The sequence below is a fragment of the Aquarana catesbeiana genome, linkage group LG01 (genome assembly GCF_042186555.1).
Source record: "Aquarana catesbeiana isolate 2022-GZ linkage group LG01, ASM4218655v1, whole genome shotgun sequence".
NCBI classification, from domain to species: Eukaryota; Metazoa; Chordata; class Amphibia; order Anura; family Ranidae; genus Aquarana; species Aquarana catesbeiana.
Window position 1 is genome coordinate 396162374 of NC_133324.1, and position 128014 is coordinate 396290387.

A 128014-nucleotide genomic window follows, 5' to 3' on the forward strand; every position below is an offset into this window, starting at 1 on the left:
CCCAAAAACGCAGTGTTAGTGGGATCAGCCCAGATACCTGCTAGCACCTGCGTTTTGCCCCTCCGCCCGGCCCAGCCCAGCCCACCCAAGTGCAGTATCGATCGATCACTGTCACTTACAAAACACTAAAGGCATAACTGCAGCGTTCGCAGAGTCAGGCCTGATCCCTGCGATCGCTAACAGTTTTTTTGGTAGCGTTTTGGTGAACTGGCAAGCGCCAGCGGCCTAGTACACCCCGGTCGTAGTCAAACCAGCACTGCAGTAACACTTGGTGACATGGCGAGTCCCATAAATGCAGTTCAAGCTGGTGAGGTGGCAAGCACAAATAGTGTCCCGCTGCCACCAAGAAGACAAACACAGGCCCGTCATGCCCATAATGCCCTTCCTGCTGCATTCGCCAATCCTAATTGGGAACCCACCACTTCTGCAGCGCCCGTACTTTCCCCATTCACATCCCCAACCAAATGCAGTCGGCTGCATGAGAGGCATTTTTATGTCCTCCCGAGTACCCCTACCCAACGAACCCCCCCAAAAAGATGTTGTGTCTGCAGCAAACGCGGATATAGGCGTGACACCCGCTATTATTGTCCCTCCTGTCAATCCTGGTCTTTGCATTGGTGAATGTTTTGAACGCTACCATTCACTAGTTGAGTATTAGCGTAGGGTACAGCATTGCACAGACCAGGACACACTTTCACAGGGTCTCCCAAGATGCCATCACATTTTGAGAGACCCGAACCTTGAACCGGTTACAGTTATAAAAGTTACAGTTACAAAAAAAGTGTAAAAAAAAAAAAAAAAAAACACAAACAAAAATATAAAATAAAAAATAATAGTTGTCGTTTTATTGTTCTCTCTCTATTCTCCCTCTCTCTATTCTCTCTCTCTATTGTTCTGCTCTTTTTTACTGTATTCTATTCTGCAATGTTTTATTGTTATTATGTTTTATCATGTTTGCTTTTCAGGTATGCAATTTTTTATACTTTACCGTTTACTGTGCTTTATTGTTAACCATTTTTTTGTCTTCAGGTACACCATTCACGACTTTGAGTGGTTATACCAGAATGATGCTTGCAGGTTTAGGTATCATCTTGGTATCATTCTTTTCAGCCAGCGGTCGGCTTTCATGTAAAAGCAATCCTAGCGGCTAATTAGCCTCTAGACTGCTTTTACAAGCAGTGGGAGAGAATGCCCCCCCACCGTCTTCCGTGTTTTTCTCTGGCTCTCCTGTCTCAACAGGAAACCTGAGAATGCAGCCGGTGATTCAGCCAGCTGACCATAGAGCTGATCAGAGACCAGAGTGGCTCCAAACATCTCTATGGCCTAAGAAACCGGAAGCTACGAGCATTTTATGACTTAGATTTCGCCGGATGTAAATAGCGCCATTGGGAAATTGGGGAAGCATTTTATCACACCGATCTTGGTGTGGTCAGATGCTTTGAGGGCAGAGGAGAAATCTAGGGTCTAATAGACCCCAATTTTTTCAAAAAAGAGTACCTGTCACTACCTATTGCTGTCATAGGGGATATTTACATTCCCTGAGATAACAATAAAAATGATAAAAAAAAAAAAAAAAATGAAAGAAACAGTTTTAAAATAAGATAAAAAAGCAAAAAAATAATAAAGAAAAAAAAAAAAAAAAAGCACCCCTGTCCCCCCTGCTCTCGCGCTAAGGCGAACGCAAGCGTCGGTCTGGCTTCAAATGTAAACAGCAATTGCACCATGCATGTGAGGTATCACCACGACGGTCAGATCGAGGGCAGTAATTTTAGCAGTAGACCTCCTCTGTAAATCTAAAGTGGTAACCTGTAAAGGCTTTTAAAGGCTTTTAAAAATGTATTTATTTTGTTGCCACTGCACGTTTGTGCGCAATTGTAAAGCATGTCATGTTTGGTATCCATGTACTCGGCCTAAGATCATCTTTTTTATTTCATCAAACATTTGGGCAATATAGTGTGTTTTAGTGCATTAAAATGTAAAAAAGTGTGTTTTTTCCCCAAAAAATGCGTTTGAAAAATCGCTGCGCAAATACTGTGTGAAAAAAAAAAATGAAACACCCACCATTTTAATCTGTAGGGCATTTGCTTTAAAAAAATATATAATGTGTGGGGATTCAAAGTAATTTTCTTGCAAAAAAAAATAATTTTTTCATGTAATCAAAAAGTGTCAGAAAGGGCTTTGTCTTCAAGTGGTTAGAAGAGTGGGTGATGTGTGACATAAGCTTCTAAATGTTGTGCATAAAATGCCAAGACAGTTCAAAACCCCCCCAAATGACCCCATTTTGGATAGTAGACACCCCAAGCTATTTGCTGAGAGGCATGTCGAGTCCATGGAATATTTTATATTGTGACACAAGTTGCGGGAAAGAGACAAATTTTTTTTTTTTTTTTGCACAAAGTTGTCACTAAATGATATATTGCTCAAACATGCCATGGGAATATGTGAAATTACACCCCAAAATACATTCTGTTGCTTCTCCTGAGTACGGGGATACCACATGTGTGAGACTTTTTGGGAGCCTAGCCGCGTATGGGACCCCGAAAACCAAGCACCGCCTTCAGGCTTTCTAAGGGCGTAAATTTTTGATTTCACTCTTCACTGCCTATCACAGTCTCGGAGGCCATGGAATGCCCAGGTGGCACAAACCCCCCCCCAAATGACCCCATTTTGGAAAGTAGACACCCAAAGCTATTTGCTGAGAGGTATAGTGAGTATTTTGCAGACCTCACTTTTTGTCACAAAGTTTTGAAAATTAAAAAAAGAAAAAAAAATTTTTTTTTTTGTCTTTCTTCATTTTCAAAAACAAATGAGAGCTGCAAAATACTCACCATGCCTCTCATCAAATAGCTTGGGGTGTCTACTTTCCAAAATGGGGTCATTTGGGGGGGGTTTGTGCCACCTGGGCATTCCATGACCTCCGAAACTGTGATAGGCAGTGAAGAGTGAAATCAAAAATGTACACCCTTAGAAATCCTGAAGGCGGTGATTGGTTTTCGGGGGCCCGTACGCGGCTAGGCTCCTAAAAAGTCCCACACATGTGGTATCCCCGTACTCAAGAGAAGCAGCAGAATGTATTTTGGGGTGCAATTCCACATATGCCCATGACCTGTGTGAGCAATATATCATTTAGTGACAACTTTGTGCAAAAAAAAATAAATAAATAAATAAATTGTCACTTTCCCGCAACTTGTGTCAAAATATAAAATATTCCATGGACTCAACATGCCTCTCAGCAAATAGCTTGGGGTGTCTACTTTCCAAAATGGGGTCATTTGGGGGGGGTTTGTGCCATCTGGGCATTTTATGGCCTTCAAAACTGTGATAGGTAGTGAGGAGTAAAATCAAAAATGTACGCCCTTAGAAATCCTGAAGGCAGTGATTGGTTTTCGGGGCCCCGTACGCGGCTAGGCTCCCAAAAAGTCCCACACATGTGGTATCCCCATACTCAGGAGAAGCAGCTAAATGTATTTTGGGGTGCAATTCCACATATGCCCATGGCCTGTGTGAGCAATATATCATTTAGTGACAACTTTTTGTAATTTTTTTTTTTGTCATTATTCAATCACTTGGGACAAAAAAAATGAATATTCAATGGGCTCAACATGCCTCTCAGCAATTTCCTTGGGGTGTCTACTTTCCAAAATGGGGTCATTTGGGGGAGTTTTGTACTGCCCTGCCATTTTAGCACCTCAAGAAACGACATAGGCAGTCAAATTAAAGGCTGTGTAAATTCCAGAAAATGTACCCTAGTTTGTAGGCGCTATAACTTTTGCGCAAACCAATAAATATACACTTATTGACATTTTTTTTACCAAAGACATGTGGCCAAATACATTTTGGCCTAAATGTATGACTAAAATTGAGTTTATTGGATTTTTTTTAGAACAAAAAGTAGAAAATATCATTTTTTTTCAAAATTTTCGGTCTTTTTCCGTGTATAGCGCAAAAAATAAAAATGGCAGAGGTGATCAAATACCATCAAAAGAAAGCTCTATTTGTGGGAAGAAAAGGACGCAAATTTCGTTTGGGTACAGCATTGCATGACCGCGCAATTAGCAGTTAAAGCGACGCAGTGCCAAATTGGAAAAAGTGCTCTGGTCAGGAAGGGGGTAAATCCTTCCGGGGCTGAAGTGGATAAAGAACTCAAAAATGTTCTAGAATGACAGATAAATGTAACATTTGGGAATAATTGAATTTTTCATAGATTTGATCACCAAGGAAGACCAGGCACATTTTCAGAACAAATCTTCTACATCAGAGACAGTCTGTGGAAATCAGAGATATGTGACAGCCATATTGTATAGTAATTACTGTACTGTTATTGCTGCTTGCTATAATAATCTGTGTAATATAGTACACTGGGCACTGACAGGCAGCACTGATTGGCACTGATAGGCGGTACTGATGGGCAGCACTGATGATGAGGTACTGATGAGGTACTGACAGGTGTTACTGTAGGGCACTGATTGGCACTGTGATGGACACTGATTGGCACTGTGGTGGGCACTGATTGGCACCGAAATGGGCACTGATTGCTACTGTGATGGGCACCTACAGCCCTTTCTGATGGGACACTGACTGGGCACCTGTATGGCAGCTGTGGTGGCACATCTGATGGGGCTGTGCTGATAATCAATGTGCTGATTATCAGCACAGACCCCCTCTGACAGGGAGATCCGCCGATCGGCTCTCCCCATCAGCGTGACCGAGGAATTCTGGTTCATGCGATGATCAGCTGTGATTGGTCACAGCTGATCATGTGGTAAGGAGCCTCCGCCAAAGGCTCCATACCACAATCGGAGATGCAGTGTGTCAGACTGACACACAGCACCTCCGATCACCACGCTGCGTGTCCCCTCGGGTGTGCGCTGGCATGTTATCCTGCTGGATGTCATATGACGCCCAGTCAGGATAACAGAACGACTGCCTGGTCATCAATCTGCTATAGGCCGGGCGGGAAGTGGTTAAATTGTAATGCATTTTTTAAACATTTCTCTTGAATTTCCAAACTTATTATATACTCCTGAGTAAAAAATTATAATATGTTATTATTTATGGTAATAAGGTTTGTACAAACTCACAGATACAGATTTAGCCACTCTTGATGGTCTAAGCCTCGGTTCACACCAGAGGCGGCACGACTTGCAGGTCGCCTCACCGAGGCGACCTGCACACGACTGCCCGGGCGACTTGCAAAATGACTTCTGTATAGAAGTCTATGCAAGTCGCCCCAAGTCGCCCCCGAAGTCCTACAGGAACCTTTTTCTAAGTCGGAGCGACTTGCGTCGCTCCCCTTAGAACGGTTCCATAGCACAGAACGGGAGGCAAATTGTCAGGCGACTAGGTCGCCTGACAAGTCGTCCCTGTGTGAACCGAGCCTCAGACAGTGTTTCTCGACTCCAGTCCTCAAGGCGCCCCAACAGGTCATGTTTTCAGGATTTCCCTCAGATGAAATGGCTGTGGTAATTACTAAGACAGTGAAACTGATCAAATCACCTGTGCAAAATAATAGAGAACCTGAAAACATGACCTGTTGGGGCACCTTGAGGACTGGAGTTGAGAAACACTGGTCTAAGGAGGCTTGTAATGCACAGTGCTGTGGTTTGGCCACAGTGGTGGTGTACTCGCAGTTTTCCTGCATGTTAGTCCTGGTTATAGCTGTGGTCCCATAGACCACTATTAGGTTGCACGTTTTTGTAGGGTTATCTGAAAGCACACTAAAGATGCAGCATGCCGGACTTTTGGTGCGCTTTCAGGAAATGTGGCAAAAATGTGCAACCTAATAGTAGTCTATGGGACTGCGGCTATAACCAGGAGTAACATGCAGGAAAACTGTGAGTACACCACCACTGCAGCCAAACCACAGCATACCAGTGTGAACCCAAAGGGTTGCTTACACTCGCAGCAGGCACGGTCACTCCACTGAAAAGTGATTCATGCTCAGGTCACTTTTCAGAGGCATTTGACAAGCAGTGAGCAGGTGATATCACATTTGCTCACTGCCTGTTTGAACGTCCTAATTGCCAATCCCTCAAGGTAATAGCATGGTGAGCCCACTTAAATGCACATAGAACCAAGTACTATTATAGCCTGAAGAAAGAAAGCTCTATGCTTGCAGTTAAGGAAAGGTTCTGCTGGGGGACAACATAAGAAACAGGAGGAGGAAGAGAGATTCAGGAGAGAGATGGCAGGAAGGGAATGAAGAAGAATTGGGAGACACCCTACTTGCCATTTTCATTTTGTTTACATTCGTTAATGAAAATGGAATTGATTTTCGTTATAGTTTTCCTCGGTGGACGAAAATGTGCTGTACTTTTCATTTTGTTTTTGTCACTGTAAACATGCCGCTGACGAAAACGTTTTCGTTGACAAAATTAAAACTGCTTATCAGCCCGCTAATCTTCATGACTAGGACCTGATGCAGGCTAGCTGGAGGGAGTCCCTGTCAGCTCGGCAATCAACTTTGCTGGGGGCAGGATGGATGGTGTAATCTGATGATGTCAGATTGTGACGAAATGCATAGGGCGGGACCCATGATGTGTGACGTCATCACGCATGGTTTTGAGGATACCGCTGGATTCTAGATCACGTATGTTCCACTTTTTAGATGGGGTTTCTGAGATGAATAACTTTAGGGCATTTTTAGACCACTCTATAACTTGAGGGTCTACACCATGTGATAAGCTGATGGGCCTTACCACTGTGGTGCTGTGTGTGCTCATCTTTCACACTGAAGCTGGTGCTGGGATTCTACACTACTAATTAACCATCTTTTATGGACTTTCATGAATTCTGATGTTATTATTTATTTGACTAAGCGCTACATATTTTTTTATTATGTTTTAATTTGTAATCAACAAGTTGCTGCTGGCTGCTTAAACATTATTCCAGAGTCTGAGCACAAATGTTAAAAGTTGCTTTTTAGATGGTATCACAGTGCCTGGAAAAGCCACTCTCCAAATACTCCAGCTCAAGGCGCTCATGAGGCTATTAGGAAAGCACCATGCACTGGTAGCTGATCAGATAAGTGTTGTTGATGGATGGTTGCTACGATGATGCATTTCAGAGGAGTGGTCTCCTTTTTCTTTTTTTTTTTTCTTTTTTTAAACAAAAAGCTTTTATTAATGTTTGAAAATAACATTGGTACAATCATATTAACATTTGTACATAAGTTTCATATAACAGTGAATAATTGACTTCAATAATAGAGTATTTACTGGTAAGGCCACCAAGATGGTTTCGTATCCGACCTATTGTTATATTGACAAATTATTTGGAAATACTCTAGCTTTGTATAGAAAAAATCTGTTATTTATTTTAAAAGGGAGAATAAATTTGTGGACCCCTGAGAGGTGTCCTTAGATATAGATATAGTAATAGAAATGAGGAGGAAAGAGGAGGAAAGAAAATTAAATAAAAATTAAATAAAATAAATATTTTTCAAGTCTTGCGATTACCTGCAAATGATCGGCCCTGGCTCAAACTGTCTGTGCCAAGGGCCAATCATCTGGGAGATCTGCTGGTGATCCCACAACAAATTGCAAACTTTGCAACAAATTGCAAATTTTCTGTATCTGATCTTTTACCTTGTTAATAGGTGTCAAACTTTAATAAACGAAGAGACAAGAGAGTACATCTGAAAAATTTCCATAAATGCTATATGTAAATCGGTGCTACCATTCCTTTTTTCATATGCAAAGAAACTATCTGTCTCACATTCAAAGAAACATTAGTTTAAAGACAAAAAAAGCAGTTTGTTAAAATAACACCAACGAGTGTGAGTCACAAAGTTAGGATACATAAAGTGCTGCAGCTTTGGCTGTGAATGAGGTCTAATGTTCTAATTCAAAGCATGATTTTAATAGTTTTTCTAGATCTAGGCTTGTTTATAGAAATTATTTAAAAGGAACTCAATGAAAAATACAAGATTCAATATTGCATATGAAAACTCTATTTACTGATGTTTTTTATTTTGGGATACGCTGTTTTAGATTAAAACATACAGTTTATAAAGTTTTGGCTCTGTAGAATCAAATTAAGCTTGTGTCAAACAACACCAAAATTATTTCCATATACTTTTGCAACTGTAAAAGGATCCAAAGCAAGTCTCAGACAATACAGATGATTCACTAAATGAGTTGAGAGTTTTCACTCAATAAACTGTGTGACTATTCACTTCAAATATCCATTAATGCAAAAAGCAAATTCCTGTCTATTTATTTCAGCTGCACATTATTGGGTGTTCAGAGATAACAGAAATGTGTTTTTGGATGATTAATTGAAGGGAATATCTGCTCAATTTATTGAGTGAAAGTTCTCAGTTCCCTGATTTTTTAATGAGGGCCTGGCACGTACTATGCCCCCATTATTGGCCATTCTAAGCAATCTGACCTAAGTAGTTTTTTGCTAGTTGGCTGCTATGGAGGCTAACGGGCAGCACTTCATTTGCCATGTCCACAAGCTTTGAACGGATCGTGTTCAATGCAAAGCCATGCTTGACCCGAACCCTAAGCTCATCTATATCTGTCAGTGATATCAGTCGGGATTATAGCTAACTGATCTGTAAAGACTTTTATACAACCTGTAACTACAAGGATAAATATCCTTTCAAAAACCTGATTATAGAACTCTACATGGTGCCATAACCAAAAGAGGTTACGCTTACTCATTCATAACTCAATAATTCAGAAAGTTTCCCAGGCTCTCTCATTCTCTACTCACCAGTGAACAAATGTTCTAACTTCTTGTAGGTGGAAAACCCCTTGAAAAAGGCAAGCAGGAAAAAGCAAGAACAAATCTAAATCATTGTCAAACAGAGACCTAATGAGTCAGCAGGCCTGCATCTTCAAAACCTTAAGTTAATGAAGCGTATCACTTTAACTGCAAATGTTCTGCCTTAATCAAGGGTGAAAGTGGTACAACACTCTACTACAGTCCAACAGGTCAAGCTAACTTCACAGGCTGAACAATGCTGAGTAATTGTCGCAGATGTGTAAAGGAGTTCTAGACAGATGGACAGCATTATGCCCCGTACACACGGTCGGACATTGATCGGACAATCCGACAACAAAATCCATGGATTTTTTCCGACTGATGTTGGCTCAAACTTGTCTTGCATACACACGGTCACACAAAGTTGTCAGAAAATCCGATCGTCCTGAACATGGTGATGTAAAACACGTACATTGGGACTATAAACGGGCAGTAGCCAATAGCTTTCGTCTCTTAATTTATTCTGAGCATGCGTGGCACTTTGTGTGTCGGATTTGTGTACACACGATCAGAATTTCCGACAACGGATTTTGTTGTCGGAAAATTTTTTAGCAAGCTCTCAAACTTTGTGTGTCGGAAATTCCTATGGAAAATGTGTGATGGACCCCACACAAGGTCGGAATTTCCGACAACAAGGTCCTATCACACATTTTCCATCGGAAAATCCTATCGTGTGTACAAGGCATTAGAATGCTTCACAAATCCACTAAACACTACAGCCACATGTACCAGCCTTAAATACTGTAAAAATGAAGGCAGATAACTGTAAATTTTAGGAAGGCTTAATAAAAACTGAATTGTAGCAACATTTTTAATGCATGGAAGAAAACAGAGAGAGAAAAAAAAACTCATCAAGAAATGTGCAAATCGAAATTATAACCAGTATTGTTTTCAGTGCTCACTTCTCTTGGGCTCAAATCATTTTAGATCATAGGCAGCTGCATGGACTGTATGGACATGCATTAGTTGTCATACCACAGAATCAACTGGGAACTTTCTTTGATCTAAGTGTATGTAAAACCAAAACATATTATTTGTATTGTTTTGGATAGGATTCAGAAAGCATTAGAATCCCTGTCAGGTTCTTTTTTGTTTGTGTCCCCACTGAGCAGATTCACCTTCACTATTGGTCCCGTTGACCATTGTTGCCGGCACAGAAAGTAATTGGGAAGCCCCAAAATTTTCATTTGTCACCAAAAAAAAGAGGTGAGGTGTCAATGTTCCAGTGACAACTGTAAAAAAAAAAAACAAATTCCCTTTTATTTGTGGACATTCAGACAGCTAAAAAAAATAAAACTGACAGAGGTCTTAACCCTGCACTTCTCTATCCAAAACATTTTGTCTTTAACCACTTTTCTACCAGAGCCATTTTTTCAGGTTTTGCCTACATGTTAAAATGCACATTTTAGGCCTGAAAAATAGTTAAACCTAAATTATATATTTTCTTGAAAGCATAGGCCATGAAAATAAAATGGTGGTAGTTGATTTTTTTTTTTACACATCATTACTGCCCTATTAAATATAGCATTAAAAGAATTAAAACCAATGAATGACACTTTAACTGATTTAGGATGCAAAGAGACTTACAGCAGAGCACAGCACTGGACAGGGGAGCTGCCAAAGTTAATTTTTCCTATTAACAAGCTGGTGATTGGTTGCTAGGCAGTTCGAGCAACCAATCACGAACTTGTTAATAGGAAAAGTAATCTTTGGCAGATATCAATATTACAGCTGTATCTTAGATGTCCTTTAGAGAGGAACCACACTGTGACACTATTAGGCCACATTCAGAGGGATTGTCTGTTCTTATTGTTGTAAATAGAGTCTGGATTGGGAGGGAGGTGTTGCATCCTCAGGTATCGGGTGCAAACAACATTCTAGCATGCAGCTGCCAGCACTAACTTACCTACATCTGTGCTGTCTCTGCAGCCTCACACTCGCACCAGCACTGAGCAAAGGTGCAATCATTTCACGACCACATCCCCTCCACGAGTCCCACCCGAAATGCTAGCCTCACAAGCTCCGTCTGCATATTCTCAGAACACATCAGCTGCTGGGGGAGGAGGTAGGGGGAGGGATCTGTCCCTGCAATGTTCCTCCTGGTCTCTTGTGAGCACTGTTACCCTGCCCAGAAGCACAATCGACCGCTCAAATGTGATACACAGTTGTGGGCAGGACCCGCAGCACTGGCTGTCCATGATTGGCTTTGTTTTCCAGGTACCCAACCCAGGACAAGGTCTTATCAGGACAGATGATTAAAATTACAACAATTGGCAACTGTGGGCTCCACACTCGCCCTCAGCTTATTTCCACTTGCCTAATGTGAGCAGGCGAATGGAAAATTTGAGGGCTGCTATACATATATATATATATATATATATATATATATATATATATATATATATATATATATATATAATCTAAGAGCTCCAGAAATTTTCAGAATATTTAAAGAAAGCATTACTGGGAATGGTTCCAAGCATTAGATTCTCTAAAAGACTATAGTATTGCCATAAATCCTTAGGCAATAGCCACTACCAGAGGAAAGACTACTTGTTGTGGAAGCTACCTTACTAAAGAAGAACAGTTCCTGCATCTTAAGATCCAGCTTTACTTTATGAAACCATGCCAAATAAGCAGCTGCAATGAAACCAGGAGAGACAAACTTTCTTTGTTTGAAGAAGCAAATTTAAATTAAACAGGCCATTTCTGAAGCTGAGAAACCAGATTCATCACTAAAGTTAAGAAAAATTGTTATTTTTTCTGAGAAGAAATATCCAGCTTCTCTTCACTGATAAGTCAGCCCAAACATGAACATTTCTTTTTTAATTGGGAAATCCGACTTTATTAAGCTTCAATTGACAGATACATAACAAGCATTAACTGTGTACATATATTAGAAAGTAGGTATTTACCTTGCACCTTGAAATTATTACATTCAATTTTCTTAATAGTTATACAGTTTGAGACAGAACCATTGATAAGCTTGGTACCACACTCTTAAGATGCACTTATTTATATTTCTTTTATTTTATTTTATTTCGCGGCCCTTACCTCTCTCTCCCCCCCCCATCATGTCATATACACTGTTTTATGTAACTGTGCAGCGTTGAGCCTTTAAGTACAGGTCTCTCCGTCTTCCAGCCATCTATCCCATACCTTTGAATATTTCTGTTTGCATCCTCTATGTATGTATATCAGCTTTTTATATGGTAGTACATTGTTTACATCTCTTTTCCAGGACGATGTTGTAGGGGGCAGAGACTGCATCCAGGTTTTAGCTATAGCTTTCCTAGCTGTAAATAGGGTTTCATGTATAAAGGTAGCATGAAACTTCTCTATATCTGTATCAGGTAGCAGCCCCAGTATACACAATTTTGGGTCCGTTACTACTGGGGAACCCATTTTATCATGTAGAAATTTTATCACTTGTGCCCAATAATCCTGTAAACATGGGCATTCCCATATCAAATGGTAAAAGGTTCCCGGTCCATGTGTACACATAAGGCACATCGAGCTCTGTGATGGTTGGAATTTGGCTATTCTTTTGGGTGTCAAGTATGTTTGGTGGACAATGTAGAGCTGTGTCAATCTGTCTGAGAGTTTTGGCGATGACTGTTTAACGTTCTCTAAAATTTCGTCCCAGTCCGAGTCACTGATGTCCCCTACATTCTTTTCCCAACCTGATTTGGCCTTTTGGATTACTGCTGCTATTCTGGGGAGTCGGATAGTGTAATATAGGTTTGAAATCAGCTTTTGAGGTTCAGCACCCAAGACTATCTCTAGGACCTGCGGGTGAGCAGTAATATTAGCAGTGTCCCTAAGTTGAATGCGCAGAGCATGGCGGAGTTGCAAGTATTTGAATAACAAGTGTTGCGGTATTGAGTAGTTGTCTTTAAGGGCTTGGAAAGTCTTGAGCCTTGAGTCAGTCATGACCTGGTGGAGATATATTATACCATACCTAGCCCATATATGCGGGTCTGGGAGATTTTCAAGTTCTGGCATGTGTTTGTTGAGCCAAAGGGGGGTATGGGAATGGATATGCCCTATTTTAAGCCTCTTTAAGGTTATTTCCCATATTTTCCGGTGGTGTGTTAGCATGCCCTCATTATATCGGGTGGATCGTTTGCTCGTTAGTCCCCCTCGGAAAATAGTTTGTAGTGGTGATGACAGTGGACTTCTTGGGTCATTGCAAATCAACATTTGATATCGCTGTAATTCTTCCCTGTTAAAGTAATACATGTGTGATAATTGGGCGGCTATGTAATATTCCTGTAAATCTGGTAGTGCCATCCCCCCCATGGAGGTGGGGTTTTTAAGGATGTGCCAGGCTAATTTATGCCTTCCGTGTCCCCATACAAACGAGTTAAGAATAGCCTCCATCTTTTTAAAGAACTTGGGGGGAATGTATAGTGGTGCGTGCCAGACCATGTATAGAATTTTAGGGAGTAGAATCATTTTGATGATGTTTATTCGGCCTGTTACCCCTAGGGGCAGTCTGGACCAGGCCTGCGTTTTGGTTTTTATCAGTTGAAACAGTGGCTCTACGTTATTGGTGATGTAGTCTCCCAATTCCCGAGTAACCACTACCCCCAAATATTTGATAGTGTTTACTCTGGCTAAGGGTAATTCTGGGTATGTGACCGACGGAGGGAAATGATCTATGGGGAGAATTTGGGATTTATCCCAATTTATGCGCAGTCCCGAGAAACTGCCCATTTGTTCTATGATCTTTAACGCTGCCTGCAGCGATGGACCTTGATCTGCCAAATATAAAATGGTGTCATCCGCGTATAATCCTATTTTTTCCGTATAATTGTCGACGCGCAGGCCCACTATTTCAGTTTCCGCTCGAATAGCAATTGCCAGTGGCTCAGCCGCCAGGGCATACAGAAGAGGGGAGAGGGGGCACCCCTGTCGAGTACCCCTCTCTAGGGGGAATTGTTTCGATAGACAGCCGTTTACGAATACTCTCGCTTTAGGTGTTTGGTACAGAATCTGCACCCATTTTATAAAGTTTTGTCCGAAACCGAATTCCCTCAAGCATTCCCATAAAAAGCGCCACTCTACTGAGTCGAAGGCCTTGGCTGTATCCAAGGCTACTACCACTCTAGTTCCATGATTATCATGTTTTGCTTGGATGTTCATGAATAGCCTCCTAATATTCATGGCCGTATTTTTCCCTGGCATAAAGCCAGTTTGGTCAGGGTGTATTAGCGATAAAATGGCCTTGTTAAGGCGCGATGCAAGTATTTTGGCTAATATTTTGATATCCACTTGCAGTAGGGATATGGGTCGGTACGATTCTGGGTCTTTTCCTGCTTTGGGTAGTACTATTATTTGTGCTTCCTGCATAGAGGAGGGGAGTGTACCTTTATCAAAGATATTCTGGTATAGCTGTTTAAGTTTTGGGATAATTATCTCCGAGAATGTGTCATAGAATTCTAGGGGCAGACCATCCAGTCCTGGTGCCTTTGATTTAGACATTTGGGATATAGCTTCTGCGATGTCATCTTGTGTTATAGGGGCTTCGAGCATCTCGATTTGTTCCAAATTAAGCTTGGGGAACTGTATTGTATGTAGAAAGTTTTTTATTTCTTGTTGGGAATATGTGCTCTGTGATTTGTACAGCTCACTGTAGAATTCCTGAAATCTGGCCGCTACCTGTGGGGGGTCAGTGACTATGTCTCCCTGAGGTGTAGTCAGGGAGACCACCACCGGTGGTTTGTCATTCAAATGCGCTAAGTACGCTAGCATTTTCCCTGCCTGTTCACCGTGCTCAAACACTCGCTGTTTGCAGAAGAATACGTGCTGTCTGGCTTTCTCTACGTGTATCTGGTTTACCACCCTGGCTTGTAGGTTTACTTTTTGAAGATTATCAGGATTGGGGTCTGAGGCATATACATTCTCTAGTTCTGTAAGTGTGTCAGTCGTCATCTGTAGTAAGGTTTTGGACGATAGTTTAAATCTGTTTATATTGGATGTTAGTACCCTGCGTGCCTGAACTTTAAATGCGTCCCATTCCATACCCGGTATATCTACTTTGCACGTGTTGTGCAGTATGTACTGCAGTTCTCTCTTTATGGCCTCAAGGTCCGGCATAACCGTGAGCCAGAATGGATTAAGACGCCATGTAGGAGTGGGAGCTGCCTTTAACATGGAAACTGTTATCCAGCATGGCGAGTGATCCGATAGGGCTCTGGGTGCCATGCCTGATCCAGTAACTCTAGGGAGTAGGGTGTTTGTCACCAATACATAGTCTATCCTCGACATTGTACGGTGGCTGACAGAGTGACATGTGTATGCTCTCGTGGACGGATTTTGCCGCCTCCATACATCCGTTAGAGCAAACTCCTTCAACAAGCGACTCAGTCTGGTATGTTGTATTGAGGCACCGGGGACTCCACCCTGATCTGGTTTATCAAGTGCCGGGTTCATGGTCATGTTGAAGTCTCCCATCCAGACAGCCGGTACCGTTGGGTGCTTGGCTAAGTACGCCAATAAACATGAACATTTCTAGCAGTCCAAGATACAATGATTTAAGAGAGACTGGTGATCTTCTGCAACAATAAGCAGGTCATTTGAACAGAAAATGAACACTGCCACCTATATTCTGGAAGCTGATGCTGTCTCCACCATTATCTTGGTGATTACATGTGGTGCTAAATTCATGTCTAAAGGTATTGTAGTGAACTGGAAAAGATGTCAGGATTCATAAGAGAAGAACAGCAATTTCTAGGAAACATTCATAAGTCTTCAGGATGAGAACATGTAGGTAAGCATCTTTTACTGTATATCCAACATCATTTTTTTCAGGAGTTGAACTGTAGCAAAAATGTTACCATATTCAATTTCCAAGAAGTGGTGTATTTGTTGAAGATTTTGAGAGTTATAACTGTACAATTTGAGTTGTTCAGTTTCTTGATGAGAGGACTGACAAGTAGAAGCAGGATCCCTTTTCATCTTCTGAGACCACCTAAGGCACTGAATGATGGACCAACATTAGTACTTCTCCCTCAAGGTGATCAGGAGTGATTCTTAGTGATTATAAACTCTTTTCAGTTAAATAAATGTATTTTAAGTATGTGACCTAGCTTTAAAGTCTTACAAAACCAAGTATATGTAACAATCTCTTGCCACTGTGAGAGTCTTTGCTACATCTGCAGCCTGGTGTCATACAAATTCAGATACAGAATCAGTGTTGCTGGCGTTTGCCCTATGGTCTTTGCTGTGACTCCCTTTTCCTGTTGCTGCCATTAGTAATGTTTTCTTTTGTATAAAAAAATATTTTCCTTGAGGAGTTTTTTTTTTGTTAACCGGAAATTCTATCTTGTCATCAGCTGTTTGACAAGCCAGCTCTTGCATCAACAGAAATTCACCCTGAAATTAGATATCACAAAGACAAGGCTTAAAAGCTAATCCCCCTGTTGAGTACTTGAGCCAAATGGCCTTCTCACTTGAAAGGAGCTCATGCCTTGGATGTTATTCTGTTATATTTCATAGAAGTATCAACCAGAAAATCAACTGCTTTCCACGAGAAAGATAGAGAATCTATAACTCCACAAGGCCTTATCGAGAAGTGCTTCTAGAGTTGAATCAGATATTGTTTAGGAGACCAGGCAATCTTAGGGTGGTAAATGACCTTTTTAGAGAAATGTTGACTGTATGAAATATGGGATCCTTTGGGGACCAAATGCACCCAAAGGGGCAAATCTTCACATTTTTCCTTTAGAACAATCTTAACAAGAGGGACATAAAGTTTCAGGCAATTATGCCAGAATCTAGAATAATAATACTCAAAAAGAAAAGGCTTTTTCATGTACTTAGGAATAAACATTTTTGTCCTTTGTTCCTATTCATTTTACTTACTGTATGCTTAGCTTATGAGAAAGACATTTGCTCTTGAACAGTTCTTATGGCAGCTCTGTGGTAGGTTGTGGAAATAAAAGTTGCAGTATGGGCACAATACTAAAATCCAGACATAGTACAGTACTAAAAATCCATTAAACAGCGCACAGTTAAATATTTGCTATAGTAGCATAATGTCAAAATACTGTTTTCTTCTCACACTAGTTTTCTTACATTATGTATATCTCTAGCCCAACAGTTTTTTGTGGGTCTACCTTTGTACCCAGCGAGGAAAGCCATCCTCCTTATTTGTCCTGATGATCACGGTCATCATGATAAAAAGCGATGGGAAATCCAAAATTTTACCATTGTCACCAGAAAAGGTACAGCAAAAACATTTTCTGATGGGACAATTTTGAAGAGATTTCATATCACTTCTAGTTGTGTCTCCAATACACAAGGATTCGGATACTCAATCCAAAAAAAGTTGTGGCTAAACAAGTTACTCTATAACCCCTTCCCGCCCGCACTATAGCCGGATGACGGCTACAGCGTGGGCTTATAAAGTATATAAATGAGAAAGCGCTGCATAGATAATAAAACAAAATAATATAAAATGAAAATCAGAAAATTGTGTACAATATAAGTGCTCTAAAAAAAGTCCAATAATAATTATTAATAAGTGATATTTCTTCCACTGGCATGCAGGAACATGTGATGTTTTTTCTTGCAACCTCCATATCCATAGTGCTCCCGCCACCACATGCAGTGCTCGCTCACCTCCTTGAAAGACCCTGCAAGGGGTCAAAACACGCCTTGCACACAGTGCAACTCTCCCTTCCCTTCAGGAATAATCCTCACTGGTCCTTAGCAATCTCTGTTGGACTCTCAAAGGACAGGTAGTAATCTATATCAGATGTAGATTCCTTCCACTATGCCGCTTCAAACTTGAATCCGCATTGGCTGCCGGTAATTCCACAGATACATAGAAAAAGCAAAAAGTGCCTCCAATAGTACAGTATCCAAGAGATTAAGAACTGAACCTTACCACTCAAGTTAGTATTCAACTCACATTTATTAAAAAGTTTAAAAGCATTGGTACAAAATTATTTAGAATGGTCTCATTTATTGCAACAAGGTTCCAACACCAGGCTCCACCTCTACTAGTTACGCCACCTCTCACGTGGCTTCATCTGGAGGAATTAATGCGCTGTTGGCGGCGCTCTCTGTGATTGCTGAGTCCTTGGGACTCAGCTAATCACGGATCGGGGTAAAGGGCCAATCACAGCGGCCCTTTACCACGTGAGCAGCTGTGTCCAATAACAGCTGATCATGGATGTCAACACAAGCCAGTTATCAGCATTTCTTTCCTAACGCTGACAGCGTGAGGAGAGAAAAAGGTGTGTGTTAAAGGGAAATCGACACAGATAATCAAGGCAATGATTATCAGTGTCCTGATTATCAGTGCAGTCCCAACAGTGCCCACCAATGCTGTCAATCAGTGCCTATCAGTGCCACCTATCAGTGCCGTCTCATCAGTGCCCATCAGTGCAGCCTATCAGTGCCCATCAGTGCAGCTTCATCAGAGCACATCAGTTAAGGAGAAATATTACCTGTTTGCAACATTTTATAACAAACTATGGGTTTTTTTTCAAAATTTTTGGTCTTTTTTCATTTGTTTAGCAAAAAATTAAAAAACCCAGTTGTGATTAAATACCACCAAAAGAAAGCTCTTTTTGAGTGAAAATTTCATTTGGGTACAGTGTTGCATGACCGCGCAATTGTCATTCAAAATGTAACAGCGCTGAAAGCTGAAAATTGGCCTGGGAAGGAAGGGGGTGAAAGTGCCCAGTAGGCAAGTGGTAGCATGCACAAAATAGAAAACATAAAGCTATCCCCAAGTTAACAAGCAGAAATACTGAGATACAACCAACAACTTCTGACTTCTTTATTGCTAAAAAAAAAAAAAAAAGATAAAAGTAAAACCATGAACTATATATTCCTTTATTATAGTCCTTTGAGATAAACACGATTTGCAACTGCAGCAGAATCTCCTCATAATGTTGTAATCTCCTTTGTTTCAACAAGCTGTTCTGGTTGAATCACTGGATTAGGCTTAAGTCATCATATCTGAGGCTTCTTCAAATTGCTGACAGCGTGCATTATGGGCTGCTACATCTGATTTCCATACATTGACATATGTTTGCTGTCTTTTGTGTGAATGTTTTAGGAAATGTAAGGCTTGTGTTAGCACAGTTGTCATTAAAAGAACATGTATTTTTTCCTTTTCTTTCATGTTTTTAAAATTAAGAATACTGACATGCCAAATTAAATAAAAGATGAAATGGATAATAAAAATTGCTTTATTCATTTTAGCCTGATTTTCTGTCCCAAAATAGTGTTACATGAACATAATTGAAGGTTAACTGAATGTAAGTGGAATATTTATTGTGATCATTCTGTTTATGCTTCAAATATTAACATCAGTTTAAAGGGTATCTCCACTTTTGTGAGGGAAAAAAAATGATCAAATAAAAAAAAATAATAATATAGCATATACAATTGTAACACAAGTCATATTGTGATTGAACATTATTTAAAATGACCTTTTCCATTTCAATCTGCAGCACTGTAATTTTCTGTAAAATGCAATTCAATATGGCTACCTGGAGGCAGTTACTACACATTAGATTTTGAGTATCCCCTGCAACAAAAATTTTATTTTTTGGTGAGATACTCTCAATGGGAAATTACATGTAAAGGGATGCAGACCCTGCAACGTTCCTCATTAGAGCCATGCAGGTGCAGCAGCTGACTGGTAGTTCTAAAACCACTCCTAAACAGATTCATGGGAGGGGGGGGGGGTTCTCATCAAATATCATAGTGTCTAATCTGCAGGTACCCATAGAGTACCTGACGGGGTAAGGTTTCACTGAAGCACAGTTAAAACTGGCCATACATTATCGCTGGTTGAATGAAAAAAATGAGCCAATTCCCTCATCCACAAACATGATGCTGATGAGGGAATCCTTCCTACTGAGCCTTTGTATTCTGACAGCGGGGAGACTTCGCTGCCATCAGAATACAGTGATCAATGTTGCCAGCTATAGCAGGCGGCACTGATCAATCTGGAAAAACACAACCAAGTGGTGTACAACCAGCCTGCCCATACATGGAACCAAATTCATCAGGTCCCTGCTGAACTGGCCAGATTTTGATCCATGTATGGCCACCTTAAGAGTTATATAGTCACAGTATACACTTTCATTTAACCACTTCCGGACCTCCGCATGCCTATGTACGTCCTCACTTTGTGGAAGATATCGTTGTTATGGCAGCAGCTAGCTGCCATAACCCCGGTATTGCCGTGTTCGCCGGCAGTCCGGTACAAGATAAAAGTGGTCTCACTTTTATTGGCGGCGGGAGAGGACCCCCCTCCCGCTGCGATTTGGTGCCCTCCGCCGCTTACCGGAGCAGTAGGCAGTGGCGGAGGCGATCTGGTCCTCTCGGCGGCTGTGCATGGAGACAAGTGAGGTGAAGATGGCCCCACCCATCTCCATGACACTGCAGGGCGGAAGTGACACAAAATGTCACTTACGCCCATGGCTCTTAAAGGGCCATTTTTTTTTTTTAAATGACAACTTTTTTTTTTTTTAATTGCATTTTATTGTTGACCCCAGATCTCATATTTAAGAGGTCCTGTCATGCTTTTTTTCTATTACAAGGGATTTTTACATTCCTTGTCATAGGATTAAGAGTGACACGATTTTTTTTTTAAAACAGTGTAAACATAAAAAATAAAAGGTAAAATAAATAAGAAAAAAAAAATTTTTTAAACGCGCCCTGTCCCGCCGAGCTCGCGTGCAGAAGCGAACGCATATGTGAGTAGCGCCCACATATGAAAACGGTGTTCAAACCACACATGTGAGGTATCACCGCGATCGGTAGAGCGAGAGCAATAATTCTAGCCCTAGACCTCCTCTGTAACGCAAATCATGGAAACTATAGAATTTTTAAAATGTCGCCTATGGAGATTTTTAAGGGTAAAAGTTTGTCGCCATCCCATAAGCGTGACATGTTGGGTATCAATTTACTTGGCGTAACATTATCTTTCACATTATAAAAAAAATTGGGCTAACTTTACTGTTGTCTTATTTTTTAATTCAAAAAAGTGTATTGTAAGACCGCTGCGCAAATACGGTGTGACAGAAAGTAGTGCAACGACCACCGTTTTATTCTCTAGGGTGAAAAAAATGTATAATGTTTGGAGGTTCTAAGTAATTTTCTAGCAAAAAAACCTGTTTTTAACTTGTAAACAACACATGTAAAAAAGAAGCCCGGTCCTTAAGTGGATAATACATGAGCATTGTAAAAGAAATACAAATGAAAGTTATTTTTGACAATCCAATATAGGCTTACTTGAAAATTCTCCTTTTCAGTATGTGATTTCTGCTAGCTATTTCTTTCCACAACTTTCTGGTTTCCCTACATGCTTTGCAGCTTTTCCTGTGCTGTTTACTTCCAGTTTCTAAGGACTACATATCCCATGGTACCTTGCTGCCTGTGTTCTGTCAGAATCGGCGACCCATCAGATTAGGTAACAGAAGTGACGTTCCATCACCTGAGCATGCGTTCCAGCGCTGCCAGGTTTGCTCATCTGACAGAACACCTGCAGTCAGAAGAAGCGTCAGCGGACATCTTAGTGCAGCCAGGTACATCTTGAATTTCACAGTAATTTTGGCAATAAAGTCAGCATATAAAAATAAATATAGTATATTCACATCTGTGATTCTGTTTGGATGTTTAATTTTGAAAGAAGCTGGACGCCAGCAGTAGTAAGGTGGCGGAGGCCATGTTGGTACACCCCGCATTGCTCAGCACTAAACTTCAAAATTATACATCCAAACAGCATCACAGATGTCAATATACTATATTTATTTGTATATGCTTACTTTATTGCTAAAATTACTGTGAAATTCAAGACGTTGTTGGGTGTAGTAAGATATCTGCTGCCTTCTTCTGACTGCAGGTGTTCTGTCAGATGAGCCAACGTGGTAGCCGTGGACGTATGCGCAGCTGACGGAACGTCACTTCCGTTACTTAATTTGACGGGTCCCTGATTCTGATGGAACACCTGCAAACAGCGATTCCTGTATTGACTCGACCTCCTGAAATGCCTCTTCTCAGCACCTCTGTAGTTCAGAAGGCAGACTCTGTGAAATGTGTGGCACTGCAGTGCCTACTCACAGGCCATAGTGAATACCTATCAAAGAATTCAAAGAAATTGTGTTAAAAAGTGTGGTGGGATTCTAAACAAAGTAAGTTTTCAAATGTCAAGATTGTTCAGATCAATAAGAGTAGGGTAGAAATAACTGAAATACAAAGTGGAAATAAATATATGATTTTATGTTTTGAGCATAGATACACTAAACTTTTCTAACCCTTGCATGTTAAATTTGCTGACATTTCCTATGGTGTGCTATAAAAGCACATAACATCATTCCTTAGTTATTTTCTTTTCGTCATGATTTAATTCAATTTCTAGCTTAGCAAGCATCTGTTTCTAATTTATCTTTTAAATGTATTAATATTAAAAAGATGGACAGATTACTGAGCACAGACTCAAATTTATAATGAAAACTTAGATAAGAAACATTAATTTAAAATCTCAATTGCACAGCATTGTTATTTAGATACAGTTTACAACCAAAAACAATCGAATAAAGGTAACTTATGACATATCTGGCCATCAAACAGTACCAATGTGGTGCAGCAAAATACAGTATCTCACAAAAGTGAGTACACCCCTCACATTTCTGTAAATATTTTATTATATGTTTTCATGTGACAACACTGAAGAAATGACACTTTGCTACAGTACTCACTTTTGTTGCCAGCGGTTTAGACATTAATGGCTGTGTGTTGAGTTATTTTGCGGGGACAGCAAATTTACAGGTAAAATGTTGTTATTTTTAGCAGCGCTTTACCGTCGTTTTAGCAGCAGTATTCAGCCACTAGCAGGGCTGTTTTAACCCCCGCTAGCGGCCGAAAAAGGGTTAAAACCGCCGGCAAAGCGGCGCTATGCCGGCGGTATAGCCACGCGGCCCCATTGATTTCAATGGGCAAGAGCGGTGAAGGAGCGGTGTATATACCGCTCCTTCACCGCTCCAAAGATGCTGTTTGCAGGAGTTTTTTTTCCCTCCTGTCAGCGCACCGCTCCAGTGTGAAAGCCCTCGGGCTTTCACACTGGAGACACAGTTTCAGGTCGGTTTGCAGGCGCTATTTTTAGCACAATAGCACTTGCAAACTGTAGCGAGCCCCTTGCTCGCTCGATTCCACTCTCCCGACACTCCTCTGCAGCTATTGAATCAGACTGCAGATCGCAACATCTGATTGCTCGGTCATCCAATGCTCCGGGATTAGAACTACAGCTCTGTGCCGTTCTAGTCCAATTGTGATAGCTCAGAACAAACACCAGGCAGGCTGCATGTATGTTGTAGTATGTCTGCAGTCTCTGACCATCTGCTGCAGCATGTCTGCAGTCTCTGACATCTCCTGTAGTATGTCTGCAGTCTCTGACCATCTGCTGCAGTATGTCTGCAGTCTCTGATGTCTCCTTTAGTATGTCTGCAGTCGCCTGTAGTAAGTCCGCCATCTCCTGTAGTATGTCTGCCATCTCCTGTAGTATGTCTGCAGTCTGACCGTCTCCTGTAGTATGTCTGCAGTCTCTGACCATCTCCTGTAGTATGTCTGCAGTCTCTGACCATCTCCTTTAGTATGTCTGCAGTCTCTGGCCATCTGCTGTAGTATGTCTGCAGTCTCTGACCATCTCCTGTAGTATGTCTGCAGTCTCTGACCATCTGCTGTAGTATGTCTGCAGTCTCTGACGTCTCCTGTAGTATGTCTGCAGTCTCTGACTGTCTCCTGCAGTATGTGTATTAATGTGGTGCTTTTCTTGCTCAATTATTTGGGATTGCTCAGTAAGTGGTAATGATGTGCAATAACCTGTAGCAACCAATCAGTGAACAATAGTGATTTGCTATGATCTCTAGCAACCAGTTAGCAGTAATGATGTGCTGTGACCTTCTTTCAACCAATCAACAAGCAGAAATTATGTGTTGTAACCTCTAGCAAACAGTCAGTGAGCGGTAATGATAGGCTGTGACCTCTGGCAACCAATAGCAATCACTGGGTGATCTGCTGCAGTAAACTGATTTTGAGTCTACCTGCTATTTTTTTTGTATGCCTCAGAATGGAGGGCTCAAGAAAATGTTTGCCCGGTCCAATCAATATTAAAGATGACCCTGCCAGAGAGGACGGAAGGGCAAATAGAACATTAATGCCGGTGTCTCTGTGCTACTGTTCCATGACAGACACCGATCTCCGCTCAGAGCCATGCTGTCTTGAGAAGGCAGACGGCACTGATGGAAATTAATAACATTCACAGAAAAGCACTGATAGGAGGCACTGATGGGCACTGATAGAAGGCACTGATGAGCACTAATAGGAGGCACTGATAGGAGGCACTGATGGGCACTGATAGAAGGCACTGATGGGCACTGATAGAAGGCACTGATGAGCACTGATAGAAGGCACTGATGAGCACTGATAGAAGGCACTGATGGGCACTGATAGAAGGCACTGATGAGCACTGATAGAAGGCACTGATGGGCACTGATAGAAGGCACTGATGGGCACTGATCGAAGGCACTGATAGAAGGCACTGATGGGCACTGATAGAAGGCACTGATAGGCACTGATAGAAGGCACCAATGAGCACTGATAGAAGGCACTGATGGGCACTGATAGAAGGCACTGATGGGCACTGATAGAAGGCACTGATGAGCACTGATAGAAGGCACTGATGAGCACTGATAGAAGGCACTGATGGGCACTGATAGAAGGCACTGATGAGCACTGATAGAAGGCACTGATGGGCACTGATAGAAGGCACTGATGGGCACTGATAGGAGGCATTTATGGGCACTGATAGGAGGCACTAATGGGCACTGATAGGAGGCATTTATGGGCACTGATAGGAGGCACTAATGGGCACTGATAGGAGGAATTTATGGGCACCGATGAGCACTGATGGGAGGCACTGATGGGTACTGATAGAAGGCACTAATGGGCACTGATAGGAGGCACTGATAAAAGGCACTGATGGGCACTGATAGAAGGCACTGATAGGAGGCACTAATGGTCAATGATAGAAGGCACTGATGGACACTGATAGAAGGCACTGAAGGGCACTGATAGGAGGCACTAATGGGCACTGATAAGAGGCATTTATGGGCACTGATAGGAGGCACTGATGGGCACTGATAAGAGGCACTAATGTGCACTGATAGGCTGCACTGATAGCTGGCATTGATGGGCACTGATAGGTGATACTGATGGGCACTGAGGAACACTGATAGGCAGAACTCAGGCAGTATTGATGGGCTTTGATGGGCAGAATTGAAGACTACTGATAGGTGGCACTGATGGACGCTGTTAGGCGGCATTGATGAGCACTGATAGGCAGCATTGATGGGCACTGATAGATGGCACTGATGCTTGAGGCACTGATTATCAGTGTAAACAATTTACTGTCATTCTTGACAGTTAACGGCAGTCCTTTTCTAACACAGACACAGCGTGGGAGGAAAGGGCTGCGGATAACCGGCAAGTCTGTTTACATGTGATCAGCTGATCACATGGTAAAAGGCTGCTGTGATTGCGCTGGATGCATGTCCCAGAAGTCATGCGGGAAGTGCGGTTTTGGGAGGATGTCCATGGACACCCCCCCAAAATTGGAAGCCCGGGGCTTGGATGGAAGGGGGGCAGGGGGGCCCATTATGGTTTCTTGCACGGGGGCCCTGAAGGTTCTAGTTACGCCTCTGGTGGAGAGTACATGATCATTTTGAGAAACCTATTAAGATGGCTGGTTTATCAATGCACATGTACGTATATAGGAGCATGCTCCTATGAGATTGCCTCTAATTCCTTGGTACTTAGATGGGGATAAGGGAAAGGGGATAAAGGCAAATGCTGTGTAAACAGTTGATCAGTCTGTGTACCGATCGGCCTCTGACCACACACCAGATGCGGTGTTATTGCTGTAACCCGTAGACTATATGACTCAAAGGGGGACAATGGGAAGGGGTAGGGGAGGGAACTCTTGATATAAGGTATCAAGTGGAAAAGTGGTTACTTTGGCAATGAGTGACCAGAGGTAGTTGCATAAAATAATCAATTTATTAAATGTTTTAAAATTCACAAGATGTGTGAGAGGCAAACATGAAGGTTTTGCTAACAGTATGGATATGGCAAAAAACAACAAAAATAACCGAGGTATTGCTATACCTAGGACAACATTAAAAACAGACACACATACACAAAACGACACCGACACGGTCCGGACTTAATATGCTGTTCGGCAGCTAGTAGGTCAAAATCAATGTAGGCAGGCACAGTGGCATAGTCGTCTGGTGTGGGTGGTAAATTTAAATGACTATGCTGCCGAGGAGCATATATAGGAGGCGGGGAGGAAAGAGGGAAAGGGAACTTTTAGGGGGTCATAGGAGATGGTTGCCTGGCAGCCGGCTGACAGGAATAGACGGTTTGCGTGGATGGAGTACCTGGCTGTATCCAGCAATGGCGAGATAATAATTGTTGGTGCAGGTTGGTATACGAAGCATGTATAACTAGGCACGCTAATTAGTCAAGGTAGTCTAGTAATGATAGACTTGAGGAGATTTACATAGCACAAATCACTGCAGAATTGCAAATAAACTCCAATAGTAAGGCACTGCTCGTTAGCACAGGGATTGAATGTAAACCCGGTATAGGTAACGGCTATGCAGACAGTTGACAACAATACTATGCATATATTGAAGCAGGAGTTTGGTTAATTCCACTCATACGTTACCGCCCTATTGGTGGAGGGAGGGGGGGCCCGGACACTCGGAAATCAAGTCCTCTTAGATGCTGAGTGGAGTCCCGCAGGCTCGTATGAGCGGCAATGTATCTGCTGCTGGTGATAGGAATCGGATGTTGTGTCTTTGATCTCGTGGTATGTAAGCATCTATCTCCTGTCCAGTCTGTCAAGCTTCCTGAATCATTCTCAGCGTGTATTAGATGACACCCAGCTGGTAGTCTCAGCTGTTCCGCTCCTCTAACACGGCCCGCCTGGTGGAGCCTGACGGCGTCGTGATGATGTCAACGCATTTCGCTGTACTCGTTAGCGTAGCTTCTTCCTGGACATTTGATTGGTAAGGCCGGCGCACACGTTATATTGTGTGCTTTGACAGCCGTGTATCCAATCAGCTGTGTGATTAAACAATGAATGTTGTCCTTAGCCATAGAGTGATATGGGGCATATGACCGCTTGATATTGGCAGTTGTCTTCAAACTCGAGTGTAGCCAAGGCATGCTTCTATCAAGGGACATTTGCTACTTTATTAAGTCCTTAATAAATCATTTTAGACAATACGTTATATACATGAGGAAAAAGGACATATTACAGAGAGTGTAAACTGCTGCAAATTTAAGGGGGGGGGGGGGGAGGAAAATACATTCGGTTACATAAAAGTTACCACATCATGGAACAGTAAAGACAAATAAAGGGCTTAGGGTCAAATTTTAAGGGATTGAAATCATTCAAGACATTAGTTCACTCCACCTTCTGCATTAATGAAAACGCATGATTTGGGCAAGTAGAGATCTTTTGTGCCCAAAAGTAGGATCACTTAACTCATAAGTAATCATTAATGTTCTAAGAAGGCCTGTAAATTCAATTCGGTGTTAAGGCCTGGTCACTCATTGCCAAAGTAACCGCTTTTCCACTTGATACCTTATATCAAGAGTTCCCTCCCCTACCCCTTCCCATTGTCCCCCTTTGAGTCTCTAATTCCTTGGGCTTGCTTTACTAAAGGCAAATAGACTGCTCACTTTGCAAGTGATTTTTCAATTTACAAGGGAATTCGCCCCAGAGCTTAGTAAATTTTGTAAACATTCACCTTGCAAAGAATACCCAATCACATGCACAGATATTTAAAGCGGTTGTACAGGCAGAAGTTTTTTTTATCTTAATGCATTCTATGCGTTCTATGCATTAAGAGTACTGCTTAGGCACAATTAACATTTCTTGATGGTTCCTATAGAATACAAAAACTTCACTTTTTCAGTTCAGATCTATGTCTACAACAAGAATAATGGGACTGATTTAGAAAAAAAAAAAAAAAAGACTGAGAGAGTAAAGTGTCTCTTATCATTTCAACACAGATTAGAAAATTACAGTAAACATATCTGTCTCATGGCAATAGGCAATATCTCATCTGTTCCAAATTTTACAAAGGAACCAAACTGTTAGTAGACAAACAACATTTGTAGAGACACAGATTGGCAGTCCTTGATATAAGCCTTTACATTATGTACAGTAGCCCCTGATTATTTGCCTGTGGATCGGTTCTGAATTATTGTGGAATTAAAACATCTGCAATTCTTTACTGGAAAGTAAATGTTTAGAATCCCAAGACAGAGGATTGGCAGAAAGACGCCAAACCGGTGCCAATCAGGACAGCAGCAAGACAAAACAAAAGATAAACAGGCAAAGTAACCAACAAAGAAATCTGGCAAGCAAATATCAACAGATCTAGATGCTACTGCTGGAAAATATTTCACAAATGGACATCCGGGGGCAGCAGCAGCTGCAGAACGCAGTTGTTCAGCTATAGAGAGCAATGTGAGCTGAATGCATGACAGACGTTAGCAGCCAAGAGCCAAATCATTTATCCTGCAATACTCATTTCTCCATCTAATATTGAAATGTATAATATGGAGAATAAAATTATTGTCCGCTTCTTTGTTTTAATTGTGCATGGATGATGTCTACAATGTCCCCAGAATTCCACATTTTGTTTTTTAATAACATTAATGTGCTTTCAAGTTTAATCTGTTTGTGGGAACATATGATTCAACACACTCTATTATATAAAATTAAAAGGATGTTTTATGGATCAGCAATACAGTAGGGAAAATATCTGACTTGCTAGGAAAAAAAATTAATAACTTTGTAGGGCCACTGCACCTGAACAGGTATTGTACTGACTAGTCTTCCTAATTGTCGAGTGATTACAAGCTCAGTGTGGTCATAAAGTTTAACTGAAGGCAAAACTTTTTTTACATTTTTTTTTATTTATTTTTTTGTTAGTTTTGGATAGAGTGGAAAGAGATTAGAGCACCTGTCAGTTTTCATGACTGCCTGAGCCTGGGTTCACAATTGTACGACAAACGCTCCAGCATTGGGAGCTCACGTCGCATGATGTGTGAAAATCAATGTTTCCCTATGAGAGCCGTCTTAACTGGTCCAATACAAGTCGGTCCGACTTTGAAAATGCTCCCTGCACTACTTTGGTCCGACTTTGATCCTACTTCAACCCATTGAATATCATTGAAGTCGGATCAAACTAGGATCCTTGTCCTAACCATCCGACTTGTGACATCCGACATTGTGATTACAGCAGCAGTAAAAGGAATTTTATGTCACTCTGGGATTGTTTTGATTGGTCAAAGGACAAGTCGTACTATCTCAAAGTCGGAGCAAAATCTTATCTTGTTCATGCAAGTCGGATGAAAGTAGGACTGATGTTGGACAGACGTAAAGTAGGATGACAGTCGTACAACAGTCGTGTCGTACCAGTGTGAACCCAGCCTGAGCCCCCGTAAGGCCGGGTTTACACTGGTGCAACAAACACCCCGACATTGGGAGCTCATGTCGCATGACGTGTGAAAATCAATGTTTCCCTATGGGAGCCGTCCTAACTGGTCCGACACAAGTCAGTCCGACTTTGAAAATGCTCCCTGCACTACTTTGGTTCGACTTTGATCCTACTTCAGCCCATTGAATATCATTGAAGTTGGATCAAAGTTGGATCACCGTCTTGCCTGATCCGACTTTGGCATGCGACTTATGCTCTGATGATCTTGAGGGGGGACTCCACGCCAAATTTTAAATAAAAAACCGGCATGGGTTTCCCCCTCCAAGAGCATACCAGGCCCTTCGGTCTGATATGGATTTTAAGGGGAACGCCCTACGCCGAAAAAAGGCGTGGGGATTCCCACAAAATCCATACCAGACCCTTATCTGAGCATGCAGCCCGGCCGGTCAGGAAAGGGGGTGAGGACGAGCGAGCGCCCCCTCCTGAACCATACCAGGCCGCATGCCCTCAACATGGGGGGTGGGTGCTTTGGGGCAGGGGGGCGCACGGTGGCCCCCCCACCCCAAAGCACCTTGTTCCCATGTTGATGAGGACAAGGGCCTCTTCCCGACAAACCTGGCCATTGGTTGTCAGGGTCTGCGGGCGGGGGGCTTATCGGAATCCGGGAGCCCCCTTTAATAAAGGGGCCCCAGATTCCGCCCCCCAACCTATGTGAATGAGTATGGGGTACACCGTACCCCTACCTATTCACCTGGGGGAAAAAAGTGTTAATAAAAAAAACACACTAGACAGGTTTTTAAAGTAATCTATTAGGCAGCGCCAGGTGTCTCTTCCGACTTCTCCGCTCTCTCCGACCTCTTCTACCGCTCTCCGGCCTCTTCTCCTGGTCTCCGGTTCTTCTCCCGGTCTCCTGTGTCTTCTGCTGGGCTCCTTCGCTATCCTCTGCTCTTTTGGCCGCTCTTTTGCTAGCGTTGGCCCGATCTTCTCCGTTGTCTTCTTCCCTCCGGTCTCTCCCGATGTAAGGCTCTGTGTGCGGTGCGCAACGACTTATATAGGCATGGGGCATGACCCTGCCCCTTATGATGTCACCACCCCATCATGCCCCAGGCGGTGACGTCATAAGGGACGGGGTCATCGAATTACATCACCCGGGGACAACGCCCCATGCCTATATAAGTCGTTGCGCACTGCGCACACGGTATTACATCGGGAGAGAGCGTCGTGTCAACATCGGAAGAAGACCGGAGGGAAGAAGATGACGGAGAAGACCGGGACAATGCTAGCAAAAGAGTGGGCAAAAGAGCAAAAGATAGCGGTAGGTCCCGGCAGAGGACACAGGAGACCGGGAGGAGAACCAGAGACCGGGAGAAGAGGCCGGAGAGCGGGAGAAGAGGCCAGAGAGCGGAGAAGTCAGAAGAGACCCCCCAAGTCGGAAGAGACCCCTGGAGCTGCCTAATAAATTACTTCAAAAACTGGTCTAGTGGGGTTTTTTTATTGACACTTTTTTTCCCCCAGATGAATGGGTAGGGGTACGATGTACCCCATACTCAATTAACATAGGGTGGGGGGGCTGGGATCTGGGGGCCCCCTTATTAAAGGGGGCTCCTGGATTCCGATAAGCCCCCCACCCACAGACCCCGACAACCAATGGCCAGGGTTGTCGGGAAGAGAGAAAATCCATATCAGACTGAAGTACCTGGTATGCTCTTGGAGGGGGAACCCATGCCGTTTTTTTTATTTAAAATTTGGCGTGGAGTTCCCCCTCAAGATTCATACCAAACACAGTGCCTGGTATTGGCGGGCATCCAAGTCGGATCTCCGTTCATTGAAGTCGGACACGTCTCTGACTTCAAGTCGCAGGGCAAAGTCGGATCCAAAGTAGGACGAGTGTCGTGTCGCACCAGTGTGAACCTGGCCTGAGGGAGATTCAGGCCAGGTTCACACTGGTACAACATACGCTCCGACTTTGAGAGCACATGTCGCATGACGTGTGTAAATCAATGATTCTCTATGACAGCCATCCTAACTGCTCCGATACAAGTCGTTCCGACTTTGAAAAGGGTTCCTGCACTACTTTGGTCCTACTTCAGCCCATTGAATATCATTGAAGTCGGATCAAACCCCACACCAAAATTTTTAAAAAAAACTGCGTGGGGTCCCCCCCCCAAGACCATACCAGACCCTTCGGTGCTCGGCTAAGGGTCTGGTATAGATTCTGGGGGGTGCCCTACGCCGTTTTTTTTATTTTGGTGTGGGGGTTCCCCTTAAAATTCATACCAGACCCCCTCTTACTCATTCACATAGGGTAGGGGGCACAGATCTGGGGGTGCCCTTGTTAAAGGGGGCTTCCAGGTTTTAATAAGCCCCTCGCCCGCTGACGACAATCACCACCTAGGGTTGTCGGGAAAAGGCCCTTGTCCCCATCATCAAGGGGACAAGGTGCTTTTGGGTGGGGGCGTAGGGCCCTCCTTCCCCAAAGTTCCCAAACCCCCCCATGTTGAGGACATGGGGCCTGGTATGGTCCAGGATAGGGGGGGCACTCGCACGTCCCCACTTTCCTGACCTGCCAGGCTGCGTGCTCAGATAAGGGTCTGGTATGGCTTGTGGGTGGGACCCCTCGCCATTTTTTTTATTTCAGTATGGGGGTTCCCCTTAAAATCCATACCAGACTGAAGGATCTGGTATGATCTTGGGGGGACCCCACGCAATTTTGTTTTAAATTTTGGCATGGGGTTCCCCTTAAGATTCCTACCAGACTCAAAGAGCCTGGTATTGTCGGGATCAAAGTCAGATCCCATTCATTGAAGTCGGATGGAAGTCGGACATGAAGTTGCAGGGCAAAGTCAGATTCACAGTCGTACAACAGTCATGTCAGACCAGTGTGAACCCGTCCTCACCCTTTAAGTTGTTCCAATGGGGGAAATCTTCTAATGGGTACACTAGTTCTAATGACCCTGGTAACAACAAGGGATTCCCTCACTTTGGAGGGATTACCTCTCACTTCATGTGTTGATTGTGGGACAGGAAGTGAATGAAAATCTCTGCAATGGGAAGCACATGGCAAAAAAATTAACCCTCCCTCATTCTATCCAAAAAAAAAGTTTTGCTTTTAGTTTTACTTTAAAGTGTTTGTAAAGTCAGAGAGTATGATAACTGCCAGCCCCTCTGTTCTAATAAGGTATATTACACAGTGTAAATTATTTTTTAAATGATGCCACTAAATACCTTATTTCAGATTGCCTCCGTGCGGTCACATGCCCTCCCGCTGCTCTCCTCCCCCAATCTAAGGGCTACAGCAGTAGGGGCTGAGATTACCCCCTAATGTCAGCTGTGAGGTCACGTGACCGCTGTGCTTAGCCCCTGTCGCTGTAGTTCTTAGATCAGGGGAGGAGAGTAGTGAAAGGTCATGTGACCGCACATAGGCGATCTGAAATAAGGTATTTAGCGATATATTTAAAAAAAAATTTGCACTGTGTAGTATACCTTGTTAGAACCGAGGGGCTGGCAATAATCCTACTCTGACTTTATTGCCAGGTACTAATAGTGGCAGGAAGAGAGACGAGGAGATTGTTGACAAACTAGGAGCTGACAGGCAGGGAGGGAGGGGGAGAGAGAAGAGACTCTAACACAGCGGGATGACAGAGGCACATAAATTTATTTTATTTATTTCAGTTACTTATATAGCGCTGTCAATTTACGCAGCGCTTTACATATACATTGTACATTCACATCAGTCCCTAACCCCCAAGGAGCTTACAATCTAAGGTCCCTAACTCACATTCATACATACTAGGGACAATTTAGACAGGATCCAATTAACCTACCAGCATGTCTTTGGAGTGTGGGAGGAAACCGGAGTACCCGGAGGAAACCCACGCAAGCACAGGGAGAACATGCAAACTCCAGGCAGGTAGTGTCGTGGTTGGGATTACGAACCAGCGACCCTTCTTACTGCTAGGTGAAAGTGTTATCCACTACACCACTGTGCCGCCAAATTGACCACGGTATCATGGATCAGAAGCCATGATTACCGTGGTCAATTCACCTAAGGGGACACAGGAACAGGCATGATCAACAAGGTATTTTACAGCATAGAAACAAACAGATTAGACAGCACAAGCACTATGCTTTGCTTTAAAGCAACAGGATTTTTTTATTTTTTTAAGGGTTACAACCTCTTTAAGTGGAATTTATATTGTTTTCTATATACAGTATGTCTGAAATATATTATGACCAGAAAATATTTCAATTATTTTAAGCATGTAAATATTTATTCTCACATATAAATAGTAGTATAAGTGTAGTACAGGTTTAAGGCCTAGTTCACACATGCAGTTGTAGGGAAAAAATAGATGACTGAGCTGCATTTTTACTGCCCCCTTAAGCTGCCATGGTTGCAATACACATACCATAGCCATGATGCCTTATAAATTATAAAAATTGATCCCCCACCAAACATGAAGTATTCAAGTGAATGGCAAAGTGCAGCAATGGCGAGTCACCTGCATTTGCGGTGCTGTATTCCCATTGGAAAATCCTGTTTGGCTGTGAAACAAAAAGAGGTATTCAGGAGGCAGCAATATCCCTTCCTGAATGCTTGTCAACCACCCCCCTTGCCACTATTCAAAGGGAATGAAAACAAGCCCTTAGCTAATTTGCTGCTTTGAAGTACAGGCTTAACTAACAGGATCTCAGAATGCACACAAACACACAAATAAATCAACTTAATGAATCAGAGGAAGGATACACCCTATAGCACGACCAGGAGATGAGATTTCCTAATCCTTAGGTTTTCATACGACAAGGAAGAAAACTTTTGTCTTTACATTTTTGAAAATCACTGTATCTAAAGACTAAAATGGAATGGAAATGTTTAACCCACTTAAGTACCGAGCCTCTTTCAAGCTTTTTTGCTAGAAAATTAGGTAGAACCCCCAACCTTTATACATTTTTTTTCTAACACCCTAGAGAATAAAATGGTGACTTTCTGTCACACTGTCTTACAAGCGCACTTTTTTTGGAAAGAATACACTTTTTTTAAATAAAAAAATAAGACAACAGTAAAGTTAGCCCGTTTTGTTATATTGTGAAAGATAATGTTATGCCGAGTAAATTGATACCCAACATGTCACGTTTCAAAATTGCGCCCGCTCGTGGAATGGTGACAAACTTTTACTCTTCAAAATCTCTATAGGCGACGTTTAAAAAATTCTACAGGTTGCATGTTTTGCGGTACAGAGGAGGTCTAGGACTAGAATTATTGCTCTCGCTCTACCGATCGCGGTGAAACCTCACATGTGTTGTTTAAACACCGTTTTTATATGCGGGCGCTACTCACGTATGCGTTCGCTTCTGCACACGAGCTCATCAGGACGGGGCGTGTTTAAAAAAAAAAAATTCTCATTTATTCTACGTTCTATTTTTTATTTTTTATTTTTCCACTTTTCTTTTTTTTTTTTTTTTTTAAATTGTGTCACTTTTATTCCTATTACAAGGAATGTAAACATCCCTTGTAATAGAAAAAAGCAGGACAGGACCTCTTAAATATGAGATCTGGGGTCAAAAAGACCTCAGATCTCATATTTACACTAAAATGCAATAAAAAAAAATAAATAAATAAAATAAAATGTTGTCCTTTTAAAAAATACAAAAAAAACGGCCCTTTAAGAGCTATGGGCGGAAGTGACGTTTTGACGTCGCTGCCGCCCTGCAATGATATGGAGACGGTGGGGGCCATCGTCCCCTCACTCGTCTCCATGTCACACAAGGGGAAACATCCGATTGCCTCCACCGCTGCCAATGGCTCTGGTATGCGGCGGAGGGCACCGGAGCACGACGGGAGGGGGGGCACTCTCCCACCGGTGATAAAAGTGATCTCGCGGCGAATCTGCCGCAGAGACCACTTTTATCTTGAAGCGGACCGCCCACTGAAGAAGAGGATACCAGGGATATGGCAGCTAGCTGCTGCCATAACAACAATATTCCTCTTCAAAGTACCAACGTATATCGTCTCATGTATCAATAGCTTCCTGTGCGTTAAATCGATTTTTAGGTAAAGTGTTTTTCTAGCTAACAGACAATGATTGACATAACCCATTAAAATGGAAGAAAAGCATAAATCTGACTATTCTTTAAAAATGATCCTTCCCCCCTCCTCCTACCTTCACTATATTGCCAAAAGTATTGGAACACCTACCTTTACACCCACATGACCTTTAATGGCATCCCAGTCTTAGTCCGTAGTGTTCAATATTGAGTTGGCCCACACTTTGCAGTCATACCAGCTTCAACTCTTCTGGGAAGGCTGTCCACAAGGTTTAGGAGTGTGTCTATGGGAATGTTTGACCATTCTACCAGAAGCCTGGCTTGCAGTCTCCGCTCTAATTCTTTCCAAGATGTTCTATCGGGTTGAGGTCAGGACTCTGTGCAGGCCAGTCAAGTTCCTCTACTCCAAACTTGCTCATCCATGTCTTTATGGTCTCTGTTTGAGCACTGGTGCGCAGTCATGTTGGAACAGAAAGGGGCCATCTCAAAACTGTTCCCACAAAGTTGGGAGCATGAAATTGTCTAAAATGTCTTGGTATGCTGACGCCTTAAGAGTTCCCTTCACTGAAACTAAGGGGCCAGGCCCAACCCCTGAAAAGCAACTTCACACCATAATCCCCCTCCACCAAATTATTTTGAGGGGTCGCTCAATACTTTTGACAATATATTGTGAATGAGCAAGTTTGGGGTGGAGGAACTTGACTGGCCTGCACAGAGTCCTGACCTCAACCCGATAGAATGAATTAGAGGGGGAGACTTGAGCCAGGCCTTCTCGTCCAACATCAGTGCCTGACCTCACAAATGCGCTTCTGGAAGAATGGTCAAACATTCCCATAGACACACTCCTAAACCTTGTGGACAGCCTTCCCAGAAGAGTTGAAGCTGTTATAGCTGCAAAAGGTGGGCCAACTCAATATTGAATGCTACGCACTAAGACCGGGATGCCATTAAAGTTCATGTGCGTGTAAAGGCGGACATCCCATTACTTTTGGCAATATAGTGTATTCTGTCTAACCTGTGTGTAGCCCCAGTCCGCAATGCTGGCAGAGATAGGAGTAGTTACTTGGACCTGGTTATCAGTTTTACAGCTTCCAAGTGGGGACCCAGAGAAAGCGCTCGCTAGTATCCCCAAAATGCAGGCTAAGGGCGTCTAAGGCATACTCCAACTTAAAAGCAATGCTTCTCCACAAGTATACATAATTGATACCTTGTAATCTGTGGCCCAACTTCTGTACTCTTTCCACTGTTCACTCCAAATACCAGTTCCACGTTACAATCTATGCCCTATGGCTTTGGAAATATGAAATGGGCAGTTAGATAGGGTTTTTGTTTTAAACCAGGGATTGGTGAGAGGAGGATAGGAGGGGGGTAAAGGTAATCCTGGGGTCCGGCTTTAACTTTTCATTATGCTTGTTAATGTATTTGTAAGATGCATTCATACAGCCTAAGTAATCAAAAAATTTTGAGTAATGATGCATAACAGAAATATGTGGTAAGTGAATTACTCTCAAGAGAGCTCAAGCCTTGAGCATTTTAATCACAAGTGCCCCTTTTGATGTTACAGTTAAGATATCAAGATAAAAGCCAAGCCTAAGGTTCAGCTATATGTTATTTTTCTCTTGTTATTAATGAAAAATGATATTACGGAATGAAGTATGGCATCCATGAAAATAAAACTGCCATGGCGATTTATTAAATGTGCAGTACAAAACTTCTTAGATAAGTACTACTAAACTATAAGGGCCCTTTCACATGGGCGGACTGATTGGCGCGGACCCGATTGGACCCTCCAGTCTCCTCTATGGAGTGGCTGATGTCAACAGACATGTGTCCTTTGACACCTGCTGACAACCGATACTAAAAACAGACGGATGAGGATCACCATCCCCTGATGAGCCGGTGATCGGCTTTTTTTTCTCCTCGCGCTGTCTTTCTCTTGAAGACTTGCTGGCCTTTGTAGGGCCGAAAAAATAGTGAGAGACCAGACTTATCAAGGGTGTCATTTCTTTGAACTATTGCCATCTGGATTACGCTTTAGGACGATTAAAGTAAAGACAAATAGGGTCAAACAGAGTTTCTTTCCCAGGGCTTTTAAGGCTATTAACACAGAAATTAAATGAAAGTGGTCTAAGTGATTTGTGTTACTATTTGTTGCTTTGTTTTTTTAAATAGGGATGTTTTAATGTGGGGAGTAGAAATGTAATTTCATTATGAATAGTTTTTTTTCAATGACAATATCTATCTATCTATCTATCTATCTATCTATCTATCTATCTATCTATCTATCTATCTATCTATCTATCTATCTATCTATCTATCTATCATATAAAATATATTTCACTGATTAAACTGCCTGTATCATGATCTGTGATTTGGGGTAATATGATAAACTACAGGATTCCCCCCCTTTGCCATTAACACATCATATTATAAATTTCCCAGTGGTGCCTCTCCCTCTCCCAGTGTGAGTTGTTGTACAGGGGGATTGCAAGAGTTAAATAGATAGGGAAATTCCGATATTTACACTTTTTACAGTGCATTTTAAAAATTCATTGATTTATTTATGAATACAGAGATGCATTCGTTTAAGAAACGTGCACGAGAGAAGTACAGAGGCTGTCATTTTTTTCTTTACTCCTTTCTACCAATGCTGGGTGCCTGGCCAAGTGGCCATCTCCAGTTTAATGCACTTATACACACACCTGGAACAAGCATACTGCTAAGTAAAGGCAGAATGTATCTGTTCTGCGTCAGTGGTGTAGAAAGTCATTAGATCAGCCCAACAGACAAAGACCCAGTATATTAACCACTTGACCTCCGGAAGATTTACCCCCCTTCATGAACAGACCCTTTTTTGCAATACAGCACTGAGTTATTTATTTTAACTGACAATTGCGCAGTCATGCAGCGCTGTACCCAAATAAAATTTATATAATTTTATGCCCACAAATAGAGCTTTCTTTTGGTGGAATATGTTTGTCTCTGCGATTCTTATTTTTTGCGCTATAAATAAAAAAATCCTGACAATTTAAAAAAAAATATTTTTTTTTCTTTCTGCTATAAAACATATCCAATATAAAAATGTAAAAAAAATCTAATTCTTCATAAATTTAGGCCAATATGTATTCTGCTGCATATTTTTGGTAAACAAAAAATACCAATAAGCGTATATCGATTGGTTTGTTTACAAACTATGGGAAATTTTTCTTTATTTACACGAAAAAAAACAGTCACTTCCAGCGCTAAGGGGTCTTCTATAATAAAGAGCAACAGGAACATCAGTATTCAAAGACTAAGTGGATGCTGCCTACCTCAGATAGGGTAATCCGATGAAAACTAAAGAAAAACAAAAAGGAAGGCACGCACACCTATGGCGTTACCAATGACATTTAATAAATGATAAAATCAATAAAAAGTGGGTACTCACAAAAAGCAACCCTCAATGAGCCATAAAATCACACAATGTGGAATAGTGTGGACACATGTGCTTGACACATCACGGGGTAAAAGATGATGCGTTTCGGGGTGTACTCTGAGTAGCCTAGTTCTGAGGAAGGGGGTGCACCCCCGAAACGTGTCAGTTTTGTTTACCCTGTAATGTGTCAAGCATGTGTCCACACTATTCCACATTGTGTGATTTTATGGCTCATTGAGGGTTGCTTTTTGTGAGTACCCGCTTTTTATTGATTTTATCATTTATTAAATGTCATTGGTAATGCACTAGGAGTACACGCCTTCCTTTTTGTTTCTTTATTTTTTTACTAGCAATGGTGATGATCAGTGACTTATAGTTGGGCTGCGATATTGCAGCAGATATTCTGACACTGACGCTTTTTGGGAACCGGCGACACTAATACAGTGATCAGTGCTAAAAATATGTACTGTCACTGCTATACTAATGACACTGGCTGGGGTTAACATCAGTGGCGATCAAAGGGTTAACTGTGTGCCTTACCAGTGTTTGTGTACTGAGGGAGGTGCTTTTACTAGGGGAAGAGATAGAATTTATTTCCTGCTTTGCCGGGACACAAACTTCATCCCTTCCCCCCTGTCAGGAACTGAGATCTGCCTTGTTTACATAGGCAGATGGCAGTTCTATGTCTCTGCCTGACGAATCGACGGGTGCCGGTGGACATCGAGTACCCGACACCTGCTGATCTGCTGTTTCCGCTATGTGTAATCACAGCGGAAGCAAGCTGCAGGCGGTGTGCATGTGTGCACCCTACCTGGAAGTGCAGAATCACGTATATATAGGTGATCCGGCACACAGCTGCCGCCCAGTATCAGTACAACTGCTGTAGGGCAGATGACAAACAGTTAAGAAGGCAAAGACAGTAAAAGCAATTTTCATGCTAACTTTAAATACATTCCTGTCTTCTCTTCAGTAAATTTGTAAGGGAGAGACAGACAGTGAGGAAAGAAACAGGTCAGCTCAGGTTGTGTTATTTTTAGGAGATCAAAACTTCACCAGTACATTTTCTGTTTCATCACAGACCTCAGTGTATATGAAATATGTTCTCAGTGGAGCCCAACTCTCCTCAGTTGCACTCTAATTGCAGCTTTCTTTCATAACTTGATGTGCATCAGATTTTCCTGTTTGGTTGAAAGTCATTTTTCTTCTGTCATGCCAGCATGAACATCTGCATCGGCAAAATGGCTTGTGGCATGCTCTACTCAACTGAGGAATTCCTGTGGGTATTACTCAGTCCACTCTGCATGTGACTTGCTGACAATTTGCTCAAGGTGGCGCAAGTTTTGTAACCCAGTCACACAGGTCATCCTAATCTCCTTTTTTTTTTTTTTACATTAGAATGTGTCCCTCAAAAATATCATGACATTACAACTTACTATTACTGTGTAAAATTATTTCCAATCTGCACAATTCTATACAGCCTAATAAGTGTGTTATATTTCCCATATTCCTATATTTCCATAGAGTTACATGGACATTGTAAAAGGGGTGATAGAGAAAATCCAGGCAAAATCAATTATCTCAAGATCTCAGTATTATTTTTTGCATTTTTTGCATCTCCCTTACTCTGTCCAAAATGAGAAAAACATTTTTTTGCTTATAGTTCTACCTTAAGCAGGGCTGGGACAAGGGTTAGGCAGGAGGGGCAGCTGCCCTTGGCTCTGTAGTATTGTGTGAGGTGTTTGTGGGGGAGGGGGCAGCACAAGTAGATTGAGGGATGGAGGGGATTTGTGTTGGAAGGGGGAATTTGGGAGGTGGCAGGGAGTATGTATTGCTCTATAGGGGAAATTGGGGGGGTGTGATGGAGATATTGAATTCCATATTTATATCAATGAGATTCAAGCGTACCATCGTGAGGACTTTCTAATTAGATTACCAGGCCCCATTTTGTATGATGTGTACGTGTATGTATGAATGTATCTATCTATCTATATGCATGTGTATATGTATATATATATATATTATATATATATGTAATATATATTTATGGGTGTATATAGGTGTATTTTTTATAGGAACATGTGTACTAGAAGGTGGGCCTATTTAACTGTTTTGGCATCTCAAATACACCTTTTGTGTTGGTCTGCTATCCGCATAGTAACTAAGTTACCCTATTGTTCGTAGAAAGAGCCAGGGCAGACATTGCGTCTCTCGAGTCCTTGTAATGCTAATTTATGTTATATCCAGTTGGAAATCAAGAGATAGTTAAACAGGTTCTCAGACAGAATGGAACCGGAGTGCTTAAAATCTTAGCATGAACTTCTGGACATCTTACCAATGAACTTTAGGCTTCAGGGGTAGCCAATCAGGATTCAATGCCACTTCTGAACCAATGAGGTGACCCTGAGTTCTGATTGAGTGGGAGTGGGTTCTAACAATATACAACCAAAAACCTGGAGAGGCTAGGTCTCTTCGGCGGACGGTCTAGATGCAGGATGGTTACGTAAGACTTCTCCATTAAATGTATCTCTATGTCTCTTTTCTTTCCTGTAACCTTTTCTATCGTAGGATTTGGCCGTAATACCTTATTAATCTCTTGATAGCATGGGTATGACCATTATGGCAATATTTATTATCATTGGTAACATTGTTGTTTTAAGGTTATATCATTTATGTTATAGTTGCTAATCTCATATTACCACAAGTTTCTTTTCTGTACAATAGTAAGTTTAAATAAATTAGATTGTTACCCTTTTCGAACAAATATCATTCGTTCTTAATTTCATGGGTTGATTCATATATGGACAAAAGGTTTTAATCACTTATGTATCATTAAATATATTAGTGAGGTATGTATAAAGGTATCCACGTCAGGGGCTGCTAAGAGTGGTGATTTAGGGGGATTTGTGTTGGGCTGGGGGTTGGGGGGAAGAAGATTTGTGGTAGGAGGGAGGATTTGGGGGAAATTTATACTGGGGAGGATTTGAAGTGGCGAGGAGAAGATGTGTACTAGGAGGGGACATTTTTGGGGTAGAGGATTTGTGTTACGAGGGATGAATTTTTTTGGGGAGGGGGGGATTTGGGGGGATGGGGAGCAAAGATTTATGCTGAGAGAGGGCATTTCAGCAGGGGGGTGGATTTGTACTGGGATGAGGGGGGATTTATGCTTAGGGTGTAAGCATACAGATTAGTGCTCAGTGTTTTTGTGGGGGGATTTTTTGCTGACACATTATTATTGTGCAGCACTTTACAATGTAAAGGGAGACACTAAACCAACAGTACAATTCAAAACAAGAGGGTTAGAGGAGCCCTGCTTCTGCGAGCTTACAGTACAATCTAAGAAGTGGGGGTTAGTGAAACAAAAGGTAGGGACTGTGAGGGATGAACTGATGAGGGGAGTAGAAGATTTGGTTGTTAGCTGGAGGCAAGATAGGCCTCCCTGAAGAGATGAGTTTTCAGGGATCGCCTAAAAGTGGACAGAGTAGGAGATAACCGGACAGATTGGGGTAGTGAGTTCCAGAGGATGGAGAGGCTCTGGAGAAGTTCTGGAGACAAGCATGGGAGGAGGAGACAAGGGAGCTAGAGAGCAGAAGGTCTTGGAAGGAGCAGAGAGGACGGTTTGGGTGATATTTGGAGATAAGTTTCGTGATGTAGCTTGTGGCAGAATTGTGAATAGCTTTGTATGTTATTGTTAATGTTTTGAATTTTATTCGTTGGGCGCTGGAGGAAAAATTATGAGCTTGGTTTTAGAAAGATTGAATTTGAGGAAATTGTGTGACATCCATGTTGATATGTCAGTTAGTAAGTTAGTAATGCGAGAGGAGACTGAAGGAGTGAGATGAGGAATAGAGAGATAGATTTGTGTGTCGTCAGCATAGAGGTGGTACTGGAAGCCATGGGAGTTTATTAACAGACCAAGGGAGGAGGTGTAAATGGAGAAAAGAAGGGGGTCCAAGGACAGAACCTTGAGGTACCCCAACAGAAAGAGGAAGTGGCGAGGAGGAAACAGAGTTATAAATCAAACTGCAGGAGCGCTGTGATAGGTAGGAGGAGAGCCTGGAGAGAGCAGAGACTTGAAGGCCAAGAGGGTGGAGTTTTTTGAGGAGGAGGGGATGGTCAACAGAATCAAAGGCTGCAGAGAGGTTGAGTAGTTTGAATGGGATTTAGCAGTTAGTAGGTCATTAGTGAGTTTCAGTAGGGCAGTTTCAGTGGAGTGTAGCAAGCAAAAGCCAAACTGTAATGGGTCAAGAAGGTTGTTGTCAGTGAGGTAGGAGCTAAGATGGTTGTAGACTAAGCGTTCTAAAAGTTTTGACGTAAATGGGAGCAAGGAGATGGGTCTTAAGTTGTTCAGGCTGGTGGGATCCGGAGAGGGCTTTTTAAGTATGGGGATGATCAGGGCATGTTTTAGAGGGGAGGGAAAGGTGCCAGTAGAGAGGGAGAGATTGAAGATGTGAGTGAGGGAGCATAAGATAGAAGAAGAGGGTGACCGTAGTAGATGTGAGGGAACAGGATCCAGGGGACAGGTGGTAAGGCGGGCTTCTGAAAAAACTTTAGAGACCTCTTCAGTAGTAGCAAGGTCAAAAGAGGAGTGTTGAGAGTGGATTTGTACAGGATATGTTAAGTGGTTTAGATGTCTGTGCAGTGGAGATGTCCCCACGAATTGCATCAATCTTGTTTTTGAAGTGATTGGTAATCTCATGAGCAGTGAGTGAGTTACTGGGTGGAGATGGTGGTGTAGAAAGTAGAGAGTTAAAAGTAGAGAAGAGATAAGGAGGACTGGAGGACAGAGTATTAATTAGAGTGACAAAGCTCATACAGCTTTGGGGGGTTTACCATGTTCACCCTGGGCTCTAGATGACCTTGTTGTGGCCCTGACTTTAAGCCCTGCTTCCTTTATCACTTTATTACCCATGCCTACTGTTTGAACAATGAAGAAGCAGACATCTTTAGGCATTCCTCTTTTGTAAGAAACACCCCAGTGTAATGTGACAGCACTATGCAATACAAGGCCTGATGTACTCCCTCTACCCCTTTTTCCTTCAATCTAGAGTTGAAGATGATAAAAAGCTAATATAAAGATACAGTATCAGTACTTATAAGCATTTATACTGTCAGTATTAAAAAATAAATGTAGGAATTTTTTTTACAATATAAGTGAATATAAGATGGTTTTCGCTATATCAGTTTTGAGTTCCATTTAACAGTTCCTTTACAAAAATGCGAGTCATCTGTGTTATGTTCCTGTGACCAAGTTTTCACAGCAGTGTCAAAGCCAAATTAAGCTAGGTGTGATTTGTGTGACAGGAGAAAAGTAAGTGCTAAGCTAATCCATCAATGTCCAGTGAGACAATAAAATGAATAACCAGTCACTCTTAAGGCTTCTCCCTCCATATAACTTTCTGTGAGCCCACTTGATTGGGTGAAAACCAGGCCCATAAATTTTATTGATGTACAGAATACAGATAACTTCATTAAGATAGGATCTGCTTCAGCTTAGATCCCAGCATGCATGAGGCGTTTCTTGGCTTCCTGTTTAGAGATGTGACATTTCAGTGCTGTTTTTTTCACAAAAATGTGTCTGGAGTGGTAAAGGTGTCATTACAATGATGTTATCACTGTAACATAACAAGCTAAAATGGGTTCCTCTGGAACCATAAATGTGTGCACACTAGGTATGTAAACTGCAACATTGGCTTTAATTCAGACTTCTGGTATCCACCAGATCCTTCAATGTAATGCAAACTCAAAATTGAAAAAAGTAAATATCCCTGCACTCAGGCCCTTAAACAAAAAAAGCTGTTAGCACAATTTGTTAATGACAAACTAATATGAAATAAACCTAAAACGTGCAGTGCTAATTAATTTTTACAGTGAAAGTAAAGTCCTTGATAATCATAAAGATCAAGAAACATCTAAAATGTAGTGCAAAATACAGTGACCATGTCACTCACTCTATATGCGACAAAGAAATATATATACTTGTAGCACTGACAACTTTTGTTTTTAGTCATCTGTATGTTATAAAAGAATATAAGTTGATCTAGTGTCATCTAGTGGACAATTGAAAAGGTACAACACTTTTATGTTTCATGATTAAGAGAAGTGACATGGAAGTGATTGATTGTTTACTTCTGAACATTAACTATGACCTACACACAATGCCCCTGGACAAGAGAAGAACTGAACTGCATTGTGGGAGGATTAAAAAGGGCTGGGAGTGGCCATCTTAGGTCTCTTGTTCCTGGGACGCGCGGCCTGCCAGGAGGACTCTGTGGGTGTGTGTGTCCCACAGGGTTGTGGCCTACCTTGTGAAGGAGCGGAGCAGCGGCAGGGATTCTGCCATCGTATCACAGTGTGCTGAAGCAGCAGAAGTGATTGTTCCGGAGACCCGTGGGGGAAGTAACCGAGGACTCCTGGTTGTTAGTAAACGGAACAGTGTGACGGCGTGGTGGTGGCTCCATATGGACTGAGAACTGCTGAAACGGAGACATCCATCTGCCCGGATTCTGTGTGGTGAGAGGGTTAACACCCGGAACTTTGTTTAATACTACACACACTTAGGACGCTTACAGAGCATTGCTGGGACTGATAGTCCCACGGAACAAGTTAAGTTGGAGAACATTACATTTGCATAGATTTCAGTATTCAAGAACTGATACTAGATGTTTGTCTTCTTTGTATAAGAACAATTAATCAATCTTCTGGATTATAATTGTCTTAGTGTATTACCTTAGACTGCGCAACGCCCAAGAAGAACCCTCTGTGGATTACAATTACAAATTTGTAGCTAGCGAAGATTGAAGACATCAAGACTATCTCTTTTATTGCAGGGCCCTGCATCTAGTTACAAAGGGTAGTGACTTTACGGTTTAGAGCAGGAGGAGCTCCCTGGGACAGATATATATATTTAGGTATATTTGTGTTTGTTACCAAGATTGTCATAATTGTCTACTATACTGTTGCACTACGTTGGTGTGATAGTGTAGTCACTGTAATAATTCTTTATATAAATATATCATTTATTCAAACAAAGAAGTTATCTTGGTTATTACAGAAGTGTGTGTGCAGTGTTGTTATTTCTCCTGCAGGTGGAGCTACAAGCACCCAGGTAGAGGTAAATATAAATATAAGTGTATATTGTGGGTTAAAGTTGGTACTAATATCATTACAACACTGCACTACAGCTGTGTCAAGGGGATTGAACAATTGGGGTGAAGAGAATAGAGGACAGGCCCAATAATAAACCAACAGCTCCACCGTGAGTTATTGCTACATGTGGGGGATTGTCCGGGATAACTGTCACTCTGAAGTCAAGCACCCCCTTAAGAACAATAGAATTAATCCCCCCACTGTGGCACAGTGGTGTGAGTCGGAAGGCACCCGCTCAGAAGCGAGTGTGGCCAAGGAACTCTGGGGAGATATCAGGGAGAAAGAACACATTAGCCGAGTGGTAAAAACACTATCCCCAGAACAAAGAGCCAAGGTGGTCGCAGTAAGACCCAATCATGAGACATTCCGTACTTATGCATTATTGGAGTGGAGGAAGGGGGTTCCGGAAAATTTCAAGGGTGCAAGTGTTGAATTTGCTGACAAGACCAAATTTTATCTGACCCACCCAAGGGAAGAAGGGGAGAATCTTGCTACCTTCCCCCAGATAAGTTCAGCAGAAATAAAGGTCCCATCACAGTCAGCACCGGCTGCAATTGAGCCAGAACTTTTTACAGCCCTGGGAAATTTGGTGTCCCAATGTCAAAAAGGGAACCCAACATATTCAGGGACTGGGTACCGAAAACTGGGCATTTTCTCGGGCCAACGGCCCGTACCCAAAGGAGAAGACACCTTTGAAGAGTGGTTGGAACAGGCCACGCAAGTGTTGGATGAGTGGGACATCCCTGAAACGCAAAAAAAACAGCGGATTACTGAAAGTCTGAAAGGGCCTGCTTCCAAGGCTATTCGAAATCTGAAGCTTAGCAAACAAAACTGTGTGGCCTAGGACTACTTGGATATCCTATAGGATGTGTTCGGACGTGCCGAGAAGGTTTCTGACCTAATTTATCAATTAGAACACACCTATCAAGAAACAGGAGAGAAGCTGTCAGAATATATGAGACGGTTAGACAAGGTCATTCACCAAATATTGTTAAAGAAGGGATTGGCGTGGCCAAGATGGCGCCGTGAGCGGTCGCTTCTTCAGTGAGCTCCGCTATTCTGCCACCAAAATCCGGATCCATCGGCTCCAAGACCCCAGCAATTGCACCCCAGCTGACTAAGGGGGACTAGGGGACTCCCCATCTGTCCAACACAGAGGAGATTTTTCGATTCCTGGCTCTCCTGTCAGCCCGCGCGGCGGGACGAGAGACCTCTGCCGCGGTCGGATCCTTTGCCGGGCCTCGTCGGATGCCGCAGACTGTGGATGGAGGCGGGTGAGCTCACTCTGGAAGGTAGATAGCCCGTGCTCTGGCCCTGACCTTCCCTCCTCTCCTCCCCACGTTTTACTAGGCCGCGGCCGCGGCCTCTCTTGGAGCTCCGACCCGCCAGACCGTCTGCAGGACCATCGGATCTTCCTGCCCTGATAGAGGACACCCTGGGGTGGCTGGAGAGGATTGCCTGATAGCAGGACCGGATCCTACAGCGCCCACATCCCTCCCATCCTGCTTGTGCAGGGAGGTGTATGGGCTGATCATCCCTGTCATCTCACCCCTGGACAGTGTTGGCCTGCACTAGACAGCTCCTGCACCATACATTTGCAGGTGGGGGGAGAACTACTAAAGGGGACATTCACTCTACCCTAACTATTGCCTGAGTACCCCTCACTCTGTGGACAAGCCTCCACAGCCAGCTGTCGATAATTGCCCAGACCTGGGCCACTGTCACCTGAATGAGGCGCAGGAACTCCAGCGCAAGATATAACAAAGGGGGTAGGAAGTTGACCTTCCCACCACAACCGGACTCCCCTCAGACGCCCAACTGTCCCCCCCCGGAGACCCCCCATACACGCAGCACCCAAAGGGCTCTGCAGACAAAAGCTATGGAGTCGGACGACTCTCGGCCCCCCTGGTTGGCGGATGTTATGGCGGCCATTGCCACTTGCCAATCCACGCTAACAACAAAGATTGAAGCAGTCCAGCTGGATATGGGTCTAATTCGCCAAGATATTGATAAAATCAGGTCGCGAGTCACTGAGACGGAACAAAGACTGAGTACCTCTGAAGACATAATTGAGGAACATGCAGCATCACTCCGTACGCTTCAAACCAAAGTAAAGGCCCTTGAGTACAGAGCTGAGGATGCGGAGAACAGAAACCGGCGTAATAATCTTCGCATTGTTGGATTACCGGAGGGGGCGGAGGGAAACAACCCTACCTCCTTTATAGAGGATCTACTCCGTGATCTCTTACCCGAGGCCCGCTGGTCGCCTTACTTCACGGTGGAGAGGGCCCACCGCATCCCACCTAAGCCGGGCCCTCCTGGGTCCCCCCCCGCACCTTCATCCTCCGTCTCCTCAATTTTAGAGACAGAGACGAAGTCCTCCGCGCCTCTAGAAATGTAGGGGACCTCAAATTCCAGAACACGAAGTTGATGATATTCCCCGACTACTCTGTAGAGACCCAGAAACTCAGGAAATCCTTTGACCAAGTTAAAGCGGCTCTGCGTTCACGCAGCATTCGCTACAGTGTACTCTTCCCTGCTCGCCTAAGAGTCCAGGACGGCGAGACAACCCGCTTCTTCACCACTCCGAGAGAGGCTTCTGCCTGGCTGGATTCGCTACCACAGATTCGATGATGATCTACCTGGTATGTACTGTGTAACCCCTTTTGTTGTTTACTGACCATAGCCTGGGCCCAGGTCTGCGTTAACACACAAACTTCCACATGGATGACTTACTATGTTGCACAAGTTATGCCCAGTTCTATCCATGGTGTCTGCAGACTTATGGCAAGATAATCCCTATCAGGAAAATTTCTAAGATAGCACCCCTGCCAAAGAACTTGGTCAGGAGACCGTTGAACTACAAAGTTTCTTCTAAATAAGCTTGTTTCCTTGAGAAATGCTGGACTTCTGGTTTGGTATCTTCATCAAAAAGATGGATCGAATTCACTGTGGGGTCGCATTATGGGCTACTTCCCATTGTTATACTTACTAAGTCCTCACAGCCTGTTGTATCACAAGTGGAGATCTCACGTACATAAGCCGCTCGAACTACTACTTCCCTCCCCCGTGTGAAGTCTCGGGGGGGTAAGTTCGCCTCTTCCACGGACCCCCTGTTGCAGCCGGCGAGCTGAATAAGTTGGGGATTGAAACCCGCCCCAGTTCTGGGGGGTTGGGTGGGGTGGGGGGTGGGTTATGTTTCCCTAATGGGGCTAGTGCCATCTACTCTAGATTTTGGCATCCTTTACCTGTTGTTAGTTTGGTTTTGTTTTTGTTTGATATTTGTACTAAAAATATTGACTCATCAGCATTGCACTATTTACAGATGTGTCCGCTTCGGGTGACGGGGTCCGGTCCGGGAGCCGTGCATTCTATTGATCCTAACACTCTTCATATTCCTGGTGGCCATGTCCTCCCTTAACATCATCTCCTGGAACACCAGGGGACTGAACTCCCCGGTCAAGCGTTCCCTGGTGTTCCAATTCATTAAAACCTATAACCCACATATATGTGTGTTCCAAGAGACACACCTAACAGGACGCAGGGTCTTGGCCCTAAAAAAACCATGGGTGGGACACCACTACCACTCCACGCACTCCTCATTCTCTAGAGGTGTCACTATACTGGTATTGAAATCACTTCCATTTCGGCTCTTGGATTTGACCCTGGACCCCGATGGTCGGTATGTAATAATTCATGCTAAAATATATTCTCTAACATGGACCATTGTGGGCTTATATCTGCCTCCCCCGGCCTCCCTGCTGGTGCTCAATCAGATCACCGGCAGGATGGCCGAATTTGCATCAGACAACAATGTTATATTGGGTGATTTTAATCTGGTCCCTGACCCAGATCTTGACAGGTTGACTCCTGCGGGACATCATTGCTCTGGGTTGGCTGAGTGGGCAGACACTAAGGCTCGGTTCACATAGGGGCGACTTGTCAGGCGACCTAGTCGCCTGACAAGTCGCCTCCCGTTCTGTGCTACGGAACCGTTCTAATAGGAGCGACGCAAGTCGCTCCGACTTAGAAAAAGGTTCCTGTACTACTTTGGGGGCGACTTGGGGCGACTTGCATAGACTTCTATACAGAAGTCGTTTTGCAAGTCGCCTCAGAAGTCGTTTGCAGGTCGCCTCGCTGAGGCGACCTGCAAGTCGTGCCGCCCCTGTGTGAACCGGCACTTATGGCCTGACTGATGTCTGGAGGTGGCGACACCCCCAGACCAGGGCATACACATGCCATTCGGCCTCCCATAGAACGTTCTCCCGCATAGACTTAGTCTTCGCGGGAAGTCAGGTCCTCCCAAGGGTCTCAGACATACAAATACTGCCTAGGGGAATTTCTGACCACGCACCCTTGTTGTTGTCACTGGACCTTTCCCTTGGCTCAGTAGAAAGGATATGGAGGCTCTCCAGATTTTGGATTTCAGACACTGCAGTGGACTCCCAATTTAGAACGGAAATGCTTGATTTTTGGGCTATAAACGAGGGCTCGGCTGACCCCGTAGTTGTGTGGGATGCCTTTAAAGCCACGACGAGGGGATGTTACCAGACCATCATTGCCAGAGTCCGACGAGAGCGCAGGGCAGACTTAATTAAGGCTGAGGGGGAGGCGAATAGTGCGGAGGCTCTTTTTGTTCGTACCCGGGATCCTGCGCACTATTCGCATCTACAACACATGACGAAGGAGGTGGTTCGTCTCCGTACTTCTCTTACCCAGAAGAAAATGTTGGCTCAATCCCAACGGATTTTTGAGCAGGGGGAGCGGTCGGGTCGCTTGTTGGCCTGGCTCTCCAGGGAACAGACGGGCGGGATGAGCATCTCACATATTAGGGACTCCTCGGGACAGTTGATCCATACCCCGGAGGGGATTAACCGCTGTTTTGCGGAGTACTACGAATCCCTCTATGGGACCAGGGTGGACTATAGAGGGGAGGATCTGGTGGCATACCTAGACGACATAGATATCCCAACCCTTACTGTAACATATCGTGACAAGCTTGATGCTCCAATTACGTCCTTAGAGATAATACAGGCTCTTAAATCAATGCAGACAGGGAAAACTCCGGGACCCGATGGCGTCCCTGTAGAGTTTTATAAACAATATGCTACGGAACTAGTGGATAAACTCCAGGGTCTCTTCTCTGCATCGACGCATCTCGGAAAACTCCCGGACACCATGAGCGAAGCAATCGTAGTGGTGATCCCCAAGCCGGGGAAGGACCCCACATTGTGCTCCTCGTACCGCCCTATATCCCTTCTGAATGTGGATGCAAAGGTACTGGCAAAAGTTCTGGCCAACAGGCTTAACCTGGTAATTACTGCTCTCATCCACAGGGATCAAACAGGCTTCATGCCCGGGAGAGGAACTGACATTAATATCAGACGCCTCCACACCCACATAGACAGGGCGCACGAGGCGGCCAATGGAACGGTGGCCTCACTCGACGCGGAGAAGGCTTTCGACTCCGTCGAGTGGGGCTACCTATGGGAAGTGCTCTCGAGATTCGGGTTCGGCCCGGGTTTCACGAAATGGCTCCGCATGTTATATCATTGTCCTTCAGCTAGAATACGTACTAACGGAAGCCTCTCGGGAAAATTCCAACTGTTTCGAGGCACACGACAGGGGTGTCCCCTCTCCCCGGGTCTATTTGCTTTGGCGATGGAGCCCCTAGCTATATTGTTGAGGGCCAACCCTGGGGTAAGGGGACTCCAGGTGGGTCCCATCGAGGAGAAGTTATCACTATACGCGGATGACGCTCTGCTTTATTTAGCGCATGCGTCGTCCTCTTTGCAGACTGCACTCGAACTGATTAAGCGATTTGGCGGGTACTCGGGGATTCGCATTAATTGGGACAAGTCGGTTCTTTTCCCTCTCCATCCCTCGACCCCTAGAATACCTCACCCACAGCTAAAATGGGTAGATGACTTCAAATACCTGGGGATAAAAATAAGTGTTAAAGTCCAAGATTACATCGATAACAATTTGCGTCCACTCATGGAACAGCTTACGGCCAGGTGTGCGGCTTGGCGTTCCCTTCCATTGACCCCTATAGGCAGAGTCAATTTATTAAAAATGATATACCTCCCAAAATATCTATACTTCTTCCGCAACACACCCATACCCATCCCTAGGATTTTTTTTCGACGGCTGGAGAGTCTGCTGATACAATTTGTCTGGGCTGGGAGGCCACCCAGGGTGGCCAAGCAGATCTTATATCTCCCACTTTCGGGGGGAGGACTGGCGTTACCAAATTTTCAAATCTACTACTGGGCAGCTGTCTTGGTCACGATTCGATGGTGGTTCTCCCAGCCCACGCAGAATCCAGCGGTCACTTTGGAGGCAGCCATTCTGGGTTCCTTTGCTGCCCTGAGCAATCTCCCGTTTCGCGGTCTTAGGGCCAGTTTGTCCATGACAACTCTGATGCGAACCACTGTGAAGGTATGGCAGGAGGCTAGGAAAATCTATAGGAAGCCCAACTGCATTTCACCCCACATGCCCCTTTGGGGTAACCCTCTGCTCTCCCACTTTTACACTATTCCGGACCCCTCTCTCTGGGCAAAAAAGGGAATCCTCACATTAAAACATATAGTTAAAGATGGCAGGCTCATGACTTTCCAAGCACTGAGGCAATCCTTTGCTATCCCAACCTCCTTCCAATTCAGATACTGGCAGCTGAAGCACGCCTTTGAGGCTCAGTTCCCTGACCCCCTCACTCTGGAACCAGACTCCATTGAAAGGCTCCTGACCTCCAGCGTGATGGGGAAGCCTCTCTCAACACTATATCTATACCTTACGGTGGAGTATGATGCGAAATTAACTAGAACATGGGAGAAGTGGAGGGTTGACATCCCCTCTTTAGATGAGGAAGAGTGGAAGGAGTGTTTAATCTCCTACATTCCTTCCATGATCGCTGCAAGGGATAGGTTCATACAATTCAAGTTCCTACACAGAGCATATTTCACCCCTCAGAGATTGGCGCGTATATACCACCAAAGAGATCCCAACTGTCAGAGATGCAGACAGGAGGCGGGTACTTTCTGGCACATGGTCTGGTCTTGTCCCAAACTAAGACCCTTTTGGTCAGCAGTGGCCTCCACACTGGGGAATGTCATAGGCTCAGTTTTACCGGTTGATCCCCAAATACTATTGCTCAGTCATCTGGAGGATGTCGAGGGTGATAGATATGATAAATTGTGTCTAACCTTCACATTGTACTATGCTAGACGGGAGATTCTACTGCGATGGAAAATGGTGGAGCCTCCTACCCTGGCCTCGTGGATAAGGTCGGTGAACAAGGTACTCCCCCTGTATAGACTGACGTACGAAAGTAGGCAATGCCCGGGGAAGTTTGACAAAATTTGGTCGTTCTGGGTAGACGCTTCAGGGGACCCTGATCCCCCTACCCCATAAGTAAGACGTGGGAAATAGTAGAAGATGTCCTGCACCTCAAGTCTATTCCTCTTATGCCCGATTCCCTTCTTCCCCTTCCTTTTCTTTCCTTTCCCTCTCCCCTCCCCCTGTCTTCCTTCCTCTTCCCCCCCCCCCACCACCCCTAATAGGCTTGATTGAAAACTGGGTTATTTACTTTATACTGTCTAAGAACTTTAAGATGATACGAGCCATGAGAAGTATGGTTAAGTGAAATTCTGTTGTGTGCACATCTGGAACACCTGATAAACAGTAGTTATTGTTCTGAGTAAATCTCACTGTTGTTATTCTTACCGCAATGACTGTACTAATTTCTTGTGCTGCTTTGTTTAATAAAATTTTCTGTTAAAAAAAAAAGAAGGGATTAGATCCTAGTAAGGTGGATGAAGTTCGAGCCAAACAAGTTTTAAGAGGTGCCCAGCCTTTGGATCCCATCACCCTCCAGTTAAGAACTCGTCAAGATGAAGGCATATTGAAGTACCCAGATCTAATTCGGATTGTACGGGAGGAAGAAGCTATCCTAGAAAGGAAGAAGGAAAAAATTCAAGAACTAAAACACACTGTTGGAGTCAGGACAGTTAGTGTGATGGAAGAGGATACTCAGATTGTGCTCCTTAAGACTCAGGTGGCCCAGTTAATGGAGATGATGGCTTTGCTGACCGCAAGATCCTCTGATCCGCCCAGTGGAGGAACTAAAGAAAATAAAAAAGTATCAGACTTCACATTCAGAAGGGAATCTGGACTTTGTTTCAACTGTGGAGGAGCTGGACATGTTGGGAGAGTGTGCCCAAGCCCAAGGGCAGCAGCACAACGTCAAAAGCCGGCGGAAAACTTCAAAGGGCCCCAGTGAAGGAGTCAACTAGGTGCCCTGTAACAGTCGTCAACTCCAACGAAACCCAAGTTCACAAAGTTTTGAGAGTAAGAGGAGGAATGAAGCTGAGTGAGCGTCCATGGAAACGAGGAGTCAAGATGCGCACTAACAAGCAAAAGAAGCCGAACACTCATGGTGAATTTCCACTCAACCTAGTGGGACCCTCTCCCATCATCCCCATCCAGGTAGAAGGAATATACGCCAAAGCCCTGCTGGATACCGGAGCCCAAGTGACCTTATTATATAAATATTTCTATATGAAGCATCTCAAGCATCTCCCTCTGCAAAAGTTGGAAGAGTTGGAGATATAGGGCCTTGGTACCCAGAACTTCCCTTATGAGGGGTATATCCCTATCAAACTTACCTTTGACCCAAGTGTGGTTGGAAAGGCGGAGACTTTCGACACCCTGGCGGTTGTGTGTCCTCGGCCCCCTGGGGCTCATAAAAGTTCCCTTATCATCGGAACAAATACTGATCTGGTCAGAAGACTCCTGACACCGCTTGTACAGAAGGAAAGTGCCCCGGCCATGAAGGTACATCCCATGCTAACCCAAGTGTACAAGAATATAGTACACAAACAGAAGGCCCCACCAGAAGGGGTGGGAAAAGTTTGGCGTTTAGACCAAGGTGAAGTACTGCTACAACCGGGTGAAGTAATATGTATGAGTGCCTCTGTCAAGTTGAGTTGGAGACAACCTGGTCCTTTCGTTGTCTTGGAGACAGACACTCGAGAAGAGGATGTGGGTCTGGAAATACTCCCAAAAGTGTTATCAACTAAGGCACTCAAGAGAAGCAGAGGAAGGGTTTCAGTCAGTGTTCGGAACACAACAGCCTTGCCTGTGAAGATACCAGCAAGAATGTTGCTGGGGCAGGCGAATCAGGCAACCCCGGTCTCACCAAGTGATGTCAAAAGAGGACACGAAGAGGAGATTCCCATAGAGAACTTCTACCCGAAGAACACCTCTCTTACGCCTGTTTGGATGGAGAGGGCCAAAGCCCAGCTTATGAAATGGAAAGAGGTTTTCTCAAAGAGTGAGTTTGATGTGGGGTATGCCAAGAGTGCAGAGCACAAGATTTGGCTGGAGGAAGACAAACCTTTTCGAGAAAGGGTCAGGAGGATCCCACTGGGAGATCTTGAGGACCTTTGGGAACAGCTGGCTGAGCTGAAAAGGACTGGGATTATCAGGGAGTCCAGGAGTCCATACGCCTCCCCTATAGTAGTAGTGAGGAAGAAAAATGGGTCACTACAGCTGTGTATCGACTATAGGACCCTGAACCGACGGACCATTCCCGATCAGTACACTACATTGTGTCTGAAGAAGGGATAGCGACTGACCCTAAGAAGTTGGAAGCTGTTACTTCTTGGCCCAAGCCCACGAATGTGACTGAGCTCAGATCATTCCTAGGATTCTGCTCCTACTATCGGAGGTTTGTGGAGGGGTTTGCGAAGATAGCCCACCCACTCACAGAGCTACTGAAGAATCAGGAAGCGGCTGATGTGGATTCGGAGGAACCTGGGAGGCGAAAGGAAGGGCCTCGGAAGAAAAAGGAGTCTATCCTGGATCAGTGGACTCCGCAGTGTGAGGAGACATTCAGACAATTGAAGTGGAGCCTTATCACTGCTCCAGTGCTAGCTTATGCGGATCCTACCAAGCCCTATGAACTGCACGTGGATGCTAGCCGAGATGGGCTAGGTGGAGTACTCTACCAAGATCATAATGGACATTTAAGGCCCATTGCTTATGTGAGCCGGAGCTTGTTTCCCTCTGAGAAGAACTACCCTACGCATAAGCTTGAGTTCCTGGCCTTGAAGTGGGTCGTAGTAGACAAGTTGAGAGATTACCTGTATGGTGCAGAGTTTGTAGTTAAAACGGATAACAACCCCCTCACATACTTGCTTACCACTGCAAAGTTGGATGCCACAGGCCATAGGTGGTTGGCTGCTCTTTCAACATTCTCCTTCAGTTTGAAATACAGACCAGGAGTGGGCAATAAAGATGCAGATGCTCTATCCAGAAGACCTCACAGTCCCCTGAACTCCCAAGAGGATTGGACTCAGCTTGCCCCCGAAGGGGTAAGAGCCCTTTGTGAAGGAGCAGAAAAGCAGGAGAAATATGGAGCCAGAGCTGAAGAGATTGGAGTGTCTACAGCAGGGGTACCTAGGTATTACAGTAATGTCTCTCAGATTGCAGCAGAAGGTCTACCTAAATTATCGAGAAAGACCTTAGGAGAGACCAACAGGAGGATCCACTCTGCAGCTTGATAATGGAAGCTCTGGAGAGTCAGCACCCTGATCTACTTTTGAAAAGTGCTCAGAAAGAAGCTCTGTTGTCACATAAAGAGTGGAGTCAGCTGCAGTTGCAACAAGGGGTGGTCTACCGAAGGGGCCCCTCTGAAGATCTGAAGGAGAAGTGGCAACTGTTTCTGCCAGAGAAACACAGAGAGACAGTGTTAATCGCTCTGCATGATTGTCATGGACATCTGGGGGCAGAAAGAACTCTTCAATTGATAAGGGATAGATTCTATTGGCCTTACATGAGGAAAGAGGTGGAGAGTTACTGCCATTCCTGCCATAGGTGTATCCAGAGAAAGACTTTGCCGCAACGAGCAGCTCCAATGGGTCATTTATCAAGCCAAGGTCCCATGGATCTAGTTTGAATAGATTTTCTGTGTCTAGAATCTGACTTGAGTGGGCAAGGAAATATTCTGGTAGTCACAGACCATTTTACCAGATATGCTCAAGCTTTCTCCACGAAAGATCAGAAGGCAGTCACAGTGGCAAAGACACTAGTGGAAAAGTTCTTCGTCCACTATGGCCTACCACAGAGGATTCACTCAGATCAGGGAAGAGACTTCGAGAGTACGCTCATCAGGAGATTATTGGATCTGTTAGGAATTCAGAAGTCTAGAACTACACCCTATCATCCAGAAGGAGACCCTCAGCCAGAGAGGTTTAATAGAACTCTTCTCAATATGTTGGGGACACTGACCTCTGAGCAAAAGCCCAACTGGAGTAAGCATATTGCCGCTTTAGTACATGCATATAACAGCACCAAGAGTGACATCACAGGATGTTCACCTTATCGGCTGATGTTTGGGCGAGAGGCTAGATTACCAGTGGACTTGGCTTTTGGAACTTCTCTGGACCACACCTCAGAGACCTCCCATCGAGGATATACAAACAGGCTGTGAGAGAGTCTGAAAATTGCTTATGAGAAGGCTCGGACTATGTCAAACAACAGAGGGAATAGGAATAAGAGGAACTTTGACCTCAAAGTAAGGATTCAAGATATACAACCTGGTGATCGAGTTCTATTAAGGAATTTGGGTATTCCTGGGAAGCACAAGCTGGCAAATCGCTGGAGGTCACAGCCATACATTGTATGTAAACAGCTCCCAGGACTTCCAGTCTTTGAAATCAGACCAGAAGGAAGTGCTGGACCAATTAAGACTTGGCATCGGAATCATCTTCTGCCCCTTACTGATGCAGTCAGGATAGTCCCCGAGGAGGAGTTATCATCTACATCAGAGGTTGCACAAAGGCCTGTAACTAGGTCTCAGTCTGGGACTTTAACAACTGAAGATAATGAGGAGAGAGACATGGACATTAGCTGGTTGTGGTCATCTGAGATACCTGAAGCTGAAAAGAGTGTTTCATCCCCGACAACCGAGGAGGGTAGTGAGGCTCTCAGGCCAGACGCTCCAGAGTTTATACCATTGTCTGAAAGAGCTGAAACATGTGAACAGTGTGACGGCGTGGTGATGGCTCCATACGGACTGAGAACTGCTGAAACGGAGACATCCATCTGCCCGGATCCCGTGTGGTGAGAGGGTTAACACCCGGAACTTTGTTTAATACTACACACATTGGGACGGTTACAGAGCATTGCTGGGACTGATAGTCCCACGGAACAAGTTAAGTTAGAGAACATTACATTTGCATAGATTTCAGTATTCACGAACTGATACTAGATGTTTGTCTTCTTCGTATAAGAACACTTAATCAATCTTCTGGATTATATTTGTCTTAGTGTATTACCTTACACTGCGCACCGCCCAAGAAGAACCCTCTGTGGATTACAATTACAAATTTGTAGCTAGCGAAGATTGAAGACATCAAGACTATCTCTTTTATTGCAGGGCCCTGCATATAGTTACAAAGGGTAGTGACTTTACGGTCTAGAGCAGGGGGAGCTCCCTGGGACAGATATATATATATTTAGGTATATTTGTGTTTGTTACCAAGATTGTCATAATTGTCTACTATACTGTTGCACTACGTTGGTGTGATAGTGTAGTCACTGTAATAATTCTTTATATAAATATATCATTTATTCAAACAAAGAAGTTATCTTGGTTATTACAGAAGTTTGTGTGCAGTGTTGTTATTTCTCCTGCAGGTGGAGCTACAAGCACCCAGGTAGAGGTAAATATAAATATAAGTGTATATTGTGGGTTAAAGTTGGTACTAATATCATTACAACACTGCACTACAGCTGTGTCAAGGGGATTGAACAATTTAAGAGTGGTGAAGAGAATAGAGAACAGGCCCAATAATAAACCAACAGCTCCACCGTGAGTTATTGCTACATACTGTACAAGGGTTCATATATACACTATAATACCAAAAGTATTGGGATGCCTGTCTTTACACGCACATGAACTTTAATGCCATCCCATTCTTAGTCCGTAGGGTTCAATATTGAGTTGGTCCACCTTTTGCAGCTATAACAGCTTCAATTCTTCTGGGAAGACTGTCCAAAAGGTTTAGGAGTGTGTCTATGGGAATGCCTGACTACAGAAGCGCATTTGTGAGGTCAGGCACTGATGTGAACAAGAAGGCCTGGCTCGCAGTATTTGCTCAAATTCCTCCCAAAGGTGTTCTATCGGGTTGAGGTGCAGGCCAGTCAAGCTCCTCCACCCCAAACTTGCTCATCCATGTCTCTATGGACCTTGCTTTGTGCACTGGTGTGCAGTCATGTTGGAACAGAAAGGGGCCATCCCCAAACTGTTCCCACAATGTTGGGAGCATGAAATTGTCCAAAATGTCTTGGTATGCTGACGCTTTAAGAGTTCCCCTCACTGGAACTAAGGGGCCAAGCACAACCCCTGAAAAACAACCCCAACACCATAATCCCCCATCCACCAAATTATTTGGACCAATGCACAAAGTAAGGGCAGGAGCTTGGGCAGAACGGTCCACCTGCCTATTCAAACACTTCTCTACTCTCTAAAAAAGAGCAATCATCCATCTCACTATCACCCCCAGTCTCTTCAGTTTTTAGACTGATATTCAGCATTATAGACCCCTTTGTTTTCCCCCATGGTAACTGGATTATCGGAGATCCACAGTTTTTTGTGTTTCTTTTCTTAACCTGGTCAGAAACTACAGTACTATAGGCAACCAGGTTTCTAGCTAGGCCGTTATCAAATGAGAACCCTCTGAAACAACTGGTGTCTCTCCATATCCAGAATTTAACATTTATCCCTGTGCTTCATAAGCTTCATTGGGTTTACCACAGAAACCCACTTTTGGTTCAGTGACCCCCAATCATTATACTCACACGTGCACTCTTTCTAGATTATGGATAGGATTTCTGCCATTTCCTCTTAACTTCTCTGTCCTTCCATCTTGAGCGTTTTGTCTATTGCTGCAGCGAGCACACCTTTGACTATAAGCTGATCAGCAGCAGCTTAGACATGAATAACAGAAATGCTTTCCAACAATGTTGCCTTGATTGAGGCAGGGTATAAGGTGTTTGCAAGGTGGTACTTAGTACCTGAACGCCTCTCTAAAATGTTCCTGGGCTCGTCACCCTCCTGCTTTAGAGGTTGTGATCAAGTGGGCTCTGCTCTTTATATGTGGTGGACCGGTCCTAAGGTCCGTCATTTCTGGATACGGGTTAATTCCTCAACTGCTTGCCGACCCTTCCCCCCTTACTGCTTACTGCCCCGAGAACATAATGGCTCCACAGGAGGAATTCCCCCATCAACACTTTATGTGTTGATGGGGGAGTCAAGCGATTTTCTTTCCTGCAACCCCTGGTTGCAGGAAAGAAAAGCATTCCATCTATGGCTGGCTTAAGGGGCTGGAAGAGGTATTGGATTACAAGTGCAGTGACATTACTGCACTTGTGCTCCATTAGGTACTAGAGTTTCTCTGCCAAGGTGTTCCATTAAGAACTACAGTTCCTCTGCCAAGGTGGTAGTTTTTTCCATTCACAGATCTCTGTGAATGAACGATGTGGCTGTATGGGCAAAATCAAATATTACAGCCAGTGGGGAGAAGAAACCCCAGATTCTGTAAGAGGAGGGGGGGAGGCGGTTTGAGGGTGGGATCTGTGGACTCTGGTCTTGTTTTATGTTATACCCTAAATATGGGATGAGCTTTGCATACACCTTGTGCAGGTATGCCACAGACGCTACAAAAACATAGTAATAGGGCATGAAGTGTCTAGTTTTGAAAAAACAAAAATACCACTCAAATTCTAGTGCAATTAAAAAAAAGATATCACAACATTTGACTGGTTGTTTGTGGAGAGTAAACTAGCTCCACAACAGGTAAAAAGGCTAATGATTTGTAATTTTCAAGTCTTATGCCGCGTACACACAACCACACAACCGGACTTTAGGAGATACTTGGAGTCCTTCGGACAATTTGATCGTGTGTGGGCTCCAGCTGACTTTTTTTCCCCAAAAGTTCGACGGACCTAGAAATGAAACATGTTTCAAATCTTTCCGACGGTCTCGAGTCCGGTCGAAAAGTTTGCTCGTCTGTATGCTAGTCCGACAGACAAAAACCGACGCTAGGGCAGCTATTGGCTACTGGCTATGAACTTCCTTGTTTTAGTCCGGTCGTACGTCATCACGTACGAATCCGTAGGACTTTGGTTGATCGTGTGTAGGCAAGTCCGTTCATTCGTAAAGTCCGTTGAAAAGTCCACCAGACAAAGCCTGCCGTAAAGTCCGCTCGTGTGTACGCGGTATTACTCTTGAAGAAAAGGGGACAGAGTAATTTGAGTCCAAAGAGGGACAGCAAGAAAAAAAACTCTTGCTAATACAAAAAACTATTGTGATAGGGAATTTATTTAAAAATGAGAATTCAGAAATTATTGACACATTAGAATACTGTGGCTTCATTTTATGGCTATAAATATGTCTAGTGGATTTTAAAAAAGCAATTTGTGTAGTGCAGGTTTGTAAACGCATTAATAAGTACTATTGATTGCTATGAGGAACACAAACAGTTCTTTTTTTTCGACCATAAAATGAAAGCATGTGACCAGTGTGTAAACATCTGCAGAGAACGTCCCCCTCTGTGCGTGCTAGATACAGTTTTGATTCAGTCTGTATGAGTCTTACACAGCTCTCCTCACATGACATATTCGAGTTGATATCATTTCACTAAGCTGATGATAAATCCTGAAAACCTGCATGATTAGGAAATCCTGGAACTTGAAAAGAAAAACACTGTCCTACAGCAACCTCATATTTGTTTTACCACAACTTTGTATAAGTCTTCTTTTTTACTGGAAATATGATTTTTTTTTCATGTCTGTGGCAATTACAGAGAGGGATAATTTGTATTATGCTTACCTCTGTAGCTCAAAACATATTTGATGCATAGCATATACATTTCAGATATACGAGGGTTCTTTAAAAAGTTCCACACTTTTTTAACTCTGTTAACCATTTGCTTACTGGGCACCTAAACCCCCCTCCTGCCCAGACCAATTTTCAGCTTTTAGCGCTGTCACTCTTTGAACGACAGTTGCGCGGTCATACAGCACTCTACCCAAATGAAATTTTTATCATTTTTTTCCCCACAAATACAGCTTTCTTTTGGTGGTATTTGATCACCTCTGGGTTTTTTATTTTTTGTTAAAAAAATTTAAAAAGACCGAATTTTTAAAAACAAAATACAAAACCGTTTTTTATTTTGTTAATTCATTTTGGAAACAGGTAATTTTCCCCCTCATTAATGTACGCTGATGAGACTGCACTGATGGGCACTGATAGGCTGCATTGATGGGCACTGATGGGCACTAATAGGCGGCACTGGTGGGCACTGGTGGGCACTGGCAGGTGGCACTGGCAGGCGTTATTGGTGGGCACAGATGAGGCGACTTTGCCTCTTCCTCTTGGGGACCGATGTCCCTTGCACTGAGCTGATTACTGATCTTCTGTTTACATCATGTGATCAGCTGTCGATGGATGACAGCTGATCACGTGGTAATGGGCCGGGATCCGATCTGTGATCACCAAAGTCTCATTGACTCGGTGATCACAGCGCACGCGCGTGGGGAGCGTGCGAAGGGGGGACGTCTATTGACGGTCTCCCGTCAAAGTAGACCTGCGCTGTTGCCGTCATTCGACTGGAGCGCGGATCTGAAGGGGTTAAATATAAAAAAAGTGCGTAAACTTTTACACCCCCTCATACAATATGTTTAAAGCTGAACACTTACATAGTTACATAGTTAGTCAGGTTGAAAAAAGACACAAGTCCATCTAGTTCGACCAAAAACAAAATACAATCCCATATACACAATCCTTCACCCACAGTTGATCCAGAGGGAGGCGAAAAAACCCAGCAAAGCATGCACCAATTTGGTACAGCAGGGGAAAAAATTCCTTCCTGATTTTCCCTGGATCAACTTTATATTATGTACATTTAGGAAAGAATCCAGGCCTTTTTTAAAGCAATCTACTGAGCTTCCCAGAACCACCTCTGGAGGAGTCTATTCCACAATTTTCACAGCTCCTACTGTGAAGAAACCTTTCCGTATTTGGAGATTAAATCTTTTTTCCACTAGACGTAAAGAGTGCCCCCTTGTCCTCTGTGATGACCCTAAAGTGAATAACTTAACACCAAGTTCACTATATGGACCACTTATGTATTTGTACATGTTGATCATATCCCCCCTTAATCTCTTCTCAAGAGGGAATAGATTCAGTTCCTCTCATCTTTCCTCATAGCTGAGCTCCTTCATGCCTCTTATCAGTTTGGTTGTCCTTCTCTGCACTTTCTCCAGTTCTCCGATATCCTTTTTGAGAACTGGTGACTAAAACTGAACTGCATATTCCAGATGAGGGCTTACTAGTGATTTGTACAGGGGCAAAATTATATCTCTTTCTCTGGAGTCCATACCACTCTTAATACAAGAAAGAACTATGCTCGCTTTGGAAACTGCAGCTTGACATTGCATGCTATTTATGAGCTTATGATTTACCAAAACCCCCAGATCCTTCTCCACCACTGTGATTCCCCCAGTTGCACCCCCCCAGTATGTATGATGCATGCATATTCTTACCCCCTCAAGTGCATAATGTCACGGTACTACTTACAGTGAGCCCACAGGCGAGCAGGTGACACGGGATCCCCCAGGGCGTGGAGTCTAAGAGCCAGCCGGTATTCTGCCAGGGACCCCCTCACGAGGGTTTGGGCTTAGCTGCGTGCTGACCCCAGGTCACAACCCCCGGGTTCACCCTGCTCGCTAGGGAAGTACCAGAAGACACTGTCAAACAAGGATGGAGGGATGGATGAAACAAAGGAGAGCTGGATAGCGAGCCAAGGTCAGGACGAGCTGCAGACAACGTAATCAGAACAAGCCGAGTCGGTACACAAGAGATCAGTTCACGAGAGGTCAGGTTAAGGCAGGTTACACAAAGGGAGCTTCAGAAACAAATGTTGCTCAAGCAACCAGTAGCTGGTCAGAAGGGATTTAAATAGAGAAACACATGAGGGGCTGGACAGGAAGTAGTAGGAAGGAATCATATATTAAGCAACAAGTGGAGCCAGCGACACCCATAGCTGCAGAGTGCAGCAGAGCTGAACACAAGATGGTGGAAACAACAGGTGCCAGCCGGCCTACAGCAGTAAAGGTGAGACACAGATCAGCTCCACAGCTGATCTGTGACACATAACTTTACATTTATCAACATTAAACCTCATTTGCCACTTAGTTGCCGAATTAGACAGTGCATTGAGGTCGACTTGTAAATTGGAGACATCCTGTAAGGACATTATTCCACTGCATAACTTAGTGTCATCTGCAAAGACAGAAATTTTACTTTTAATCCCAGACCCTATATCATTTATAAAGTTATTAAAAAGTAAGGGTCCTAGCACTGAACCTTGGGGTACACCACTGATAACCTTAGACCATTCAGAGTAAGAGTCATTAACCACTACTCTCTGAATTCTGTCTTTTAGCCAGTTTTCTATCCATTTACAAATTGATCTTTCCAAGCCTGTAGACTTTACCTTACACATGAGCCGTGTGTAGGGAACTGTGTCAAATGCTTTTGCAAAATCCAGGTATACCACGTCCACAGCCACCCCTCTGTCCAAGGTTTTACTTACCTCCTCATAAAAAGAAATCAGGTTTGTTTGACAACTTGTCTTTCATGAATCCATGCTGTCTGTTGCTTAAAATATTTTTTTCCAGCAAGAACTCGTCTATGTGGTCTTTTATTAAACTCTCCAGTATCTTCTATAGAAAAAAAAACCTAACAGGTCTGTATTTACTTGGTAAAGACTTTGATCCCTTTTGAAATATGGGCACCACATTGGCCCTGCGCCAATCCAGTGGTACCATTCCAGTCATTAACGAGTCCCTAAATATTAGAAACAATGGCCTTGAAATAACAGAGCTCAATTCTTTTAGGATCCGTGGGTGGATGCCATCTAGTCCAGGTGCTTTATCCACCCTTATTCTGTCTAAATATTTCTGGACCATATCACTTTTGAGCCATTGTGGATCATTTGGGGCTGTGTCACTACCACCCCCATTCTGGACATGAGCTCCCCCATGCTCCTTTGTATACACAGAACTGAAGAAAGCATGTAATCAATTTTGACTTCTCTTTGTCCCCAGTCACCACTTTTGCAATCTGTCGTTCAATTTGAGTTTTTCCATAGTTGATTTCCTTTTTACATATTCTGTTATATTCTTTGTAACATTTAAACGATGATAGTGTTCCTTCATTTTTATATTTTGTAAAAGCTCTTTTTTTATTATTTATAGCCATTTCAACATTGGCCGTGAGCCACATAGGTTTTATTTTTAGCCCTTAAACGTATTGCCCATGGGAATATACTTTGCCTTGAGTTTGCATACAGTCACTTTGAAGAATTCCCATTTCTGTTCTGTGTCCATTGATGCCAATGTTCCCTTCCAGTCTAAGTCCTGGAGAGCGTCCCTTATCCTTGGAAAATTGCTCTCTTAAAGTTAGGTGTTTTTATCTTACCCGTATGTGTTTGTTGCTTACAGCTAACATTAAATGAAATCATGTTATGGTCACTGCTACCCAGATGTTCTTTTATATAAATATTGGTAATAAGCTCTGCATGGTTTGAGATTACCAGGTCCATCAGAGCGTCATTTCTAGTCGGGGCCTCAATAAACTGGACCAAAAAATTGTCTTGTAATAGGTTTATAAATTTTTGCCCTTTAACTGTCCCAGCAGTGCCATTACTCCAGTCAATTTCCAGGTAGTTAAAACCCCCATTATTATCACTGTCCCAGCCCTTGCAGCCCTTTCCATCTGTGCATGGAGCTGAGTCTCCACCTCCTCACTAACACTGGGAGGTCTATAACAAACTCCAATGACAACCTTTGTAGTACGTACACCCATGTACAGTTCCACCCATAATGCTTCAGACTCACACTCTCCATTAACTAGGTCCTCTTTCACACTTTCTTTGAGATCACTTTTCACATAGAGACAGACAACACCACCCCACCATTTTACCCTGGCTTTCCAAAAGAGACCAGAGCCAGGAATATTAATAGCCCAGTCATGAGAAGAATGAAGCCAAGATTCAGCAATACCAATTAGATCATAGTTCTCCTCATGCACCAGAGCTTTCAACTCACCTATTTTGCTTGGCAGACTTCTGGCATTGGTGAACAAACACTTTAATTCATGATTACATTTTTCAAACATAGGTTGCATATTTTTTTTTTTTAGTACAAATAGTATCGCTTCAAATGGTTGATTGTAACATAGGAGCCTTCATATCATCTGCCATAGCCCTCCCCCCATCTTTCCCCATTTCACCCACCAATAGGGGCTGACCCCTGTCTGACCTGTCTGCCCCATTATAATCAAATTCACCCTCCCCCCACAATCCTAGTTTAAATACTCCTCCAGCCTTCCCATAAACCTCTCCCCCAGCACAGTAGACCCTCTTCCATTTAGGTGCAAACCATCTTTAGCATATAGGTTGCACCCCAATAAAAAGTCAGCCCAGTGCTCTAAAAACCCAAACCCCTCCTCCTTACACCAGGTCTTTAGCCATGCATTCAGCTCTCTAATCACCCCCTGCCTTTCCTGTGTTGCGTATGGCACAGGCAATATTTCAGAGAATATCACCTTGGAGGTACTTCCCATCAACTTACAGCCTAGTTCTTTAAATTGGTTCTTAAGGAGCCTCCACCTTCCATATATTATGTCATTGGTTCCAACGTGGACCAAGACAGCTGGGTAATGCCCAGCCCCTCCCAGTAATTTATCATCCCGGTCCACCAAATGCCGAACCCTGGCACTAGGGAGACAGCAAACCATTCGGTTGAGGCGATCCTGGCGACAAATTATTCTATCAGTCCTGATTATAGAATCCCCTATTACCACCAATCACTTGGGAAAATTGTTACGCTTGCAGTGGGGCTCCCCAGCACCATGACATTTAAATGTTAGTACTGGTGCTTCTTTCCGCTTTTACTTTCTGGGTTGTGGGTGGGTCTTTGTCGTTCTCACCTATAATGCAGGATTATTGTTTCTGCATTGTACGTGATTATGTCAAAATGCCTGTGACTGACAGAGAGGCAGGGAGAAGTGGTTTTGGAAGACCAGTTGTGCAGCTGGAAGCCTGGGAGAATGAGGAATAAGATAAGTACTATTGCTTTTTATATGCTCCTTAGACAAAATAAGCATTCAACCCTTGCAGTGCAAGGGGAGCCCCACAGGTAATTTGTCCAATCTACTTCCCTCACATCCAGCAATTGCACTTTTTTTTATTTTGCTTAAAATAAAATACAAAGGAAAACACAGTTTGGACAAAATTACCAGCCTGGCACAACAGATAGAAAGCATTTGAAACAAACAACCTCCCCATTCAGATATGATAGTCTCCCAAAATGCTACAGCCTGCTCGTTAGGCTCTATGCACACTGGGCTTAAAAAATGTTAGTTCCCTTGGCAGAAAAAAAACGCTCATATAGAGTGTTTTTGTACACAGTGTAGACGAGTTTTCTGCCAGAAAGCTCCAATCAGAAAGGCAAGCCAGAAGGTTTTTTTTTTCCTGCTTCTAAACAATGAGCTCAAAATATGCCTGTAATCGCCCTAATGAGCATGGACACATAGGATAGCATTGAGCTGCTTCTACAGGCAGAACAAAAAACTCCTGAAAAAGCTGCAATTTTTAAGCCAGTGTCCATGGACTCTTACTACTATGAAAGCTCTACAGGAGAGATGTAAGAGATTCACTCTTCCAAATTAATAAGGTCCAACATGGGATGGTTAAAGAAAATTGACCTCCTGGAAGTACTTTTAACAATTTAAGAAACTGTTTAATGTTTAATGTTTAGTTTCATCCTAAATGTATTGGGATATATTGAAGCTAGAGACAGGAAGCATTTTCAGAAAAAGGTTAGCAATAACAGTCTATGTATTTCTCTCAGTAAAGGTTTTCTATAGGCCTCCCCCTTACACCAACCCCTACACTTACACCCCCCCCCAACATGGACTCAAAATTTTAAAGGATGCTCCATTATTAGGGCCTCCTTCTTGAATGTTATATGGCACAATATCAGCATGGCGAGCAGTTTACATACTGGCGGTCCTCCAGCCATTATGATACAAATTCATATTTTATGGAATCTTTAGAGGGATCATTTGGTTCCATAAAGGAGACCATAAGGCAGCACCTAATGTTAGAGTTCTTTTAAGTCATGTTTACCCCATGCTGGGTCCTCAGTGGAACATTCACTGCTGCTAAATACATCTCTATATACAGGTGCTAGAAAACAGATGCTAGATGTGCACAGTGTGAGAAGTGTACAAGGCCATTTGTTCATATACCTCATATACAATCCTAAGTTCTAAAGACTAAAACATTTAAGAGTGCTATGGAAGCTGCCATTGATTACCTCTGTCTAAAAATGCTAGTAGCCTGGTTATGTTGTCCAAGTGGTTTGATTGCTATTTTGCTAGTATCCTGGTTGTTATGTTGTCCAAGTGGTTTGATTGCTATATAGCTAGTATCCCGGTTGTTATGTTGTCCAAGTGGTTTGATTGCTATTTTGCTAGTATCCTGGTTGTTATGTTGTCCAAGTGGTTTGATTGCTATATAGCTAGTATCCCGGTTGTTATGTTGTCCAAGTGGTTTGATTGCTATTTTGCTAGTATCCCGGTTATTTTGTTGTCTCAGTGGTTTGATTGCTATTTTGCTAGTATCCTGGTTGTTTTGTTGTCCCAGTGGTTTGATTGCTATTTTGCTAGTATCATGGTTCTGTTGTCCCAGTGGTTTGATTGCAACTTGAACAATGAACCTAAGCAAATATGCATATCTGGAAAGTCAGAGTAAAGTCAGGAGTAATCTGGATACCTGTTCTAGATCAGTAACGAACACTGTTGAAGCCAGAGAGTTTACATTAAATAGCAAGCATCTTCAGAATCACAAGTCCGCAATGGTAGCTACATGTTTATGTCAGTAAAGGTTTCTTGTAATACTGGCTCAGTGACATTTAAGAGTAAAATGTCAACAATTCACAGCTCTCATAATATGACCACTACAAACCTCAGTTATATTTTTTTACTTGATAACACTTATTACATTACACTCAGAAAAATGTATTAAAAAAACGAATTACACAAATGTCTGAAGTTTATTACACTGAATCAGTTTATTGTATAGACAATGTTCTCCAAACTATTCAAAAAACAATACAGATTTGCATAGGGCACAGAGAGTCTTTTGGATTCTACAAATAAATATAAAAAAACTCATGCTGACATATTGACCACGATGGGAATGTGATCAAGAGATCCTGCTGCAGAATAAAGGTTACTAAAATGTGTAATTTCACTTCATTTTGCAGATTAGTTTCTTCATTCATAAAAAAATGTTTTAGGATTATTTTCAGTAAAATATGAGAAAATGGAGAACAGATGGATGGTCATGTTGTGTATCATGCTATCTTCACAGGTGTGGTGTTATAAGGCAGGTTGGTGTGAACACCAGTCGCTTCATGTGACTATTCGCATACATGCCACTTTCATCTTGCCAGGTGTTTCTACCATGCCTTCTATAATCTGCTGTGTCCGTAAACTGGGAATGGCATTTCTTGTAGGCTGCAGAATAGTTTGGGACTTCTGGAACTTTCTGTTAGATAAATACAAAGGTACATTTTCATACAACATTAAAAACAGAGTAAATTAACAGTTAACCAACAAATCATTACACAGTTCAGTTGTAAAATCTGCATTGCTTGAAGAAATAAAAGGGGATACAGAGTACAGAAAGTTAAAAAAAAAGTTAATAAGGCAAAGTTTTACATGAATCTATTCTCATGTTCTCCCTTCAGGGTTTTAATGCTGCATTTATCGCTTATTTACCGACTTAGCTACATGAAGATCTGAGGATCTGCTCCAGAGCACCAACAATTGCCTTTAAGTGAAATCCTTACAATAAAAATAGACATGAATAGTCCAATTCCCAAGTGCATTTTTTTTAACAGAACAACTCTCCATGACAACAGGCAAATCCTAAACTCTGCTTGCTCACTTACTGTTATTACATTTCTGCTTCTAAATGTACACACACTGATATTTCATAAACTGAACTCTGATGAAAACATATCATTCAATTGCTTTTTATGTCCCTTCGGGACTTCAATGGAGAGGTTTCCCCAGCAGAGTATCCAGTTTCTTACTTTGTGGAACAAAGCCTTATTCTTCTTGCTGCATTGTTCCTAATGTAAAATAAAAATTCAGTATGAATGAAGCTTGATGTGAATCTTGTTATTGAAATTCCAGACAGATGTAAAAACTCTGATTCCTGTCAACAAGATAATATTGATGTCTTTGGGACAGCTTAAATTGCAGCAGGCATCCCTGGGTCACCATCATTGGTAAAAACACTGTAGGCCATTAGCCAGGGTTACATTTTGCAGTTGATAGCCTACTGTTCCATTCTCTCCACCAGCAAAGGTGCTGTGAGTTTTTGCCAATTAAATACAAAGGCAAGCTCCAAGAATTCAAGTATGTACAGTATGTGTATATGCTAGGAGGGTAGGAAGTGGATTGTTACTAACAAACAATATGACCTCCATTCTCGATCTACAGTCATGTGAAAAATTATGTGCACCCCTTGGAAATTGTTAACTTTTTCAACGTGTTCAACAATGACTACAGATAGTAGATATACTTGAACAAGAACACAAGAAAAATGTGCCTTTTCAATCATTTACTGTATCCATCCAAACTGTCAATAGATGTAATGGTGTACTGTGAAAAAAGTAAATACATCCTTAGCATCAAAAGCCAATATTGTCCCCATACGAAAAAATCATTCTTGCAGGTGATTTGTAACTGCCCATCAGTCTGTGACATTTTTGATCACTCCTACAACCAAAATTCCTTTAGTTGCAAGATATTTGTGGGTTTCCTTAAATGAACTGCCCATTTCAAAATCCCCTACATAATGTTTATGGTAGTCAAACAGGGCTTTGACTAGGACACTCCATGTTTCCTTTTTTGAGCTATTCCTTGTGGATTTGCTAGTGTGCTTTGCATCATTATCATGTTGAAAAACAAATTTCTGGTTCAACTTCAGCTTTTGGACAGGTGGCCTCACATCTATCACCCTTTGCTACATTGCAGAATTTATAGTTAAATCAATGAATGTGCACTGGTCCTGAAGCATCACGGAATCCCAAATCATAACATTCTCATCAATATGCTTCACAGTTGTTATGAGATTCTTCTCCTGAAATATCGTTTTTGGTTTGTGGCAAACATGTTACTGTGACCAAACAATTCTATCTTTGATTGATCCATCTTAAGCAAATTGTTACAGAAGAGCCTGGTCTTTCCAATGGAAAATTACAGTCTTACTCTATTTTTTTTATTTGTTTTGGACAGCAAGGATTTTATTAACACACCTTCCATGCAGGTTGAAATGATGCAAACTCATGCCCTGTACACGCGGTCGTATTTTCCGACGGAAAATGTGTGATAGGACCTTGTTGTTGGAAATTCCGACCGTGTGTGGGCTCCATCACACAAAGTTTGAGAGCTTGCTATAAAATTTTCCGACAACAAAATCCGTTGTCGGAAATTCCGATCGTGTGTACACAAATCCGACGCACAAAGTGCCACGCATGCTCAGAATAAATTAAGAGACAAAAGCTATTGGCTACTGCCCCGTTTATAGTCCCGACGTACGTGTTTTACGCCACCGCGTTCAGAACGATCAGATTTTCCAACAACTTTGTGTGACCATGTGTATGCAAGACAAGTTTGAGCCAACATCCGTCTGAAAAAATCCATGCATTTTGTTGTCGGAATGTCCGATCAATGTCCGACCGTGTGTACAGGGCATTACAGTGGAATGACTTATTTGAAATCATATGGTGACCTTTTTAAAGTCTCTTGTCAGACGTATAGGCATCCATAGCCTTTCCTCTGAAGGCCTCAGAGAGAGAGCACTATTGATCTTAGCATCATAAACAAATAAGACAGGTGCATACCTGAAAAGAGGTTCTAATCACTTGCATGTAATCTGGAACTCCCAATTCTAATTTGATAGATTTTAAGTGCTGGTAAATGTAGGGGTGAACTTTCTTTTTTTATATAATAAATCTATATTTTGTTAGCTTAGAACATATGTGTAATTTGTTCATCTATATCACATTTATTTGCAGTGTCTTGGTCAGGCTCTGAGACCAGTAGCTATCACAGTAGAGAGACTCCCACCCAGGGCCAGCCCTACCATGGGTCCCGGTGGGTCCGCGGGACCCAGGCAGCACTTTAAGAGGGGCGGCAACAGGGGCGCCCTCCCTCTAGCATGCAGTATCATCCTTGCATCATGCTCCACTCCGCTCCCCAGCCCCGCCCGCTCCACTCCCTAGCAGTACAAGTTGTACTGCTGGGGAGCGGGGCAGGGCTGGGTAGCGGAGCAGGGCAGGGGGTGGAGCAGCTCTCCCGGTCCTGGAACAGCACAGGCTTCAATAGCAGGAGCACCCGCCATCACTGCAGCGCTGAATGGGGGCATGTCTCTTTTCTGAAGGGGGCATGTCTCTTTTCTGGAGGGGGCATGTCTCTTTTATGAAGGGGGCATGTCTCTTTGCAGGAGGGGGCATGTCTCTTTGCAGAAGGGGGCATGTCTCTTTGCAGGAGGGGGCAAGTCCTTTTGCTGGAGGGGGCATGTCTCTTTGCAGGAGGGGGAATGTCTCTTTGCTGGAGGGGGCATGTCTCTTTGCTGGAGGGGGCATGTCTCTTTGCTGGATTGGGCATGTCTCTTTGCTGGAGGGGGCATGTCTCTTTGCTAGAGGGAGCATGTGTCTTTGCTGGATTGGGCATGTCTCTTTGCTGGATGAGGCATATGTCTTTGCTGGAGGAGGCATGTCTCTTTGCGGGAGGGGGCATGTTTATTTCCTGGATGAGGCATATCTCTTTGCTGGAGGGGGCATGTCTCTTTGCTGGATTGGGCATGTCTCTTTGCTGGAGGGGGCATGTCTCTTTGCTGGAGGGAGCATGTGTCTTTGCTGGATTGGGCATGTCTCTTTGTTGGATGAGGCATATGTCTTTGCTGGAGGAGGCATGTCTCTTTGCGGGAGGGGGCATGTTTATTTCCTGGATGAGGCATATCTCTTTGCTGCAGGAGGCATGTCTCTTTGCTGGAGGGGACATGTCTCTTTGCAGGAGGGGGCATGTTTATTTCCTGGAGGAGGCATGTCTGTTGCTGGATTGAGCATGTCTCTTTGCTGGATTGGGCATGTCTCTTAGCAGGAGGGGGCATGTCTCTTAGCAGGAGGGGGCATGTCTGACAAGTTGTACTGCTGGGGAGAGGGGCAGGGCTGGGTAGCGGAGCAGGGCAGGGGGTGGAGCAGCAGCTCTCCCGGTCCTGGAACAGCACAGGCTTCAATAGCAGGAGCACCCGCCATCACTGCAGCACTGAATGGGGGCATGTCTCTTTCCTGGAGGGGGCATGTCTCTTTTCTGGAGGGGGCATGTCTCTTTTATGAAGGGGGCATGTCTCTTTGCAGGAGGGGGCATGTCTTTTTGCTGGAGGGGGCATGTCTCTTTGCAGGAGGGGGCATGTCTCTTTGCTGGAGGGGGCATGTCTCTTTGCTGGAATGGACATGTCTCTTTGCTGGAGGGGGCATGTCTCTTTGCTGGAGGGAGCATGTGTCTTTGCTGGATTGGGCATGTCTCTTTGCTGGATGAGGCATATCTCTTTGCTGGAGGAGGCATGTCTCTTTGCGGGAGGGGGCATGTTTATTTCCTGGATGAGGCATATATCTTTGCTGGAGGAGGCATGTCTCTTTGCTGGAGGGGACATGTCTCTTTGCAGGAGGGGGCATGTTTATTTCTTGGAGGAGGCATGTCTCTTGCTGGATTGAGCATGTCTCTTTGCTGGATGTGGGCATGTCTCTTAGCAGGAGGGGGCATGTCTCTTAGCAGGAGGGGGCATGTCTGACAAGTTGTACTGCTGGGGAGAGGGGCAGGGCTGGGTAGCTGAGCAGGGCAGGGGGTGGAGCAGCTCTCCCATTCCTGGAACAGCACAGGCTTCAATAGCAGGAGCACCTGCCGTCACTGCAGCACTGAATGGGAGCATGTCTCTTTTCTGGAGGGGGCATGTCTCTTTTATGGAGGGGGCATGTCTCTTTGCAGGAGGGGGGATGTTTCTTTGCTGGAGGGGGCATGTCTTTTTGCAGGAGGGGGCATGTCTCTTTACAGGAGGGGGCATGTCTCTTTGCTGGATTGGGCATGTCTCTTTGCTGGAGGGGGCATGTCTCTTTGCAGGACGGGGCATGTTTATTTGCTGAAGAGGGCATGTCTCTTTGCTGGATTGAGCATGTCTCTTGCTGGAGGGGGCATGTCTCTTTGCTGGAGGGGGCATGTGTCTTTGCTGGATTGGGCTTGTCTCTTTGCTGGATGAGGCGTGTCTCTTTGCTGGAGGAGACATGTCTCTTTGCAGGAGAGGGCATGTTTATTTCCTGGAGGAGGCATGTCTCTTTACTGGATTGGGCACGTCTCTTTGCTGGATTGGGCATGTCTCTTAGCAGGAGGGGGCATGTCTCTTAGCAGGAGGGGGCATGGCTCTTTGCTGGAGAGGGCAAGTCTCTTTGCAGGAGGCGGCATGTCTATTTTCTGTAGGGGGCATGTCTCTTTGCTGGTTTGGGCATTTTTTTTGCTGGAGGGGGCATATCTCTTTTCAGGAGGGGGCATGTCTCTTTGCAGGAGGGGGTATGTCTCTTTGCTGGAGGGGCATGTCTCTTAGCAGGAGGGGACATGGCTCTTTGCTGGAGAGGGCAAGTCTCTTTGCAGGAGGGGGCATGTCTATTTTCTGGAGGGGGCATGTCTCTTTGCTGGATTGGGCTTGTTTTTTTGCTGAAGGGGGCATGTCTCTTTGCTGGAGGGGGCATGTCTCTTTGCTGGATTGGGCATGTCTCTTTGCTGGAGGGGGCATGTCTCTTTGCTGGATTGGGCATGTCTCTTTGCTGGATTGGGCATGTCTCTTTGGTGGATTGGGCATGCCTCTTCGCTGCATGAGGCATATCTCTTTGCTGGAGGAGGCATGTCTCTTTGCTGGAGGGGACATGTCTATTTGCAGGAGGGGGCATGTTTATTCCCTGGAGAGGGCATGTCTCTTTGCTGAAGGGGGCATGTCTCTTTGCTGAAGGGGCATGTCTCTTTGCTGGATGGGGCATGTCTCTTTGCTGGATTGGGCATGTCTCTTTGCTGGATTGGGCATGTCTCTTTGCTGGAGGGGGCATGTCTCTTTGCAGGATGGGGCATGTCTCTTTGCTGGAGAGGACATGTCTCTTTGCTGGATTGGGCATGTATCTTTCCTGGATTGGGCATGTCTCTTTGCTGGATGAGGCATATCTCTTTGCTGGAGGAGGCATGTCTCTTTGCTGGAGGGGGCAAGTCTCTTTGCAGGAGGGGGCAAGTCCATTTTCTGGAGGGGGCATGTCTCTTTGCTGGATTGGGCATGTTTTTTTGCTGGAGGGGGCATGTCTCTTTGCAGGAGGGGGCATGTCTCTTTGCTGGAGGGGGCATGTCTCGTTGCTGGAGTGGGCATGTCTCGTTGCTGGAGGGGGCATGTCTATTTACTGGATTGGGCATGTCTGTTTGCTGGAGGGGGCATGTCTCTTTGCTGGCTTAGGCGTGTCTATTTGCAGGAGGGGGCATGTCTCTTTGCTGGAGAGAGCACAATAATGTGGCAAACAGGAAATGCAAGTTCATGGGAAGAGCAAAGGGTTCAAGAGAAATAAGACATAAGGCAAGGTTGCCTGAGCAATTAGGCAAGGAGCTATCTAGCATCTCAGGTGGCTCAGCAAGAAGATTTACTACTTTACACAACAGAGGTCTCAGAATCAGATCCAGGCCCTGACATGTAGGCACTAATTGAATCAAGATCCAATGTTTGCCTGTTCAAATATGTTGAAAAAGTCAACAATCCCAATGATTCTACTTACTATTTCACATGACTGTATATCAAATAAAAGTAGTTGAAATGAAATCTAATTTTTTAACATCCTCTCCTGGAACACAAGGGGGCTAAACTTGCCTGTAAAGAGTGTGGTGTTACAATTTGTTAATGCATATGATCCCCATGTATGCGTGTTCCAGGAGACTCATCTGGTGGGCAGTAAGTCTCAAAAAGCTGTGAATTGGGCATCACTACCATTCCACACACTCCAATTTTGTGAGTATGGGGATACCACATGTGTGGGACTTTTTGGGAGCCTAGCCGTGTACGGGGCCCCGAAAACCAAGCACCACCTTCAGGATTTTGAAGGGCGTACATTTTTGATTTCACTCCTCACTACCTATCACAGTTTTGAAGGCCATAAAATGCCAAGATGGCACAAAACCCCCCCACATGACCCCATTTTGGAAATTGGCCCCCCCCAGCTATTTGCTGAGAGGCATGTTGAGTCCATGGAATATTTTATATTTTGACAAGAGTTGCGGGAAAATGACAAACTTTTTTTTTTTTTCTTTTCTTGCACAAAGTTGTCACTAAATGATATATTGCTCAAACATGCCATGAGCATATGTGGAATTACACCCCAAAATACATTCTGCTGCTTCTCCTGAGTAGGGGGATACCACATGTGTGGGGGACTTTTTGAGAGCCTAGCCGCGTACGGGGCTTCGAAAACCAAGCACCGCCTTCAGGATTTCTACGGGTGTAAATTTTTGATTTCACTCCTCACTACCTAATACAGTTTTGAAGGCCATAAAATGCCAAGATGGCACAAAACCCCCCCAAATTACCCCATTTTGGAAAGTAGACACCCCAAGCTATTTGCTGAGAGGCATGTTGAGTCCATGGAATATTTTATATTTTGCCACAAGTTGCAGGAAAGTTACAAACTTTTTTTTTTTTTTTTTGCACAAAGTTGTCACTAAATGATATATTGCCAACACAGGCCATGGGCATATGTGGAATTTCACCCCAAAATACATTCTGCTGATTCTCCTGAGTACGGGGATACCACATGTGTGGGACTTTTTGGGAGCCTAGCCACGTACGGGGCCCCGAAAACCAAGCACCGCCTTTAGGATTTCTAAGGGTGTAAACTTTTGATTTCACTCCTCACTACCTATCACAGTTTTGAAGGCCATAAAATGCCCAGATGGCACAAATCCCCTCCCAAATGACCCCATTTTTGAAAGTAGACACCCCAAGCTATTTGTTGAGAGGCATGTTGAGTCCATGGAATATTTTATATTTTGCCACAAGTTGCGGGAAAGTGACAAACTTTTTTTTTTTTGCACAAAGTTGTCACTAAATGATATATTTCTCAAACATGCCATGGGCATATGTGGAATTACACCCCAAAATATATTCTGCTGCTTCTGGGTATGGGGATACCACATGTGTGGGACTTTTTGGGGGCCTGAAAACCAATCACTGCCTTCAGGATTTCTAAGGGTGTAAATTTTTGATTTCACTCCTCACTACCTATCACAGTTTCGTAGGCCATAAAATGCCAAGATAGCACAACCCCCCCCAAATGACCCCATTTTGGAAAGTAGACACCCCAAGCTATTTGCTGAGAGGTATGGCGAGTAGTTTGCAGACCTCACTTTTTGTCACAAAGTTTTGAAAATTGAAAAAAGAAAAAAAAAAAAATTTTTCTTGTCTTTCTTCATTTTCGAAAACAAATGAGAGCTGCAAAATACTCACCATGCCTCTCAGCAAATAGCTTGGGGTGTCTACTTTCCAAAATGGGGTCATTTGGGGGGGAGTTGTGCTATCTTGGCATTTTATGGCCTACGAAACTGTGATCGGTAGTGAGGAGTGAAATCAAAAATTTACACCCTTAGAAATCATGAAGGCAGTGATTGGTTTTCGGGGCCCTGTATGCAGCTAGGCCCCAAAAAAGTCCCACACATGTGGTATCCCCATACTCAGAAGCAGCAGAATGTATTTTGGGGTGTAATTCCCCATATGCCCATGGCATGTTTGAGAAATATATCATTTAGTGACAACTTTGTGCAAAAAAAAAAAGTTTGTCACTTTCCCGCAACTTGTGGCAAAATATAAAATATTCCATGGACTCAACATGCATCTCAACAAATAGCTTGGGGTGTCTACTTTCAAAAATGGGGTCATTTGGGGGGGGGGTTTGTGCCATCTGGGCATTTTATGGCCTTCAAAACTGTGATAGGTAGCGAGGAGTGAAATCAAAAGTTTACACCCTTAGAAAGCTTGAAGGCGGTGCTTGGTTTTCGGGGTCCCGTACGCAGCTAGGCTCCCAAAAAGTGTCACACATGTGGTATCCCCGAACTCAGGAGAAGCAACAGAATGTATTTTGGGGTGTAATTTCACATATTCCCATGGCATGTTTGAGCAACATATCATTTAGTGTAAACTTTGTGCAAAAAAAAAAATTTTGTCTTTTTCCCGCAACTTGTGTCACAATATAAATATTCCATGGACTCAACATGCCTCTCAGCAAATAGCTTGGGGTGTCTACTTTCCAAAATGGGGTCATTTGGGGGGGTTTGAACTGTCCTGGCATTTTATGCACAACATTTAGAAGCTTATATCACCCACTCTTCTAACCACTTGAAGACAAAGCCCTTTCTGACACTTTTTGTTTACATAAAAAAAATATTTTTTTTTGCAAAAAAATTACTTTGAACCCCCCAAACATTATATATTTTTTTAAAGCAAAGGCCCTACAGATTAAAATGGTGAGTGTTTCATTTTTTTTTTTCACACGGTATTTGCGCAGCAATTTTTCAAACGTATTTTTTTGGGAAAAAACACACTTTTTAAATTTTAATGCACTAAAACACACTATGTTTCCCAAATGTTTGATGAAATAAAAAAGATGATCTTAGGCCGAGTACATGGATACCAAACACGACATGCTTTAAAATTGCGCACAAATGTGCAGTGGCAACAAACGAAATACATTTTTAAAAGCCTTTACAGGTTACCACTTTAGATTTACAGAGGATCTCTACTGCTAAAATGACTGCCCTCGATCTGACCTTTGCGGTGATACCTCACATGCATGGTGCAATTGCTGTTTACATTTGACACCAGACCGACGCTTGCGTTCGCCTTTGCACGAGAGCGGGGGGGACAGGGGTGTTTTTTTTTTTGTTTTTTTTTCTTTCTTATTTTTTTTGCTTTTTCATCTTATTTTTAAACTGTTCCTTTCATTTTTTTTTTTTTTTTTTTTAGCATTTTTATTGTTATCTCAGGGAATGTAAATATCCCCTATGATAGCAATAGGTAGTGACAGGTACTCTTTTTTGAAAAAATTGGGGTCTATTAGACCCTAGATCTCTTCTCTGCCCTCAAAGCATCTGACCACACCAAGATCGGTGTGATAAAATGCTTTCCCAATTTCCCAATGGCGCTGTTTACATCCAGCGAAATCAAAGTCATAAAATGCTCGTAGCTTCAGGTTTCTTAGGCCATAGAGATGATTGGAGCCATTCTGGTCTCTGATCAGCTCTATGGTCAGCTGGCCGAATCAACGGCTGCATTCTCAGGTTCCCTGTTGGGACAGGAGAGCCAGAGAAAAACATGGAAGACGGTGGGGGGGGGGGCATACCCTCCCACTGCTTGTAAAAGCAGTCTAGAGGCTAATTAGCTGCTAGGATTGCTTTTACAGGAAAGCTGACCGCTGGCTGAAAAGAATGATACCAAGATACCTAAACGTGCAGGCATCATTCTGGTATAACCACTTAAAGCCCAGCAACATACCAGTACCTTGCTGGTCCTTGTTGGGCATATATTGTAAACTTTTTTTTCATGCAGCCTGTGGGCTGAACGAAAAAAAGAGATTGATCGGTGGGTATGCCCACCATTAGAATACCTCCCTTCATCCACCCACTTCTAATGATGGGCATATATGCATATATGCACCTTTTATATATGCCGAAGCATGGGGGCATCCTCCAAATCACTCCTCCGCCCACTGCTGCCCCCACGCTTCGGCATATATGCTGAAGTATGTAACTGTGGTGGTGAAATCACCTCTGACAGCACTGGAGTCACGGCTTTATGTATCGTGGGAGCAAACGCTGTTGCTGTCAAGATGAATAAATCCGCACTGAAACTGAATGGCGTACCTGCTAAGCACATGATGGTTAACAATAAAACAAAGTAATATTACAGTATAACAGTAAGACTTACCACAGCTGCAAAGCAAATACAAAAAAAAATAGTAAAAAATAAAACATTTAACGCAACCTGTGCCTAAAATATATATATGCCGAAGCATGGGGGCATCCTCCTGCAAAACGTAGGAACAAATCGCTCCTCCGCCCACTGCTGCCCCCACGCTTCGGCATATATGCTGAAGTATGTAACTGTGGTGGTGAAATCACCTCCGACAGCGCTGGAGTCACGGCTTTATGTATCGTGGGAGCAAGCGCTGTTGCTGTCAAGATAAATAAATCCGCGCTGCAACTGAATGGCGTACCTGCTAAGCAAATGATGGTTAACAATAAAACTAAATAACATTACAGTATAACAGTAAGACTTACCATACCAGCAAAGCAAATACAAAAAAAACATAGTAAAAAATAAAACATTTAACGCAACCTGTGCCTAAAAAATATATCTATGCCGAAGCATGGGGGCATCCTCCCGCAAAAGGTAGGAGCAAATCGCTCCTCCACCCACTGCTGCCCCCACGCTTCGGCATATATGCTGAAGTATGTAACTGTGGTGGTGAAATCACCTCCGACAGCGCTGGAGTCACGGCTTTATGTATCGTGGGAGCAAACGCTGTTGCTGTCAAGATAAATAAATCCGCGCTGCAGCTGAATGGCGTACCTGAAAACAAAAAAATGGTTAACAATAAAACACAGTAAACTAGGAAAAAATTACATACCTGAAAAGCAAACATGATAAAACATAACAACAATAAAACATTGCAGAATAGAATACAGTAAAAAAGAGCAGAGCAATAGAGAGAGAATAGAGAGAGAGAGAACAATAAAACGACAACTATTTTTGTTTTTTTTATTTTATTTTTTTTTGTGTATTTTATTTTTTTTTACTTTTTTTTTTTTATAACTGTAACTTTATAACTGTAACCGGTTCCAGGTTTGGGTCTCTCAAAATGCGATGGCATCTTGGGAGACCCTGTGAAAGTGTGTTCTAGTCTGTGCAATGCTGTACCCTACGCTAAAACTCAACTAGTGTATGGTAGCGCTCAAAACATTCACCAATGCAAAGACCAGGATTGCCAGGACAGGAGGGACAATAATACTGGGTGTCACGCCTATATCCGCGCTTTCTGCAGACACAACATTTTCTTTGGGGGGCTCGTTGGGTAGGGGTACTCGGGAGAACATAAGGAAAATGCCTCTCATGCAGCCGGCTTACAGCATTTGGTTGGGGAAGGTGAGGTGGAGCACTGTCTGGATACAGAAGGGCTCTGACGATCTCTTCCTGGAATTTAAGGAAGGATCCAGTCTGTCCTGAAGCTCTGTATAGCACATGAGCGTTCAGCAAAGCCAATTGAAATAAGTATACAGACACTTTTTTGTACCAGCGTCTGGCCTTACGGGCAACTAGGTACGGCGCCAACAACTGGTTGTTGAGGTCCACCCCTCCCATGTTAAGGTTATATTCGTGGACACAGAGGGGTTTCTCCACAACACCAGTCGCCGTAGTAATTTGGACCGTCGTGTCTACATGAAGGGAGGTAAGAACGAAAACATTCTTATTGTCCCTCCACTTCATAGCAAGCAAATTATTACACCACAAGCGGGCTCTCTCCCCCAGCCTAAGACGGGAATCTACAAGCCGCTTGGGAAAGCCCCGGCGATTAGATCGCACGGTGCCACATGCTCCAATCTGATGATCAAAAAGGTGACTAAAAAGTGGCACGCTCGTGTAATAACTGTCCACATATAAATGGTACCCTTTTCCGAATAAGAGTGACACCAAGTCCCACACAGTCTTGCCAGTGCTATGTAGTCAGGGCAGTTTGTCGGCTCTACGTGACTATCTTTGCCCTTGTAAACCATAAAACTACATGTATAGCCTGTGGCCCTGTCACAGAGCTTATACATCTTGACCCCGTATCTGGCACGCTTGCTGGGAAGGTACTGTTTGAATGACAAGTGGACAGAAAATTTAATCAGGGACTCATCAACGCAGACAACTTGATGGGGAGTAAACAAGTCTGCAAAACGTTGGTTGAAGTGGTTTACGAGGGGCCGAATTTTGTAGAGCCGATCGTATTCAGGGTCTCCACGAGGACGACAGAGTTCATTGTTGTTGAAGTGCATGAAACACGAGATCTGCTCGTATCGTGCCCTGGTCATGGAGGCAGAGAACAAGGGCATATGGTGAATTGGGTCAGTGGACCAATATGACTGCAACTCACTCTTTTTAGTTATGCCCATGTTGAGGGAAAGGCCCAGAAAGAGCTTAAATTTGGAGACCGTAATTGGTAAATATAAATTGCTTTGGTCTACAATAGATCTATAGAGATCTTCGGTGAAAAACAGTGAATAAAAATCAAGTGGCGTAAAATCAACTGTTTCCACCTGAATGCCGGGTTGGCCAGTGAATGGGGGAAGTATGGGTGCTGCAGAAGTGGTGGGTTCCCAATTAGGATTGGCGAATGCAGCAGGAAGGGCACTATGGGCACGACGGGCCTGTGTTTGTCTTCTTGGTGGCAATGGGACACTACTTGTGCTTGCCACCTCGCCAGCTTGAACTGCACTTATGGGACTCGCCACGTCACCACGTGATACTGCAGTGCTGGATGTACGACCAGGGTGTACTGGTGCTTGCCAGTTCACCAGAAGGAATAGCGGCGCTCCATACGAGAGCCCTGCAGTTCTTGCACATCAAGGACACAAGAAGAAGTTTGGGGTCTGGTACGCCTGACCTTGGCAGGGACCACAACTCCGTCGTCAGAGCTATCTGTCATGGAGCCGCTGTCCTCTACAAGATCGTATTCTGAGCCTGAATCTGACAGATGAGTGACTTCTTCTTCACTATCTGTCATGCTCAGAAACGTGTAGGCCTATTCACTAGTGTACCTTCGATTAGCCATTTTGGGCTCTAAATTTAGTGGTACACTAGTGAGACTCACAGGCAAAAAAGCTCCTGACTGTCAGCGACTGTATCAAAACGCTACCAAAAAACTGTTAGCGATTGCAGGGATCAGGCCTGACTCTGCGAACGCTGCAGTTATGTGTGCTCAGTGTTTTGTAAGTGTCAGTGATCGATCGATACTGCACTTGGGTGGAATGGGCTGGGCTGGGCCGAGGGGCAAAATGCAGGTGCTAGCAGGTATCTGGGCTGATACCGCTAACACTGCATTTTTGGGAACCCTAAACTGCTGGGGATGCTAGTATAGATCTGATCGGATCAGATATCAATCCGTTCAGATACTATAGCACTAAGGGGGGTGTATGGTGCGTGCGTGGGTGTTAGCGGTACTGGCACTTACCTGACGCTGCCTGAGGCGACGCAGACCTTATCTGACCCTAAAACCTAACTTATATCACCGCCGGGCGATCAGGGGGCTAAACCTTTATTAGGTAATAAACGGCGGGTGCCTTAAAACAATAAAAAACAAACTAACTAACCAGCATCACCCGTAACAGTTATACGGTGATCACTAGTGAAAGGGTTAACTATGGGCAATCAGGGGGTTAAAACCTTTATTAGGTAGTATATGGGGGTCCCTGTAGCTATAAAACACTGACGGCGAACCTATATACTTACCTCCCTAACTAGTGTCACCTGTGACACTAATACAGCGATCAGAAAAACGATCGCTTAGTGACACTGGCGACGGGGGGTGATCACGGGGTTAAAACTTTATTAGGGGGAGTTAGGGGGGTACCCTAGACCTAAAGGGGGCTAACCCTAACTGCCCTACCACTTATAACTGTCACAAACTGACACCAATGCAATAATCAGAAAAAAAAAACCTGCTTTTGGTGTCACTGTGACAGGGGGTACAGGGGGGTGATCGGGGGGTGAAAAGTGTGCCTGCGTGTTCTACTGAAAGTGTAGTGTTGGTGCAAACTTACTTGATGTCTTCTCTCCTCGGCGCCGGAACGAAAAGACCGGCTCGAGGAGAGATGACATCACTTCCTCCGCTTCTGTTTACATTACAGAAGCCGAGGAAGCATTTAATTTGCCAGGAGCGGTCGCGAGGGGGGAGCCACAAATGAGTGGCCTCCCCCTCATCTGTGATTGCCCCTGAGGATAATCCGACCGCCGCAGGCACCGGGGGGGTTCCGATCGGACCCCCCGCCCGCGGGCAGGCAAGGACGTATAGGTAAGTCCTTATGCCTGCCCGTGCCATTGTGCCGACGTACATCGTCGTGCGGCGGTTGGCAAGTGGTTAAGGTCATTTTTTTTCCTCATTAATGTACACACAACGCACCCCATATGGACAGAAAAACACATAATTGTTGACATTTTTGCAGATTTATTAAAAAAGAAAAATTGAAATATCACATGGTCTTAAGTATTCAGACCCTTTGCTGTGACACTCATATATTTAACTCAGGTGCTGTCTATTTATTCTGATCATCCTTGAGAGGGTTGTACACCTTCATTTGAGTCCAGCTGTGTTTGATTATATTGATTGGACTTGAATAGGAAAGCCACACACCTGTCTATATAAGACCTTACAGCTCACAGTGCATGTCAGAGCAAATGAAGAGCTCAGAGACAGAATTGTGGCAAGGCACAGATGTGGCCAAGATTACAAAAAAAAAAATCTGCTGCACTTAAGGTTCCTAAGAGCACAGTGGCCTCCATAATCCTTAAATGGAAGATGTTTGGGACGACCAGAACCCTTCCTAGAACTGACCGTCCAGCCAAACTGAGCTTCGGGGGAGAAGAAGCTTGGTGAGAGAGGTAAAGAAGAACCCAAAGATCACTGTGGCTGAGCTCCAGAGATGCAGTCGGGAGATGGGAGAAGGTTGTAGAAAGTCAACCAGCACTGCAGTCCTCCAACAGTCGGGGCTTTATGGCAGAGTGGCCCGACGGAAGCCTCTCCTCAGTGCAAGACACATGATAGCCCGCATGGAGTTTGCTAAAAAACACCCGAAAGACTCCAAGATGGTGAGAAATAAGATTCTTTGGTCTGATGAGACCAATATAGAACTTTTTGGCCTTAATTCTAAGCGGTATGTGTGGAGAAAACCAGGTACTGCTCATCACCTGTCCAATACAGTCCCAACAGTGAAGCATGGTGGTGGCAGCATCATGCTGTGGGGGCGTTTTTCAGCTGCAGGGACAGGACGACTGGTTGCAATCGAGGGAAAGATGAATGCGGCCAAGTACAGGGATATCCTGGACGAAAACTTTCTCCAGAGTGTTCAGGACCTCACACTGGGCCTGGGTTTACCTTCCAACAAGACAATGACCCTATGCACACAGATAAAATAACAAAGAAGTGGCTTCACAACAACTCCGTTACTGTTCTTGAATGGCCCAGCCAGAGTCCTGACTTAAACACAATTGAGCATCTCTGGAGAGACCTAAAAATGGCTGTCCACCAATGTTTACCATCCAATCTGACAGAACTGGAGAGGATCTGCAAGGAGGAATAGCAGAGGATCCCCAAATCCAGGTGTGCTGTATTAGATCAAAAGGGTGCTTCTACTAAATACTGAGCAAAGGGTCTGAATACTTAGGACCATGTGATATTTCAGTTTTTCTTTTTTAATAAATCTGCAAAAATGTCAACAATTCTGTGTTTTTCTGTCACTATGGGGTGCTGTGTGTACATGAGGAAAAAAAATGAACTTACCGTAAATGATTTTAGCAAATGGCTGCAATATAACAAAGAGTAAAAAATGTAATGTAATGTCTGAATACTTTCCGTCCCCACTGTATGTGCCACTTTGTGTTGGTCTACCACATAAAATCCCAATAAAATACATTTTTGTAACATAACATGTGGAAAATGTTAAGGGGTATGAATACTTTTTCAAGGCACTGTATTTACTCTGCTGTGATTTATACTGGTTTATTAATAGGATTCTGGTTACTTTCAATCCACATCAGCGTAGCCTGTCTCATTACACTTTTGGTTGGTTCTCAAGCCCTACGCCACGGAAGCCATTGTTCCCAAACACTGCACTGATGATGATCAACAAGCTTTACACAACTGTAAATAGTTTGGAATAAATATCAGCATACTATTAGGCTTGTGATCCTATGGATAGGAAAACACTCACCTGCTTTGTGTGTGCTTCCTTGTTGGCTTTGGCAGCATTGTGTTATGCCGCGTACACACGAGCTGACTTTTCGACGGACTAGGTCCGGCGGACCGGACTCCGGAACATCTGACCGTGTGTGGGCTCCAGCGGACTTTTTTTCCCAAAAGTCCGACGGTCCTAGAAATAAAACATGTTTCAAATCTTTCCGACGGACTCGAGTCCGGTCAAAAAGTCTGCTCGTCTGTATGCTAGTCCGATGGACAAAAACCGACGCTAGGGCAGCTATTGGCTACTGGCTATGAACTTCCTTATTTTAGTCCGGTCGTACGTCATCACGTACGAATCCGTCGGACTTTGGTTGATCGTGTGTAGGCAAGTCCGTTCATTTGAAAGTCCATCTGAAAGTCCGTCGAAAAGTCCGTCCAAAGGTCCGCCGGACCTAGTCCTTTAATGCCAAAAATGCTGCAGAATTATTATTTCTGCACATTTGATGATGGGGAGAAAGCAGGTAAAGTAAGTATGCATGCTGTGTGGCTATTTGTATCAGTGTTTGTTATATGTTCGTCTCTGTTGGGAAACTGTGCAGCTGTATTTTTCTTGTCTTGCTTTGTGTCACTGTTGTTTTACTAGCTGTGTAAAATGAAAAATATACACCTAAAAAAAAATGCTGCAGAATGTAATTCGCCAGCAAGACAACTACACATATAAGTAGGTGATTGTTCCATATGGGCTGTAAACCAGCCAAAAGGAAGGATTTCTTTAGTATTTACTAAACTTAGGAATAAACATCAGACATACAGACACCTTCTGTTTTAGGCTCCTCTGTGCTGATTATAACCAAAAGTGTATTCTTTACGATTTTTGCATTATTTAAACTCTGCAACTTTGTAATACATTTGCTACCTTACGGGGATCACAGTGGCTAAGTGGTTAGAACTTCCACCTGGCAACACTAGGGTTGCCAATTCGAATCCCAATCACAGCACTACTTGTTCTCCCTGTGCCAACGTGGGTTTCCTCCCACACTCCAAAGACATGCTGGAAATAGGTTCCTGTCTAGATTGGCCCTAGTATTTGTGAGTTAGGGACCTTAGAGTGTACGCTCATTGAGGGCAGGAATGTACAATATATATGTAAAGCGTTGCGTAAATTCAAGGCGCTATAAAGGTTCTTGAAATAAATACAAAAATAATAATAAAGAAATCAGGTCATGAGGATCTGAAATGTCCCATGCAGTAACACAACTGTTATTTTGGATGTTTTTAATGCTTACATCCTTTATAACATGGAATTGCTGAATAAAAATAGAGATATAGATAGTTGTTTGTATTGGTGTAGATTGGAAACCAGTGCTGCATATCCATAGACTCTGGTGGATTCCTTAACTAAATTTTCAAAAATGGCAACTACTCCAATATGTGTCATATTTAGATAATTCAAAAGATCAAACAGTATTAGAAGGTGGCATGCAGTTACATGAAGTTGAGTTAAGGTTGATCTCCAGGAACACCACCCCCACTACCATTTAAAAATACCTAAAAGTTCCTTTAATTAACTTAAAGCGGAGTTCCGCCGGGAAAAAACATTTTTTAAGTCAGCAGCTACAAATACCGCAGTTACTGACTTTTAAAATAAGGACACTTACCTGTCCAGGGTGCCCGCGATGTTCTCACCCGAAGACCACCTGTACTCCAGGTGCAGGCGCCGGCATCTTCAGTAAGGTAATCAGGAAGTGAAGCCTTGTGGCATCACAGCCTGGTTACCCAACTGCGCATGCGCGGGTAACACTGGGCGTTTTGAATGGTCCCTGCTGTCTTCTACGACCTGTGTGTCTCCCAGAAGACAGCGGAGGGGACAGACCAGACATGGCATAGTTCACTGCGGATTCTGCGGCACTCTTTCGCCGAAAGTGGGAGCAAATACCTGTATTAGACAGGTATCTGCTCCCCCCTCCCCCCTGAAAGGAGGCAAATGTGACACCGGAGGGGAGGAACCAGATCAGTGGAAGTTCCATTTCTAGGTGGAACTCTGCTTTAAGTCAATGGTTAAATGACATGCAGGCTCCAGAAGCCTGCAGCAGTGTAATGACATTGCAATGAGGGGTGACAACAAGATTGGGTTGGGAAATGTATAGAGTGTGGCACTGGATCACTGGTCTCTATCCAGAAAGAGGCGCAGACGGAGAAAATTTGATGGTGGAATTAGGTAGGTAGAACGTCATAGTAAAGATTGTCATGGGGGCAGAAAACATTTGCTCAGAGATAATCTTTAATTTTTCTTGAACTTTACATATTTAATGGGGATCAACCTCATTGTTGAATAATAGCATTATCCATTTAGAATTAATTTTCACAGCTGAAAAAAATATTGCAAAAATCTTTTGTATAGTAACTATTCTTGGGAACGTACTTTACGCCCATGTAAGCAAATCAAAAAGATGAATTACTAGGTAGACACAACAATAAACTAATTTTTGGCTGCACAAAAAATAGTATTTCATAAAAGAGGCCCAGTCATTAATTATAATGAAGCATTGTTATTTGCTGAACAAAGTATGGTAAACTGGGATTGGCGGACGGAAATGAAAAATCATTTTTGGAAGAGTTAGTAGGTAATATTTGATCCATCCAAATGAAATCATTAGAGTGAAACTGGTTCTCTTCAACATCTGTTAAGCCATCATGTACAGATATGATCATGTTTCAACAACAAATAACTTTCAGGCTAATCACTGTTAAAATCAACTTGGTAATATAAATATCCTTGCTATTAAAGTTCAAAGAATTAAAAAGAAAACAGTGAAATTGAAAAGCTTCCAGAATAAAAGAACAAAATATTGTAAAAGAACAAAATATTAGGTATTATTTATGGTTGTGTGTCCTAAAAGATAAAATATGAAAATATCTGCCAACAGCCTGTGTGGTCTAGCGAGCATGTACAATCCCTCTTTGTGTGTGTATTATTGATATATTCACTGTAATTATTTAAAAAAACAGATAAAGGGGTGACTCAGCACGAGAGAAAAAGCCCAATGATGCTGTTATGCTGCCCTGTTGTCTTATTTTGGGAGAACACCACAATGGGCTGAAACATTTTTGAGCTCATAACAATTACTAAGGTTTTTGTTCCTTTTGCCATTTTGACTAACCTAGTTAGCCAAAGCAAAGAACAAAATGCTGCTCACTGATGTTGCAGTCAACACAGCTTTGTCCTCCCCCAAAAAACACATTTACTCACACACACACTTGAACATAGCACCCTCAACCTGCCCCCTCATCAGTTCTATGTCTTTCCCAGTCTGCACTAAAGATAAGAGTTCTGAGGCTTTACTCCAGCAAACTCATCATATGGCATGGCGAAAAAAAACCTTTGAAAACACCAGCTACAAGATCTACCAAGTGCTTACTTGCTTTACAGTATTTGACAGGTGACAGAGGACACATCCAAGGCCTCGACAAATTCACCTCTTCTGCAAGGTGACAAAATCACACACCACCTCTCCTCAGAGGTGACATCCTCTTGCTGTTCAATCAGCTTAAAGGAAATTGGAAATGGCTAGGGCCTTCAGTTAAACATCTGGAAAAAATTGTTGCTCACGAAATTTGGGTTTGCTAGGTCAACTTAGGCAATCACTAAAATCAGACATCCCATACTTATGAAGTGAGTTATCCTATATTTTGCCAAAGCAGATGATCCTATAGACTCCCTAAACTAAAGCTTATACTGATGAAATGGAAAAAGAGGAATTTTGACTTATCTGTAAATCCCGTATTTAAGAGAGTACAGTACAGGAGACAGGCAAAGTATTCATAGACCCTGGGTTAGGCTTGTATGGTCAGGTGATTGGACACTGGCAAAGCCTTCAAGGACACACACCCCTGGGCGCCTCCCTTATAATTCTAACCCACTCCATGAATCCTCGGTTTTGTAGCAAGCAATGCAGAGTAACCAAATAATGAATGAGAAGAGTAGGCAACAACTAGGCAAACAAACCTGTGCCAACAGGCCCAAAAACAACAAGGGTCAACATACCCAGTTTCAGAGTGCTGCTGCAAGAACTTTGCTGCTGAAAGCTGCATCCTCAGAAGAATGGACATCTACCTGGTTGAACTTCGAGAAAGTAGGTACAGAGGACCAGGTGACTGCTTTACACAGCTGGGCTACAGAGACCGAGCGCTGAACTGACAGGAAACTCCTAGCAATCTGGTGGAATGTGTCCATAAAAGTGCAGGAAATTTTCCCTTGAGGGAGTAAGCTCTATCAATCATATTTCTTATCCATCTTGGAATGGTGGACTTGAAAGCAGGGTCTCTCTTCCTGATCAAAGCTGCAGCATTAAGGTAGACTCCAATGGCCCTGACTAAGGCCATGCAATAAAGAGAATTTCCTTTGAATGCTGTGGAGCAGGGCATAAGGATAGTAGAACTATGTCCTTATTAAAGTGAAAGAAAGATACCACTTTCAGAAGATAGGATAGTCTTAGGCACAAGACAGCCTTGTCTTTATAATGTATGTTTGGGAGAAGGACCCATTCCCCTTGATCCAGGTGTGGCAGCCGAGGCAGTCTGTTTTCCAGTTTTCCACTCCTGGGATGTGGACTGCAGAGATTGATAGACAGTGAGTTTTCGTACATGAGATTATCTGACATACTTTCTTCAAGGCTGCATATCTCTTGGTGCCCCCTTGATGGTTGCTATAGGCCACAGCCATGGCCCTGGTTGGGTATCCTCACAGAAGGGGGGTCCAATGTTACATCCAAACTGCTCTGAACAACAGGATGTTGATGGGGGGCTTGGCTTCCACAGGTGATAATGTCTGTTCTGGAAGAAAAACCTTTGCTTGAGATGTGTCCAGGGCCAGGCCCAAGTTTTACAGGTGACTGGATAGCAGATTTTTTTTAAATTGATCAACCGAAAGCCTGGAGCATTTGAATTGTCCTGTGGACATGATAGCTGGATAGGAGAGGAGCTCTTCAGGAGAAGGTTGCCTAGATAGCCTGTCACCTGGATATCCTGAGTTCTGAGAAAAGCAAGAAGGGGTGCTTGTGTAAAGGCCAGTGTGACAAGCTGAAAATTATTGTCTACTACTGCAAAGCACAGAAAGCACTGTGAGGTGGATACATGGGAGCATGCAGATACAGATCTTGGATGTCTATGGATGCCATGTAGTCCTCTTGTCTCAGAGGGGCAATTACCAACCTAGCAGATTCCATCCATAATTTTAAAAGTTGAAGATATTTGTCATATTCTGGATTTAAAATCCCTTAACAAATGCCCCCATTGGGCTTTCGTACCAGGAAGTTGTTTAAATTAAATCCTTTGAACCTGACTTGTGGAGGTACTGGCCCAACTACTCCCTGGGACACAAGATGGTTCAGGGCATTCTGTAAATCTGACTGTCCTTTGAGTAGTTTGTGGTTGATCTGAGAGAGGAAAACAGTGAAGAAGGTACGGTTTTGAACTCTGTACTCCTTTGAAACCAAGGACTGAACCTACAGTTCTGGGACACCTGTTACCCAGAGAGAGGCAACCTACAACAGACTCCCCCCCCCCCCCCCACACACTCTTGGGAGTAAGGGCATTCCTTCATTGGGAAGAGGGCTATGGAAAAGACTTGCTGGGCTTTGTGGCCCAGAAAGCTAGGGTTGCACTTCAGTTTTGAAGTTAAAACCTGGGTACAGCGGTTAGATGCTGTGCATTTTGAGGAAGACCAATTCTTTGATGAATTGGTCAAGTGCCTCTCCAAACAGACGTCTGCTTTGAAAAGGCATACATGTGAGACGCTGTACACAGGCAGCTTCAGCTGTCCAAGCTTTTAGTCATTAGATTCTGATCATGTGAATGGAGATCAGGGCTATTCTGAAAATTTGTCTCATGACATGTTCTACGACAGGGGTGTCAAACTCAATTTCATCATGGGCCATAACAGCATTATGGTTTCTCTCAAAGGGCCGGTTGTAAGACTACATCAATTTTTACAGGGCATTTTTTCTCAGAGAATAGGTGCAGGAACTCAACCACGTTCCCCCCTGAACCGCATTGAATGGTGTATGTGGGACAATAAATACAGCCCTCATACCCCCCAAAAGCTTTCTTGCATCTCAGCTACCCAGCCCTGCTCTAGTACCTCCTAGCAGTGTAGACGGCTCTACTTCTCTCCCTCACTTGCAGGGAGATCATTGGTCTTTGCACCTGGGCAAAGATGCGGAACACAGTGCCATATATCACACTGCACCCGCATCTCCCTTGTCCCCACCATGGCTGCAGGCAGAAAGGGATCTGCGAAAGCCGGCAAGCCGGCAAGAGGGAAGCTGGCAACCTGCTCTCTAATTGGTGCCCAAGAGCTTTTAGGTCACACAGAGCATCCAGCGGGCCACATATGGCCAGTGGGCCATGTGTTGGACACCAGGGACCTAGACAATGTGTGAGATTCTTCTGTATCTATTCAACCACTTTTTTCCTCAATCCCTCTTTTGCCTAGTTGTCATATAACATTTAATAAATGTGTAATACATCTGTGATAAAACAATGTATTAAGATTAATACATAATAATAAACAATAGAAAAGCAGCAGTCTGCAGAATGTTAAAGTCCTTTGGTTCAAATGGTCAACAACTGCAGGGCTAGAAGTGAGTCTTCCCTCCATGCAAATTTGACCACCGCCACAAGGTTAGGATGGTAACTCACCAGTTAGACCAAGCTGGATCTCACACGCTGGGAGGTCAACATGAACTAATTTATAATAAAGAGATCCAGGATCAGCAATAATCATTAAACCCATGTTGAGGGCATGCGGCCTGGTAAGGTTCAGGAGGGGGGTGCTCGCTTGTCCCCACTCCCTTTCCTGACCGGCCGGGCTCGTGCTCGGATAAGGGTCTGGTATAGATTTTGGGGGGCCCCCACGCTGTTTTTTTGGTGTAGGGGGTTCCCCTTAAAATCTACACCAGACCTAAGGGCCTGGTATGCTCTTGGAGGGGAACCCATACCGTTTTTTTCATCTAAAATTTGGCGTGGAGTTCCCCCTCAAGATTCATACCAAACACAGTGCCTGGTATTGGCGTGGATCCAAGTCGGATCCCCGCACCAATGTGAACCCGGCCTTAATGTCAGCAATGCTTGTCGTTCATTGGGAAAGGAAAAAACATTTTTCCTTTCCCGATGAGCGAACCAGCTCGGCGCTGGCTCCCGTGACGGGGCTCGCAAGGTGTCAATCTCGCCGATAAAACAGGCGAGATTGACTTCCTTTTCTAGTCCCGTCATACGTCATCACGTTCAAAATGAACGGACTTTCTCCGGACTTTAGAACACACTTTTGTCCGTTCGTTCGGAAGTCCGTCGGAAGTCCGTCGGATAGACCATTGGACATTTGATGCTGAAAAGTCCGCCCGTGTGTACACGGCATAGTAATACTTGAAGGAACATCCATCCTACAAACTACTAGAGCTTCTCAGGCATGACTCTAAAAATGTTAAGCAAAAATTTCTCAATATACAGGTTTGATGGTTGGGCTTCAAACCTTTAAAATGTACCTATTTAACATGGAAAATATCCAATATCATGGCATTGACTTACATATGATGATATGACTGTATGGTAGTGTCTCCGAATACACCAGACAGTGCTTTATCATACTCCTTTTTTCTTGCTTTCAATAATTAACATCATGATAACATCATGATTCAGAAATTCATTATTCTGATATCCGACCCTATTGTTTCTACTCTGTGTCAAAGCTGTTGTCCATCCCGGTCTGTTTCTTATAACCTAAATGCTATAAGGCACTTTGTTTATATTAGCTGTTTTTTTCCCTCTGTTAACATTTATTAAAATCCAATAAAAAATTATTATATCAATTAGATGGATAAAAAGGAGGAATTTTGTGGGACTTTAAATGAGGGTACGCCATGTTGAGAGAAAGTGACAACATAAATAAATACGAAAGTACACTACATGATTTATTTATTGCAATTTACAATACATATCAGATATTTTGTATCAAATAAATAGGTAGTCACCAGACTTACACTAAATATGCTGCTCATAGCATGCAATACAAATATAAAGTAGACATTGCAAATATACATGGTATAATAAATCGATTGACAGACAAATATAATAAAAACAAGTAACTGTTGGCATCTAGTGGCACTCTACGCGTTTCCTGGCGTTACAGCCATTCATCAGGAGTGTTATAGGGTATTGTACTAGGAAGGAAAAAACAGGGATTAATGATAGTACCCTTAGAATAAGGGGGGGCAGGGGAATCAAGTCCCAACAAGGTGGAGATAGATTGGGATACTTACTGACAACCTCAAAGCCAAGTCCAGTATCAGCCAAGGAAGACGGAGGCACGAGGCATGATGTCTCCCCCGGGGTTGAAACGGGGAAACCCTCCAAGGAAGGAGAACAGCACCCGGAGCCCAGCATAGTGGTCACAGCATGATCCAATAGGCTATGTGTACACCAAAGGTGCATGGTGTTCCTAGAAAAATGTGTAAAAAAAAAGGGGATTAGTTAGATGTGTAAAGGTGTGAAAGTAATGGAGAAAAAATGTCTATGTGTTCCCACATGGGGACTACATGAGGGAGTGTATGTGAAAAAAAACCAAGTAAGGGGAGAAAAACATAACAAAAATAAAAAAAATACCAAAAGGGATGCCTGATTGGCGGTCTGGCCAATCAGGCATGACGCTAACGGGGCCCCTCCCTGGGATTAAGTATATCAGTAGCCTTGGAGCAGCTGGCGGTTCATTTGCTTGTTTCAATCACAGGGAAGCACAGCCTGATCCTGCACGCAGGTTATTCCCTTTTGCTGGGAGATCAGCCATCCCTTTTGGTATGTTTTTTTTATTTTTGTTATGTTTTTCTCCCCTTACTTGTTTTTTTTTCACATACACTCCCTCATGTAGTCCCCTTGTGGGAACACATAGACATTTTTTCTCCATTACTTTCACACCTTTACACATCTAACTAATCCCCTTTTTTTGACACATTTTTCTAGGAACACCATGCACCTTCAGTGTACAAATAGCCTATTGGATCATGCTGTGACCACTATGCTGGGCTCCGGGCGCTGTTCTCCTTCCTTGGAGGGTTTCCCAGTTTCAACCCCAGGGGAGACATCATACCTTGTGCCCCCATCTTCCTTGGCTGATACCGGACTTGGCTTTGAGGTTGTCAGTAAGTATCCCAAACTATCTCCACCTTGTTGGGACTTGATTCCCCTGCTCCCCCTTATTCTAAGGGTACTATCATTAATCCATGTTTTTTCCTTCCTAGTACAATACCCTATAACACTCCTGATGAATAGCTGTAACGACAGGAAACGCGTAGAGTGCCACTAGATATCAACAGTTACTTGTTTTTATTATATTTGTCTTTCAATCGATTTATTATACCATGTATATTTGCCATGTCTACTTTATATTTGTATTGCATGCTATGAGCAGCATATTTAGTGTAAGCCTGGTGACTACCTATTTGATACAAAATATCTGATATGTATTGTAAATTGCAATAAATAAATCATGTACAATACTTTCATATTTATGTTGTCACTTTATCTCAACATGGTGTACTATCATTTAAAGTCCCACAAAATTCCTCCTTTTTATCCACTAAATCAGGGATGGAGGCCGCCATGTGTTTCGTACAGTGTGTGTCAGGTCACGTCCATTTACTGTATATCAATTAGATGTTTTCAATTTTCTGGAAACAATTACTGTAGGGGAGAGCTCCAGATGAAAGTTAAATAACCCATCAAAGCTGCTTTACTGCTGGACTATAACCCTATGTTCACACCAATGCGTTTTTTAGTGCATTTTGCAGTTTGCAGAAACGCACTACAGTCCATTTAACATGGTTTCCTATGGTACTAATTCACATCTATGCATTTTGCAGCCGGTGCGTTTTTGGAAAGCGTCAGGGCGCAGAGGTGCCGCCCCCTCTCTCCGGCCACCCCTCTAGCACCAATAGATAGATTCATGCATAGGGGGTAGCTGCCGTTGTCACCTCCTATTCAGGCACTCAGACTCTTTTTGGGTGCCTGAATTACAGCGACTTGTTTTTTTTTGCTGGGCGCTCGCAGGTCACTCAGCTGTGTTAGAAAAGCAAATGAATATTCGCTTTCCTAACACTAAACCACCTCTCCGTGCTCGGATCTGTTACCCGTCACCTGATTGGCTGAAACGACAGGCTCTGTGATTGGACGCCTATCAGGAAAGAGAGGATGGGAGAAGACATCGAGGAGTTGTCCCATCGCCGCCGAGGGCAAGTACAGACGGCGGGCGAGGGGCACACTGGCAGCATTTGATATGGCACAGTGAGGCTGCATTTGATGGGGCACAGTGAGGCTGCATTTGATGGGGCACAGTGAGGCTGCATTTGATGGGGCACAGTGAGGCTGCATTTGATGGGGCACAGTGAGGCTGCATTTTATGGGTCAGGGACTTTTTCCCCGCGATTTGCAGTTCAATGGAGCTGCACAAGAAACACAAAATGTGTATTTTTGATGCGATTTTTGATGTGTTTTGCGGTTCTTATTTTACCATTGTATATAGCTGGTTGCTAAGCAGGGGGCTGGGAAGCCGCCTGCCGTGTCCTTAGCAACCGATGAGTCATCAGCCGTCAGCAGTGTTATCCGCTGAAAGCTGAATGTAAAAAAAATATATATACATTTGACCGGCAAAAAAAGTGCGAAAAAAAAAACGGCATGGGGTTACCTCCCAGGTCCATACCAGGCCCTTCAAGTCTAGTATGGATTCGGATGGGAACCCCACGCCAATATTTTTTTTTTAATTGGCGTGGGCACCCCAAAATCCATACCAGACCCTTATCCGAGCATGCCACCCCGCAGGTCAGGAAAGGGAGGGGACGAGCGAGCGCCCCCCCCCGCCCCTCCCCTCCTGAACCATACTAGGCTGCATGCCCTCAACATGGGGAGGGGGCTGCATGCTTTGGAGCAGGGGGGGCTCTGCGTCCCCCACCCCAAAAGCACCTTGCCGCCATGTTGATGAGGACAAGGGCCTCTTCCCGACAACCCTAGCCAGTGGTCTGCGGGCGGGGGCTTATCAGAATCTGTAAGCCCCCCTTTAAGAAGGGGTCCCCTAGATTCCGGCCCCCCTCCCCTTATGTGAATGGGTATTGGGTACATCAAACTCTTACCCATTCACCAAAAAAGCAGTGATATGTAATAAAAACACAAGAGCCGGTTTTTGACAATTCCTTTATTAACCCCCCTGGTGGTATGATTATGTCAGATTTTTGTGTCTCAGAGCGGTACATTGTTTTGCATAGAAATTTGGCGTTTTATATTTTAGGCCTGTAATTCTGAGTAATAATACACTTAAATATGTCCAAACAAGAGTCTAGTAGATATCCTGGGTAAGATAAAGTTTGAAACACTAAATCATAAATTATAATATAATAAATATCTATAAATAATTATAAAAAATAATAATATGATAATAATAAAATTAATTTCCCCACGATTCACTATCGCTCAATTCTGCAAGTGTTCTAATCTACTATCGCTGTTTTCTAGACCACTTTTGACGTACAAACACTTTTTTGGTTGCCATGGACGTTCTCAAGTTTCTAGGCAGTAAGAACAGTATATACAATATAAAAGTGCATTAAGGGAATTAGACAAAGTATTAGGGACAAAAGGTATATGAAATGATTTCATACAGTAATGTAATCTGTAAGATTACAGTGTACTGTATGTGTTATGAATTTTAAACTTGCCGCCGGGCTCCGCGCCCATGCATCGCGACGCTCGCAGGGAACGGAGCCCGGCACAAAGAGGCATCGGGCAGCGGACACAGCCCACAGATACAGCGGGGGGACATTGCATGATCCTGGGGACAAGGTAGGTACACTGCACCAGGATCTTGAGATGCTATCCCGAGTGTGGCTCGGGGTTACCACTAATGGTACTGAAATTTAACCCCGCGCCACACTCGGGAATACCACCAGGGAGGTTAATAGCCCTGTCTTCTCTAGCTGTCTGTTCCTGTTATCTTCTCCTCCCCGCCGTCTCCTCCTCGAGCTGTCTCTTCCCGCTGTCTTCTCCTTCCCGCCTTCTCCTCCTCGAACTGTCTCTTCCAGCTGTCTTCTCCTTCTCACCGTCTCTTCCCTCCGTCTTCTCCTCAAGCTGTCTCTTCCCACCGTCTCTTCCTACTGCTGTCTTCTTCCTTGCCGCTGGTTACCCGCTAAAAAATAGTAAAAAGCTGCTCTTGTTCTATTAATGTCTTTATCTGTTTTGTAGTCTCCCGCTCTCTGTCAACTCTTATATAGCCATGGGGCGTGGCCTTCCGATGACATCACCCAAAGAGGCCGCCCCTTGTGACAAGGGGCGGGCTCTCCGGGTGACGTCAATGGATGGTCACGCCCCATGGCTAAATAAGAGTCGCCAGAGAGTGGGTGACAACAAAACAGATGAAGACATCAACAGAACAAGAGCAGCTTTTTTAATTTTTTTAGCGGGTAATCAGCGGTGAGGAAGAAGACAGCAGCGGCGGGAAGAGACAGCTCGAGGAGAAGATGGCTAGAGAAGACAGAGCTATTAATAAAAGGAATTGTCAAAAACCAGCTCTTGTGTTTTTATTACATTTCACTGCTTTTTTGGTGAATGGGTAGGGGTACGATGTACCCCTACCCATTCACATGGTGGGGGCGAGATCTGGGGCCCCCCTTCTTAAAGGGGGGCTTTCAGATTCCGATAAGCCCCCCACCCTCAGTGCCCTAGCCAGTGGTTATCGTAAAGAGGCCCTTGTCCTCATCAACAGGGGGGCAAGGTGCTTTGGGGTGGGGGGGGCGCAGAGCCCCCCTGCCCCAAAGCACCCACGCTCCCACGTTAAGGGTCTGGTTTGGATTTTGGGGGGACCCCACACCATTTAAAAAAAAAAAATTGGCGTGGGGGTCCCCTCCGAATCCATACTAGACCTGAAGGGCCTGGTATGGACCTGGGGAGGAATCCCACGCCTTTTGTTTCGCTAACTTTTTTACCGGCAAATTTTTTTTTTTTTTTACATTCAGCTTTTAGCGGGAACCCCGCAGACAGCTGATGACTCATCGTTTGCTAAGAACGCGGCGGCCGGCTTCCCATCCCCCTCCTTAGCAACCAGCTATATACGGTGTGTTTTACAGTGCGTTTAAACAGAAAAAAAGAGCAAAATGCATGAAAAAAAGGCATAAAAAACACTGGTTTAGAATCGCAAAATGCACTGAAAAACGTGTCTGTAAAACACATCAAGCGCAGCCGCATAGATAAGAACCTAGACTCAATGGTATTTTTTTATTAAATGGATTTCAGCTATAAGCATTACCATTGTATAAAAAATACAGAGTCACCCCAATCATTAACAATGAATTTGCTAAGCAGACAGCATCTACTCCTTTAGTAAATAAACCCTAATTGAGTCTTGTGTCGGTGATTGCAAAAAGGAAGTGGGGACCAGTGGCGGTGTGTCCATAAGGGCACACGGGCGCCGCCCCCTCTCTCCAGCCACCCCTCTAGCACCAATAGATAGATTCATGCATTGCATGAATCTATCTATGGCCGCCGCTGCCACCCCCGCTGCCACCCCCTATTCAGGCGCCCGGGCGCCGGGCTCCTGAATTACAGCGGCAGGGTTTTTTTTAAGCACCTGATTAGAGCCATAGGCCCTAACAGGCGTCAAAAATGCTGGGCGCTCACAGGTCACTCAGCTGTGTTAGAAAAGCAAATTAATATTCGCTTTCCTAACACTAAACCCCTTCTCCGCCAATCAGGTGCTCGGATCTGTTACCCATCACCTGATTGGCTGAAACGACAGGTGCTGTGATTGGACACCTATCTGGAAAGAGAGGATGGGAGAAGACATCGAGGAGCTGTCCCACCGCCACCGAGACAGGGTAAGTACAGACGGCGGGTGGGGGGCACACTTGATATGGCACAGTGAGGCTGCGTTTGATGGGGCACAGTGAGGTTGCATTTGATGGGGCACAGTGAGGCTGCATTTGATGGGGCACAGTGAGGCTGCATTTGATGGGGCACAGTGAGGCTGCATTTGATGGGCACAGTGAGGCTGCATTTGATGGGGCACAGTGAGGCTGCATTTGATGAGGTACAGTGAGGTTGCATTTGATGGGCACAGTGAGGCTGCATTTGATGAGCACAGTGGCTGCATTTGATGGGCACAGTGGCTGTATATGATGTCACAGTGGCTGCATATGATGGGCACAGTGACTACATTCGATGCTGCACAGTGGCTGCATAAGATGGGCACAGTGGCTGCATAAGATGGGCACAGTAGCAGTATTTGATGGGGCACAGTGGCAGCATTTGATGGCACAGTGGCAGCATTTGATGGGACAGTGGAAGCATTTGATATGGCACAGTGGCTGCGTTTGATGGGCACAGTGGCTGCGTTTGATGGGCAGAGTGGCTGCGTTTGATGGGCAGAGTGGCTGTGTTTGAAGGCACAGTGGCTGTGTTTGATGGTACAGTGGCGGCAATTGATGAGCACAGTGGCTGCGTTTGATGGCACAGTGGCTGCGTTTGATGGTACAGTGGCGGCAATTGATGGGCACAGTGGCTGCATTTGATGGCACAGTGGCTGCGTTTGATGGTACAGTGGCGGCAATTGATGGGCACAGTGGCTGCATTTGATGGCACAGTGTCTGCGATTGACGGTACAGTGAGGCTGCAATTGATGGGGTTTTTTTTCAGAATTTTTCAGATTGTGTGCGTTCCCCCAAAATGTTTGAGCACCAGCCGTCACTGGTGGGGACGCAGGTATCCAGAGGTAATACTAAAGCAGAGAAGTCTCATTGCTTAGGAATCCAAGAGATATAAAAATTCAGTAGCTCAACCCACTGAGTTAGACATACAAATTAATTAACATTACTGGGTGATTTGACCCTTTGATCATGTAGGTCCCATAGTTGCTTACATATACAGTCAGGTCCATAAATATTAGGACATCTAAACAATTCTAATCTTTTTGGCTCTATACACCACCACAATGGATTTGAAATGAAACTAACTGAAGTCTGGAATGCATAGACATCACCAGACGCTGGGTTTCATCCCTGGTGATGCTCTGCCAGGCCTCTACTGTAACTGTCTTCAGTTTCTGCAAGTGAAATGCATGCTCAATCGGATTCAGGTCAGGTGATTGACTTGGCCATTGCGCAACATTCCACTTCTTTCCCTTAAAAAACGTTTTGGTTGCTTTCGCAGTATGCTTCGGGTCATTGTCCATCTGCACTGTGAAACGCCGTCCAATGAGTTCTGAAGCATTTTGCTGAATATGAGCAGATAATATTGCCCGAAACACTTCAGAATTCGTCCTGCTGCTTTTGTCAGCAGTCACATCATCAATAAATACAAGAGAACCAGTTCCATTGGCAGCCATACATGCCCACACCATGACACTACCACCACCATGCTTCACTGATGAGGTGGTATGCTTTGGATCATGAGCAGTTCCTTTCCTTCTCCATACTCTTCTCTTCCCATCACTCTGGTACAAGTTGATCTTGGTCTCATCTGTCCATAGGATGTTGTTCCAGAACTGTGAAGGCTTTTTTAGATGTTGTTTGGCAAACTCTAATCTGGCCTTCCTGTTTTTGAGGCTCACCAATGGTTTACATCTTGTGGTGAACCCTCTGTATTCACTCTGGTGAAGTCTTCTCTTGATTGCCGACTTTGACACACATACACCTACCTCCTGGAGAGTGTTCTTGATCTGGCCAACTGTTGTGAAGGTGTTTTCTTCACCAGGGAAAGAATTCTTCGGTCATCCACCACAGTTGTTTTCCGTGGTCTTCCGGGTCTTTTGGTGTTGTTGAGCTCACAGGTGCGTTCTTTCTTTTTAAGGATGTTCCAAACAGTTGATTTGGCCACACCTAATGTTTTTGCTATCTCTCTGATGGGTTTGTTTTGTTTTTTTTTCAGCCTAATGATAGCTTGCTTCACTGATAGTGACAGCTCTTTGGATCTCATATTGAGAGTTGACAGCAACAGATTCCAAATGCAAATAGCACACTTGAAATTAACTCTGGACCTTTTATCTGCTCCTTGTAAATGGGATAATAAGGGAATAACACACACACCTGGCCATGGAACAGCTGAGCAGCCAATTGTCCCATTACTTTTGGTCCCTTAAAAAGTGGGAGGCACATATACAAACTGTTGTAATTCCTATACTGTTCATCTGATTTGGATGTAAATACCCTCAAATTAAAGCTGAAAGTCTGCAGTTAAAGCACATCTTGTTTGTTTCATTTCAAATCCATTGTGGTGGTGTATCGAGCCAAAAAGATTAGAATTGTGTCGATGTCCCAATATTTATGGACCTAACTGTAGTAAAACAAATCAAAACTCCAGTTTTAGTAATATTTCAAACTAAAATAAATAGAGATGTAAACCAAAAGAAATACTTACTAAAGTTGCTGTGCAAGGATAAGGGGCCACATAGTCTGTAGCATATGTCGTGTCCAGATTTCTACAAAGTAGAGCAAAAAAGCAAAATAATCACAATCAACATTTAAATACATGTTTATATCTATAAAGAAAAAAAATGTATATAATTTCATAGTCTTGATAAAAACTGGCTTTAGTCATAGTACAACTAACTTTTGCTATTTTGCAATTTGTGTTCTGATGAAGCAGTCTAAGACCCCATACACACTATTAGATTTTCTGCAGATTTTTGTTTTCAGATTTACCAAAACCATGTAGTGCAAGGGCCTGCCTGATTGCATACTAATTGAAACTTTTAAGGTTTGACCTCATATTATATGGTTTTGGTAAATCTGAAGACAAAAATCTGCAGAGAATCTAAGTGTGTATGGGGTCTAAGGCTCGGTTCACACTGCCACGACCTGAAAGTCGGGTGACTTGCGGTGCAACTTTGCCAGGCAACTTCCTGGCGACTTCAGTACTACTTTGATAGAAGTATAGAATAGCAGAGAATAGAAGTTGGATAGAAGTCACCTTGAAGTAGTACAGCAGGGATATGCAATTAGCGGACCTCCAGATGTTGCAGAACTACAAGTCCCATGAGGCTTAGCAAGACTCTGACAGCCACGAGCATGACACCCAGAGGCAGAGCATGATGGGACTTGTAGTTGTGCAACAGCTGGAGGTCCGCTAATTGCATATCGCTGTAGTACAGTAACCTTTTCTGAAGGCGGAGCAATTTCAGTAGAGCTATTTAGGACAGCTCTCATTGACTAACATGGGATTTCTCACATCACGCGACTAGTTGGATCCCAAGGCGCAGCAGTGTGAACCGAGCCCAAGTCTTAAATGTTTCACCATTTTAGTTTGCATATAAAATGTAATAATGCAAAGTTTCTTTCTTGTGTTGATGGTATACCATGGTAGAACACGCTGCTCCTTTGGAAAAATACAGAAATAATAGAAACCGACTTTACATCCTGACAGACTATTTTTTTAATTAGCAAAAAAAAGGCCCTGTTATTTTGCACAGTTTGAGTTATGAGATGAAAGAGATGAGCTTTGAATTCCCCCAAATATAACATTTATTTAAGCCTTGATAACATCACTAGTATTTTTAAATAAAATCGAATTGTTAGCTGAGTTTTGAGAGAGTTGAGCGAGTCACACTCGTTTTCCGTACAGGTACAATGAGAAAAAAAGGGAGGACATTAAGCAGGGGTTAGTGTAAGAAGGGTTATTATCAATTCCTGGGGCTCTGCTGTAAATTATAGCACAGCTCAGTAATTAGAGGAAGAGGATGTCATCCACGGTGCTCACTACTTTATGAGCCAATAAATGTATTATTCAGTAGTTACCATATAACTCAGATGAGAGGTGACAGAAAGGAGAGCTGTCATCAGAAATGTATACTTCTGACATGAGACTGACATACAGTCTAGACAGACAAAACGCAATCCTCATCCCTGATGAACATGAGTTTGCTTTCCATATCTATTGTGTACACAGTCATTTATCTATACAGTATACGGAAGATCATTCAGCTTAATTTATTAATACTCCCATGTTTTTCTTTTTTATATATTAAGGAAGGGATAGTTAATAACAGCAGTATTTTACTGTAGGTGACATGAAGGATGTCACAAGCGGAAATAAAAAGGAGGGGAATCTCCCCAGTGAGGGCAAAGCAGCAGTAAAAACCTTAAAAAAGTGGAGGGCCACCCTGAAAAAGAAAATTGCACTAAAAATCCTAAAAAAAATTAAAAAAAAACATTTGAAAAAAAAAACCCTGAACCCTTGTTGCTAGGCAGTCTTCCTAATCTGCCTCTTCCTATTCCGCGGCGTGTCCTGTTCCTCGGTGAGCAGCCCTGTGTGTGTTCCCAGAAAACCACGGGGCCATTCACAGAGCGCCGCGTCGCTCGCACATGCGCAGTAGGAAACTGGCAGTGAAGCCGCAAGGCTCCACTGCCTGTTTCCCTTACTTAGGATGGCGGTGCCGGGACCCGAGAGCCGAGGGACGGGTCGGCCTCGGGCGGCTGACATCGCGGGCACCCAGGACAGGTAAGTTTACTTACTTAAAGTCAGCAGCTACAGTGTTTGTAGCTGCTGACTTTAAATTTAGTTTTTTTTCCCGGACGGAATCCCGCTTTAACCATTTGGGGGTGTTTTCCCACACTTCTTGTATCAGTGACCACACATGATTTTATTGCTGTATATGCCCACGTGGGAAAGATTTCCCCATACTTTGTCTCAGTGATCAACTGGGAAATAATCAGAGTGGAGACACAGATAGAAGATAGAAGGTTCTAACTATTCTTTACTCCATCTGGAAGTATACAGTATTTCAGCTGGAGTTGGACTTTATGCAAAAAAAAAAGACATGCAAGCCTCTTATTAACATTTTTTTACTTTAACAATAGCTAAAAAAACGCAAAAACATATGCGGTAGTTAATGTTACACTTTATTACCCTGACACTACATTACCCATTTAATAACAGTGTTATTGTTATTAATACATTAAAATGTCAGTATGACTTGTGAGATTATTGGGAGCTGGTACATTACTTAGGTCGGGATTTAATTGGTTACTTTAACTGCTAATTATATTCTTACAGTAAATGATGAGTGTACTCATCATTTATGGCAAAGGCAAGTCTAACATTGTAATCGTTAGACCAATTGTTTGACCCCTCTACACAATACAGTCATAATTGATGTTATTTCTGTAACCGATATGCATTTAAAAACTGTATTGTAGACCACAAGAAAATGCAGTTTTTGTGGGTTTGTCTGCACAGAAATAACCGCAATAATCCAAACAAGCATTTGAATGGAACATTAAAGTGATACTAAACACACAGTTTAATTTACATTATCCCTTCTATTTCTGTATATGGATGATGGCACTGTAATTATTTTAATCACTTCAGCCCCGGAAGATTTGGCTGCTCAATGACCAGGCCATTTTTTGAGATACGGCACTACGTCCCTTTTTTATTGACAATTGCGCGGTCGTGCGACCTTGTACCCAAACAAAATTGACGCCCTTTTTTTCGCACAAATAGAGCTCTCTTTTGGTGGTATTTGATCATCTCTGCGTTTTTTTGCGCTATAAAAAAAATAGAGTGACAATTTTGAAAAAAAAACACAATATTTTGTACTTTTTGCTGTAATAAACATCCCCAATTTTTTTTTTTAAAAAAAAGCAAATTTTTTCCTCGGTTTGGTTTCGGTATGTATTCTTCTACATATCTTTGGTAATAAAAATCGCAATAAGCGTGTATTGATTGGTTTGCGCAAAAGTTATAGCATCTACAAAAGAAAAGAAAGATTTATGGCATTTTTATTATTATTTTTTTTACTAGTAATGGCAGTGATCTGCGATTTTTATCGGGACTGCGACATTATGGCGGACAGATTGGACACTTCTGACAAATTTTTGGGACCATTGTCATTTATATAAAAATGCACTGATTACTGTGTAAATGTCACTGGCAAGGAAGGGATTACCACTAGGGGGCGATCAAGGGGTTAACTGTGTTCCCTAGGGAGTGATTCTAACTGTGGGGGGAGGGGACTGACTGGGTGAGGAGACCGACTGTTGTTCATACTTAGTATGAGCAACAGATCGCTCTCCTCACCCCTGACAGCACGGAGATCTGTTTGTTTACGTTGACAGATCTCCGTTCTGTCTCTGTGTGGAGCAATTGTCAGTGCCCGGCGGTCATCGCGACCGCCAGGCATGCGCATCGGCTCCGGTGCACGCGTCCCCTGGTGGTCAAAAGGCAAACTGACGTAGCGTTACGTTGGTTCACCCAGGGTAGCCAACCTGCCGCAGTACAACTGCGGCAGCTGGTCGGGAAGGGGTTAATTAGAAAAAAAATCTAAGTACATTTTTCCTAATCGATATACCGCTGTTACATGACCCAGATGTTTCCCAGCCTGTCTGCAGGTAAACATAAGCAGGAGGAACTTCTAGTTCTCTGCTGCTGGTCACATTATAAAAAAAAAAAACAGCCTTTTAAAAATTAAAGTTGAAAGTAAAAATAACTAATATCAACAAACCGTTTAAAATTGTCATAAAAATATATATTTGAAATCAAATCTTTATTATTTTTTGGCAATAGCATGGTGTGGACGTTTTTTTGCCAGTCACATGTTGTGTCACGCCCCTCCAGTTTGTGTCTTAGAAAAACAGGGAGGTGAAGCCTCCATCAATCCACATGTAATATCTCGCCCCATTGTGTTTAGCTGGTTAGTGGGCATGAAGGAGGAGGGAGGGAGTGGGCTGTCATTTAACACTGTGTATACGCCCACATGTGGGACTCTTTAGGCACATGGGCTGCTCAGATATAATAGGGAGTGTCAGGACTGGGCTCTCAGTCCTTCCTTCTCTGTGCTCAGGTTGCTCAGCTGTCGGTTAATTGCCAGAACTCATCGTTCCACAGTAGCTCACCTGTTAATCATCTCCTGCTCTTCAGTCAAGCCCACGGCCAGCCCCTCCTGGCAATTTAAACTACCTGGTTCATTTCATCAATTGCCTTTTCCTTGGTCAAACATATCTAGAGACTCTCTGCTGTGTTCCTGTTGAGGACTTGCCTGGCTGATGTCCCTTCTGGTTCCTGATCCTGCCTGATGCCTCTGACTACGCTCATCTCTAACCCCCCCCCCCCCCCCCCCCCGATTTCCTGGCTTTTTCTGACTACACGATTTGGCTACCGAACCCTGGCTTTGTTTTGACTACGTTTATCAGTTGTACCATTTTTACCATTTTATTAAACTGCATTTTCTGTCTCGGTCTGTTTCATGGTTCCTGACAGGCAGGAAATGCTCAGCATTGAAACACACTGAAAACTGGGTATGTGCAGAGCTGCCAACACTGCTCAGCAAAATCCCTAGCTGCATTGGGGACATGAACAGAAGGTGGAGATAGAGAACAGCAGGATCAACCAGATTTTTTACAGAAAACAGAACTCATAGTGACTGAGTAGGAAAAGCATGCAATACAGCATTTATTGATAGTTTTTTTATGATGTGGGTTTAGTGACACTTTAATTATGACAAGCTCTGCAGTTGTCACTTTTGCTGTATGGTAACATCAAATCCAATTTCTACTGACATTTGATGTTATTCATAATATAGGAAAAAAGATAGGAAAGCCAGTTTGTTTTCCAAGAAAACTGACAGCCATGGGAAAGCCATATGAGAATACAGAAAAATGTGTTACAAAGGTAGACCAGTTCTCCATAGTCTGCCACACTAAGGTAATGTATGTTTTCTACAGCTCAATGTAGCCAATATCTCAGTTTTTATAACATAGATCAACCAATTTAAAGGAGAACTAGAGTATATACATTTTTTAGAATAATTGTGCAAGTCCAAATATTGGCAATGATGTCACAGATAACTCCGTCCCAGAGTTCCCTGGGCCCCTTAAACCGAGGCCCAGTGTGGAAATATGACAGGCCTCAAATGGGAGTTTGAGCAGTATGGAAGAAAGTCCAATGCTTAATCGGACACCATGGAACGTCTTCAGTCATTGTTGGCCTCTGAAAAGGTAAATTAATTTTTATTTTGTAAGTTGTGTTTATGTACATTTTACACTTAGGAGTCTGTGAGACACCTACCCTATACATCTTTCCCACAATCATGGGTGAATTTTGCTTGATGCAAACTGTGATAAATGCAGTGAATGCTGAAAACTGAATCTTAAAAAATTCGCAAATTTTAAGCGAATGTCTCATCAAATCAATGATAAATACACCCATAGTTTTGCAAGAGTGCATTCATGCTCTATTTTCACTTCCATTTTCAGAATGTTAGCATTACATTCATTCTTATGTCACCTTAGGTAATCTAAAAATGTATTGTTATAATAGATATAGATAAGCCACAGTTTTTTTAGCTCTAAAGTAGCATTGCCAGTGTTCACTGAAAACAAATATTAGTCTAAAAACAGGTACATTACCTATTATTTCTCAATTTCACCTCAAACTTCCAAATTATTCATTCAGTGGCCATGCTACCAGGTGTCATTATTTTATGCAAGTTCCACTTTAAAGGCGAAGTTCACCTTTCCAAAAAATAAAAAATAAATGCACTGCAATGTCAGGCTCCTGCAGACTGTGCCCAGAGCTCTCTGCCCTTACCTCTGTAAAGGCAGGCAGCTGATTTCTCAGTAGCATCTGATGCAGTCAACTCTCACAGTGCTGGAAGACAGACACTTAAGCTGGCCATACACCTATAGATTATCTGCAGATTTTCTATGGTTAGATGGAAAAAGTGCAACAGATTTCTCCATGTTCCCTAAACTTTGTGGATGGAGGAATCTCCCACTTTTTCCATCTAACCATAGAAAATCTGCAGATAATCTATAGGTGTATGGCCAGTTTTAGGACAGCATCCAGTGGCTTGAAGAGGCACAGCAGGAAGGATTTTTAGCAGAAGCATCTGTCTTCAAGTAATGAAAAACACACCATTACACATAACTAAAAAACTAAACTTCAGCTTTAGGTATCACACAATGAGTATGCCACAACAGCGCACCAGGGCTAATACTGGAGCCAGCATCTTGCTCAACACCAGAAGTGCCGACGAGAGGCCGAAGGGCAAAGCCATAAACTGGTAGTGTAGGGGGCCCACGGCAAAATGTAGGAAACATTGATGCGCTGGATGAAGACTTGCAGGTTTGCATCCTTGATGTCCACAGAAGTCTCGCTGGTGAAGGGAGGTGATAACATATTTGGTGGATTCCATGCAGAACTTCTGGGCTTGAATGAAGACATTCAGAGCTTTAGGATCCAGCATGGCATGCATGGCCCTCTTTGGGTTTAGGAATAGTGAACAGGTTGGAATAAAACCCAGAAACTGTTCTACCACAGGAACTGAGGCAATGATACCTTGATCCAGAAGACATGAGAAGCATTGATAGAGATCTGCTAATTTGTGTGGTAACACAGGAAGTTAATAGGTGAAAAACTGAGGGGCAGGGAGCAAAATTCCAGTTAGTAGCCCTGGGATACCTCCCCCTGTACACAAGTGTTGGAGATGCAAGTTTTTCTAGCATTTGCAAGGGTTAGTAAATGTCCCTCCATTCTTAAAGATGGGGCTATGCCTTCATGCCAAGGAAGATTTTTTAAATCGATGGATTTAGTTCCATTAAAGGACAGAACACTGGCAAATGGTCACTTCTGCACCAACTCCTCACCAAATGGATACAAGAGTAATAAACACTTGGGGGAAACAAACAGCTTATCAGGATATTTTCAATATCCACATAGGAAGAGCTGGAAAAGCAAGATAAGTCTTTGCAGGCTTCAAAATTTAGGCTAAGGATCACAATGCCGAATAGCTGCAAGAGTCCAAGTCCAGCAACAGTGTAGAGAAAAGTATTGATTGAAGTGCTAGCAAAAAAAGGCTAGTCTTACAATAAAGAAAGAAGCCCATGCTCCTAAAAGCATGCAACTGAGGGGTTACTCAGTTTTGGTCAGTGCCCAGTCCCTGAAGGTTACAAACTTCCTGTGTCCCTTAATATACAAGAAAGAAAATACATTTTGGAATTTTAACAATTGTGACTCATTCTGTAAACTTACATTTTCATATGATCTTTATTATGGTGTGGCAAAACAGCTCCAAATCCTTTTTCTGGACATCCAGTTGACCTGAAAAGGGAAAATTATGTGTGTTACTTTTTAGAGCTGCAACAAGGTTCTTATGACGTTTCAGTATCTTCTTCTTTAGTGGGAAAACTAAACTGAAGAATGCTGTAACACAGGTCATGCATGCATTGTGCACCATCATGTCGATAAAGTAATCGGAAAAAAAATACAGTGCTTAGGTGTAGCCTAGACTGTGAGCTTTAGACACTCCTTCTTCCAGTCTTGCTCACAAAGTCCTCTGATTTACCCTGGACCTCTATCTTAGTGATATTTCTATATCCTACAAGATATATTTGCAGCTCTCTACAGACAGACTTACTGGATAAACAATTTAAGAAACATGGACAATTGTGCACTAACCAACAGAATCTAATCAAACTCATCATGCATAATCAAACACTGTATATATCTGTCAACGGATTTGTATTTCTATAAAGCCAATGTTGTGATTTACACACACCCAGACAGGTCTCAATTGATGAATAAAGTGTATTCAGAACATTTTATGTTTTGTTTTGATTAGAAAGGGGGAAAGCTGGAAGTTTTGCCCCTGCTGGGAAGATCTATTAGCCCAGATGACCAGAGAGGAAGTGATGGGAAAAAATGTTACAGTTGTTTATAGAACAGAAAACGAGGGAAATCAGTTCCAATCACAGCTTAGATGGGCTTACTAAATCAAATACATACTGTACATATTCACAGTATGTCTAAAATAAATATCCGATGTATCCAGAGTTCTAATTTAAGCATAAAGCAACATTTCATAAAAAATACAAATAAAAGGTTACCTCTTAATATCTAGAATACCGATGTTGTCCTCGTTGATCATTTTCTTAGGGACCTCTTTGACTTGATATTCATCTTTTAACTGAATCTGGGATAAATGTTGATGTGTTGTAGTGATCCAGTCCTGAATATAAGCACATATGGAGTAAACTTGAGCTATATAAAAATAAGAATGATCAGCTGTATTGATCAACTGCATGAAATGTATAATATATTAATTCAACTGTATTCATTCAATTTATTTCATGGTTTACTTTAGTCTCTGGCTCTGTAAAGAACAATTTTACCAATATCAGTCTCTGGCTCTGTAAAGAACAATTTTACCAATATCACACTGATAAAAAACGTTAGCAAAAAAAAAGATTTGGACTGAAATTTAGACTACACCCAATCACTGGCAAAACAAATTATGGATTTGGAAAAAAAATGTTTCCATGACTTTGTATGTCATTTGGGAATGGGTTTTTTGGACTATTAGGCAAATTGATACACTGGTTTGTTTATGCTTTAGTGAAAAACCAACACTGAACCAATTCATATGAAGGAATACCCTAACATTTCAGAAGTGCCATATACACTAAGCGGAAATGGGAATATAAATAGGAAAGGGTCCAGTACCACCTCTAACACTGTACATACATTTTACAACATCTTGTTTCTGGACCTTAAAAGCCCCTTCCAAATCCTTTTTTATCCTTTTAACACAAGTAGTGACCCAATGAGGTACACTGTTGTGGCATACACACTGGACTTCTTGCAATTAGAGCAGATATTTTAAACTAAACTAATCAATTTTACCTTTGCTCAGAGCTGAAAGCTTTCAGCTGGTGGACGTTTTCCTGCCAATGAAGATATGAGTTCAGCAAAAGCAGACAACTGTCATCTCATACCCTGGGGCTGATTTAGAGGTAATAATAAAAGCAGTGCCTCTTAAAGTGATTGTAAAGTCTCATTTTTTTTTTTTTATTTGTTAAAAATAATAAACATGTTATACTTACCTGCCCTGTGCAGTGGCTTTGCACAGAGCAGCCCCGAAGCTCCTCTTCTCGGGTTCCTCCTCAGCTCTCCTGGCCCCTCACTCCTGACGAATGCCCCCACAGCAAGCAGCTTGCTATGGGGGCACCCGAGCCAAGCTGCAGCTCTGTGTATCCATTCAGACATGGAGCCTCGGCCCAGTCCTGCCCCCTTTCTCTCCTCATTGGCTGACTGATTTTGATTGACAGCAGCTGGAGCCAATGGCGCCATGCTGCTGCTTCAGCCAATGAGGAAGGGAGTCCCGGGCAGCCAAAACAACCCTACAACATCACTGGACAGAGAGGGGGGCTCAGGTAAGTATTAGGGGGCTACTGCACACAGAGGGCTTTCTATCTTAATGCATATTAATCATATTAACATTGACACTCTGTATGTATAATTTTACAGTGATTCTCAGACTGTTGTTATAACTCTGTTCTCTTTTGTTTATCTAGTGGTCTCAATTTAATAAATCCCTTACACATCCCCTGAGGAAGCTAAAGTAGCGAAACATGTCGGGCTAGTGTGCAATACCTGTTGCTGTGATTTATTACCCACCTGTATAAGATATTGACCACCAAATGTTTATAACTACATACAGCTTACCCACAGTATGCATTGTCTGTCTTTTCTTTTAAGCATATTATGTTAATAAAAATCATGTTTTATCTACAATAAGTCAAGTGTATATGTATATATCTGACACCGATAAAATCCCCTTATCCTTTTTTTTTTTATCTAATAAAAAAACCTTCTGACTTTACAACCACTTTAAGTACCATAAAATTCCTATTCAATACAGTAAATATGAGATCCGGAAGAATATGAGCTGTCATCTCATAACCAGGGGCTGATTTAGAGGTAAAAATAAAAACAGTGCCCCCTAAGTACCATAAAATTCTTATTCAATGTAGCAATGAGGTCAGCAGCAGTGGACATCGGTCATCTCATGCCCAGGGGCTGGTTTATTATTATTAATATACAGGGTTTATATAGCGGAAAACAGTTTGTGCAGCGCTTTACAATATAAAGGAGACAATAAAGCAACAATTAAATTCAATACAAGAAGGTTAGGAGGGCCCTGCTCCTGCAAGGTCACAATCTATAAGATTTAAAGGTAAAAAATAAAAGAAGTGCCCCTTAAGTACCATAAAAGTGTTATTCACTAAATAAAAAAAAAATAAAAAAAGGAAAATAATACAATAGCATCAACAGCATGGTGAACGGGCGGATGAATGAAAGGTCTGCCTCCTCAATTCACAGATTCTTTTCCAATCATAGAAGCTATAGTACAGCTTCTATGAATGGAGGAGGGGTGCAGAAAGGATGGGTATGGTCAGTACACTTGATGAGTGCACATGACAGGTTCCTCATCTCTACTTACCCCCACTGCACTAAAATATTGTTCTTTGGGGGGGGGGGGGGGTTGGAAGATTCTTTGGGTGGTGTTGGAAGAAACAAAAATGTTATATATTGCAGCTTATCGGTCTTTCGTTGTGGTGGCTGTATTAGTTTTCTTTTTTTCAGGCTTTTTTACCTTTATTTCCACCTAGTGATCTTGTCAGCAACACACTTCCTTTTCTAGGGTGACAGTGCTCACTCACTGCACTAGATTTATGAAGAAACAGCAATGTCACCTAATGGCTGGTAGTGTGTTAGGACTACAGAAAACCTTCCTCTCTCATTTCCATAACATAAAGGGTGTTCTGTAGTTCACATATGTAACCTGGACAGGAACATAAGAATGCTTGAGATAAGACTGCAGAGTGCACAGGAGGCAGGACAGCAATTGATTTCTGGCTCGATCACCAAGTATATGTTTTGATCAGTTATCAGATATAACAAAAACACATTCAAAGGCATTTTGGCAGACCAATAATAGAAGTTCATTGTTAATTTTATACACTTTAACGCATTTTTGAGCCAGATAACATCTTTGCTAAACCAACACAGAAAATGCAAATATTTTTTGTACACAACAAAAGCTTAATCACAATCCAAAATATTTTAGATCCCTTTATAGCACATTTTCATCTCGTGTAATAATATGCAACGTCTGAATGTTTTCAATCACTTGCAGTAAACTGTAAAATTAGCCAGTTCCAAATATTTCCTAGCACATTTATTAAATATTTTACAGGACAATTCTTTGTTCCAACTCTCCTAAAAATAAATGTGGAACTGAACAATCACAACCCTCTTTAGCATCAAGTGTTAGTCCGCCCCCTAGTGTTAACATGAGACAATGAAGAAAAAACTCAGAAAAGGATACAAATTATGTATTTATATTTTTCCTATATGTTTGGCAAATAACATTTATTCATTGGCTGAAATGCATTAAATGTGTAAGATTCTTTAATTTAGTCATTTATTGTTATGATTACAATTATTATGGTTTTTAGACAAAGTATAATAATACAATGTATATAATGTAATCATATTGCTATTGTCCATGTGCTAAATATAATCAGATTTGCCTTTGCCCATGTTTTATACAAAAAGGATGTTTATATGGTCCAGGGATTCTGTTTAGTTCTGTTTCATACCTGACCTTCATATTTGAAACACCAGGTTATCTGCAATAAGGAGATTTTGTATATAGGGTGACAAGGTATACTATCATAATGGAAATAAAGATTATATATCTGCTCTAAGTGATAGATGAATTAAACAATGTGAAAAATTTGTCATTTAATGACCTGAAGCTAAGCACTATAACCCAGATACAGGGCACAAAATAAAAATGGAAAAAATAAAGTGCAGCGCTAGGTTTAAACACAAGATGATCCTGTGCATAAAAACATATATGAAAGTAGATATAAAACTGTATTATTACAGTGCAGTATGACCTTAAACATTAAATAGCATCAATTCAAATAAAGTTCAACTATACAGTGCACATATGATGTATAGTATTATACACAACCAAAATATTTAGTTTTAGTGCGACCCCAATGCGACAAATGCAAGATGAAAACAAAGTCGCATAAAAAACGCACAAAAGTGCAAAAAATTATGCAAATTGTAAAGTTCAACACTAAGTTTTGGCACAAAAAGACTCTATGCATGAGAACATGTGAAGAAAGTATTTAGTTTTAGTGCGATCCCATGCGACAAATGCAAGATGAAAACAAAGTTGCATAAAAAACGCACAAAAGTGCAAAACAATATGCAAAATTGTAAAGTGCAACACTAAGTTTGGGCACAAAAAGACTCTGTGCATGAGAACATATGTGAAGAAAATATAACACAATACATATACACGTTCTACACATGTGCAATTGGATTTTAAACAGACGTGTATGTCCATTTTTCCTTGCAAGGACTATAACAGCAATTTTAACCTGGTTGCCAACTTTATCTCCTACATTTTTACTGGCCAAGCTGCAGACAATTGGGAAGGCTACCGCCACCAGAGGACAGAAACTGAAGGGAAATTTCAACAAGAAAGCAAACAGATAACCCACTCTGTCCAAACAAAACATGGCTTTAGCTTGAGTTCTACTTCAAGAGATGTTTCAAAGTGACAAAATAAGTAAAATATAATATTTTATTTTTTTCTAATTTATTATTTTTGTTTCTGTTTTTTTTCCTTTGTTCCTTTTATTAACCATTTTACGGTGTAATGCTTCCTGACCCCCTTTCTTTATGATAGGAGATTCTGTGCATAAGTAGAACTACTAAATATTTACAATTCTATATAGGAGGTCATGTATAACAAGTACAGTCCTTTACACAAAATGTAATACTAATTTGTTAAATTGCTGTTTGTATGCTTGAAATGTCATTAGATTTTTCTTCAAACGCCCAATAAAGAAATACAGTATTAAAAAAAGAGAAATAATTTTCCGCAGTCTTTTTTTATGAGGCTTGAGTTATAACAGAAATTTGCTGAAAATTAAAAATGCGTAATGTGCTTTATGAAGTCCAATTTCTACTCACTTCTGAATGTGAATTTCCAAATCTCCTATATGAAGAATGACATAAATTCTTCTTGCCCAAAGGAACTTCACTAACATCATAGTCTTTAGGTTCAGCTTCACGATTTTGATGCCTAGTAGAAGAAAAGAAATCGAATGGAAACAAAAATGAAAAATACGTATAAATGAAATGTATTTTAATGTAATACATATTTTTTTATGTAATTGTTGGTGTTTTAGTTACACAGGCTTTTGTTATCATATAAGCAAAAGGAACAATAATGCCCCGTACACACGGTCGGATTTTCCAATGGAAAATGTGTGATAGGACCTTGTTGTTGGAAATTCCGACCGTGTGTAGGCTCCATCACACATTTTCCAACGGATTTTCCGACACACAAAGTTTGAGAGTAGGCTATAAAATTTTCCAACAACAAAATTCGTTGTCGGAATTTCCGATCGTGTGTACACAAATCCGACGCACAAAGTGCCACGCATGCTCAGAATAAATAAAGAGATGAAAGCTATTGGCTGCTGCCCCGTTTATAGTCCCGCCATACGTGTTTTACGTCACCACGTTCAGAACGATCGGATTTACCAACAACTTTGTGTGACCGTGTGTATGCAAGACAAGTTTGAGCCAACATCCGTCATAAAAAATCCATGGATTTTGTTGTCGGAATGTCCGATCAATGTCCGACCGTGTGTACGGGGCATTAGACTTGGTACCAGTGCTAAAAGGGTTGTGCACTACTGAATATAACAGCAAAACATCAAACATACTTAGAAGCACTTTAAATATTTAGAACGCAATATTACAAACTTGATGCAATTTAGTCAATTTAGAACCCAGCTGCCTTTTTGATTGTATGCACGTAAAAAGGACATGAATGGGCCTCATCAATTTGCACCACCATAGGTTTGCTTATAAAGTAGAAATATATATCAAACTATAAAATCAGTTATGTGAAGTAGACACCCCATAACTGTAAGGCAAGGCTCTATATTTTTCTAGGTTTTTCAAAGTACACCCCAGAACCCTTTGTAAGTTCCTGTTGATTCTACCAGCAGAACTATTGTGTAGGTTTTAATTTTATAGAGTGACAACACTCTTCTTTCTACAGTGAAAACAGCCTTGTTGCTGCTGTAGTGACTTTGGCACAGTTGATTGCCTTATGAGTAAAAAGCTCTGCCCTCAGTCTGTTAGATTGAAAGCACATTGCTCCATCTACAGGAGCCTAGGGAAATATAATACATTTTGGGTTTTGGGTTTAATACCGCTTTAACCCCTTCCCACCACCCAGGTCCAGATCTTAAATAAAAGTAAAGGTAGGTTAATTGGCTTCTGTCCAAAATTGGCCCTAGTAGATGAATGTTAGGGACCATGCATTGTGGGCTCCTTGAGGGTAGGGACCAATGTCAGTGTGCAATGTATGTGTGGAGTGCTGCGTAAATTGACAGCGCTATATGGGTACCTTAATTAAATAATAATATAATAGATGAACATCTTAATGAGACACAATGTACAGGGATATCAACAATTGTAGACACGCACCCACACTCACTGAGGTTGAACTGGATAGACTGGTGTTTTTATTCAACCTTACTAACTACAGTATGTAACTATGTAACCACCACCTCCTGGCCCTTTAGAGGTTCCAAATGCTGGGAGGCAGAGGCAGGAATTCCGATCATGTGATCGCTGTTATTTGCATTCACATCGGTCACATGATCGGAAAGCTCCTGATCGCAAGTATGCATCGGAGCTTTCCAGTACCCGCCAGTTACTCTGCCGGGTGTGTGCAGGGAGCACAAACTCATCACAGCAGGCCCGGGCAGTCCCGCCAGGGGGCGGCCAGTGACGGGACACCCACGGAGTCGGTCCCCCGCACTGCAACGCAAACACCACCAACTGCTGCCCCCCCAAAAGGCCCCCACTGACAGACCCCCCCATCTACTGCCCTTCCCCCCACCCAAACCCCTGCCCCCCTCACAGACCTTCACGATCCAACTACCAACCCCCACTGACAGACCCCCAACCCCCGACAACTACTGCCCTTCCACCCATCCCACCAACTACCACCCCTCCTTCCACTGACAGACCCCCAACCCCCCCAAAAATATCAACCCCTCCCTCCACTGACAGGTTCCCAACCCCTAACCAGATATTCATGCTACAGCCACTGTAAAACTCTGTATCCCCCATGTATCCCCCTGTTAATAATAATGACTCGTGACTGTGTCCCTACTTGGCTGTCAAGGTGCCTGAGCTTGTGTCGTGCCTGTGTCCCCGCCGAAGTGTTGGCATGTAAAGAGTTAGGTGATCATGCCTGTGTCCCGCCAACCATTTGACATGTAAGGAGTTAACAGAGTTCAGTTACCTCTTCGGGTGCAGTTCGGCGCTCGGCTTGTTTTGCCTGAATCTGGCGCATGCACAGTTGCATCAGAGGATACATATCTTCATGCTTCTCTGGGAGAGGAGACACTGGTGTGACCCAGTCACCAACAGGCCGCTCCTGCCAGGACATGCCGCTCGGCGGCCCTTCCCACCTGGAAAATGCCTCGTGTGCCCTATGGTCAGCCCGAGCCTGCAGCACAGTAATGTGTTTACACTTCTGATGAGGACCCTGATGTAAGGGGAGACTCTGACGAGGACCCTGATGTAAGGGGAGACTCTGACGAGGACCCTGATGTAAGGGGAGACTCTGACGAGGACCCTGATGTAAGGGAAGACTCTGACGAGGACCCTGATATAAGGGGAGACTCTGACGAGGACCCTGATGTAAGGGGAGACTCTGTCGAGGACCCTGATGTAAGGGAAGACTCTGACGAGGACCCTGATGTAAGGGGAGACTCTGATGAGTACCCTGATGTATGGGGAGGCTCTAATGGGGACTCTGATGTAAGTGGGGATTGTAATTGGGGCCCTGATGTAAGGGGAGCCTCTGATTGAGAACCCTGATGTAAGGGGAGCCTCTGATTGAGAACCCTGTTGTAAGGGGAGACTCTGATGTGGACCCTGATGTAAGGGGGGACTCTGATGGGGACCCTGATGTAAGTGGGGATTGTAATGGGGGCCCTGATGTAAGTGGAGCCTCTGATTGAGGACACTAATGTAAGGGGGGACTTTGATGGGGGTCCTGATACAGGGGGGACTGTGATTGGAACTCTGATGTAAGAGCTACCCTGATGGGATTTTTTTTAGCCCATAAATATTTGTAAAATACACAATGCGTCCTTCCTACTGAAACATTTGGAGACTCTGGTCCCTAGACCTAAATAAGCATTAATAGTATAACAAAAGGCAAACCTTTTTTTAAAGGATTAGAAAACCTGCCTGATATTTTAATGCTGTTTGTGTCCCCAATAGGGAGATTTGTGCTCTCTATTTGTCCTAGTGACCATTATCACAGAGAGTGAAAGTAAATCCCAAATTTTGTGTACTCGCTAGAACAGGAATAGAGGGGAAATCTTCCAATAGGGACACTTGTTTTGGTGACAACCCACTTTGGAGGAATTTTCTCTCATTTCCTATTTTGGCTACGGGACAGGACATAAATGTAAGTTTCACCTAAAAAAGAGAGAAGGGGACTAAGGTGGTCCCAGGAATGCCAATGAAGGAAGAAGCTACCACGTAATGAGATAAAAAAATATACAAAATACTTTATTGAGACATCTATGTAAAAGTTGTGATAAGGGATCCCACGTCTGTGGATCTAGACCACACAGGTGGGATCCATACCTCCACAGCATTAAGAGATAAAAAAGCCAAAGACAACGTTGTATTAAAAATAGACAGTGGTGGGTCGACCCACCTACCCCTAAATACCCCTTCCAATTCCCAAGGCCCCCAAGGAGACCACACAAAAATATATATGTTGGTGAAAAAATGGAGTCCTTGGAGCTGCTGACTTGAATTTTAACCACTGGGGGGAGCCCACCCTGTTGCAGGGGTATGGGCAATGATACCCAGTAATGTCTGCGTCTCGTCTAGTAAATTAAACCAATGTTACTATATGCAGCCACTAATAGGTGGCATGGAATCCAAGTCCTGATCATGCAGTGGTATACCATGAGTGAGGATGCCTGATATGTCCATAATAGGGAAATCGCTGTGTGTCAAAATGAAACAGGGTGCATTCAGTAATGACACCTAATCCAGGTTAAGCCAGTGCGGTTGGTCCCGTCCGGAACTAGGATAGATAACCTGCAAGAATCAATTTCAATAGAGTGTATGGACTATAGCAGGAAAAGTCTCACCGGCATAAATGCTTCAACATTCACATATGATCCTTGTATTTGTTTGAATGGACATGCAATCTTGGCATCCAACAATCCCCAGGATACTGGTAGTGGGATGTGTACAATCCTGTCCTCTGAACTGGCTCCTATGCTGGGCATGTGATGACTGCCTCAATGTTCATACAGTGCACAGCGCTGTGCGGCTGACCAGTCTGAGCATGGGGGATGTGATATGTAGCAGTGCAGCAACAGGTGTGAGTCAATTCAAAGTATTCGGTTCTTACCCGTTCTGCTGTTCAGCACGATAGCTGGCAAAATCCCTCCATGCGAGCATAGGGTCAGCGTATTGAGACTCCCTATCAGTGCAGCCTCATCAGTACCTCTTCATCAGTGCCTATCAGTGCAGCCTATCAGTGCCCATCAATGCAGGAGGCTGGCAAAATCCCTTCATGCGAGCATAGGGTCAGCGTATGGAGACTCGGCTCCCGCTTTGCCTCTGAGTCCTCATGTTTCCGTCAATGGAGAGACAGGCTTAGCGTGCTGGGACTTCCGAGTCAGCGGCGGGGGGGGGGGGGGGTGGCTGGGGTGCTCTATGCCCAAATACATTTGCTAGTAGGTGTCCCTCGTTCCCATCTCAAAATGTTGAGAGGTATGCACAAGTGCTTTTTTTTTACCACTACTATTCCTTTATATTGGTTTTTAAAATGTACAAATGCAGCAATTTAGAAATTGAATGAAAGGTTTAGTACTGGGAAACACTTTTTGAAAGATAAAAAGTGCATTTTATATACAATTATATAGATCAGACCAAAATGAGGAGGAAAGAAGGACAGAGGGACATTGCTTCAAATCAGGGACAGTTGCATTAACCCTTCACATCCAGTCATCCCAGGAGGTTTACTCTTACCAGCCAGACACCATGGTGTGCTTGTCATAGTGCATGTGCTTTGAACGCAGGTACAGCGAGCCTTTCTTCTCCACCATATCCCCCCTGATTGCACTGTCCATCATATACACGGCCATGGCTGTCCACAAACTTGTCAGCAGCTCTACAGGTATGCCGGGGACAGGACCCTGCACACGTGTTCATCCGCACTGCTTCCTCCTATACATAGCACTCTAGAACCCTCTGTATAACTGCTAAAAGCAGAGCGAACTCCGAGAGCAAGAAAAGCGAGCTGGTGACCCGAATGTGTCGTTTTCGGGGGGGAAAAGAGAAGCAGAAAGACGGGCACTTTCCTAGTCGCCATGGTGACAGAGACGCTAAGCAGGCTGTGTGCTCGGATCCCTCCGCCGCCAGTGCTGGAGATGTAGTCCCTGCACAGTGAGTGGGGATGGATTCATGTTGTCACATGGATGGTTGGCGAGTGATTCATCGTTATCGATTTCACTGACAATTACCATGAAGCCTTGTAAAGACAACATGATTATCAACAAAACAGCAAGTGTACATTGAATGCAGCACGGAGGAGCGGACCCACACTGTGCACTATGAAGAGCACACAACATTATACCATGTTTATATTATACCATGTCATAGGACACATTCCATCAGTAAGAGGAAGTCACACAATACCATTGTTGTCACCAATACTGTGAAATGCATTTTTTTTAATGCATACATTTACTTTCTGTAGTAAAACTAGCATTATGTACTTGGGTCACACTATAATTTACACTTATTTGCAGACATTTTTTTTTTCATTTTTTATAAATGAATGCATCATATTTAATACCCCCTTCCCGCCCAGGCCAATTTTCAGCAATGTCGCAATTTGAATGACAATTGCACGTCATGCAAAACTGTACACATATGACATTTTTATCATTTTGTTCACACAATTCGAGTTTTCTTTTGGTGGTTTATTAGGTAAATCAGCCAAGGATAAGTGGAGACGCTATATACTTTAGCGAAACATGTCGAGAAATAAGTTTTTGTACAGTAGATATCTGATCACATAATTTTTCTGAAGAAGATTGTTATATCTTTTTTTAACAAATGTATTTTATAAAATTTGTTGTTTTATATTATACATGAAATAGTTTTTTAATTTTTTAGGCCCGGTTCACACTAGTGCAATGCCAGACATCGCATGTGATTCGCACCACGTTGCATTTCACATAACATGCGATGTTTGTGCGATGCGATTTCAGCCATACAAACTGTATGGGTGCAATCGCATCACATTCGCACCAAAATGGTGCAGGACCCTTTTTTTTTTTTGGTCCACGCTGGAATCGGATCGTATGGGTGTTCACACTTATGCAATCCAATTCCTGCACCATTTTACAGTTCGCACTGCGATCTGCGAACAGATCTGGGGGTGTCGTTAACTTTGCATTGAGACCCGCAGCGGTTCGCAGGGTTCTCGCATTGCACTAGTGTGAACCGGGCCTTAAAGTTAAGGTTAAACACAAAAAAAAAAGCCAAAAATAGTTGTGGTTTTATTTCTCTTCTCTCTCTATTGTTCTCTCTCTTATGTTCACTTTCTATTGTCCGCTCTATTGTTTGCTCTCTATTGTTACTGTATTTTAGAGCTGTAATTTTTTATTTTTCCTATGTTTTATTGTATTTGCTTTGCAGGTATGGTATGTCTTACTGTTATACTGTAATGTTACTTTGTTTTATTGTTAACCATCATTTGCTTAGCAGGTATGCCATTCAGCTGAAGCACGGGTTTATTTATTCTGACCCGTTATTTATTTAACAGCGTTTGCTCCCATGATACGTAAAGCTGTGACTCCAGCGCTGTAGGAGGTGATTTTACCACCACAGTTTAAAAAAAAGAGCATATATGCCGAAGCATGGGGGCAGGGTTGGAGGAGCGATTTGCTCCTAACATTAGGGGTGGATTGCCCCCATGCTTTGGCATATATTTTTTAGGCACAGATTGCGTTAAAAAATCAAGTTGTTTTATTGAGTCAATGTTTTATCGTTACCAGTGTTTGCTTTTCAGGTATGCCATTCAGCTGCAGCACTGATTTATTTATCTTGACAGCAACAGCATTTGCTCTCACGATATGTAAATCAGCGACTCCAGTGCTGTAGAAGGTGATTTCACCACCACAGTTTAAACAAAAAATGGTACATGTATGCCCATCATTAGAAGTGGTTGGATGAAGGGCGGTATTCTAATCTATTTTTTTCGTTCAGTCCACAGGCTGCATGAAAAAAAGAACATTACAATATATGCCCAACAAGGACCAGCAACGTATTGGTATGTTGCTGAACTTTGAGTGGTTATACCAGAATGATGTCTGCAGGTTTAGGTATCATCTTGGTATCATTCTTTTCAGCCAGTGGTCGGCTTTCATGTAAAAGCAATCCTAGTGGCTAATTAGCCTCTACACTGCTTTTATAAGCAGTGGGAGGGAATGTCCCCCCCCCCACTGTCTTCCATGGTTTTCTCGGCTTCTCCTGTCTCAACAGGGAACCCGACAATGCAGCCGGTGGCTCTACCAGCTGACCATAGAGCTGATCAGAGACCAGAATGGCTCCAATCATCTCTATGGTCTAAGAAACCAGAATCTACGAGCATTTCATGACTTAGGTTTCACCGGATATAAACATCGCCATTGGGAAATTGGGAAAGCATTTTATCACACCGATCTTGGTGTGGTCAGATGCTTTGAGGGCAGAGGAGAGATCTAGGGTCTAATAGACCCCAGTTTTTTCAAAAAAGAGTACCTGTCACTCCCTATTGCTATCATAGGGGATATTTATATTCCCTGAGATAACAATAAATATGATTAAAAAAAATGAAAGGAACAGTTTAAAAATAAAATAAAAAAAGCAAAATAAATAATAATAATAAAAAAAAAGCACCCTGTCCCCCCCCGTGCTCACGTGCAAAGGCGAATGCAAGCGTCGGTCTGGTGTCGTATGTAAACAGCAATTGCACCATGCATGTGAGGTATCACTGCGAAGGTCAGATCGAGGGCAGTCATTTTAGCAGTAGACCTCCTCTGTAAATGTAAAGTGGTAACCTGTAAAGGATTTTAAAGGCTTTTAAAAATATATGTAGTTTGTCGCCACTGCACATTTGTGCGCAATTTTAAAGCATGCCGTGTTTGGTATCCATGTACTCAGCATAAGATCATCTTTTTTATTTCATCAAACATTTGGGCAATATAGTGTGTTTTAGTGCACTCAAATTTTTTTAAAAAAGTGTTTTTTTCCAAAGAAATTGTGTTTGAAAAATCGCTCCACAAATACTGTGTGCAAAAAAAAAAAAAAAATGCAACACCCACCATTTTAATCTGTAGGGCCTTTGTTTAAAAAAAAATATATTGTTTGGGGGTTCAAAGTAATTTTCTAGCAAAAAAAAATATTTTTTCATATAAACAAAAAGTGTCAGAAAGGGCTTTGTCTTCAAGTGGTTAGAAGAGTGGATGATGTGTGGCATAAGCCTCTAATTTTGTGCATAAAATGCCAGGACAGTTCAACCCCCCCCCCCCCAAATGACCCCTTTTTGGAAAGTAGACACCCCAAGCCATTGCTGATGTTGAGTCCATGGAATATTTTATATTTTGACACAAGTTTCGGGAAAATTTTAATTTTTTTTTTTGCACAAAGTTGGCACTAAATGATATATTGCTCAAACATGCCATTGGCATATGTGGAATTACACCCCAAAACACATTCTGCTGCTTTTCCTGAGTACGGGGATACCACATGTGTGAGACTTTTTGGGAGCCTAGCTTTGAACAGGACCCCGAAAACCAATCACCGCCTTAAGGCTTTCTAAGGTCGTAAAATGGTGATTTCACTTTGTCACTACCTATCACAGTTTCGAAGGCCATGAAATGTCAAGATAGCACAAAACCCCCACAAATTACCCCATTTTGGAAAGTAGACACTTCAAGCTATTTGCTGAGAGGCATGTTTTCGGGATAATTACAATTTTTTTTTGTCACTAAATGATATATTGCTCAAACATGGCATGGTTATATGTGGAATTACACTCCAGAATACATTCTGCTGCTTCTCCTGAGTACGGGGATACCACAAGTGTGAGACTTTTTGGGAGCCTAGCCACGTACAGGACCCCAAAAACCAAGCACCGCCTTCAGGCTTTCTAAAGGCGTAAAATTGTGATTTTACTCCTCACTACCTATCACAGTTACAGAGGCGCTGAAATGTCCAGATAGCACAACCCCCCCCTCCCCCCCAAATGACCCCATTTTGGAAAGTGGACACCCCAAGGTAGTGTCTGGTGAGCCATGGTGTGTATTTTGCAGCTCTCATTTGTTTTTGAAAATGAAGAAAGAAAAGAAAAATGTATTTTTCTTTTCTTTTTTTCAATCTTCAAAACTTTGTGACAAAAGGCGAGATCTGCAAAATACTCAACAGGCCTCTCAGTAAATAGCTTGGGGTGTCTGCTTTCTAAATTGGGTCATTTGGGGGGGGGGTTGTGCTATCTGGGCATTTCATGGCCTCCGAAACTGTGATAGGCAGTGAGGAGTGAAATCAAAAATCAATACAGACCTACCCCTCAGCACAAACTGACAGAACAGACCAACCCCCCCAGTACAGACCTCTCAGTAAATATGTACCTCCCCAGCAGACAACCCTCAGTACAGACTCACCCCCCTTCCCCCCGCACAGACCCCTCAGTACAGAGGGAAACCCCGTCAGCACAGACTGACCCACCCCAGCACAGACTCCTCAGCACAGGGTGGTGCAACACAAAATAATTCACGTGTGGCGGTCACAGCACCACATGCAAGTCCACACCCAGTGTGAGCCACCGCCCCTTAGTACACCACTGCTTTGGAGACCCCTGATGTAATTGATCACAGCAATGTGCATGCATGTTCGAAAATACTAAAAGCTGCCAAACATGAATAAACTCAAATTTTAGCTGCTTAATGCAGAATCAAAATTTGTTCCAGCACCTGAAGTAAAAGAGATTATTCAGTTAACATTTGTCACAGAAGCCAGGTGGAAAATGCCCCGCAGGATTGCTCAGTGGTCACTGTGGACTGGGCTGGAGACAAGTTGTTAGACATCACAATGATAAATTGATTGACAATGTAGCTGGATGTAGGCCTGTGCTGTGGCTGTCTCTTTGTTGGATTGGGCTGTCTCTTTGCTATATGGGGAGTTTCCTTGCTATATGGGGATGTCTCTGTTGGATTGGGCCATCTCTTAGCTGGATTGGGATGTCCCTTTGCTGAATATGTGGGGATGTCTCCTTTCTGAATATATGGGGATGTCTCTTTGCTGGATTGGGGTGTCTCTTTGCTGAATATATGTGGATGTCTCTTTGCTGGATTGGGATGTCTCTGCTGAATTTATGTGGATGTCTCTATGCTGGATTGGGATGTCTCTTTGCCTTTTTAAAATGTATTTTTGCTGGATTGGACTGTCTCTTTGCTGAATATATGGATCTGTCTCTTTGCTGGATTGGGATGTCTATTTGCTGGGTTGGGCCATCTCTTTGCTGAATATATGGGGATGTCTCTTTTAATGGATTGGATTAATTTCCATATAGTAAGTTGTAAGGGTGTTAAAACAAAAGTGGGTGCACTCAAGGACTCAGTGGGATGGCCCGTGGGTGGATTCCGTGGAACGGCCAGTGGGCGGGCCCTGGGGAATGTTAGTGGTCAGGCCTAAAGCCGTGCAAAGGGCCAAAAAATTTCTGGTGGCTGCCCTGGCTGTCATAATACAATACCTGGCACTGCAAATTGGTCCATCCATGCTGTTATGCATGTCTGAGGGAATCAAGTGATTTGAATGAGTGTCTGTCACAGCTCCATATTTCTATTAACCCCCGTCACACTGAAGGATTACACTGACGGAGGTGGGGGCATGGGAGGAGGAAGATTTCTGCTAAATGAGAACAGCTTTATGGATGACAGTCTGCTTTAAGATATTGATGGCATCCTGTAACCAGGGTTATATTAAGACATCATGCTGCTCTAGTCTAGGCACACCTAGATACCGGTGCACTTTTGTACAAGCCCAGTACATTATAGAGCTAGTTTCATGGGAAGCATAGGTGTGCGCAGCCTATTGCATTAGGGTGTGCACCCTTAAGCTCAAACACACATGCATGTGTCTACATATATATGAACCCGGCACATTGATCTCCCTGCCGATACAGTGAAAGAGAAGAGTATAAACACTTTTCTTATGGCAGAGCAGGTAAGAGGGAGATCTTTACCATGTTCCTGCTGCTACACAGAGCGATAACACTAATGCGCATGGGATGATTAGGGTGTGCCTGGGCACACCCGGCACACCCTGTGCGTACGCCTATGATGGGAAGTGATTAGGCAGCAATTTCTTCCTAAAGTTAAATATATTTTTCCTTACATATCCTACATATAGCATTTATTTTTTACTCATTCTTACTTATTAAAGTTAGGGCCTGTGTCCATGGGCTTTTGTATGCTTTTACCACTTGCCCTCTCATCCCTGTACAACCTCTCTGGACCAGAGGAACATTTACATTTCTGCGATGAACCTGTGTATTCAACAATAACGTTGTCATTACTTAAGATAACAAAGCAATACATAGTTTTTATAGAACAAACCAGGCTTTGTTTTTTGTGATATTGTCTTGCAAAAAACTATTTTTAATGCAATCCCAAAAAATTAAAAATAAATCATAACTAAAAAAAAGCAGTTTTTGCTTTCTTGACCAGTGTTCATAAAAAAAATAATAATAATCTTACAGTAGAGTGAAAGTATAAATAATATTCTATAATCTGTCCTTTTTAAAATTACACTAAAATTATGAGTGTGGTACAAAGCATTGCAAAATTATTTACAAAAG

The 128014-nt window shown here is 43.1% G+C and overlaps 1 protein-coding gene across 1 annotated transcript; it reads right to left on the minus strand.

Annotated features, from left to right (window-relative positions):
- Positions 1-69117: 69117 nt before the first annotated feature.
- On the minus strand, positions 69118-121489 carry CFAP95 (cilia and flagella associated protein 95). Its single transcript, XM_073634598.1, has 6 exons — positions 121138-121489; positions 116011-116122; positions 111057-111178; positions 110203-110271; positions 102592-102652; positions 69118-69620 (listed from the first exon to the last, which is right to left on the minus strand). Exons 1-6 carry the CDS (start codon positions 121251-121253, stop codon positions 69438-69440), a joined length of 663 nt encoding a protein of 220 aa, XP_073490699.1. The 5' UTR covers positions 121254-121489; the 3' UTR covers positions 69118-69437.
- Between the last annotated feature and the right edge of the window lie 6525 nt (positions 121490-128014).

Excerpts from the sequence above, each read along its gene's own strand:
- CFAP95 (XM_073634598.1), bottom strand. The coding sequence starts at position 121,253 with ATGGCCGTGTATATGATGGACAGTGCAATCAGGGGGGATATGGTGGAG. Across the intron at positions 111,179-116,010 it reads TTGGAAATTCACATTCAGAA|GACTGGATCACTACAACACA; the intron begins GTGAGTAGAAAT and ends GCTTATATTCAG. Across the intron at positions 110,272-111,056 it reads GGTATTCTAGATATTAAGAG|GTCAACTGGATGTCCAGAAA; the intron begins GTAACCTTTTAT and ends TTCCCTTTTCAG.